This window comes from Megascapheus bottae, chromosome 14 (genome assembly GCF_031878675.1).
Source record: "Megascapheus bottae isolate mThoBot1 chromosome 14, mThoBot2.hap1, whole genome shotgun sequence".
NCBI classification, from domain to species: Eukaryota; Metazoa; Chordata; class Mammalia; order Rodentia; family Geomyidae; genus Megascapheus; species Megascapheus bottae.
The window spans coordinates 19,689,594-19,833,772 of NC_143522.1; the positions used below are offsets into that span (position 1 = coordinate 19,689,594).

General features: G+C 35.8%; 1 long non-coding RNA gene and 2 pseudogenes across 1 annotated transcript; 1 reads left to right on the forward strand and 2 right to left on the reverse strand.

Annotated features, from left to right (window-relative positions):
- Positions 1-27,825: 27,825 nt before the first annotated feature.
- LOC150054778 (uncharacterized) lies at positions 27,826-55,273 on the reverse strand. The gene is made up of 3 exons (XR_016537657.1): positions 55,110-55,273; positions 28,619-28,757; positions 27,826-27,995 (listed from the first exon to the last, which is right to left on the reverse strand). It is a non-coding gene; the product is annotated as an uncharacterized LOC150054778 (long non-coding RNA).
- Positions 55,274-83,163: 27,890 nt separating this feature from the next.
- On the forward strand, positions 83,164-102,082 carry LOC150054779 (small ribosomal subunit protein eS24 pseudogene; annotated as a pseudogene).
- A 20,449-nt stretch (positions 102,083-122,531) lies between these two features.
- On the reverse strand, positions 122,532-123,237 carry LOC150054780 (ubiquitin carboxyl-terminal hydrolase isozyme L3 pseudogene; annotated as a pseudogene).
- Between the last annotated feature and the right edge of the window lie 20,942 nt (positions 123,238-144,179).

A 144,179-nucleotide genomic window follows, 5' to 3' on the forward strand; every position in this document is an offset into this window, starting at 1 on the left:
AGATCCAGAAAGAATTTGGAACCCAGTAATTCTGACACAAGACATTAATAACTACCACCGATAAATGGTTAATTATTTAGCTGTCCAATCTAGAAAATTATGCAGCTTGCTTATTTTGTCAATTTGGAAAAGTTACTTTTTTTTTTGCTAGTCAGGGGACTTGAACTCAGGGCCCCAGCACTGTCCTTGGACTTTTCTCAAGGCAAGTACCCTACCACTTAAACCATAGCACCACTTCCAGCTTTTTTCTATGTATGTGGTACTGAGGAATTGAACCCGGGTCTTCGTGCATGCTAGGCAAGCACTCTACCACTAGGTCAAACTCCTGGCCCAAAAATGTTACTCTCTTAAGAACTCTTTGTCCTCCTAAACACAGCGCTATTTTTTGTTCAGTATTTCCTTAATTTGTATTGAGCATAATGACTTAATTTGCATTGTCTGAATCATTACTAAAAAATCATTGGGATTCAAGTATATGGCAGATTAGTAGGCACTAGTTACTGTTTATTTTAGTGATAATACTTTGTGTATATAATAGTTTGGGGAAGAAACAATGGCCTTTAAAGAAGCATGAATTTTGTATCAATGGCTTCTCAGGGTCAAAGATAAGTTAGGAATTGTCCTAAACATTGCATAGAGAGTGAAGAATGACGTAAATCAGTTACTTACTCTCATTTTGTTCCCCATCTAGTAAAAAGAGCAAATAACAAAATGTATGAATTAGAATAATTTTAGATTTTTATCACTTTATGGAAAAAATAAAGCAGATATTTAAACAGATGATGGTAGAGTTTTGTAACTGATGTCCACGGAGCAGATATCTGAAGAATATTCTTTTTTTTATTAATAAAATTATTGACTCATTTATTTAACCATTTAGTGCTGTTCCAGTGCTCCCACTGCATTTTTTATTGTAGTTAGTAAAAGGGTTACATGATATTTGCCAGATAGAAGGTGCATTAATTCACATACATTGATACCCTTTCACATGTCTTGGTACCCATTTCCCTCCCCCCCACACCCCCCACCCATCTTGGTTTTCCCCCCTTCCCTATCAAATTTCAAATAACCAAATACAAATAAATTCAATATATCAGATAACAAAGTGAGATACTATAACAATATGAGATAACCAAGGGACAGCAAAGGAGATGAGAGACAACATAGTACATTAAAAGCTGACACACTGAAAACTTTACAGGAAGGAATAGGAGATAAACTAGGCCTCCTTGGCACAGGTAGAAACTTTCTTAATAAGGACCAAGAATCACAACAAATCAGAAAAAGGCTGGATAAGTGGGACTGCATTAAACTGCAGAGCTTTTGTATGGCAAAGGACATAGCTAGTAAACTAATCAGGAAGCCTACAGAGTGGGAGAAGATCTTCACCAACCAAACAACGGACAAAAGCCTCATATCTAAAATATATCAACAACTCAAAAAATTGAATCACTCCAAAACTAATCTCCAAAGTAACAACCATCCCATTAAAAAATGGGCCAAAGACTTAAAGAGAGTCTTCTCTGAAGAAGAAACAAAAATGGCCTATAGACACATGAAGAAATGCTCAACATCTCTGGTCATAAAAGAAATGCAAATCCAAACAACTCTAAGATTCCACCTCACTCCAGTTAGAATGGCCAGGATCAGGAAAACGAATAATAACAGATGCTGGAGGGGATGTGGCCAGGAGGGATCACTACTACACTGTTGGTGGGAGTGCAAACTTGTTCAACCACTATGGAAAGCAGTGTGGCAGTGCCTCAAAAGGCTAAACATAGAACTCCCCTATGACCCAGCAATTCCACTACTTGGCATTTACCCAACCATCCAGAAACAAGGGCATACTAAACCCACTAGCACAACAATGTTCACTGCAGCACTATTCACCATAGCAAAGATAGGGAACCAACCTAGATGTCTCTCAGTTGATGAGTGGATCAACAAGTTGTGGTATTTGTACACAATGGAATTCTATGCTGCTGTCAGAAAGAATGACATTGCCCCATTTATTAGAAATGGAAAGACTTAGAAAAAATCATATTAAGTGAAGTAATCCAGACTCAAAGGAACTTAGGCTCAATGGTTTCCCTCATTCGTCATAATCAGTAGAAACCTTGGGCTCTACTAGCAGAGATCTGCAATAGAGCAAAATCTTGATACATAAGGCCATATAGTATGAAGCTAATTGAAAGGACCTCCAGGATATTGAAACTGAAGAATAGTCTTTAAGGAGATAATAATTGAACAAATACTGAACAATGAGAAGGAGATAACCATGCTAATGAAGGTTTTTGGTGCATATAACTCACTATCATTGCAATTTTAACCTTTGACTTCTGGAATAAGGTGAGCTCGTAAGGTTTGCACAAAGGCTTTCTCCTCCTACGTACATTCTATCCTGTGGAAATGAATGACTAGGCCCAACTAGCTTTCTTCTAGGTTTGTAGTACATCAAATGGACAATAACATTTCAAGAATTAAAAAGTAAAACTAAAACTGGTTGTGAACACAGTCTTTGGATGTACTTCAATTGAATGGATATCTTTATGGTGTTATCTATTCTGTCTGAGATTTGGAAATCCTTATCTTCTTATGGATTTCTCATTGTATCCCAAGCACCCAAGTAAAATGATATGCTCTTCCCATTGGGTACTTACTTCAGGCAGAATTGGATAAACCAAAGATGTGGCACCTGCCTCAGAAATTGTGCAATGTGGGATACCACCTGCAGGCATAACAGAATTCAGAACAAATGGACACGAAGCATATAATTGAGTAAACTTACCTAAGCCCATATTTAACCACAGATATGCCTTATCTGTACTCTTCTCACTCCACTTGGTTCATTTATTCCTATGACATTGTAAATAGCTCTTTTATTCCCCATTAGCTACTACTACATACAGTAGTCTTAAAGGTGCAATGCTAGATTGATGTCTATGATTTTGAGTGCCTCACAAGCCTTAAAGAGCTTGTTAAAGCAGATAGCTGGATGGCAAGTCTGACAAAGTCTGATTCAGTGGTCCTGAGACAGAACCCCAAAATTATATTAATGGTAATTTCTCAAGTGATGTAGATGCTGCTAATGTAAGCACTACTTTTAGGTGCCCACTACCCTCAATCAATCCCTTTTCTCATAAGTTTATTTGTTTATAAACAGAAATACCATTTTATTTTTTCATGAATTTTAATCTTCAGTGTGAATGTGTGTGCATATATGTGTGTGTGTGTGTGTGTGTGTGTGTGTTTGATATTTAAGACTGGTATAAAAACAAAAAAAAATCTTAAAATCTGACAACTCTTGGAGCTAATCCAATGTCTAAGCTTACTGTAGAATCAGTTGAGAACTTTGCCACACGTGCTTTGCTTTTCAACTTTTTCTAGTTCTCACTACTAATTTTCTCTTCAGTTCTCAAAAAGGATGAAATTTAAAAAATGCATCCTTATAAACTGAATGTATGAAAAATGTGTATTTCCATCTCTTAACTAGGAAGTAAAACTATGATCACCATTTGAGTTTGTGATGATAGTTTGTATATTTTTTAATTGCTTTGCTTGTGCTGAATTCTTATAGCCCCAAAAGTCAGCAATTTCTTTGAATTAAATACTCTATAAAGTCACCCCAACAGTTTCTGTTAGAATGAACTGATTCAACCTTCTAAACAGTGGCATTCTTTTACTAGTATTCAATTTTTCAACAAAAACTAAATAAATTCTTAACATTTCCAGTGCTGAATTGAATTTTTTCCAAGGTTTGACCAGTTTAAGTTCAGTAAATCTGTCCTTTTTAAACAGTATAAAAAATTGTTGAACAGAATAGTTAACAAATAGTTTTTATTTCATGCAAAGTCTTTTTAATGTTGAAAATGAATGATACTTGGTACATGTTTATATTTGCAATTGCCTCCCCTTTAGATAGATAGGTAGGTAGACAGAAAGACAGAAAGCTATATATGTAAATATTTGATTAGAAGATGTGTTTACTTGTATTCCTATTTAGAGTTAGCTTTTCCACAATATTTAACATTCTGCTAAACTTCTATTAAAATTCTATTTCCTATGCTACCTCAACTGAACTGTGGGTTATCAAAAAAAAAATCCCTAGCGAAGAAGCTCACCTCTGCTGCTCCTTCTATTTGAATTTATTTGTATTTTTTTTTCTCCTAGAAAGTACGTGTCACCTCTCACAACTTGGCCCAGTAGACTGGTAATTATAAGTGATATCCTTGTGGCATTGTTACTCTGCTTTATGGCAGCCCTACTTGTTCATCATGCTGTTTTGATCAGGCTTAAAAAAGACCATCAATTCTGCATGAACACCAACCTAATTGTCTGGACACTACAGAGCTTGTGCTGTGTTTCTTTGTATTCCCTACTGTGTCTTGCTGCAACTGAGGTTCCATGTGTACTCAGTGAGTGATTTGAATAGTCCAAGGACATGTCATTGTACACATTTCATAGGGCAATTTAGAGGGCAAAGAGGTCAGTTGTAAGAGCAAGAAGAAACATATAATCTCAGATTATGTAGGAACTTCAGGAAATTTGGCCGTATAGTTTTCTACAATGCTACTAACTTTATACTACCTGTCCTTGGGCACTACACTCTGAGTTGGTTAATAGCCATTCACAGAGGCACCCCCTCAGTAAATGTCTAGTATTTGAAATGATCACTACATTTCACTTTCAAGTGAGCAGATCTGAAGCACAGTTCTCATCTTGAAAACCCGAAGCTCATGTATTTCAGTAAAGTATGTATGATTTACCCAATGTCTACTGTCTAGTTAGTAATTTTTCAGAAGAGTCTTCTGGCGCTCACTTGAAGCTTCCAAGTGGACTTCAGGGGAAAAATAGATAACACTTCTCAAAATCCTAATAATTAAGGTAAATGTTTTTAAAATCGAGAAAGCACCATGTCTTTTCTAAAATCACTTTCAATAAAATTCCAAGGGAACAAGAGTACTGTATCTTCTCCTCACAGAGTTTTATTATAATCTTCAAAAAAATTGCTGGGGCTGGGCGTTCGGCCTAGTGGTAGAGTGCATGCATAAAGACCAGGTTCAATTCTCGGTACTACATGTATAGAAAAAGGGCAAATGGTAGAGCTCTATCCTTGAGAAAATCCAAGGACAGTGCTCAGGTCCTGAGCCCAAGCCCAGGATTGGTAAAGAAAAAAATTGCTAAAGAGTGATATCCTGTAATAAGATTCATATTGTTAAAAGCAAGCATAAATACTACTGCTAGTCTTTGATTGCAGGAGAAAAAATGGAACATTTTATATAGATGTATTCATCAAGGCTAATTTTTGAGAACTGTCATATGTGATAAGATTTTTTTATCAAAGTTGACTAGGAAACACAATAAAAATAATCACTATAAACCACCTGATTTAATAATTATTGCATATGATAAGCCACGTTAAAAAACAAACATAAAATAAATAAATAAAAGAGAAACAGGATTTGTAGGATACACTTAAATTAAATGTGAGTTGGACCAGAAATCAGCCATTATTTTATTTCCAATGGTAATAATGACTAAATTTCTTTACTTACGTCGAAAAATTAATTTAATACATTATTGGAAATTCTGGAGCTAGATGTGAGAAATAATATTAAAAGAAGCCTGTGCTAATTTGCCAATGTTACTACTTTCAAGCTAGAGAATTTTATCAGCTAGAAAACACGTATTTGGTTAATATGTATAATATTGATTTGCTCACATGTTTCTCAAGCTTAAAAATTTGTTTGACATAACAATAATACTGGTAATCTTTAGTGAGTTAATAATAAATATAGCAGCAATGTTTGTGCTTCCAGGATAACTGAAGAATTCAAAATTGACCTAATTGTAGAAACTACATAAACTTTAATGCTCTAAGTATGTCTAAGGGCTTGATGGTTTTGATCATATAATATTGAATTCAATTGCTTCAACTAACTATCCACATATTATTCTCTCAATGATTAAATTTCTCCATGAATTATATTGATGTAGAAATTTATTTATGGATGACATTTCAACCATGACCTAAAACTTCTCTCCTTGGACTCTGTTCATTTTTCCAGATTAGTTTTCCGCCTCAAAGTACCTTAGTTAAGACATTATTTAAATACATCATCTAGAGTTTGGCGCAGTGACACCCACATGAAATCCTAGCTACACAGGGGCTGAGATCAATCTGAGGATCATGGTGCAAAGCCAGCCCAGGCACTAAAGATCTGAGACTCTTATCTCCAATTAACCACTAGAAAACCAGAAGTGGCACTTGACTCAAGGGGTAGGGCAATAGCCTTGAGCTGAAGAGCTCAGGAACAGCACCCAAGCCCAGAATTCAAGCCCCATGACCAACAACAACAACAAAAATCACCTAGCAGAGTAGATAGGAAATTTTGGCCTGAGCAGGAATAAATCCCTAAAGTTATCCCAATGATCAAAACTGTTGTTACAAGGAAAATGGGCCCACTCTGTTCATTGAAGTGTAAGTTTATACTGTTTCTGAAATCCACAGATGAAAGATTATACACAAATGAAAATTTTTCTTCTATAACTGTTAGGCATTTGGGGGAAGCAATTGTTATGCATGTTTATTAGTTATAGACTAATAGCTAGAAATAAATGGTAAGTTGAAATGAATTTTGTTTTCATCTTAAGACCCTAAGCATAATGACAGAGATGACAAAGCTTGATGCTACAACATGAATACAGCTTGGGCTCTGTGAGATTGCCCAGCTCACCTCTGAGAAACTGCCCTGATTTCATTTGATTTCCTTTCTGCATACGTACACATAATTGAGACAGACTCAACTGTACATGCATGAGCAATATTTAGAGAAAAAGTATTCCTGTGGGTTGGGAGTTAGGCCTACAGGAATGTCCATAATATTGCATATGAGTGTCTTTATTGTGTTACAAGAAACACTCCACATTAAGGTATGGTAACTGTAACATGCATGTATATATATACATATATAAGTCTATATAAATATACACATACATATAATACATATATTATAGGTAAGAAAATTTTCATTACCACAAAACCCACATAAAACTCAAACAGAAGCCAACCATGTTTGTTTCCTGTTACCTGGGGAGTATTTTCTGCAATTACACAAAATATATTAACTATCCTACCAAATTGTTTTTAGTGAAGGATCCTCATCTCAAACTCCCCTAGCCCTTTCCTTTTTTCTACCAATGGTAATGTGAAAACTGAAGTCAATTTTATTTCATATTCTTTTTTTTTTTGCCAGTCCTGGGGCTTAAACTCAGGGCCTGGACATTGTCCTTGGGCTTTCTCCTCAAGGCTAGTACTCTATCAAATGAGCCACAGCACCAATTCCAGCTTTTGCTGTGCATGTGGTATCGAGGAAACAAACCCAGGACTTTGTGCATGCTAAGCAAGCACTCTACCACTAGGCCATGCCCCTGGCCCATTATTTCATATTATTTCTAAGCAGAATTAAATAGAAAACACAAGAAACACTATCTTGGACCATTTTAACTTTTTGTGATTTCATTATAAATTACAGAAATGAACATCTGTCATTTTACTTCCTTAATCAGAAGGTTTATTTGTAACGTAAAGCCACTTCAATCTAAAATCCATCAGAATAGCATTCCTACATGTGTGAGATAGGTATGATTATTTTCTTAAAAAATTACTTCAATTGCTTTCTATTCTGACTGTAGTGTTTGTAATGAAGAGAGTTTGACAATTATTTACCTCACCCTGATGATGATATTTCATACACCTCTGGACCTTTGGAACCCCAGAAGTTGTCCTAAGGAATTATCGTTGGTCTTTTATTTGGAATAGAATAGCACCAATACCTTTGTCATTTGGGTTCTTTGTGTGGCTCTATTGTTCAAATGCATCGCAGTTCTTCATTGTGCCAATTGACTTAGAAACTACCAGGCATGAATTAGGCAACAATTTCACAAGATGATACATAATGATTGAAGATTAGGGGTGTTTCTGTGACCTGTGATCACTGTATTTCTAGCCATGATGGATCTACTCAATAAGAAATGATTCATATTTTATTCACATGGTATAGTTAAATGCATTATCTCAGCAAACTAAGGCAATCAGGAGTGATGAGAGAAGTTGGAGAATGCAACTCCTAAGAACCAGAGTATGAATAATATGTCACTCCTAGATACATTTAACCTTCAATTATCACATCCTTGCTGATGCCTGTCTTTTTGCTTTTCTTTTACGAATATTAGACACTATAGTTAGCTCATGTCTAAAGGACAGGAAGATTGAAATTTGAAGCCCTCCACCTCTACCCCCCTTTACTCTGTCCTTTTCCTTTATTTAATTCCAAGGGGAAGCAGGAAACTTCAGTAACACCATGTTTCAATTATTTTTATTTTAGTCCACATGGTCAGAGACTGTTCACCACTGTTCAACAGGATGTTGCTGTGTCTCCTTGGTAGGGGTCCACTGCTCTTCAAAGAAAAAGAATTGCATTCTTTTTGAGTCTCAAAAAAATTGTCAGCCACACACATGCATCTCACAGGGGTTCTTGTCTGGATGAGAACTATTGAATGAAACTTGCTTTCTGGTTATATTTTCATGTTGAAGAGCAAAAAATGTTGGTTAATGTGAGATCTAACAGCTTATACTTATAATACGATAAAAAAATCTGTGAGTCCTTTAGCCTCATATCCCAAATTCATGAGATTAGAGGTAATTTGAAATTCAGAATTACTCAGATATTATCTAGTGCATGTCATTTAAAAATCCCAAGATATTATAACAGGAGAGATATAAAAGACCATTACTTGGGCAGTAAGCATTTACTGTGCATGTAAAGGAGAATAAACAATCCCATATCAACTCAAATCAGGTTTTTCTAAAAATTTAGTTAATACTGGGCCAGATTTTGCTTACATATCCTACATGAAAGCTTTGTGTATTTAGAATTTTTGAGATTCTGAAACTTCAAGTAAATGAATCCATAGCATGTATTTAAGGTATATTATATATGTTCAGTACATATAGAAATAGTAATTGATTGAACCAATAAAGAACTTTCCCATACAGTGGAGAAGAAATATCTGATGATGTAATAAGATTTCTATAGTTTCAAAGAGATTCTATGAACAAAATTATATGAAATGCAGTCTTTAGTTTGTTATCCCAATTACTACTGCATGGACAGTTTGTAAATGGACTGTCTTCTTCTTAGATAATATATTCAATTAATTCCTATGTCTATATGTACATCTCCATAATATCATTTTTGTAGTCATTAAATGGAAGACTATATTTTCATCTAACCAAACAGAATTTGTAGGGAGATAGACAGCTCTTCTGCACAAGCAAGTACTATTTATTCTGAAGAGAATTCGCCAGTGTTTAGTCGAAAGAACATAGGTTTGATTTACAGAGTGTGAAATTTTGTCATATCTTCTCAAGTTCTTTCAGGTGAAAAGCATTATGCATAAAGTCCAGGTTTACTTTTTATTTTGTATTGTCACATACTTAGCTAACAGAGTAGTGGGTTTTCTTGTGATAGTTCCACATACATACAATGTATATTTACCTACTTTATTAAAAAGTTGCTTTAATTAGGAAGTTTATTTTACTGTGTGGTGGGCAGAAACCAGAAAAAGATATTTATTAGAATCCAAGAGTATGATAAAACAACTTTTATGTTATCTTAACCTTCAAGGATTACCTTAAACAATGAGATTACCTTCTAAAATTCTACCTGAAGGACCGAGAATTTGGCCTAGTGGTAGAGTGCTTGCCTAGCGTGCACAAAGACCTAGGTTCGATTCCTCGGTAACACATACATAGAAAAAAAGCCAGAAGTGGTGCTATGCTTCAAGTGGTAGATCTCTAGCCTTGAGAAAGCCCAAGGACAGTGCTCAGGCCTTGAGTTCAAGGCCCAGGACTGGCAAAAAAAATTCTACCTGAAAAGGTCATTCTCTACTTATCCATTATGCTAGTTATTTCAGGGCCACCCCCATCACTTGGCTTTCTCAGAACATTTTATTTAACAATACCTCTGATATCGGTACATTTATTTATATAAAGTTACCTCCCATTCTCAAAAAGAATGGTAGTCTGAATAAAAATTAATAGTTTGCTTAATACAAATGTTCCAGAATTTGGTTAAAAATGCATGTCTTGGGGTGGGAATGTGGCCTATTGGTAGAGTGCTTGCCTAGCAATTCCTTAGTACCACATCAACAAGAATAATTTCAAAAATATATGACTTTCTTTAATATTACAGTTATACAACATATTAGACATTTGTGATCTATATGATTATATTAAACTCAATTTCTAAGTTATAGTAACTATAAAAAATGATTTCTTGGGTAATTTTAATACCATTTTTTAGCCCTCACCCTCTTAGGAAAATAATCTCATTTTTATTTCTAAGATCTTTCTAAGCTTACTTTTAACATTTACCAAAGTTATAAACCAAAACATTGACCTCCCCACTGAAAACAAGGTCACTGGTGCTCTATGTCTGTGAATAAGTTCAGTGTGGCAGAAATGAACACTCCTCAAATGTTTGCATTTTAAGGTCACATGAGAAAAGCCTCTACTCTCCCACCAGCTAGCATGCCTTACCATCTCCAGTCTGCCAAGATTAACAGAGGTACAAAAGTGTTGTGCCCAACTCTTCTATTTACAAATGAGAGTGGAAAGCAAAGAAGTGGTGGGAGATGTTAAGAAAGAGTTGTTCTGAGCTGACAGCACAGAGAATTTTTTTTTCCATTTGAACCAAAACAAGTATTAACTAAACAGATTGATGGGTCTGCTTTTATATATAAGCCTTACATGTATGTTTATTAGAATGATAAACGAATAAGACTTTCAATGGCAGCTGAAAGGCCAGTAGTATAGGGATTTATTTCTTCCCAAGAAGAAAAATTGTTTTGGCTCCCCAAATGCCACTAGATGGCTTCACTCACTGAATCCATCTTTCATCATTAAAACTGCAAAACGAACCCATTGGCTAAACTCCTTGGCTTCCAGATATATATCCATTTACTTCTAAACAGATTAATCCCCTTACCTGAAGTGGGAGACAGATAGATTAGCTGTAAGGAATTTACCATTTCAACCAACAGAATAAGGCTTTGTCCAAAAGAAGGGAGTTTCCTCAACATGGAAGGATTCCAGACCTCAATACTCCACACTTGACTGTAGGAGAATTTGCAGACAAGTCCTGGCTATTACCACCTACCATCCCATTAGCTTCTGTGGTAAAAGAACAACACTATCCTAATTCTTCACAGATCCCAAAATGTTTTCCTGAATACCAGACTCAATAATGCCTCCAAGGAAATGATCTAACATGGCAAAAGAGCAATTCTTCCTTCAAAGAGAGTCATGCTTTCTCTTTGTTTTAAGATAACATAATAATAATAATAATAATAATAATAATAATATCAAAGCTTCTCGGCCTCCAAGAATCACATGCTTTTTACACACATATGGTACAAGTTGGTGATACACTGACAATGCTCTATTACTCAAAATCAGGATAGTTTGTAAAATGTCACAGCTGAAAAGGTAGCTCTGTGGTAGAGCATTTGCCTAGTGCACACCAAACCCTGAGTTTAGTACCTAATAGGACACCACACAAGTATATAAAGGGCTAAGCGAGATAATTCCAGACAGAAGTTGATCCTAAACAGACATTATTCAGTCTAAGTAACTCTTCATCATTTAAAAGGAGGAAAATAAGGAAAGTGAAGTAGATATTTACAGACTAAACTGTATCTGGAAGCTGTCCTCCACTTTACTGTTGATGCCTTGGTATAATACCTGTTGGTTCTTTCTAACCTTTCCACCTTATTGCAGAGTGCAGGAAGGGGAGTCCCCAAACCAGTGTCATGAATAAATCAAGTAATCAGAGCACCAGGGAGAAGAAAACAATATGCACAGCCAGGGAAAATGCAAAGGCAGCTCTCTCCAGGCTGCAAATAAATGAGAGAAAACTAGAATAGGATGATTTTGCCCTCAGACACAGCAGGGAAGTTATCTAAGAGGAAGTCAAAGGTATGCAAATGTGATTGGGTGCTGAATGCAAAAGACTTTGAAAGAGTTTGAGCAGGAGGACCTACTAGTTGGCTGAGATCTTAATAAACTCCTGGTGGATTTCACCCAGCTAAAAGGAAGGAAAGCTATTCTTGCTGATTTGACATTTTCTAGGCCTATTAAATATCAGACATGTTCCCTGGGCCGAAAGCAAAAAATATATATATATATATATATATGTAAAAATTGCCTGGCTTGGACGGCATCTTTTTCTTCCCCTTTTACAGATTCGTGTCCAAGATCCATTTCCTTTCCTTTCTATCTATTACTAGAACACAGTGTTAGCTTGGGTGTCATCTTTTCTTAGAGGTGAACTGGCTCTACATGAGGGCTTTCATGGTTAAAAAGGGGTTCCACCACTTTCAATAACTGGGATGTTAAACAAGAGAGGACTTTACATACATTTCTTCTCCAACAGAAGGATTTTGTCCTTCCTCTACCCACCTTTGCCTAATCTGAGATCATTTGGCAAGGATAGAATTCTTTCACAGTATCCAAACTGAAAAGGCAAGATAACATATATCCTTAGTAGCAGTGGTGGACTTCCAGTATGCTGTTATACAACACATGCTGCAATGCACAGAACAGTCCCTTGCAAGAATTGCCCTTTATAATAGTTTCTTGCAATTAAAGAAATTATCACAAACTATTATAAATACTAGAATACTTATATTTTTACTATTTTCTTCCATTTTCAATACAATAATTTTAAAGACTTAAATAAGATGTATCTGTCTCCAAAAAAAAATTGCCCTTTATGTGTCCTTCTTAATGACTTCATCTTATAAATTAGATGTCTGAAGGAGAGTCACAGGGATTAAACCAGACAAGATTAAACCAGTCTTGAAGTCCAGGCCTGGATGCTCTCTCATAATTTTCTTTTCTTTTTTCTCTCAAGACTGGTATACTACTAGCTCTACTTCCAGCTTTTTGGTGGTTAGTTGGAGATAACAGTCTCTCAAGTTTATCATCCTGGGCTGCCATGATCCTTTGATCTTAGCTTCCTGAGTAGCGAGGATTAACAGAGAGCCTCTGGCTCTCTTCTACATAGTAATTCAAGTCCTATGTTCTTTGTCAGCCATTGATATTGGTTCTGACTTTCCATTGATAATTCTAAATATTTTTTTTAAATAATGAAGCTCACTCTCTTCTCTCTCTCTCTCTCTCTTTTTTTTTTTTTTTTTTTTGCCAGTTCTGAGGCTTGAACTCAGGGCTTGCTCACTGTCCTTGGGCTTCTCAAGGTTAGAGCTCTACCACTTCCAGCTTTTTCTCTGTATGTGGTACCGGAGAATTGAACCTGGGTTTTTGTACATGCTAGGAAAACATTCTACCACCAGGCCAAACTCCCGGCTCCATCTTCTCTCAATTAGTTAAAATATTTCTGAAAAAAAATCATTTGCCTCCATAAAAATGATATAAGGCTTGTTAGGAGATTACCTTTTCTCTTTGGCCTATATGGACTTCAGCCCTGTCTGTATCAACACTTGTTCAGAGAAGATTCTGTCTTCACAAAATGATGCTCTTAGAATGTTCAAAAGATGTTAGTTTCTGATTTAAATTTTCTAGGTTTGGGTGACCTTGTACTATCTACTGTCCATTACATGAACATCATATATATAGCTTTCCCCCCTTCAAGAGTCAGGAAAATCACAGTATAGAGATGAATATCTCATCTCTTTCTTGGCCTCACTGATCCAGGTCTCTTCAGGTATTGACCTGGTGAATTAAAGGGAGTGATTTTTCTGTTATTTTCTGAGACTAGCATCTCTTCTTATTTTCTACCCTTCTCACATAAAAGTCAGTAAGTGACCTATATTTTTTTAGTCTAATTTCATCTTTTATACAGACATTGATCATACACCTAAGACATTGAATCTACTGATTACATTGCTTTTTCCAGTTGTCTCTCATTAATTGAGTATCCCACAGGAGGTTTGTTTTGTTTTGCTTTGTCTTCTTTGTATGTGAGACAATAGCATTCATAGTTACCAAATTTCCAAGTAATTTTTATTTTAAAAAAGTTCTTTATAATTCAGTGAATGTGTGTCTGACCCAGTACATAATGAACTGAATTTTTTTGCCTATTAGCCAAAATCCATGATATACACAAGCACTGTTATTAGTAGCTCGAATCAAATAATTTAGAGGCCTGACAAACATAGGGAAGAAGAGAAATATTTTCTATTATCATCTAAACATAGAGTTAAAATGAATTCTTGTATTGATGTGTTATTTCTCAAGTAGGATTAGATGCTGTTGAGTATCATCTTAAAAAATTAAAATGTCTTTTTTTTGGGGGGGGGTCAGTCATGGGGCTTGAATCCGGGGTCTGAGCACTGTCCCTGAGTTCTTCAGCTTAAGGCTTCACTCTACCATGCTGAGCCACAGTGCCATTTCTGATGTTCTGGTGGTTAATTGGAGATAAGAGTCTCACAGACTTTCATGCCTGGGCTGGCTTTTGAACTGCAATCCTCAGATCTCAGTTTCCTGAGTAACTAGGATTACAGGCATGAGCCACTGGTGCCTGGCCCATCAGTTCTTTTTTTAGACAATAATTATTAGATAGTTCCCATATTTAGGTTGTAAATTCCATAAGAGAACATTATCTCAGACCTCTTCCCTTTACACTCTGGTTAATATTAAATAATGCTTTATTTGTTCAAATTTGTATTAAGCTCATCTACGTTGTCTATTTTTTCAAGAATACAATGAAGCTATGGAAAAATTGAGACGCTCACAATAAATTCAGGGAAGGAAAACTAAAATCATTGTTGTGTAATTATAAAACCAGTTAAGGCCAGAAGATACAAAACATATTACAGGAGTTGACTGGCCCCATGTACTTGTTTAGAACAAAATAGCAATGGGAGAATTTGAGAAGAGGTTCTTTCTCTCATGGCAGATCGGAAGCAGAGACAGACAGACAGGAAAGATTCACAGACAAGATACAACCCCTGAACACAATTCTCAGCTGCCAACTTCTTGAAGCTAAATTTTTGTTTCCTACTTTCCTGAGCCTCCAAATAGCGAACAAGTCTCTACACCACATGAGCTTAAAGGAGCAACAAATTATTCACATCAAAACTCTGACACAGCTGAGCATAAATTCCTGTAATACCAATTGCTACGTTGATTTTCAGGAATATCCTCTAGAACCCACACCAGGGTATCGGAAATGGGGTTTTCAAGAATACATATTCTAAGAAGGCAACTCTGTGGGTCATGAATTCAATACCCTCTGTGCAGACATAACTTCTCAGAAAAGTCACAGGCAAACTATGAAAGGTATGATTACCATCCCTCCAAGGTGAAAAGACCCTAAAAAATTCTCCTTTTCCATCATCTAATCAACAGCAGCTTCTCCTCTATCTCACTGCATAATTTTCCCCAGTCTACTGATTAAGGGACAGATCTGAGTTTGTAATTTCTGTCCTCATAGCTATTATGGCTTCAAAATAAAGTTGGATATTTCTTTTGAAAAAAAAAAAAAACAGTGTCTGAGTGTTGGCTTCGCTTCTTTGTACAGTAGTTAGGGAGCCTTTTTGAGCATCAATTGGAATAACAATTCTGGTTTTTTGTATGGCCAATGTAATTTCCTGTAGTTTCCCTCCCGTGCCTTTTATCTTTGTTTTTATGTTTCCATTTTTAAGCGACTTCTCTAACTCTCTACTCTGTGTTAAAACACAACAATTTAGATGTGTTTAAATATTTATGTATTTAGATTCACAACTGTGTATTTCAAAAATAGCAAGTATAATTGCATGCATTTATGTAACAGTAATTATGGAATAAGCATATTTCTAAGAATTTTCACAATGCATTAATTTAATCTTTACAATAGACACATATTGATGGGTAGGATAATTATCTGCTTTAAACATATAGATAAGCTGAGGCCCAATAAGATTAAGTAATTGACCCAAATCACACACTAATTTGGTACAGCTAAGATCTGATGAGATAACTTCAGCTAGAACGTAGCTAATATTACAGAATTTGACATCTTGGAAAGTCTAGTAAATAATAAAATAGTGGAATTATTTAAAAAAATCTCATTACAAAAATCTTAAATATTTTCTATCATCAGTGAATATAAGTAAGTAGTTGGCTTTATCCAAAGATATTTCTCCTTATGTTCATAATTTAGGACTATTATATTTAGTGCCTATTGAATATTTAAAATAAACCAGATTGCAGTTCATAAATGTATCTATTATCATTTATTTAGCTCCCTTCCTTCTTCCTTCTTTTTTCCTTCCTTCCTTCCTTCTCCTCCCTTCCTTCTCCTCCCTTCCTTTATACGTTTTGTATATTATCTAATTAGATTTATGACAAAATTGAGGTTTAAGTAATCAACTATATCTTAATTTTGTTAATTATTTAATGTTTAAGTTTTTAAACCAGGACCTAGGCAGTCTTTGGAAGCAGATATCCACATGAAATCACTAAATTAAATCACTTACTAGAATGGTCTATACTTTCATTTAAGGACCATTGGACATGATAGGCATCTTCTGATTACAGAATTGTATAGTAAAAATATCTAATTATATATAATGTATAATATGTAGTTCAATTTATATAGATATATAATATGTAATATGTACATTATCTAATAAATAATATATAGCAAACTATGTTTAAGATGTATATTATATAATACATAGATATTTCTAAAAATATAAATTTTACAATACTATTCAATTCAATTTATATGGACAAACACAATCAAACTATTACAGATATGAAGTAAAACGGAATGGTTTCTTTTTAGGCAGGAAATATTCAGTACTAACTTGGCATTTAGGACTAGAGGCAGGGAATGAAAGGGTATGGTAAAGTTGTGGCTTTATATGTGATGTATTAAATTTTATTCAAGAACTTAGCAAGTTTGCATTTTGATATAAGTAGCAGCTTTTGCTGAATAAATAACTTGATATACATCAATTATTACATTGACAATTCATAGAAGAGACTAGAATCTTAGAATTATGCCTAATACCTTTTCTATTATGTGAAACAAAGCTGTATTACCACCAAATTAGTTACTTTTGTGGAAGGAAATAATTGCTAAGGAGCTGTAGCTTAAAAAAATATATAAACCACGGAATTAGGCACATATTAATTGAATAGCTTGCCATTTCCTTTTTCAGTGAATAATTGAAGGTTTTTATTGGTTTAATTTTCATCTGTTTGAGAACTCTTCCCCTTTCTTTTTGCTTGGTTTGTTTGTTTTAAAGAAGGGCACCACAGGGAAAGCTGCAAAGCAAAGCTTTTCTGAAAAGTCTTTTTGTGTCTGTTCATCTTGGCCAAAGAATTAATCCCAGACCTGACTGTTTATCTGACAAGGTTGATATCTGATTCTGTCACTCAAAGGAATATAGGAAACTTTTTCCATGACATCAATAATTCTAGTTTTCCCCAGCTGAGAGTAAAAATACAAATTCTTTTCAGAATTCTATTTCTTTCTAGGAAAATAATGGTTATCTAGGATAACTTGAAATTCACATATTATTAACATATCTTTTAATATTTAGTTGGGAAGAAATCTCCGAAACCAAGTGGGTTTAAAGCCAAAGCTTCTGAGTTTTGTCTTATCATTAACCATTGAAATTCTACACTCTTTTGCCTGTCCTGCGGACTTTTTTACTTCTTTTACTTTTCTTCTTCATCCTGTTCCTGATCTTCATCTGTGTTATTTTAAACCCATTTGCCTTAAAGAATATCAATTTTAACAAAAGTACCACAATCATTTCTGAAAAGCACATGGGTTTAAGCAAATATATTTCATACTATAAAAACTTCTGTTAAGACCTTCCTTCATTAATCACTTTTTTTGTCAGTCCTGGAGCTTGAAGGCCTGGGCAAAGTCTTTATTTTATTTTATTTATTTATTTTTTTTTGCTCAAGGCTATTGCTCTGCCACTTAAGGCACAGTGCCACTTTTGTCTTTTTCTATGTATATGGTGTCAAAGAATTGAACCCGGGGCTTGGTGCATGCTAGGTGAGTACTTTAGCATTAGGCCACAGTCCTGGCCCCATTAGTCATGTTTATAACTGTAAAAATAGGGTTCAACTCCTACCTAGTTTTAGTGTCTTAACTTCATGAAGCTGAAAAATACGCAACAAAATTTATTTTTAAAGAAAATGCTAGAAGATACAAAGCTTGGAGCTATGAATATCGGGGTTCATCTCGTGTCTCTTCATAAAACTCATTCCTTTTATCTTACCTAAACCAAAAGTGAAAAGTAATGGAAAAAGACTTTCTAAGGCATGAAATGTTGCATATAATAAAAAAGAAGTTTTAAAAAGCGAAGGCTCTCTCTTTCTGTTTCTCTTATAAATAGGCTAAGAGAGTAATTGAAGTTCTACTTGTTATTTTTTCATATATTTTTATTGTAATTAATAGAAGGGTTACCTTATATTTGCCAGATAGGGGGTGCATTAATTCACATCCATTGATACCCTTTCTCATGTCTTGGTCCCAATTTCCCTCCCGCCCACCCCCACCCCTCATCTTGTTTTCCCCCTTCCCTATCCAATTTCAATAACCAAATACAAATATATCCAATATATCATATAACAAAGTGAGATACTGTAACAATATGAGATAACCAAGGGACAGCAAAAGAGATGAGAGATAACATAGTACCTTAAGGACAACAATCATTCATTATATAGCTTTTGTTTCTATATCCTCCAGGTCCTTTCATCAGAAAGAATGACATCGCCCCATTTGTTAGGAAATGGAAAGACTTAGAAAAACTCTACCTGTTATTTTTATGATGCGTATTTTTATTCCTCTTCAATATAAAATTTTAATTATTATAGTTACCAGCTTCTTTTCAGAATGTAAGATACTTGGGTTCAGATATTAGTCTATTAGTTGTAGATTATAATAAACAATCGAAAGTATTTGTGTAGGAAATGCAGCTATGGCTCCATAGACATCCTTGAATGATAAAGCCATGCAAGAGTACAGAGCCCTGAGTTCAAGTCCGAGTAACGGCCCAAACTCACCAACACACACACACACACACACACACACACACACACACGTTATGTAATGAATGAACATTTTTGTGAATCAAGCAACATTCCGAATATGAAGCAGTTCTGAAGGCCCATCCAGCAAGGACAATGAGCTTCGTGGGGATGAATTCATATTACATTAAGAGACATCACTTAAAGTTGATACAGTGGCTGTATTAGGTATAGCCTAGAAGTAAAGTGCAAAATTCTGATTAGTTAAGCTTAATTTGTTTTTGTTTACTATTTGCATTGAGCTTTAGTCTACTGATTCAAAGTACCTAAAATAAGGACATCAAAAAGCAGTCTCAAAGGTTTGTTTAATTGTAATTAAAAGAAGGGTTACATTATCTTCACCAGATAGAATTTTTTTAACAGTATAGAACAGATATTTATGGCTTGGTACTGGTGGCTCATGCCTGTAATTCTAGCTACTCAGGAGGCTGAGATCTGAGGATTGAGGTTGAAAGTCAGTCGGGACATGAAAGTCTGTAAGACTCTTATCTCTAATTAACCATCAGAAAACCAGAAGTGGCACTGTGGCTTAAGTGGTAGAGCACTGACCTTGAGCTGAAGAGCTCAGAGACAGTGCCCAGGCACAGAGTTCAAGGCCCAGGACCAAATTAAAAAATAATAATAATTTAAAAAACAGATATTTGTTAAATGACTGTTCCGTGACAGTCATTCATGCACGTTTTAAAAGATGTTAATAGTTGGTCTCCATATTTTACTCCAGCCTCTGTGCCCTTATCCCATGTATGGATATGAATGTGTGGAGGATAGAGAGGTCAGTCAATGATAGACATTTGCCACTCAGTAGGAGGCCAAGAGAAATTTTATCTAGGTAGCACAGCATTGGCTATGCATTTACATTTCCTTCTCTTGGTACTATATGCACACAGGTTTTTCCTGGTTTTGTTACTCATGCTTGCCCACCTTACCTGGCCTGGACAGCCAGATCCTTAAGCCTGAGCCCTGAGCAACTGACTCAGGTTGATACCTGACTCCTGCTTACATTTGACCTGAAATAGCTATGCAAACTTAATCATTCCAGAAATACTGGTTTTCCATCAATTCATGATTCTAACAAGATACTGTTCAGTCTGGTAAGCCTATACTGAGATCTGCTTGGTCTCCTGGCTTCAGAAGTTTGGCCATGAATTCTCATGAGGAAGTAGTTTCCATACATGCATCCTACAACATCTTCCAGTGAACATTTTCGCTGAGCCACCAGGATGGCTTGCAGACTAGAAAATGAGGGTAATAAGGAAGGTTAAAGAACAGAAATCATTTAGCCTGGGAATGTAACATCTGATAGACAATTTAATAATGGCCACCAATTAAACTGGAGGTTCAGTGAGCATCCTAAAGCTACAAATTACAACCAGCTGTTTTTAATCTCCACGGAGGTTGGATATTTTGGATATGAGCACCACAGGAGATCAGAGGTGGGCATAAAAAAGAATTCACTGATGGGCTTGGCTTATAGTGGTTTCATTAAAAACAGAAAATATGAAACAGAGCTAATGCAACTTCACATCTTAGATTTCCTTTGAGAGAAGTAAAATATTAATCCCTGAAAGACTCATTTTCAACAGGCCAATAGCTACAACTTTCAAGGTCATCTGATCTCCAGTTGATAAAAACTCAAACTGATCTGGACATTGTGGTCCTTAAATTTCTTGCTCATTTTAAACACTCTTCCCCCATCTTGCTAACTGGCTTTTCTAACTAATGGTTTTACTTTTTTGCTAAAGAGAAACAAACTGGATAGGATAATGCATCAATCATTGGCAAAAAAGAAGGATAGGAGCATATATTGTCAAATGATATATCACAAATAATAAAGAGAAAATATTATGCTCTTCTTTTTACTTTTCATTCAAGCATTTCCTCCAATCAAAGAGACCAAACACTGTGCTATACATACAAATAGTAATCTATAAAATTGTGTTACTACAAAAAAATGTACTTATTACCTGACTTATGCAAATGTAACCCCTCTGTACATCACGTTTACAATAACAATAAAAAATGTTACTGCTGAGTTTTACTATCCCTGCATTTTTCCCTATATTTATAAGCATATGTTAGAAATGTAGCTCAGTAAGAGAAGAACACCATAATTACCTAAGTTCTTTGCATACTAAGTTCCTTGGCTGGGATTCCCTGAAGCATACAGCTTGTTCAGACTCATATTGGTTGAACCTTACTGTTGTAACCATATGTATGATGATAAGAGAAAGGAATCAAATGTGGAAAACCATGAGAGACAAGATAGAGAGCAGAAACACTGAGCAGTCAAATAGGAAGATTCTGGGAGGGCATTTTAGTTCAGACTCTTTGGCATCCCTGTGTCTTCCCTTCAAGCTGTCACTAGAAGACGGTATGGGATGCTTCATCGGTGACAGGTTACAAAGTCCTGCTCTCCACAGCTATTCTCCAACCTCCCCAGCTTATCATAGTCATGATACTCTGTTCTGGGGTAGTGTGTCCTCAAGTCATTCCTGTGTTAACTAAGTAGTTATCCCTTCCTACTTCTAAACAATCACTTTCAGTGAGCTCTGACTTTTCTTCACTTTTCAGATCCTTTCTCCAACCCAGGAAACTTCCATGAATCTTCTTTCTGAAAATTTACAATGAGCTAATATCTAGTGCCTATACCATTTGAGAATGAGTCCAGATATCTGTCCATTTTCTTTTTTGAAATTACCCATCGGGTCTGCACAAAGTCAGTGTTAGGTAATGGGGAAAAATTATTTCCCTAAGTAACCTGAAAGAGCATCACCCACTAGACAGAGTGTGCTGTTAGGTTAATATCCTCTCTGTCTCCCCCAAGGCAGATAATGGTGTCTCTCAAGGAGCAAGTCAAAGTGGGAGACAGCTCATTACCATATAAAGAGGCTTTGCTGATGGTACCCACTCCTACCAGAAGTCTTGCTTTGTTCTTTACAAAATTATGATTAAATCTGTCATGACCAGGTACCTTTCTTGCTGCTCCAGCTCTGCTTTATACATATTTATGGAAGAAGGCTCAGCATTTTGGTTTGAACAGGGTTCCTCAAAACTACATATTGAAATTTAATGGCTCCTGCATTTTGTCACATTATTATGGTAAGACTAGTTAAGTTTTATATTAAATATTAAAATATTGAACAGATAGTTAACTATTATAACAGTAGAATTAAATATTACCATATTAAAAAGTTGGAGGACTTGGCTGGTGGCTCATGCCTATAATCCTACCTACTCAGGAGGCTGAGATCTGAGGATCGAGGTTCAAAGCCAGCCTGGGCATGAAAGACCATGAGACTCCAGTTAACCACCAGAAAACCATAAGCGGCGCTGTGGCTCAAAGCACTAGCCTTGGGCTGAATTGCTAAGGGACATTGCCCAGGCCCAGAGCTCAAAGCCCACAATTGACAGAAAAAAAAAAAAAGATAGAACTTATCATTTTCTCCTTTTTGTACGTGTTTGTGTAGGCACTGGGCCTTGAACTCTGGGCCTGCCCAGTGTCCTTTAGCACTGTAGCTTGCACTGGTAGCTTACACTGGTAAGCTAACTACTCAGGAGCATAATATCTGACAGTCACAGACAGAAAAGCTTATGACACTCATCTCCTATGAAACTTCAAAAAGCTAGTACTGGAAGCATAACTCAACTGGTAGAGTGCCAGCCTTGAATAAAACAGTTAAGCATAGGGCTGGGATGTGGCTTAATGAGAGTGCTTGCCTAGCAAACATGAAGCCCTAGGTTCAATTCTTCTGTAGCACATAAATAGAAAGAAAAAAGCCAGAAATGGTGCTGAGGCTCCAGTGGTAGAGTGCTTGCCTTGAACAAAAAGAAGCATAAGATCTGTGACTCTACCTTGAGTTCAAGCTCCAGGCCTGGCTAACAAACAATCATACAAACGAACAAAACAGCTAAGCATAAATGCGTGACCATGAATTCAAGCTCCAGTATAGGCACACATACACACAAAAAACATTCAGGGTAAACTCTTCTATTTGTCATTTCAACAGGTAAAAAATATTGATCTCTGTCAGAATCTAGTTTCACAAGATGACTGGGAAGGTGTATGGGGAGGGAAAGGGGGACAAAAACATGAGAAGGGGTATCAATGTTCTAGAAGTAATGCAGCCACTACCTGACAAATATAACTATAACTATACCCCTTTTAAACATTATGTAGACAATAAAATTCAATGAAAAATTCACTTTTTGCATATTCACATAAGAAGTTTCAAACATTCTGAGATGTGAGCAGCCAATAAACAAAAAGATAAAAGGCATTTTTCTCTCCCAAGTAAAAGTAATAATAACTAAATAACTTACAACAAAAGAATGCTTGGCATGGATATAATATATGTAAAATGCCTATTTTATAGCAGTAGATACAATAAAATATCAATTTTATAGAAATCTACTTGAACAAAAACAAGTAAATGAATTACTGCATGAATATATGCCATTGAGAAAAGGACGATAAAGATAATGTAGAATTCTAGTATTGTTTTTTCGAGTGATAAGTTTGAAATAAGCCATAAGCCTTTCTGGAAAAAGTAAAAGATTAAATGAAGAGAATAAAAAATATTTTGAGTAAACTAATTAAAATACTGCATAGTATCAACTAGTCATAGCATTAATTTAAAAGTGGCTTAATGTATTACAGTGTTCACTTATATAACTACTGGAAAAAAATCACAACCTTTGAAATTAAGGGGATTAGATCAGAAAGTTACAAGAGCAGAGACAGGTTTGTTATTTTTTATTGTTGTTACTTTTCTCACGTGGATATCATTGCATTTTGTTTGGGGGTTATCACACTTTGGGCAAAGTAAAACATCATTTGTCAACTTTCACAACAAAACCCTTCTTACATAAGTAATGTATCCATCGTTTCGATAAAAGCTGTGCCACCTTTAGAAAGAAAGTCATTCTGAATTGTTTAATGACCTTCGGCAACATACTGTCTGGAGTCATTTGCAGGTAAGTATGTGCTTCTGAATATGGGAATACAGCAGAAATATTCACGTTCCAAAAACACCAATTACTTATCTGCTCACAGTAATGAAAAAAGCAAAAGAAGAAAACTGCAGTGCATGCAGCTGCTGTTGCTTGCTAGCTAACGGGCCTTATTTTGAGGAAAAACAGTAATTAAGTGTTAAACTTTGCATGTACTTATGTAGGGCAGATAAGAACACATTGGATCCAGGGCAAACACCCTTACACTCTCCCCCAACCTGTTTAGTATGAAGAAGTACTTTCTCCTCCCACCTTACTCCTACAAAAATAGAAAGGACCTGTCCAGTGAAGACAGAAATTCCACTTGCTTACAGAACAGTCTGTTTGGCTGGCCAGAATTGGGGAGCTTTGATGATTTACTACGTATTACATATTTTCATCTCACAAAACATCACTTACAGCAGTTATGTGATTACCTCATTAAGTCATTAGACACAAAGGTGCCTATCATGAGATAATTACATCCTGGGGATATAAAGAATTAAGTGACTTAAAAAAAAAAAAGCCCAGCTTGAAAGAGGAGTCTTTCCTCTACCACAGGCTCCTTCATTATGGAAAATGAATCCATGCAGGCAGGTAGAAGGAATGTAAGACTGTTTCTTCCCTGTGAGTTGGGTCTGGAGATCAGACCAAAAGGCCCTGGACATCCAGATTTTATTCAAATGTGTTCATGTATGTCATTCTGATCTTGGGGATCAAGAAGATGCTCCCCAAAGACCCAAACATCAAATCATTCACAAAGCTGAATACCTTTACAACCACATGAATAGATGACTTTTATGTCTTATTAGATAAGATATACAAGGGATTGTTTCTGCATGAACGAATAGAGAAATCAATGATTTCTTAGTGTGGCATTGAAAAATATCCAATAATGCCCCTTCATGATAATTACAGAGAATTTTATTTATTTATCTCAACATACTCTGTGTGTATATATATATATATATATTACCTGTGAGCATATATGAAATGCACATTTATATCCACACACAGTCATACACAAGCTCAAAGATACAGATGGACCTGATTAATTCTATTGTATATTTAATGAGAACTTACAAGCACAAATAAATATTCATCTCTACTCTAAGAAGTTTTAGTGTAGGGCGCAGTGGCTCACACCTGTAATCTTAGCTAGTCAGGGGGCTGAGATCTGAGGATCAAGGTTCAAAGGCAGCCCGGGGACAAAAGGAGCTGAGACTCTTCTCTCTAATTAACCTCTAGAAAATGGGAAGTGGGGCTTGGCTCAAGGGTAGGGTGGTAGGTAGCTTTGAGCTGAGGAGCTCAGAGACAGTGCTCAGGCCCAGAGTTCAAGCTCCATGACCCACAAACAAAGAAAAGTTATAATGACTTTCTTAAACTAATTCTCTGATACATGTGGTTTCATGGACCCAAAAATACACTCCAGTGCCAATCACAGCATATATTACCAATTGTGACAAAATAAATGAAAAAAATATATTGGAAATGAGGCTGTGTCTCAAAGTAGTAGAGCACTAACTTTGAGCAATATTGCTCAGGGAGAGTATTTAGGCTCTGAAGTCAAGCTCCATGACTACCACCAACAACAACAAAAGAATATGCTGAAGCCACAGTACCTATATGTTTAAACAGAAATTACATTTTCTCTTGAAGGTGATTATGGCAGTCAACACCACAGAAATCGAGATATGCATTCACACAGGAAAATTACTTTCTATAAAAAGATACTGGAAATGGGAAATGAATGTAAAGACAGTTAAGTGGTTTTGTGGCTCTGATTTCTGAAATTGCTTGAATTTTTGCAGTTCAAGTTTGAGAACTGGATACTTTAGGTATATTAGGTATATTTCTGAATACATTTCTGAATATATATAGAGATTATATATATATATAATTTTTGATTAAATACATTTGGAGCATAGAGCTAAAATTGACCCAGAAACTCAACATATCTAGGTTCTATATCAAAATATTGTCTACAGTCGCACACTTAAAATTTATTTAAATTAGCTCTTATATAGGTAAACTAAGCCCCTTGTATGTCTTTCTTTTGCCTTATCCAGATGAAGACTGGCTAGAGGACACAAGTCCTTCTCTCAAGGCATAGCAGCTCTAGTAAGAAAGTGAATGCACACTTCTCCAAAGAAACAGGTGGTTGAATGCTTCATTTTCAAATGTCCAGTTCTGTAAGCATACCTAAGAGTATCTTTTGAATATCAACTTGGGGAAACGTCCATGAAGAAATGCAAGAGAAGTTGCACACTGGAGGCTGTGAAAGCCTGCCCCGCCAAATTCACATTCAACCTGCAACTCTAGATATTCTTCTTGTATATCACTTATAAACACAATCAAGAAACTTTTGGCTTTAAATTTTGCTGTTTCATTGTAAGTAAAACATGGATGTCAAGCAATGACTTAAAAAATAGTAATGGACTCAGCTACTTAGCATTCCTCAGAAATCCAATCCTCTTCCCCTTACTCGATTTCATGGCCACAGCCTCATAATTCAAATGTTGAGCTGGAAACCTGTAAGCTATCATTAAATTCTGCTTCTCCCACACCACTGCCCATTCCTAATCAATCACTGGTCCCACTGACTTTACCTCTTAAAAATGTATGGAATCTATCACCTCCTCTCTCTCCTTAAATATGAGTGTCCTGTATCAGCTCAAATCATCATTACCAGAACCACGGCCAGAGCCTCCGATCTGGTTTTAATATCTCTAGCATGGTACCTTCTCAAGTTCTTTCGGCAAACACTGGCCAGATAATTCTTCCGCTATAAATGTGAATATTTTGCTCCCTTGCTTTAAATCAGCAGCTCCCAGTCGGTCATGGAATGAATTCTAATTCCTGGCTATAGTTCCCAGACTCTTTCCTATCATGCTCTTGTTTTCTGAGAATGTCAACTCAAGCTTAAATTCACCAGTGCATACATTTATGTCCATACATGTAATTTTCCACTACCCACCTCCATTATATCTACCTATTTTGCCTTAGAGTGCTTAGTTCTATTTCCATGTACAAGTCTCTTTGGCAGCCCATTTCTTCTTACCTTTTTACAACTTACCTGTTAAGACGTCACCTTCTTTAGAAAGTGTTACTGAATCATCAGACAACCAGTGGCGAACTGGCGCCAGCTCTTATGAGCTCATGAGAAAGGACTATTAACCTTTCAGGAATGTTATGAGTCAGTCATTAAGCCTAGACATTAATAACATTAATTTATATAAATGTATGATTAAATAAATTATATAAAAAACAGAAGTAAAATATTCTTAAAACTATCAGTGTCTTATTTCTTGAGTTACATTTCCATCCTCTTGAATCAGTTGTTCCTATGATACATTTTATAGCAAAAATGGTATATCAAGTTGCTACATGAGTGTGCATTTATTGTAAGTACATCCATAATCTGAAATTTATCATGGAGAGGTAGAAGTATTTATACCACTGAAACAAGACATTACTGAAAATAAAAGTTCAATTTTTATTTGACCTGTTGTCAAAAATAATGGCAAAAAGGACAATATGAGAGATTTAAACTTAAAATTATATCATTTCAGAAGCCATTATTTTGTGAACATCATAGAACTTTGAGAAAATGTTATTCTAAATTTAAGCACAAATTTTGATTCAGCAAAGAAATCATGCATGCCACTTAAGCAATGAAGTATGAACATATAGCTTCTTGTTTTTCCATCTTCATGAAAATACTGAAAACAAAATTATCCTCATCAAAAACTACTTCAATCCAATTGGGATACCAATACCTCCATCAAAGTCAGAAGTGTGAAAGGCTCCATTTATTAGATTAGCTCAGCACAGTGTCTCAGAGAAAATGTCCTGTGGTCAAGTGGGAAGCCAGTAGTTGTGTCTAGTTGAAGTAGCAGCAGCAGACATAGTTGAAAGTAAAAATAACAGCAGTAGAAATAATTCATTAGGAAGAGTCCTTTTTTCTGTGCACTGAAGACAGCACTGATTGGCACATGGTTGGACTATCCTCTTGATCTCTTTGTCTTAGCATATGCATCTTATCATGTGTACTTTTGCTACATCCAACCTTCACTCTTCTCTTCCTTTCTTTTTCAAATTTGAAAGTCTGCAATATTACTTCTTGCACCCAACACAATAATCTTACATTAAAACCTTTTCTAGCTGGGTGCTATGGCTCACGCCTGTAATCCTAGCTACTCAGGAGGCTGAGATCTGAGGATCACAGTTCAAAGCCAGCCCAGGCACTAAAAAAGTCCATGAGAATCTTATCTCCAATTAACTTATAGAAAATGGCTTGGCTCAAGGGTATGGCTGTGGCATTGCTCTGAAGAGCTCAGGGACAGTGCCTAGGCAGAATTCAAGTCCTATAACCCAACAAACAACAGCAAAAAAAAAAAAATCTTTTCTATAGTTTCCTTAGTCAGATATCCTTTGGATTTTCAGAGTCATCTCCCATTAGAATATTCTTATATGTAAAATAGATGGAAGAGTTGAAAATATTACCTTTTGTCAGCTTGACTTTGGTCATGCGTATCAGTGAAGAAGGTATTTTTTTTAATCATTTTTGACATGATGGCTTATTTTCTGGAAGCAACATTGTGGTTGTAAGTAATGACAGCAGGGCTCTGAAGAAATGTATAATCTATCAGTAGAACTGTGTGAGTTAGCAAACAATGGTAAAATGTTCAAATATAGGAAAGCATGCAGTTTTCTATATATTAATGTGACAATAGTTTTAGACAAGCAAAAACTGGATTTCTGCACCTGGGGACATTTAAATTTTAATGTCCCCAAACTCGATTTTTTTATTATGAGATATTTAAATTTTAATTTCCATTCAAATTTAAAGTGAAGTACAGTATGTATGGGTATTTAAAAGTGAGTTACTTCTGTTTTGTGCTATTTTCTCCCTTTTAGTGTTCTCAATCTGAAGGCTTCAAATAATGTTGTATTCATAATACCCAGATTATAGATAAGATAATTTGTATCTTATTTATATTAATTTATTATTTATCTTAATTATATTGCAGTACATGTTATGGTTCCAGTGTGAGGTATAGTCAAACCTAATCCTATGCAAAATACAAATGACACACTGAGTTAAACCAAAATAGAATGTAAGAAACTCACTTGCCTTCCTAGGTCAAGAAAAATATCTAGAGTAAGAAGAGTTCAAGGTGGAAGTATATAGAAACATACAATGACCATGAATTCTCACAAATTTCTTCATACCTGTGACTGAGCTTACTTGTGTGTAATGTCTTAGGAATTTCACCCTAAAATAAGAGGAAGAAATGCTGTTCCCACTGTATAGATGTGACAATTTAGTCTCTGACTGGTTACCAAGCCCCCACTGTGAGGAAATTTAGTACTGGATCCAAATTGATCAGAAACTATTCTTAGTATGCCTAAAACCCTTCCCTAAGCAAAAGGGAATTCTCTTCAGAGCAAATAATTCCATGAGTGCAATTCAACAGTAATAGGAAAAGACAAAATACTAAGACAAAAAGGGAAGCCACAATCAAGTAAACACCAGCTTGGAGATGGAAACAAATCTCTTAACTTCCTTTCTAAAGAAAACTAGATGCACAAAGACTTGATGAAAATCACACCTAGAACATGATTAAGAAACAATTTAAGAGAGGGCAGGAGTTTGATCTAGTGGTAGAGTTTGATTCCTTGGTACCAAATATATAGAAAAAGACAGAAGGGGTACTGTGGCTCAAGGGGTAGATAATATTAGCCTTGAGAAAGCCCACGGACAGTGGTCAGGCCCTGAATTCAAGCCCCAGACTAGGGGAAAATATTTTTAAAAAAAAATAGAAACAATTTAAGGTTCTCCTAAATCTTATGACAAGCTGTGACCTGAATTCTCACATTTTCCCAAAATTACATCATTTTAATTACACTCTCCCTCATGACTGTATTAACAAAGGTGTGGGTGGGAGCAAAATAACTATACTACCTGTTAATTCACAGAAGGAAATCTAAAAGGTTAAGATTTATTAGAACATAATTCAAATCAGATATCCTCATCTGAAATTCTGATATTGGTTGCCTGATTTTTCTTCCCCTTAAGGAATGAAAGTCCAAAGAGGCACCAATTTTTTTTTGACTTTGGATAAAATTTAGGAGAAAGCTCATTGATTATTAAAATAATTGGACCCCTGATAAAGATGCCATACTAATTCAATCCAAATTTACTTACGTAATAGAAAAGATGAGAGAATTGTGGATTGTGAGTTAAAGAATATGAATTTAAATTTGAGGCATATTGAACCATTGCAAGTGAAAACAGAGTGCCATTTTCTCTACCTCATCTATAATGGTATCCCACAATATTAACATCTTCTACCTTATGTAGATTATAAGTTAATGAACATAAAAACCATTAGTCTTCACTTATGTTCTATAATTGAATCGATGCAATTGATTTCAAAGTTCAGATGCACTCTGTTTCAGTAAAGAGGCTTTTAAGAAGCTGATTTCACATCATAAACAAGCCCATTTGTTTGATAAAAATTCCCAGAAGAACTGGAATGACAGGACTTACTGAACTTAGAATTCCGCATGAACCAAAATCTTGCTTACTTTTTTTTTTTTCATAACCCTATGGCTGACTTACTGAGGAAAAAGGGAAGTTATGCAAAACAGGATGTAATGAGATTCATATGTTCAAATTACAGCAAGTCTTTATTCTTCCATAAAACTACACAGAGAAAGAAAAAGTCTATCCATGCTAGAATGTATTCAATAACCTGTGTAAAACAAGCTGAGCTTTCATTTGAGTCTTAGGAGAAATGTTACAGAATCTTGTTCAATTGGTCTCAGTAATTCTTCCAGAGCAACAGCTCTTTCTGCTTCCCCACAGGGACTTCTTACCTCCCAGTGGTTAGAGTCATGTGGTCACATCCTATAAAGTCATCACTTTCCAGGGTCATCAGATATATGGAGAAAAGGCCAAGAAGCCTTCTTACTGAAGTCTTTAACCAGAAAGTCAATAGAAGTGCACTATCAATTTAGTTAGGAAAAAAATAATAACTTAGAGTCTCATTTCTCAATGAAGGTTTCCAGTGAAATAAGCTCCTCTGTAATAGAAAACGTATGCTAAGAGTTTAGAATTTGTAGTTTTCTTGATAGATACAATAAATGTTCCCAAATCAGGGAATTTGCCTTTTTAAGTAATAGCAATTTATAATTTAACTGCTGCCATCAACTTTGATATAAATTTTGAACTGCTCTTCATCTTATTGCTCCTAACCACAGAATGACAGAGGAACAGAATGGAATTAAAGTTTTGGAAATTCACCATCTGATTATCGTAAACAAAACATTAAAGAGGTTTTAAGTTTTATACTTTCTGTACAATTGGCAACAAAACTGATGGAAGAGAAAATTAAATATAGCCTACTAAGAGAAAATTTTTGTACATAATAGAAATTACTATATAGTAGAAATATATATGTAGCCCACTAATAGAAATATATTAAATATATGATATAAATAATGTAATATAGTATAGGTATGCACCTGTACAATGTATACACATGTATTCTTTTCACTGTTTTTACCCAATATGAGGTTTCAGTAGTATTTGTAATTCTGTACTAGTTAGGGTACATACAAGAACACCCTAAGATTTGAAAAGGGTCATCTCTCCAAAATGGAGAAAGATAAGCAAACAATTACATCAAGCATACAGAACAAACAGTAAGCATTTTACTCTTTGCCTGCCCATAAATTCCTGACAAAGACCGGGGCTTTCATGCACATACACTGAACTCCAGTGTCTGCAAGCTGAGATTGCCTAGACCCTCCCAATTGTTCAGTCCTTGGTATTTGTTACAGCCCTGGACTGCTGTGCCATTTGGATTTGAATTGCACACTGCTTTTTCCTTTCATTTCTGGCCATCGCCCAAAGCCAAGCAGCAGGTGCCGTCTCCGGAATGTCACTCTCTAATAAAAGTATTGTAACATAACACAGAGACAAAGGAGTTCTCTTTGGATGGTCTTTGATTTTCTTGACAGATTGCATTCCTAATCAGACAGAGTCTCAAAGCTCAAGACAGACCACTGTATATGTTTTATAATTTAAAGGGGGAAAAAAAATCCCCTCATGTTAGTTTTGCTTGGGCAGTGAACCCGGGTGCTGGGTGACAGGAGTTAAGAAAGCAACTGCCAGCAGCTGCATACTCTCCCTCAATGAAGAGGGGGGTGGAAAAAAGGAGGGTTCAGACAAAGTTCTCCCAGAGGCAGTGTTTTGTATTCCTTTTGGCTCTTCAAACAATGACACCTTAATTGCTTTCCTAAGTGGGTTAGGAGGGAACCATGTTAAAAATAAAATGGAAAAAAAAAATTAAGTAGTTTCAAGGAAGAGTGAGTGATTTAAGCAATTCCATTTCGAGTGATTCCAGGGAATATAAAAGCAGAGAAAATGAAATTATGCAAATGAAAGGGATCAGACAGGACAGCAACTGGTTTGGATGCCATTCCTTTAGGAACCCATGCTTTGTCATTAGGAACTAGATCCTGGATATATCAACGCCACACTTTCCTGTAAAACTCTGACCTGTGTATCTTAATGATACTCTGGTGAAGAGTTGACTTGAATACAGAAAGCGAATATTCTAATACAACAACAACAAAAGGACAACTAATTCAACCATGTCTTAAGAAAAGCTTCCATATTCTAGCAAACTATCCCGAGATGCTATACACAGTAGTGCAGCTCTGAAATTGAAATGCAGAGATTTTATTTATAGTTGTTTAAACTGCTAGTCTGAATTGTTTTATTTTGTCTTCATTTTAGTTGAGTTTGAGTGAACATAACCTTTGAGACTGGGTTGAGAACGTAACATATGATTGAGCAACATTTGAATGTGAGCTGCATTTTATACAGGTTCAGAAAGATCTCATCAGGTCAGATGACACCCCTCTGAAGTCATTAACCCTCCATGCAATAAAAGAGTTTTAAAGCATTGCCTATGGGAACTGAATAGGTAATATTCCTAATGGAGAATACCATTACCTCTCAAGCTTATGTAAGTTACGTTCCCTAGGGTTATCTCTTTTTCTTTCAGCAGTTAAAAGAACTTAAGCAAATATTGCAATGCATTTTTGCAATAGCCAACTGCGGAGACATCTGCCCTGTATTTGGGGATTATTTTATCCTTCTCAGATATATCTAGTGTTAATGAAGAGCTGCTATACACCGAGGCTTTACATTCAATAGCCCATTGAATCTTGGCAAAATAGGTAGCTTTATATTTTCAGATGGAAAAACTAAATGAGATCAGAGAAGTTAATAAAATGGCTCAAGGTCATACAATAAGCAGGTGTAGAACCAAGATTTGAGTACACGTCTGTCTGCCACAAAAGCTTTTCTATATTCCTTGCATTATAGAGCACATGCTTTAGAGAACATATGTACACTAAATTTCTTCTCTTAATCTAGCAATTGTCACGCAATTGTTATCTCTTAAATCTTTCTTCTCCATGAAGGGTTCTTTTTAAATATATAATTAAACTAAATTAAGCTGAATAAAGCTCAGTGTCAAACCAGAGATGGCTTGGGGATTAGATGTAAGTGAAAATCTTGCCAAGTTGAACAGCCCACACTATTCCTTCTGGGCTTTAAGTTTATAGCACAGATTGAGTATTCTAAGAATCAAAACTCTTGTATTTGACAAGCTGTGGTATCCTATCCAGAAGTAAATAATGTCTGTTCTAAGAAAGAACATAAATATGATAGTTTCAGGTAGTTTTGTACATATTAGGTATAATCAATAGAAGATTGAATGGGTGTCACCAGTTTATCCATTCAATCATTTGGATAATACTTCTTTTTTCTATTCATTTCTCAATAAAAATTTTATTGTTTTATTTATCTGTGAACCTGCTCCTTAAAATCCACCACATAAATAGGAAAGGAAAAGACGGATTGGAGATTAGAAAGACAGCACACGTTTAAAAAGATTTGGGATACAGCTATGAAGTAGTAGGTGTAATTATTTTTTGCAAGACATCTGGTAAATCCCAAGCCCAGAATATCCTCTTTTTGTTCAGCATTTAAATTTGGATGGTAGCATCATTTCAGCTACTTTTCTTAAACTCCTTGGTTTGAGAAACTCGGCTTTGTGTCCTATGAAAACAGCTTTTCTCAAGAGATTTCTGGTACTTTCTGATTCTGGATGGACTGGAAATACCACAAAAACAACTTTCCTTATGGTATTTTGGCACTTTGACCATTGGGACCAGATGGTACACAGAAGTGCAGAGGAAGCATTGGGTATGAATAATGATACATTTTTTAAAAGAATCATTCAGTCTTCTGTAACTTTATTACATTCCTTACATAGGTTCATGCCAATTTACACTCTGATCTGAATATGTTCATCCATTTCCACAGGAGGAAAACTGGATGTCAGGGGGGTAGGTAGATTGCCTTGAATTTAGAACAAATTGTGAATTTAAAATAAATTTAGGACACATTTATTTAATCCACAGCAACTTTTGTTTTATCTTATGTTTTTGTGTGTGTTTGTTTTTGCTTTTATAAAAGTGATCGGGTCCTAAATTTGGTCCTATTATAGAAAAAGTTATAGATGCTGGGCTCATGCTTGTAACCCTAGCTACTCAGGAGGCTGAGATCTGAGGAATGCAGTTCAAAGCCCATCGGGCCACTAAAGTCCATGAGACTCTTATCTACAATTAACCATCTGAAAACTGAAATGGTGCTGAGGATCAAGGGGTAGAGCCTTAAGCTGAACAGTTCAGGTCCAATGCCCAGGACCAGAGTTCAAGGCTCACAACCAACTTAAGAAAAGAAAAAGAAAAGTCACAGTTAAATTATGAAATATGACAATCAATTTTGAACTAAAGATATTAACACTGCTAGAAGTTGGTGGTTCACAGTTGTAATCTTCTAATTTTAGCTACTCAGGAGGCTGAGACCTGTGGATCACAGTTCAAAAGCAGCTGTGGCAGGAAAGTCCATGAGATCTTCTCTCCAATAAACAACTCAGAAAAAGCCTGAAGTGGAGCTATGGCTCAACTGATGGAGAGCTAGCCTTGAGCACAGAGAAGTTCAAGGATGGAGCCCAGGCTCTGAGTTCAGACAAGTACAAAGGTGGAGGGAAGGAGGGAGGGGGGAGGGAGAAAGAGAGAGAGACAGAGACAGACAGACAGAGAGACAGAGAGACACAGAGAGACACAGAGAGCAACACAGAGACAGAGCGAGGGGAAGGAGCAAGGGAGGGAAAGAGAGGAGAAGAGAAAGCGAAAGAAAAAGAGAGGAGAGAAAGAAAGAAGAAAGAAAGAAGGAAGGAAGGAGAGAGAAAAAGAATGAAAGAGAAAGAAAAAGAAAGAAAGAAAGAAGAAAGAGAGAGAGAGAGAGAAAGAAAGAAAGAAAGAAAGAAAGAAAGAAAGAAAGAAAGAAAGAAAGAAGGAAAGAAAGAAAGAAAGAAAGAAAGAGAGAGAAAGAAAGAGAGATCTGCGGGGCTGGGAGTTTGGCCTAGTGGTTAAAGTCCTTGCCTAGCATGCATGAAGACCCGGGTTCGATTCCTCGGTACCACATACATAGAAAAAAGCCGGAAGTGGTGCTGAGGCTCAAGTGGTAGAGCTCTAGCCTTGAGAAAGTCCAAGGACAGTGCTCAGGCCCTGAGCTCAAGCCCAGGACTGGCACAAAAAAGAAAGAAAGAAAGAAAGAGAGATCTGCATAACTTGTCCTCGCTTAACAATTTTTAAGAATTAAAAACATATCCAATTTTAACTTTTGACCTATATGTCTGATAAAAATCCAGAAAAGACATAAGGAGTTACAAGTTAGGAAACACACTTCAAAATGAAATCCAACGTTAAAAAAAGTAGAATCTTGGGTAAAATTAGACAATCTAAACTATTACTTTCGTAAAAATTCTCCCTTACATTTTCAGATTAACTAAGACATAATCAGGTTAACAAAATATGAAGAGGATTTCTGTTGATTCATTTTCAGAAGTCATGGGTATTGAGAATGTGTAAAAGAGTGATGCACAGGGAAGATTTTCCCAAATATTGGTTGTACTTAAAACTGTTTACTTGGTGAGCATGTGGTGTGGAATAATTACATAAGTTTGATGGTCAGAAAGAAAATCAACTCTGAAGACAATGAACTTTTAACATTTTTTTTTTTGCTAGTTCTGGACTTGGGCTCAGGGCCTTTGACTTTCTCAAGGCTAGAGCTCTACCACTTAAGCCTCAGCACCACTTATGACTTTTTCCTATTTATGTGGTAGTGAGGAATCGAACCTGGGTCTTTGCGCATGCTAGGCAAGCACTCTTTCCACTTGGCAGAACTCCTGGCCCCAGCAGACGCTCTTTTAACATAGCAACACATTAAAAAGAGAACCATATTTGCACACTCTCATTGTACAAGCATTAAGGTAAATTTTTCACTTAGAAGATGGATGTATCACCTAAATGAGATTTGTTATGAAAGTCATAAATCAGGTATACATCTGATATTATTATCTGACAGAAGTCTGAGTGGGTGAGAACAAGATGAATAACAAAGATTCACCTGTCCCACATATCAACAATAAAACAAATGAATATAGCCCCACATGTCATGTGTATATTATCTTAGGTTTGGAAATTTCATTTGGTATTTGCGTTTGTAGCTACCTAGGATTTCATTTACTTTCTACTTATTCATTCAAATAGAAAATATAAATTCACAACTTCAAATTTATAGCATAAAAAGGACACAGCAAATGCAATCTCAACTATAATCTTCTCATAAAGAACAAATAGGTGACCTTGTTCTAACCTTTGTTATGACAGAAGAAAGATGTAATGGGAAGCATCAAAAGTGAATGACTACCCAAAGGGAAACAGATATACCAGAAAACTTTTCTCTATAATTTGTATCATGAGAAACAAACAAAACAGGTATCCCTATTGATCCAAAAGAAATGACACCAAGACGGTTCAGCAGAATGAATTCGAGAAAACTGAAATATATCTTGTCTGAGGAGGGTGGATTGTCAGAAAGAGGAGTAAAGAAATGGAGAGAAGAATGATGGGTGAGTGTAGTTATAATGGCCAAATTATAGGTGTGAAAATGGATTCAGATAATTTGAAAGGCTGCATAGGCTGAAATAGATGTGAGGGAAAATGACGGAACAAAATGTAATCTGATCCTACATTGGCACACTGATTTGAAATACCTTTATATTATTTGAAGATAATAAAATAAAGTTAAAATACATCAGGACAATATATCGATTGCACAAATTTGATTATTTACAGAACTTTGATCTTTGAACCTACTATAGATGCTAGTACTGAGACTTTTTTTTTTTTTTGCGGGGGGAGGGTCATGGGGCTTGAACTCAGCCTGGGAGCTGTCTGTGAGCTCTTCAGCTCAAGGCTACCGCCTTAGCCTTGAGCCAAGTCCCACTTCCCATTTTCTAGAAGTTAACTGGAGATAAAAGTCTCAGGTCCTTTTGTGCCCAGTCTGTCTTTGATCCTCGATCCTCAGATCTCAGCCTCCTGAATAGGTAGGATTACAGGCGTGCGCCATCCACATGTCTGATACTGAGACTTTTAACTCAGGTTCACCTTTGCTCGGCTGGCACTCACCACTGGAATCATACATTCAAGAAACCAAGTCAGCTTCTTCCTGCAAATTTTCAGATGGAACTTTATGGGTTTTTGTGTCTGGGCTGGCTTTAAAGCTTGATTTTGTATCTCAGCTCCTCAGTTTGTAGGATTACAGATATGAACCACCAGTGTCTGTCTTCATTAATATTTTGACACAGGAGTATGCTATTGTGAATATCTGCAAATGCGGTTAATTGCTTTAGACTGAAAAGATAAGGTTTAATCTTAAATTGAGATCATGAAAAACAATAAGTTTTTTTCAAGTATAATTTAACTTACTAAGGCAATTTCTTTTTCATTGGACATATTCTGAAATGATATAAGCACTAACAAGACTGTGAAATTCTGCCACTACAAGGAAAATTCATTATGTGAAAAAGTCATAGGCAGTCACCTGATGTGATCAAACATGCATGATTAGATAAGACAAAATGTTGGTATCTTATTCTCTAAAGAATGGCACATATAAGTAAATACTCAAAATGTCTCAGAGTTCACAACCTTGAAAGTACTAGACTTTAGAGCTAGAAAATGGTTGTGGGAGGTTATATTATGTTAAATGGTTTTCTTGGCCTATACTAACTAAATGCCAATAACATGTTGTGACAATAAAAATATCCCTAGACATCGTCGTGTCATGTGGAAAGAAATATCACCTCCCCTTGGGAACCACTGGACTAAGAAGTTGTTTTCCCTGGATATGAATTTATAGAGAATCATTTATGGAGCTTTGGGGGAAAAAAAATCCTGTGTGCTTACTGTTCTCTTGGAATTTACAGCAAAGGAGACTCCTGGAACATGATAATAAAGATCCCACTTCACCCACACTGATCATCATTATTGTATGATGTTCAAACATTCGTTGTACCTGATCTATAACTTCATCAATGTACAATAAGACTTTTCTCATGGCAACACAGTTCACACTAAGTGCAGAGGCAAAAATCTAGAAATACAAAGTATAAGTATTGGTTTCACTGATGAATAATGGTGTCTCTCTAGAGGGCAACTTCTTTGCCCTTTAGGTTTTTGGACAGATTTATGGATTTTTAAAAAATGTATAATTTGTACATATTTTAGAGTTATAAATAGATTAAGGTCAACATTCAGTAGTCAAGTTTAATCTCACATAGGTCACAGTCCATATTTTTCATGAGACCTTTCAGTGTCTCTGTGTCAAAACCCCAGTAAACTTCAGTTTCATCTCTTTCAACACCATGTCTTACAAATCACACTTTAGAAATGTCAGAATGTACTTCAAATCAGGCCCCATTCTTCCTTAAACCTTGGAATGTTTATTTATTATCAACATTTCTTATCTAGGTATATTCCCTTTATTCTCTTAACCTCTTGGTTAGAATTTAAAATTTAAATTAAATAAAATAATTTCCCCCCTCCACAGGAATTTAATTGGGCATATAATGTTGCATATATGTAACTTATTTAGTACTACGTAACTCATGCCCATATGTATGTGTGTATCGTACACACACACACACACACACACACACACACACACACACACACCCTATGCATTATATGATTAAATTCACACTGTAGAATGTTCAAGTGAACTGCAAACTTTCACCACTATAATGTGGAACAAGATTTAGGGAGGAGGTGTTTTGATAGTTTCCAAATATAAAAGTACCTGTGTCAATTATTAGAAAATTATTTAGAATTTCGAGAACAGAAAAAAAATCCATAGGTAATTTCATGGTTGTACTTAAAAGATAAAAAAATAACCAACATACACCAATCATATAACATCAGCAAATGTTCCACAAGGCATTTAGAATCAGTAAATGAGATATAATCTCTAATTTTTCTGTATTGGCTTAAGCTAAATCAGGAATAAAATGGTAAAATACATGCAAATAACAGTTGTGGTCATTTAAGCTGTTTTCTGCTTTTGTTTTCTTTGTCTATCACAAATTAAGATGTTTTGTAAACCCGATAATTACCCTGAAGAAGTTTGGTGACCAACCCATGGAGGATTTTTTTTCCCCTCTTTCTTTTGCAAAAGAGCTGCTAGTGAAGGGAGTTTATGAGTTTTTTCTAAGAGGTGAGCAGGGCTATATGACTACTTTTCCATCTGTTCTTTTGTGATTTACACAGATTCCATGCAGATAAAGAGGAGTTGTTACATCTGACAGAACTCCCCAAGCTACAGTATAAACAGCAGGAAAGGCCACCTGCTACTTTCCAACTTATGTTACATCAAAGCAGCCTGTATGGCTCATCCTGATTGGCTGACAGCAGGTCTCCAATGGAAAATGCCAGCTCCAATCTCAGAAGATAAATTTGTAGGCGCTAAACTATTAAAGGACATAGAGTACATTTAAATTAAGGGCTATAAGGGTGATAAAATTATTTACTGTCTGTTGGTTTATGTTCCATTTTGCTCATTTATCTTTCATATTCTTTTCTCAACAACTCTGTGTATGTTATTTGCTTGTTGGTTTATTTTTTCGTGCAGTCCCAGGGCTTAAACTTAGGCACTAGGCATGTGGGTACTGTACCTGAGCCATTTTTTTTTCTCAATGCTAGCATTTCTACCACTTGAGCTACACTTCTACTGTGTGTGTGTGTATGTGTGTGTGTGTGCATGTGTGTGTGTGCATGTGTGTGTGTGTGTGTGTGTGCTTAACGAAATAATAGTCTCATGGAAATTCCTGCAGGCTCTGGCTTTGAACAGTGCTCCTCACAGCTTAGCCTCTTGAGTAGTTAGGATTACTGGAGTGAATCACTAACTCTGGCCTATCTTGCTTATTTTTAAAGGTTACACCACTCTGCCTTTCAAATCAAGAGTATCAAATGGAGTAGCAAAGAATATTGCTCAATGATGTCAGGGAAAGATAAACACAAATCATATTTTGTGACACTACTGCTATAGCAAAAACAACTCTTATTCTTCTTTCTTGATTTCTCTTGAGGGTATAAACCAGGAAATTGGAAGTTCTGTGTTTTTTTTTTTCTTTTCTTACATCATTTGTTTTACATAGAAGCAGTGATTTTATCCATAAAGAACTGCTTGGAAGATATATATATATATATATATATATATATATATATATATATATATATATTACATTTTTGGAACCTATGATCCTAAAGGAAGAAATCCTGAAAGCTGGCATTTACACAATTCCATCAATTAGATCCCTGCTGTGTCCTCATCACCAGCTGCCAAATGACCTTAACAGCATCTTCTTTTCAACAACTCTGAAGCATCTCATTGTCCTCATTTACAAATTGATCAATTACAGCAACAACTATGGGGAGTCTGGTTGACTTGTTTACTGCCATGATGTGAACCCAATCTGGAATCATTTTAAACACACAAAACCATGTGAATGCTCGCCTGACTCATGTCTTCCCAATTACAAGATTTGCAAAACCCCTTTCAAACTAAGATGGCATGTGCCAAATATAATTTCATATTCATAGTCACCCTTACTCTGGTTGATCTGTTTGCAAAGTTTATAAACAGATTTCCTGCCAGTGAAATACAAGCAGCAGATTTATAGGTTAAGCTCACTATGCTGTAAAGAGCAGGAGCTCTTCTGTGCTTTGAGTGCCTTACACAGAGCTTGCAGAACATGGAAAATATTGATGGGCTAGCACAATCGATATAGGATTGAATATATCTAAACAGGAAGTCTTCCTAAAGCCAAGTTGGGGCATCAGAATAGCCAATTCATTTCTAATATTCCATTTAAATCCAAGCTTCCAAAACATTTGTCTGCTAAGGATTGGAATCCTAACAGAGACATGTCAGCCTACAGATGTGTCTGCCAAGTTCCAATAGTCCAGATCCCCAGAAGGAAATAAAGATTTGTCAGTGTGACAGACAATCTTCTGAATTCCTAAGCTGTCTCAGAACTGGCAGTGCCTGCCTATGGCTGACAGAATTGCGGAGGAGGTAGCAAAGGAAAAAGTTGCACAACACCTGCCCTGCAGCCCCACAAACACGCAACCCCTTGATGAACTGTATTCATGGCAAAGGTAGAAATCAAAGGAGTCTGCATTTAAAGGAGAGGAAGTAGTAACAACATTGACAATTGACAAAAGAGATTCAGATTTAATAAAGGCGATTAAGAGAGCTTCATTTTAAGCATACCCAGGGGGACTGTCTCTAGAGCAGTCTTGAATAGTTGTGAAGTAGCCAGAGATGTTGGTCACAGACACTTTTATGATTCTAGAAAAAAAATGTCACAGACACTTTTATGATTCTAGAAAGAAGTGTCCACTCTTGTATTTTTGGACAGCGTACATGGGTGGCACCAAGAAGACAAAGGGGGTGACACATTCCTGAAAGTTGTTAAAACTGAAGCCAGTGGAAAGTGGTCAGAAAAAGATTAGACAGACCAGACAGGTAATAGAGTGTGGTGATCTGGCTCATAGCAAGGTGGTTAACTGCAGGGGTCCAGCGGGGGGTGGGAGGAAGGGAAAGAAAAAAGAGAAGAGAAAACTGAATTGCACCAAGTCATCTAAGTCAAAGTCATAATGCCCCCCACCTTTTTTTTTTTTTTACCAGGCCTGGGCTTGGGCTCAGGGCCAGAGAACTAACTGTCCTTGGGTTTTCTCAAGGCTACAGCTCTACCATTTAAGCATTTAAGCCTCAGCACCACTTCTGGCTTTTTATTTCTATGTATGTGTTACCGAGGAATTGAACCCTAGTCTTCATGCATGCTAGGCAAGCATCATACCACTAAGTCAAACTCCGGCTCCATAATGTCCTATTTCTATGTGTAGGACTTTCTTGAATATACTTATTTGTTCTTAGGAATTGATTCGGAACATTCCAAGTAACAAGAAAGTAAATGAGATTTGCCATGTATTTCACTGCTTCTCTTTTCCCTTGTCTTTTTCTCCTCATTCCTCTCCCCTCATAGCCTAAATATCCTGTCCAGTGTATGTAGAGCAAACAAGCTCTCCCAGCCTGCTTACAGACTCTTGGTCTTGCAACACAAAGCAGAGTTTTTAGGCACATACTAAGCTGAGGATTTAAGGTCCTGTGTCTCTCCAACAAGAGTGTGTGCAGCCCCTAGGTTAATCTCAACCTTGACAGAGATCTCCAGTACCCCATGGAAATATTCTGGCATTTGAACTTCTGTTTGCATAGGCCTCCTGCACCTGCAACAGCACAGAGGGGAGTGTTGCAAAGGACAACAGTCATGGGGGCAGACAGGAATTGAGCTAGCCTGGAGTGATCGCTGTCACAGTAGTGGTGCTTATCTGCAAACACCCCATTGCTACTGAAAATGCCCTCTGTTCTCTTTGAAGAACAAGATGCTGTCACAAACTATTAGTCACCGAGACATTTCCTGGGAGTTAGTATGTTCAACATATCAACTGGTAATTAATTTTTTTAAGAGAGAGTAATGACTCTTTGATCCCCCTATATAATTTGCCAAGAAATTATCTTTGTTGATAGGCTCATATTCATGCTCAGAAATACATGTCAAGATATTTATTGCAGGATTGTTTATAATAGCAAAAGGCTGGTGGGGGGGACCCCAATAATAACCATGAGTTAAAGCTGGTTAATTAAATTATAGCACTTCTGTAGTGTGAAGCATTATGAAGTCATTCAAATTGGAAGACAGGAGCTAGCTAGAATGATCCATATCAATCTCAACATTCAAGAGGTTGAAACAGGATCATAAGTTCAAAGCCAGCATCGGTTACATAGCAAGTCTCTGTTCCTAAAACAAATAAAAAAACTCAAATGTCAGTGGTTAATTCCTGCAATCCTTGCTATCCATGAAGAATCGGTTTCAAAGACATTGTAAGCAGAAGAGTTCACAAGATTCCATTTCCAAAATAACCTATATGATTTAAAGCATGGTTCATGGGGTAGTGTACCACTGATAAAACAAGCCAAGGTAACACGAGTCCCTGAATTCAAACTCAACTACCTGATACAATAAAAGTTAAAGTGAGGGCCAGGAGTTTGGCCTAGTGGTAGAGTGCTTGCCTAGCATGCACAAAGACCCAGGTTTGATTCCTTGGTATCACATACATAGAAAAAAAAAAAGCTGGAAGTGGTGCTGAGGCTCAGGTGGTAGAGCTCTAACCTTGAGAAAGTCCAAGGACAATGCTCAGGCCCTGAGCTCAAGCCCAGGACTGACAAAGAAAAAAAAAGTTAAAGTGAATAAATATATAAATGAACAAATAAGTAACAACAGAATGATCTTCAAGATTATCACTGCAAAGCATGAATAATAATGTGTAATGCTCTCCTTGAGTGTATGTGTGCATATATAGATGTGTGGGTGCATGTGTGCACAAATGAGTGTGTAAAAGCTAAACAGTATTGGCATCTGAGAAAAGGAGGAGCTATGGTAAATATTTGCATTTTAAAATTTCTTAAAATGTGAATATGGGTGTATGTTTTTCATGTACACATTTCTAAAAAGTACATAAGTAGCAGTAAGGTTGGATTTTTGAAAACGTAAAATAGACTGTATTCATAGGGCAAGTAAAAGATGCTGCTATCCTTGGACTACTTAAGAGCCAAGGAATTTACTCACCCTCTCAGCTCTGTTCTTCACCTGTAAGGTGCCCATCGTTAAAAATATTTGCTCTGGGTGCCGGGAAATAACTAAAACTGCTAATTAGTGAAATTGAATCTTCTCACACTATTTGAGTGTCACTTAAACTTTTTCTAGGATAGCTTTAAAGACATGAGCAAATGCTCATGGCTCCTTTTTTCTGAAACCAGGGCTTTAACAGACTCTAGCTCAGACTAGTGGTGAGGATTACAGGGAATAATACATAGAGAGCTCTGTACATTTTCTTGCACAAATCAATTTGCTAAATACTTAAGAATGACTATTTTCACTCTCAGAATGGAGAATCTTCTATGTAGCATAATTTAGGTGAACCACACATGTACACTGTCTGCTACATATTATTAACATAGCTAACATAATCCATAGCTGTAAAGCTACCGTATAGCGGAAAGTCCCTTTCCTCTCCTTTGCTTCATTCAAAGAGAATGTTCCTACAAACATCATGCCCTGATTCTTTGACAAGTTTCTGTGCTTCTGTTTTTGTTTTTGTGCCAAATCAGGTCAAGGAAATCTCCTATTGACCCTCTACATAATTTATTATCATTGTCTCAAAGAAGAGATTATAGATTTTTTTGTGCTTCAGTGTGTGCTTTCCTTGGGTTGCTCCAATAGGCAACTTTAAGTAATGAAATGGTATGAGTCAGAGAAGGGAGAGCTGCCAATAAATTGTTCGTTGTGAATCAATTACTACTGCCAAGTACTGGGGCTTCAGTCTCACTAAGCATGCTTGCAGAAATGTAGCTGATGCTCAAGATTCAACTAATACAGGGGTGTCTAGGTGGGGTGGTGTATCTATCAAGTTTCATCCTGCACAGTGGATTTGTTTTCTCCTCCAGTATCCAAACTACTGTGCCCTTCTGGATTGCATTTGTGTAAGTCGAAGGTTAGAGTGGCCGTCTAGAAGATTGTTAGATTGTTTTTGTCCTACTATTGCATCAGTAGCTATGCTTGAGTGTAACCATGGCAATGCATTCTCCTTTATCCCAATATACATAATTTTTTAAGTCGTAGATAATTTAGACAATTTCCCTCCAGATCTATTCCTAACTGTGACCTGAAACTTCCTGGCACCTCCTACATACTGCTTAGGATTCCCTTCACATGTAATTAATTTCCTTCAAGAACAGGAAATGTAACTCCTTGCCTAGTGGTATACTAACACCCTGTGTGACTTATCAGACGGATGTCAAAGAGAAAAAGCAAAAGGATAACAGAACTTCAGGTGATGAAAAGCTCAGTCCTATATGCCACCTGCTTAAAACCACGTCTTAGAACAAAAGGAAATCACTTTTCTGTGGCAAGTAGAAAGATGTGATAACACCAGGTCAGAGCATACCTCTGCGTGCTGACTTTTGTAGCCTCTCTTCTCTGAAACAGAAGACCGGGGCAAAGCACAGAGGTTCTATTTCTTCAAGCTGAACTGAGACCCAAATGAGGTTATGATTTCATGAAGCTGATCAGAAACCACACAGCTCTAACCATTTCATCAGTGGTTAAACAGAGACTGTCTATTCTGAAGAGGTATGATGACACAGAATAAAGGTTGGATATATATTTTAAATCTTCCCAAAAATTAATTTAGTCACTTAAAAAATATAATAAGATCTCATGCTTAACACATCTTTTTTCCTTCATTCCTTCGTTGATTTATACTGCATAGGAATATGAAATTCCTCATCTGTAGTACATGAATGGTTTCTTAAAGGATTCCTTCAAATGACATCAATGTTTTTGCTTTTTTGCCTGATTGACAAGGGGATTCACTTGCAATAGAAATACTTAAAGCTTATTTTCCATGACAATCTCTGGATAATATCATGGGCTATTATGTCTTCCTACTTAAAATTTGTGAATGTCTCTTTCAACCAAAAAGAAAATGCACAAACAGGAAAAACGCTTGACAAAGGTCACCTGAAAATAAGTCTGAGAAAAGGGTGCCTGGGCAGCTGTCTAGCAGAATTAAGGGTAGCCAGGTCTCTTCATGGAAGTACTGCAGATCGGATTATAGTGTGTTTTATGTGCTTGTAAATGAAATCATTTGAGGGTCTCATGGAAAAGATCATACAAGATTTGTAACATTTGGCACAACTCTTGCCCTGTTCTGGAAATACCTTTCAGGTGAATTAGCATCTACAGATTGAGCTCCATCTTTACAGGGCAGGAAATAAGCCTACCTGAGATTTATAGGGTTAATGAAGCACTGAGAAAGGGCTGCTAGAATTTGCTTCTCTTGAGTCATGGGGTCTAAGGATCATTAAATTAAATGAGCACTATGAATTTTGCTTTTCCTTTTCTTTTGTTTGTACACTTTATCTCTTCAAGAAACTTGGCAGAATCGGTGATACATAGGTGAAAAAGGAAAATGCAGTAGCAATATGCTACTATTGTAATATGGAAATAGTCCAAGTAAAGTGTCTCAAAATCAGAATCAGCTTTGTATCTTAAAACGTAAGAAAATTGAAGGGAGCTGATGGCCCATGCCTGGAATCCTAGCTACTGAGGAAGCTGAGGGCTGTGAATGGTGGTTTGAAGCCAGCTCCAGCCTGTAAGTCTGTGAGACTCTTACGTCCACACAAAACAATTCAGAAGTGGAATTGTAGCTCAAGTGGTAAAATGCTAGCCTTGAGCAAAAAGAGTCCAGGGCAGTGCCCAGGCCCAGTAATCAAGAGCCACTATTGGCCAAAAATAAAAAGGAAGGTAGGAAGGTAAGAAGGTAGGAGGGTAGAAGGTAGGAAGGAAGGAAGGAAGGAAGGAAGGAAGGAAGGAAGGAAGGAAGGAAGGAAACAAAAGAGAGATGTGATTTTTACAAATCCACATTGTTTCTTTTAAAATCAAGGAATTACCTTTTCTAATACTAGGTGGTAAAGATTCACAATGACAATGAAAGCTTTAAGACTAAAGGAAGCTAGTATTATTTATATTGGTATCATCTATCTATTTATCTATAGAGAGCAAGAGAGAGAGAGAGAGAGAGAGAGAGAGAGAGAGAGAGAGAGAGAGAGAGAGAGAGAGAGAGAGAGAGAGAGAGAGAGAGAGAGAGAGAGAGAGAGAGAGAGAGCCCACACACAAGATTAAGGACATGCTGTGAGATGAGCTGTGTCCCTTAATAAGGGATGTTGAAATGTTAACCAGTGCTCTTTGTGAATGTATCTTCATTAGGACATAGCATATTTACAAATGGAATAAGGTTAAGACAAGGTCAGACAAAACCTCATGCATGATATGATTACAAGAAGGCTATGGGAATTCATGGAAACACAGAGACATACATAGACAGTATCACATGCCAGCAGAATAGAGACTGGAATGATGCAGCTTCAAAGTCAAGGTCAGTAAAGACAGACACAACCACCAGATAAGATACACAACAGATTATTCCAATTAGTGTCCAGAAGAAAACAACCCCATTCAGTACTTAGTTTATACTTCTGGTCTTTAGAACCATGAAAAAAAAAAAAGAATTTCTCATATGATTCATTGTTGCATAATATTTTGGAATATTTGAATCTAATGGTCCATAATATATCTGGACAAAAGCAATCATTTCTAAACAAATAACCAAAATTCCATGGCCATTTCTATTTTTATATTTTACACAGATCTTAGCAAAGAGTATGGGTGTGCACTGTGGCAGGCTAACCACAGATTCACTTGTTAAGGAAACAATATGCTTCATAAAGTAAAAGCCCCTGGCCTGATGCCCATCAAGTTGAAAAACGAAATATGCCAACCAATGGATTCCCCTTGCATGCAATGAGACAGGAACACCTGAAAGTCTGTACTAATTATTAAGTGCTTGGAAAGCAGCAATAGATTCTACTGCTGTATACTCAAAGTTGGCATACATTCTGGTGAGCGCTAAATTTATTTAGCAAGTACCACTCACAACCTAAGCTCTTATCCCAAACTCTGAACTGGACTTGAATACAGCTTTTACAGGAGATTACTCTCCATTCATACATCTTCATTGTATGTTTAGAAATGTTTCCCTCTCTAACACCCATACTACAATCCCTTCATAAAAGTGAAAATTTCACAAACTACTTCCCCTGGAAATAGCATCCAGGCAGATCACGCCCTCCTCTGTCATCTCGGCCAATTTCTCAGACCCTTTTCTTCCCTGTGACTAATAGTCCTCTCATAACTTCAGAATATTTTTTCTCAGTGCAGACTAACAAGCTGGTATAAAGGATTTAGGGTAAAAACGCTGATGCACTTCCTTGATTTCCCAAGTCTAACATTAGGAGAAAGTCATTTCTGCTCTTGAGCTTTCCAAAAAATTGAGTGATCTCTCTACTGAAGTGTCACATCTGCTTAGCTAAAATATTCCATAAGTGTGCGTGGTCTCACTGCTCTTACTCAGGTATGAAGCTACGATAATAGGACTCCTGTTAATAACAAAATCCGGTCCCATCCTTCACTCTGAAGGTGACATCTGTGACTTTCTGTCCCTCACATAGCATCCAGAGGGAAATCCCTGGCACCAATGACCTGTGAAAAGTAACACAAAGCCAGATATCAATCTCCCTTCCAACTGCCCATCAGAGGTCTCACTTTATAAAACAGTATGGGCGAGACTGAGGAGAATGCCAACAACATTTCCCAAAGAAATGCAGTACCACCCAACTTGCCAAGCATACATCATGTGCAAGGTAATTTTCTTGAGTATTTATACTTTTTAAAAATAACCATCACTCTACTCACCAAAGTCTTGTTACCTGGTATATTGCTGCATAAACATTTATTTGTTTATTTGAAATAGGAAAGGGAATGGAGGGGGAAAACAATATGATTAAGAGGGCGTGGGGGAGGGAAATGGGGACAAAAACATGAGAAGCGATCTCAATATGTGAGTAGTAATGCACCTACTACCTGGTGAATGTAACTGTATCCCCTCTATACATTACCCCCACAATAAAAAAAGAAAGAAAAGCAATTGGGAGGAAGAGGAAAGGGACAGAGGTGGCACTTTTGTCCTTATGCCTTCCTTGGACAATGGTGAATTACTTCCAAAACATTGGTTTCTTTATTTGGTGAGGGGGAAAGAAATTTAGCAAGGGAATGGATTTGAAGAAAATGACATGAGATTGGATGTGTTCTTCAATAAGTGTGTACAAGAAAGGTTAGGATGGGACTCAGGCATTCTGCATCTGAAGGGAATAAATATGTAACTATATACATATTGAAGCAATCAAAATAAACCAACAAGTTCATGCCATTTTATGTAAGAATAAATTAAGGATCACAGAAACAAATTAATATGATATTAGTCAGTGAAAGAATTTAAGTGTATTATTATGATCTATGTTCCCATTGTCTATTGCACCTTACATCTCTAACCTCTCTAGAGCAGTGACATGAGTTCTCTAGCCAATATCAAGAAAATAGCATTGTTTGCACATCTGGGATTTAATCCATGTCTGTGTTTCTCCTTCCTTATAATTAATGTTCCATAAAATACAAAATTAAATTCCAGCTTATACTTTTAGTGAATAATTGCCATTGAGTTATAACAAGTGAAGCAAAAGCCAATATCCTATCCTCATGTAATAGTAATAATATTAAGTAATTTATACAAAAGAGGAGTCTATGCTTTCCAGGTCACTTTTTTTTTGGCCAGTTCTGGGCTTGAGCTCAGGGTCTGAGCACTGTCCATGGACTTTCTCAAAGCTAGAGCTGTACCACTTGAGCCACAGCACCACTTCCAGCTTTTTTCTATGTATGTGGTACCTAGGAATTGAACCAGGGTCTTCATGCATGCTAGACAAGCAGTCTACCACTAAGCCAAACTCCTGGCCTCCAGGTCACTAAAAAACAATTATTAAATTGACTAAAAATAATTATTAAATGACTGAACTAATAGTACTATTCGTTAGTAGTATTAAATTAATTTTTAACAATTTTGATTAGATGTAGAAACATTGAGAGGATTTTATTGATGCTAATAATTATTGTGAACCAATTGTAGGTTAAACAAAAACTCCAGGATTGGCCAGTACAGAGCAAACAAGACAAATTCCTAGATCTCATGTGAATCCATTTCAATGAACAACAAAAGAAAGAAAAAATAATTCTAAGTGATATATTTACATTTATAAAAGGAAAATTCATTAGAATAAATAAATATGGAGTGATGAAAATTGGTTCTATAGTGATGTTAAGCCTTTAAATGGTATTTGAGCAGAAGGGAAGGAAAAGAAGAAGCCTGCTTTATGAATCTCTTAGAAAGACACTCCAGAAATCAGGAATTTGCAGGAAACTTTACTTGGCATGATTATGTTAAGACATGATGATCTTTGTTACTGCAAACCAAAGCATGAAGGAGAGAGTAATAGGAAATGGGATGACAAAGATGAGTGAATATTTTGGATCTTTTGTGCTGGATTATTGAACAGGGAAAGTAATAAGTGAAGAGGATGGAATTTTGGAATTTTTTTTCGTGAAAATGTTTCCATGGAGATGATGAGAGTTGATGATGTTTTGTCATGATTGAAAGATGGAGGTAACATATTGAGATGATGTATTAGCTAAGAGGTTTAAGGAGAAGAAAAGATGCTAACTCTTAGGAAAATGAGCAACTAACTGGGTGAATGCTTTTGCTTTTTAACCTTGATAAGCACCCAAAATAAGAAACAAGTTGAGAGGTATACTTGAAAGTAGTGTATGGAAACCATACTTTTTTTTTTTTTCAATCATGAATTGCTTAACACATTTGCAAATGGAGTGTTCAAATTGTAAGTGACTGAAGTTCCGGATTAAGTATAATTAACTTTGCTTGTGTTTTAAGAACTGAATTTTCAGAAAGCTCCCATTCAGTGGGAAAAGAAGTGATTTCTAAATGCAGATACTCCCACTACATGATTTTTAAATGATTCTTTCTTTTTTCTTATCTTATAAATTTGCCTGAAGGAAGACTAATTTTTTTAGAAAGTTGCCTGTAGGTAATGTATGTTAAAAGAAAAAAAACACACCTTATTTCCAAGGTTTGATTAACTCTGACTGAACATTAGCTCACTCTTCAACTGGCTTATATGTACTTATATAGTGGGTTTGGCAGAACTATGACTGGGTTACTTTGCCAAGGTCACAGTGCACTGCTTTATTTATGAAAAGATCATTTTTCTGTCAATATGAAAAATATAAATGCAATAGATGAGTGGGTGTTTTTGAGAAGCACTGAGTGGTACTGTGAAAGAAAAAAATTTAAAGGCAAATGATGCCAGTTTGCTAGTGTTTCCTGAATGATCTATCTGTTAGAACAAAGATACAAAAAAAATGACACCTTAGGCTATGTCCTGGCAAATAAATTTTTTTAAAAATTCCCTTGACTGATAAATATTTCCTCTGAATTGAGACGTTGCTTTGGGTCTACCTGTATTTTCGAATGTCACTCATTCTCTTCATGTTTCCAAAAGCCACATACAAATCTCTCGCTGGAGATATGCACCAAGTAATTTCCCAGAAGAAATGGTAATAAATGTGGTCTTGGAATAGCAAATGTAGGCTTATGTGAAGTTTACTGGATATTCCTGAATCTTAGAGTCTATTTCTATTACACATATCTTATTTTTAATAATATTTTATTATTAACACTATTCAATTCTAATTTTTTGATTGTATTCATTTTCTTAAGGGAGCAAAGTAAGTTGCTTTTCTGTTTCAGTTTTTTTGAATACTTATCTATTTTTAAGCTATTTCTGACACTGTTATTTTTGCATATATGTGTATTATATGTAGATTCATAGGTTCTATTTTTAGGGAACTATCATAAAAAATCTGGATATTCAACACAAAGTACCAATAAAAACAGTTATCCCATTAATCCCTGCTAACGAATAGGTAATGAAATTTTCTTCCTTTTTATTGGATAAAATATAGATTATTGTTAGTAATATTATTATTACTATCACTAAAGTCTTCTTCCTTGCTTGACTGGCATCCTACTACTTGAGCCTCTAGTTCAGCTGTATAGAAGTTATTTTGGATATGGAGTCTAATAGGAATTCTTGCCTCTACTTTCTTCACAGCCTAATGCTTTGTATCTCAACCTGCTGAGTGGCTAGTATTATGCGTGTGAGACACAAACCAGTAGCTAGATAGCTAGAAGACTGATCTTAACTTATGAAAGAAAACCATATTTGAATGGCCTTGAGGTGAGCAAAGGTAGTATTTTCATGTTCTAATACTCTCCCTTCACTGTGTCTAAATAAAAACAAAAACAAAACAAAACAAATAAACCCTAAGAATTGAAGGAGCTCTCACTCTGACCCACTTTCACTGGAGACTTCCATGTCAGTGTGTTTACTTCTAACTTAAGAAACAAGGCATAGTGGTTTCTCAAACAAAATAATCTCAGACTACAGAGTACTCATTCAGCTGCATAGGTAAAAGTCTTAGATTCATGATACAACCAAAATCCTATAAAAGAGCAAAGGAGAAAACCCAAAGAAACCAATATTAACCTATGCAGAAATGTGTAATAAAAGTGTCTATGGTAGAAAAGAACCATGAATGAAAAGAAATATTTTGAAAACATATTTTTAGATGAAGATTGGTAGAATGACAAAATAAGAAATTTGTCACAACCCAATGAAAGGAAAATACCAGTAAGCATTGAAAGTTCAAAGCTTCTTTGTGGAAAGTCTATCGAGGACGAATCTAATATTACATTTACTTAGATGATTAGAATTTTTTAAGCCCCAGTTTGGATCAAATGTCGACATTTGCACTCCCATCCATATATTGTTTAAATTGTAAAATGTAGCAAATAGGCTTGTAGAATCAGTACATTCTGTTACCTCAGCTCCACAAGAGATAGAAGTAGGAAGATAATAGTCTAAGGACTATTTCAAAAAATAACTAATACTAAAAAAGACATGGGTATACAGCTCAAGTGATCTAGTAATGTGTATCTAGTAGTAAGTAAAAGTCCCTGATTTCAAACCTCAGTAATATAAAAAAATCAAGAAAAGAAACAAAAAAGAATATTTGGTATTGTTAAAGTAATGTTTAAGGCAAAGGAAGCATCCCACATTACAATTACAATATACTATATAGAACATCAAACTTAGATAAGCCTTCCTCATACAATGTTGGAAATAGATTCTGAGAGAAAAATACAGAATAATTTAGAAACCGTTATTTTTTATGTCAACATATTCAAGAGAATAGTAAATTTTCTCCCAGCGCACTAATACACACATGAAATTCTAACCATCTACATCTATAATAGGGCAAATAGTACATTTTTGAAAGTATTTATTTCATGAAAAACAAAACAAAACGAAAGGGAAGAGATGGCTTCGGGATGTTTTTCGAGGATCTCCTTTAATTAAGTAAACCCAAATAATGGATATTATTTTTTCTTATTCCCCGTCAATGTCTGTAACTTTGTAAAAATTATATCATGTATTCATTATATATCACTATCTACAGCAGCACCAGCCTCAGCACAAATGACCTAAGCTAGTAAAAATCAAGCTCTGCCTATACTTTTTCTTGGAAAGGAATAATTTGTGTCAGGTAGATGAATTCCAGGTTTTCAGTCAGAAACAGGACAACAGACAGGAAAATTGCCAATGCCTGGGCTAATAAACAAGGAATCAAAACAATAATGAAAAGCATTGTCTCATTGTAGTCATAAAAATGAAAGGCTATTTGCAGAACATTCCTCCTCTGATCCTTTGTGGTTACTCAGAATTGTATTTTCCCTTTAAATAGCCAATTTCTCATTTAACAACTTGAAGTCAGACATTTGATCTGGGATAGCAAAACCAGACATAATTACTAGTTTTGTTATAAACTCAACTTTTTCTTCTTTGAATAAGTAAAACTGCAAATATTTTAAGTAAACTTCTGGGGAAACGACTTTGTTTTGATGGATACAAATAATAAATTATAAAAGTCAGGTTGCCATTGTTTTTGTTATAGAGGAAATCATTTTCCAAATGTGGTTTACCTCCAAGTATCTTCCAGGGTATCAAATTAAAGTATGCAGTGCTAAACTATGTCAAATACTCAATACAGTCAGTTGACATCCAACACTTCAGACAACTGAAATGTTATGATACCTTTGTATCAGAGTGGTATAGAGGCATCTAACATGCAATATCAATGACATTAAGTAAGACTGGGTATTTTTTTTGTGAATTTCTTACAAGTTTCTTTTTTCATTTTATTTAATTCCCCGCTAAAATCTTTCTTAGGAGTGAAACATTTTGAAATTTTAAGTCAGAGTTTGATTGGTAATCTAACCATACAACCAAGAGCTGAATCTTGGCAAATTGACTTCAAAACATAAGCACTTGTCACAACAAAACTCCTTTTTTCTTCTTTGCACATCTCTGGGTGAATAAACAATCAAGGTATCTCGTTTTGAAAATGCAGCTTAAAGGAACACCACACACTAACTGGTTATAGAGGTAACTTTGACCATTGAAATCTGACTCACAAGACTCCCATCTGATGCCCCAACATGTAACAAGCAAACTTAAAGAGACAAGAACTCATGGATGTTGATTCTTTTCAATCATGTTTTCACATTTATTTAGCAAATATTTATTGAGTACTTATTAAATGTTAAGCCTGTCTTCATTCCCTATTGATGCTATAGCAGGCAATTTCAAAATTATTGACTGACCATGATATGAATTTCTCCCTTTGAAGTTCTCAGGGGCAGGAGGCTAAATGGAAATTAGAAACAACGCTTTCCTCTGCAGGTATAAGATGGAAAAACATGGCATGGCCTACTCCATCTCCAAGATGCCTACCTTCCTGGTTTGTGGCCCTTTCCTCTTCTTGTCAATGATCCACTTCAGACTCTGATTCCATTGTCTTTCTCCTTTTGATCTCACTGTTTTCCTTTCCTAAAGACCCTCTTCATTAGTTGAGCTTGCTTGAGTCACTGGGAATCTCGAGATTCTTAATAGTATGATTTCTTTCCTCTGTAAGGAAATGCATTTACACATTATTCTCAGAATTCCAATGTAGAATTTAAGAAGAATATTATTGTGTCTCTGACTAATCTAAAGACCAAAGGATAAATGATCTTTAGATATTGCCACTGATTAGAAAAAAAAAAAAAACATAGTCCACATTGTAGGAACAATTAAATTATGTAACTCACAGAAGAGAATAGTTTAATTTTTTGTTGTTGGTAATTGAAGGGTGCTGCCACTGAGCTTCTTTCTGCTCAAGGCTAGCACTGTACCACTTTAGTCACAGATCCACTTCTGATTTTTGAGTGGGTAATTAGAGATAAGAGTCTAACACAGACTCTTCTGAGTTTGAACTGTGATCTTCGGCTCTCAGTCTCTTGAATAGCTAGGATTGAGCCACAGGTGCACAACCTAGTTTAATTTTTATAAAACTTTTTCAGTAGTATCAGAAGTAAAGCTGTTGATGTTAATATAGAATATTTGAATTAATGTACTGGATATAAGAATGGAGAGAAAGATAATCAAGAGTGTAGGATTATAAAAAAGTACATACACTTTCAAATGAAAGGATTGCTTAAAATATATATATCTGGGATGCACTCAGGACCTCTCATTTACTCAGCTTTCTTGCTCAAGATCCTCAGAAGCTTACAAGCATGAGTCATTGGTGACCAACACTGGTATTTTTTAGGTGAGTACATAAGAGGCAAAATGTATTAAGTTCATTTAGCTATCCCTAGACATCATTCAAAAGCATTGCCAGCCATTCATGAAATCTACTCCAAAGACTTGATTCCAAAACTTGTGCCCAGAAAAGGAAATTCTGAAATAGAAGAGAAGATCTTGTGAGCATTTGTCAGATGGCTGGTTACTAGAATTTGTCATAAGCATTTTGGAACAGATCTCATCCTGCGTAAATGTAAACTGAACACTTTTATCCTCTCATCTTATTTATGTTATTTATTTTTGCAGAGAAACATCATGCAAATGCTTATGTGCCACTCTGGGATTCATTGATGCTTAACATCTTTGAAAGATTATTTTGGAGAGGATTGATATTAAAAATAACAGCTCAGTTTAGATGAGTCTGAATATGTTCCCAAATGGATGGCAGAAGGGAAGGAAAGAACACTTCCAAAATCTCCTTGCCATATTTTTGTGAGCTTAGATTGCAGAAAAGCCTGCATGAAAGCATGGAAGTATTAGTACCAGTATTCCTGTAGCTTCAAAACTTTTATCAAGCTTATGTAGGTAGTTGGGGAGGCAATATGTATAGATGAGTAGAATAGAAATGAATAGACGGTCAGTAGGAGAGTTCTATTTTACCATGCACTAATGTGGAGACAGATTTATCTTCCTAGTTTCTTCCAACCTACAAAATCTGGCCATGCACCATGTTCGGTTTATGAGTTTTAGGCCACAGTATTTGCAACATTCAAAAATATCCAAATATTCACTATTCTGTTTTGTTTTTCCTAATAGGGAAGATACTTCTCTGATGAAACAAGAGACTGAAAGACCTATAATCATCTAATTTTTATCATTTCATTTTCTATATTGCACTGAACACAAAGAAATCACATTGTGTGCCAGTACTAAGTACTGCCTTCCACTTTAAGTTTGATATTGTTAGAATAATTCACAGTAACACCAAATTTTCCAATGAAAGGGCTTTGCATTTTCAAGCCAGCAGCCATTTTTTTTGCTAGTCCTGCGGCTTGAACTCAGGGTCTGGGCACTGTCCTTGGGCTTTCTCAAGGCTAGAGCTCTACCACTTGAGCCACAGCACCACTTCTGGCTTTTTCTATGTATGTGGTACCAAGGAATCAAACTTGGGTCTTGTGCATGCTAGGCACTCACTCCACCACTAGACCAAACGTCCAGCCCTCAGTAGCAATTTTTTATCTGAGTCTCCAAATTTGGTGGTCACAAAAATAATCAACATTAAAAAAATAAAAGGATTTGAAGCTCAGAATGAAATTGCTTAATACTTTTAAAGATGTTCAAATTCTACATTTCTTTCACTTGCTATGCATTGGGTATAGCATTATGTGAACAATTCATCCTACTGCAGAATATTAATGGAGTTTGGATATAAAAAATCCATTTGGATATATCAGTTTTATTGATGTCTAATGCTCTTGTAATGAATGTGCAGAGAAGAATTTGAATATATAGAGAGGACTTGTTACTCTAGGAGGAGGTTAGTAATTTTCAAAAGGCCAATGAAATTTAATTTTACCTCCAAAGTGGCTTTCATAAGAAAAGTGATTATACTTTCTTTAATGCAATAGTTTTGTTGGCTTTTTTCTTTAAAGAAAGTTAGTGAACTCACTAAAAATATCCACATGTTCAGTTGAAGTAGTAAACAATATAGAACAACTATATTATTATTTTTTCTAAAATTTCAAAACATTTATTTTCTAAGTTTCTCAGTTCATAAACTATTATTTTAAACACAAGGAGGGAAACTTGGAAGAATGCTGAGTTTATTGGGCAATGCAGCATGCCCAGGGTACATGAGGTATGAAATCAACAAGGAGTACACTCTGGGTCATCAGCAAAATCACTTCAGATTCTTCAGTAGTGAATTTGTGCTCATCTCATTTGCCTAAGTAAGAAGTGCAGGGAAAATGCCTTTTTTGGTTGAGGTGAGAGATTTATAAATTTATTTACCCAGACAGGCTATAAACGTGATCATGTCAATTAGCTAGGATTGCAACTGCAAACCATTACTCTCTGACCAATGAGTACAAACCATTAAATTCTCTTCCCATACCCCAATGAATATACCCCGCATTACGGTCTCCCATTCCCCATTTATCCAAAGACCTCCCTGGACTGTTGAAAACCTTCTACTGGCATCGAACCGTAATTTACAACCCCATCTTCAATGCACCAGTATCTTCTCATGATTGGATGTTCAGTCACCTTGGGTTACTCACTCCTACATTTCCACTCAATTTATGACCGATTTATGACCAATTTATTATGTTTGGAACACACCAAACAAACTTTACTATACAGCTGGAACCCCAGCTTCTCCATAGTTAAATAATGCATTATCATTTGTGCTTTCCTGAGGAAGTCAGGGATTTAATGAATATTGTCACTATATGATGTACTGCTATACATCTAATGTTCTTCCCTTTTCTTAGTTACAGAAATATTAATATCAACATGTAAATCTTGTATCACAAATCAGTCTTTGCAGAAACTTTCTTAGCATGCTGCTTGAGAAAAACACCCTTTATGACTCAGGGCTCCAGAAAGAGCAAGAGTCTCATCAATGATTATAGACTTGAGTGTGAAGATTATAGAACGTTATGTTATCTTCCCATCATTAGCTCTTATATCTACATGAAATTAAATATTAATAAATGTATTATATGTGCTGTGTATATAAATATTACAGATTTAAATGCACACTTTTCACATATATCACAAATTTTACATTATAATTTGCATATACTCTTGTCACATGGTCCTATTCTAGCTAAACTGCTATCTCTAGTTTTTATGTCTAAACAAATATTCTATGTTCGTGCTTTGATTTAAACAAAGAAGGTATTACTTAATATTCCATATCTTCTTGTTCTTGCTTATCATATTTTTGTTTTATTTAACTTCGAAAAGTTTTGTTCAATAAAATGTTCACTGAAGAAAAACACTGATTATAAGAACCTTTTCCTTATGATGTTTGTATACTCTGTGTTCTCAGACACTTTCCCTACTTTTTTATGTATGTTAAAAATCAGATACATGAGAGGATGCATTCATTCTAAAAATATATCAAGGCTGTAGAAATCGATATTTAAGAGCAATTTTAAGTAGAAGTTAAATTCTGTTAGAAAAAGAAGAGAGCCAATTCAGTATTACAAAATATTGCAGCATTAGGAACAGCTTATTTTTAAGACATCTAACTTCTTTCCTTTTCTCTCCCTGATTCTCAAATGTGTTAGGTTCATGCTTTTAATTTTATCCTTAAGGATTACTAATGGATTCATAAAGTGTTTCAGAATTGAGCTTTAGAAAAAAAATGTGGGGGAAAAACTGATATTCTTGCTAATTCTTTGGAAATCTGGTTGTATTGTAGTACAATTTAGGACCTGGGTTGCAGGTAGCTCTCAAAACATATCCCATTTATCAAGTTCACTTTAAGTATTCTAAGAATCATTTGTTTTGTAATGTTAAAGGAAGTCCTCTCTCGATTGAAGGATACCATAAGAAAACTTAAAGGAATTTAAAGAATTTAAAGTTAAAGAAAAGAATGGATTTATTGTGTTAATTAGGTTTTCTTCAAAAACAATTTTGTTTTCAGACCTAAACAGCACTGATTCTCAATTGTGTGTGTGTGTGTGTGTGTGTGTGTGTGTGTGTGTGTGTCCTAAAATCAACAATTTGTGTTTTCCAGAGCTGAGAATTGAACTCAGAGCTTTGTACTTCCCAGGCAAATGTTCTATCATTGAGCTAAATCCCCAACCCCAAAATACCCAATCTGAGCACTGATACCCCCTCACCCCCACCTCCTCTTTTAGTGAGGATAAACACTTAAGTATCCTGTACTTCCTGCTGGGCATTAGAAGTTAGAGTAATCTTAAGATAGCTGGCTAATTGAACAGCAATTCTTTGTAATGCCAATGTAGTCTTCCACAAAGAAAGGATGCCTGCCTGAATGGTCAAATCCCTGGTTTAAATAATGTTTTATTTCCTCCCTTTATATTTTCCAGTGTTTCCCTATGAAAAGAAAACAAGAATTTTAAAGCATGTATATAGCATTTCTGGACAGAAGATGTGTTTCTTGAGTGACTAGTAAAATATAATTAAAGGTAAGGATAATGCATGAAAAAAGTTTGGATGGCCTTTCATAAAATTAATAAGATTGGCGGCTGGGAGTGAGCCTATTGGCAGAGTGCATGCCTAGCATGGATGAAGCCCTGGGTTCAATTCCTTAGTACTTCATACACACACAAAAAGATGGGAATGGTGCTGTGGCTCATGTGGTAGAGCGTTAGCCTTGAGAAAACTCAAGGGCAGGGCCTAGGCCCTGAGATCAACTCCCAGGAATGGCCAAAAAAAAGTAATAATAATAATCAGATTATTAAGAAATTGAATGAATAATTACAGTGAGTTTCGTATAACAGCAAATGTTATAAGACATGGACTATTAAGCATAGGTGTTTTGAAAATTATTTTAGAAGTTTCAGCTACTAGAATTCTTTTTGCCAGTTCTGGGGCTTGAACTCAGGTCCTGAGCACTGTCCTTGGGCTTTCTCAGGGCTAGCACTCTACCACTTGGGCCATAGTACCACTCCCGGCTTTTCCTGTGTATAGGGTTCTGAGGAATCAAACCTGGAGCTTCAGGCATGCTAGGTAAGCACTCTACCACTAGGTCATACTCCCAGCCCATTTCTAGAGTTCTGTCATGAATATTGATTATCATGGCTAGTTTCAAAAAGGAAAGAGATGTTCAGTAAATTTGAATATCATATAAAATACTTTACTACAAATCAATGTCTAGCCATATTTGAGATTTTGCTTTAAAATGGTTACTCATTTTTATTATAAAATTCAAATGTAATTGAGCATCCAATTTTTTTCTGGCACATCTACACTAAAACATGTGTATTAGAAAATAGATGTTGTAGAAGGTGTTACCTTCAAATATTCTCATAAAATAATTCTGAAAGTAGCTTGTGGTTGTGATTTTGCTCTAGTCACCAGGCAACTTACAGCAATACTGTACATTTAGTATCTCTACTACAATTCTTTTTTTTATATGCTTGAAATTCTAACTCAGATATCAGTCTACTTGAAGCAGAATGTCTAAATCATTGCACAAGCATGCTCAGCATTAAACTCCTTATCTGCTTTTCAGTGCCTTATTTTGACTACTTTCTAATTTTCTCAGTCATTTTTTCATGTAGTTATTTAAAATGGATACTAGTACTATAAATAAGGCCAATTTTAACCACATATTGACAAATCTATCTATCTATCTATGCATTTATATATGTATATACAAACACACACACATACTGATTTCCTGTGAAATGGCCCTTGCTTCTCTTTTTAATTTTACTAACCTATTTACAACATACTAGCAGTCAAGAAAAAAATTCAAGCAAAAACTCACTTCAAGCAAGGAATCTGAATGCATTGTAAAAATCAGTTGTCAGGGAGAAAATTTTCTTGATTTCTTTTTCTTGATTGTTTTCTGTCTTTTGCTTGAGCAAAGATACTTTGCAAGTCATTAAACTAATGCAATTCCACTTCTCATTCATTTAGCATTCCTAGAGCAAATATTTGAACTGTTACTACAGGTAAGAAGAGCATATTAGGATATAAAACTAAAACAAAGCAAATGTAGCCTCTTAAAAATGTATATTTCAAATGGAAAACTATGACCAAAACAGTTTTGTAATCAATCTTGTCTAATCAACCTGTCTTAATCTCTGAATGTATCAAGGTTTACATGAATTAATGTCTCTTTTTCATATTTACCATCTTGGTGTTATTTGTTGGGTTTTTTTGGGGGAGGGAGGGACCACCAGTGATTTTCTGTTAGCTATCTTAATGTCTCAGTCCTAAATGCATCACGCACTTATCCTCCCACAAAATTACAACATTTGGTTACAGGAGTGTAGACTACATGCTATAGTATAGCTATGGAAGTAGTTGCTGATTTGCATAGTAAACTATGCTTGTAAATCCCTTTTAATATTTTAAGAAAAACATGCATTATGCTACAATATTTCAAAATTCAACCCTAACAATTACACCTATCTCAAAATTTTTCTTTCATAGTGCATTTAAAAAAATTTAACCATTGATATCAAAGTTTCACTCTTGGTAAGGTTGATGCTCCTAAGAGTTGTTAATAGTGTGCTTTGACAGTAGCTAATGGAGTCCACAGGGAATAATGTGCAATCAGATGACCAAACAAGAGAGAGGTGTTGCTTTGAAGATGACTTTAACAGACATAGGGATGAAGATCAGAGACAGAAAGAGGACCAGAGGTTAGAGAAGAAAAGGAGTGTGAAGACTATTTGATAGACTGAGCCTGCAGGAAAAAAAAAGACTACCAGACAGATATTCTTGGTGGAAAGGAGGATAAAAGATTGATTGGAATTGTATAATGAAATATTATATATTTAGCTCCTTGTACTTTGCTACTATGAAACACTTGCGCTCTTCTGACCATGGGAGTTTATGGAGGTTATGTATTTTGGAAATTTTTTTTTGTCTTGTTTACTTTTGTTCTCAAGCTAAAGCCGTTTCCTTATATTCTCAAGGCAAGCATTCTACCACTAAGCCATATCCTAGTGGTAGAAAAAAAATTAAATTCAAATTTAAAAATTCAAAATTCAAAATTTCAAAATTCAAAATTTCAAAATTAAAAACACTGGCATAGTATATTAAGAAAGTAATTGTTTAACTAGACATGTGTATCAAGGAAAGATTTCTCTAAGCATTCCAAAGATAGTATCAATGCTATTGTCTATTTTACTAGAGGCTGGGCAAGTTGTCTTTTTTTTTTTTTAATTAGTCATGAGGATGAACCCAGGGTCTGAATTTTGTCCATAAGCTCTTTTTCTCAAGGCTAGCACTCTAACACTTTATGCCACAGTGCCACTTCTGCTTTTCTGCAAGTTAATTAGAGATAAGAGTCTTACAGACTTTCCTGAATGGGCTAGCTTTGAACTACGGGTTTCAGATCTCAGCCTTGTGAGTAGCCAGGATTATAGATATGAGACTGCAATATTAAAATCAGACACTTGATACCAGAGAAATGTCACTTAAAATCTCAGTTAAATATCGTGTAGGATGTGAAATATCTTTTATCTTATTTGGAATACAGGTAAAAAATGATAGTCACAGTAGAAGGAGGAGGAGGAGAAGTAACAGGATTAGTAGGAATGTCATGAGGAAAGGGATTGGTCTACACACAAACAATATTTTGCAGAACATTGGGTTTCTAACTAAAGTTGGATCCTTCTTTGTCACCCTGCACCATGATTAGCTCCAATTAGATCAAAAAGCTCTGGGTAAAAGATGATACACTGAAAACTTTACAAGAAGGAATAGGAGATAAACTAGGTCTCTTTGGCACAGGTTGAAACTTTATTATTAAGGACCAAGAAACACAACAAATCAAAGAAAGGCTGGATAAGTGGGATTGCATTAAACTGCAGAGCTTCTGTGTGGCAAAGGACATAGCGAGCAAATTAAATAGAAAGCCCACAGAGTGGGAGAAGATCTTCAATAACCACACAACAGACAAAGGCCTCATATCTAAAATATATCAACAGCTCAAAAAATTGAATCACTCCAAAACTAATCTTCAAAGAAACAACTATCCCATTAAAAGATGGGTCAAACTTAAAGAGAGTCTTCTCTGAAATAAAAATAAGAATGGCTTACAGACACATGAAGAAATGCTTGACATCTCGGGCCATAAAAGAAATGCACATGAAAACAACTCTAAGATTCTACCTCAATCCAGTTAAAATGGCCATGATCAACAAATCTAATAACAACAGATGCTGGAGGGGATGTGGCCAGGAGGGATCACTACTACACTGTTGGTGGGAGTGCAAACTCGTTCAGTCACTATGGAAAGCAGTATGGCAGTTCCTCAAAAGACTAAACATAGAGCTCCCCTTATGACCCAGCAATTCCACTACTTGGCATTTACCCAACCATCCAGAAACAAGGACATACTAAATCCGCTAGCACAACGATGTTCATTGCAGCACTATTTACCATAGCAAAGATATGGAGCCAACCCAGATGTCCCTCAGTTGATGAGTGGATCAACAAGATGTAGTATTTATACACAATGGAATTCTATCTGCTGTCAGAAAGAACGACATAACCCCATTTGTAAGGAAATGGAAAGACTTAGAAAAAATCATATTCAGTGAAGTAAGCCAGACTCAATGGAATATAGGCTCAGTGTTTTCCCTCATTTTTCATAATCAGTAGAAACCTTGGGCTCCCCTAGCAGAGATTTACAGTAGAGCAAACCTAGATACATAAGGCCATATAGTATGACACTAAATGAAAGGACCTCCAGGATATAGAAACAAAAGCCATATAATGAGTGATTATTGTCCTTAATGTACTATGTTATCTCTCATCTCTTTTGCTGTCCCTTGGCTGTTTCATATTGTTACAGTATTTCATCTTGTTATCTGATATATTGTATATATGCATATTTAGTTATTTGAAACAGGATAGGGAAGGGAGGAAAACAAGATGAGGGGCGGGGCTGGGAGGAGGGAAATGGAGACCAAGACATGAGAAAAGGTATCAATGTTGTGAAGTAATGCACCCACTATCTGGTGAATATAATGTAATCTTTCTATTAATTACAATAAAAAAAAGAATATTGGGTTTCTAGCCTTTCTGCAATGCCAACTTCAGTTAGCACCAACACATCTAATATTTGCAATAGTTTCATATTTTCACTAGATATATGTTCTCTAAAATAAAATGGTTTTTATAGTCATAGATCTCTATCAGAATTTAAACGAGCACAGAAATCTCCCGATTAATTATTCTTCTTGAGTATTTGCTGTGTTCTCAGAAATGTAAGGGAATAAATAGAAATATTGTCCAGCTCCAAAAGTTACAATGCCACAATTGTATAAGAATTCAGGTGCTAAGCCAGGTGCAGTGGTTCATGTCTGTAATCTTAGCTACTCAGGTTGCTGAAATCTGAGGATCAAGGTTCAAAGCCAGCCCGGGTGCAAAAGAACCTGACTCTTACCTTCAATTTACCTCTAGAAAACAGGAAGTGGGGCTTAGCTCAAGTGTAGGGAGGTAGCTGAAGAGGTCAGGGACAGCTCCCAGGCCAAGTTCAAGCCCCATGACCCACAAAAAAAAAAAAAAAGAAAGAAAAAGAAAGAAAGAAAAAAGAAAAGAAAAGAAAAAAAACTAATGACAGATGCCATTGGCTCCTGCTTGTAATCCTAGTTGCTTAGAAGGCAAATTAATTGTGTTTTCCCTCCAGAGTAAAGAATCTAAATGTCTTGAGCCATTCAGTCATCTGTCTTGTCTGTCTATCTGTCTATCTATCCATTTGTGTGCCCACGTATCTATTCATGTTATTTTCAGGTTTTCTTTTTTTTGGCCAGTCTTGGGATAGGCTCAGGGCTTGAGCACTGTCCTTGGACTTTCTCAAGGCTAGAGCTCTACCACTTGAGCCTCAGTACCACTTCCGGCTTTTTGCTATGTATGTGGTACTGAGGAATCGAACCCGGGTCTTCATGCATGCTAGGCAAGCACTCTACCACTAGGCCAAACTCCCAGCCCCTATTTTCAGTTTTTGAAATGCCAAATATTAAGTAGGTTTTCTGATACTCATTCAGTACAAAAAAGAAAATGCTAAAAATGTACAAATTTTGTCTTCAAATAAAGTAGCTTTTAAACTACAAGTATATGATAAAGACAGCATGAAATAATAAACTTTCTCTGTCATGAAAAATTCCCTCAGCCACTGTCTCATTCATCTACATGTATTTGACTTTGTTTGTTTCATTCATGAATTTGATCTTTCTCCCAACTATGACTAGTATGCATACAGTATGATGAGTAAAAGCAAATAGCATCACTAGTCAACCTTGTAAGAATTAGGAAATCAGAAGACAACAGTCCTTTACAAACTGTCTAGCTCTTAATCCTTGAAGTAAGGAGTTATGCCAAAAGGCACAAGGGGCCAGGAACTAGTTGTTCACACCTATGATCCTCCCTACAAAGACTGACATGTTGATGTCCAATTAACTATCAAAACCCCAGAATCAGAACTGTGACTCAAGTGATAGAGAATTCACCTGGAGCAAAAGAAACACAAGAACAAATTCTAGCCCCTGACTTCAAACCCAAGACCAGCACACACACACACACACACACACACACACACACACACACACACACACACATTGATGGTTGGGTTTGTTTTGTGAACAAATAGAAAGATTATGCTTGGCTTGTTGATTAAGTTATCAGAGAAACCTGCATCTTAGAATGCAGAAATTCAATCCATTTCACACACTTCTCAAAGGTCTAGAATCATATCTTTATAGAATAATTAAATATACAATTTTTAAAGTATAAATGATTAAACAGAATAAGAAATCACTACTTTGATAAAGACCAGATTCTTAATTTTAATAGCTTTTGCAATAAGCTACATTCATACTTTATTTGTTGTTTTCATGTTTCCAGAGCTTGATTCTAGTGTGCTTGTACGAGACTGTTGCAGATTTGTTTCTCTGCAGGGATTTGTGGCTTTGGATGGATTCCCAATAGGGCACACTTAAGCTGATTACACTTATTTCCCTTGTATTTAAAGGAAACACGGAATATTTATTTCCTGTTTGTTTCATTTCACTGTAATCCTCTGAATAGCAGTAACACATCCACTTAGAGATGGTTCTGTATCAGTAATAATATCTATAATCATAGGTACTCTGAGAAGTTTTTACACATGACTCTCTTGTGTAAATGAAAATCATGAAAACTATTTTAACATACTGTATTATTTCTTAGAATTGAAAATAATATGTTCCAAACCTTAATAGATAAAATCAGAAAGAAAAATATCCTTTCTAAAATATTGACTTAAATTATTATTATTACAAAAACCATGGAAGATTAAACTCTGAAGCCTAAGATATAAAATTCTGGAATTCAAAATTTCTAGTTAGGTTAGACCATGAAAGTGAAAAGCCATATTTTGAGATTTTCTAGAATATGTATCCAATGCATATGACTCTCTTTAAGTATTTTGGATATAATGTATTTTTTTCAGAAAATGGCTATTTAATTGAAATGGTATTCTGTTGTTGTAAAGCCATGTTTTCCTAAGGTACACTAGCATTCACCGTGCAAAAACTCTGTTATTTCTCTGAACTGTGATTTGCACTGGGATTATAATGTAAACCAGATAACAGGAGTTTATTTCTTATGATTACATGTTCTTGGAAGGATCAGATATTAATGATATATATTTAAAATTATATGCATCCAACTATCACAGATATGGCTAACAGAAAAAAAGAAAGCAGTTAGTATCTTCATTTGATGTCAAGAGAGGGAAGGACCTATAAGGAGAAAGGGTTAGGGGAATGCATTAGGTCAGCAAGGTCCTGTCCTCAGAAGAGATGAAGGTAGCTTTCAAAATAATACACAAATAAATGGATTTTACAACTTGTGGCTGGGTACAGGAGGAAAAACTGGGAGAGGATGAGGGAAGGGATGACATTGTACAAAAAAAAATGTACTTTTTAACCTGACTTGTGTAATTGTGGTCCCTCTGTATGTCACCTTTATAATAACAATTTTATTTTAAAAAAATTACACAAAGGAATAGGATCCCCATAGTTTAAGAAACAAGAGCATAAGAAATAAGAAATAATTGCATCAAGTTTAAAAGCTTCTGTATAGCAAAGGAGACAATTACCAAGGAATAGAAACAGGACACAGAATGAGGGAAAAATTTTTTCTAGTTGTTTACCTGCATATGATTAATATTCAGCACATAAAAGAACTGAAGAAAATTAGATGCAAAGGTAACAAAAAATCTAATCAATAAATAAGCAAATAAACTGAAAAACAGTCCTCAAAAGAATGGGTAACTATATGACAATATTAGATACCTTAAGCTATAAGGAAAATACAAATATAAACAACACTGAGATCCTGACACCAAGAGCACCGCTATTGTGAGGAAAGTAAACAACAAATTCTGTTGACAATGAAGAAGAAAGAAGACAATAATACACTGTTGGTGGGAATGGAAATTGGGACAGATGACATGGAAATTGATATGGAACTACCCCCCAAATTTAAAAATAGAACCATCAACTACACCATTCCTGAATGTAGACATACAGGGCTCTTAGTCAGCATACAATGGAAAGATCAACACATCTAGGGCTATTGCAGAACTATCTGTAATAGCCAAGTTATAGAATCAGCCTAGAAGTGCATTGACAGATGACTAGACAGAAGAACAGGGGTATTTTCATGATGGATTTATATTCAGCTTTAGTGTGAAATTATGTAATATTGGAAAAGTGGAGAGAACTGGAGATTAACATGCCAAACAATGCCAGATGCAGAAAAACAATTATGACTTGGTTTTTGCTTTCTCTCATATATGGAATCTAGGTTCAAAGACAAAACTATGGTAACTACTTAATAGAGGGCACATTTGGGAAGAGGACCAATGGTAGGAAAGACAAGAGAATGATAAAAGGGGTGATTGGGACCAAAATACTTCATAAACATATATAAATGAATAGATGAAACACATTTAAAAACTTGCTTAGAAAAGTACAATAAAGAACAAATTAGGTAACACATATGCAAATGTCATCAACAAAGAGAAATAAGTTGTTAAAGCAAATCAATCCTGAGGTTTATCTCTGGCTTCCTGATGAGATGAGATCTGTATCCCATTGGCTTCATTAAAGTTGTGATGCCATTCAACCTTAGGCAACTTCCCAGATGCTACACTAGTAGGTTGCCCAATCCTGGATTTTTTTTAATATCCAGATCTATACCTGTATATATTTCTGTTTGGTACAAACTTAGCTTGCCTCAAGTATATAATTAAGGCGACAGAAAGCCTGCAAAAACTATAGTACATTATAAGCCCCTTGAAATTGGCATTGCTATATTCCAGTCTGTTCTGATATAATTGGCTAGACAAACCTGCATGGGTGATGGACTGATGTGGAATATGCATCCAGTTTAGTAATCAATACAGTTTAGTTACTATAATCAATACACTGAACGACACCATCACCACAGAAATCACCTCCCCTGTTCTGCTATGGTCCCATCCACTGGATCTTCACAATCACTAACATCTATCAGTCACTATTCTTTCTGTACTTTCTAGTTAGAAGAAAATGTAAAGGGAGGCAAAGTGTAAATGAAGGAATGGGTGATGAGATAGAATACCATATTTTGAAAGATATTTTTTAAAGTACAGTCATAATTCAAGATGAGATGACATTCTTTTCCTTACCTTCTCCTAGCTTATTCTTCAGGATAAAGTATAGCTGGAGTAGCTTTTTGAGCTGGACTGACTTGTTCTCTTCAAGGAAGGCATGCTTTGGAGGGATTCATTACCCTTTCTTGATACATGTCCAAAGTTTCTGTAGTACCATAGTCCTTAGAAAGTGAATCTGTCTAGCGCTTTCTTTGAGATTACATGCAGTGCTATATTTATTATTTACCTGTCTACATCTATCAATCTATCACCTATTATCTATATACCTGCTTATCTGTTATCTATTTGTCTGAATAAAATGTCAGACCATGTATATATGCATGCATTTTACTCTGTGATGCAGATACTACTTTTTATGAATTTAAGGGTTTTTTTTTTCTCCCATGGTACTGTGGGTCAAATACTTGCTCTATTGCTGAGCTAAAATCCTGTTCTCTGTATATTTTACAAATGCTCAATTTATGGAAATCTTGTATTGAATGGATCTATCGGTTTCATTTCCTCTGTAGTATGTGCTCACTTCCTGATTCTGTGCCCCATTTTGTGAAGCCTTGCTGTATTTCAATGTTTTTTCACTATTTTTATATCTGTTTAACATAGATATTTTTATTTGTAGATACTATGATAAATTCTTAGTCTATAAGCTAATCTGCACTTAATGATATTTGATGATACTATTTTAGTTGCTTGTAACAAATGATATGTAAAGGCAAACTTAGGGCCAGAGTAGTCAGCCCATCTCTGAGCACTTACCATATACCAGCAAGTCCCTAAGCTCACACCTCTCTATCAAAAGTAGGATCACATCTCATTCCAAAACCAAGCATTATTCTTCACAGTGTACCTCTGACTGAAGAATACTGCCATACAACACAACGATGATATTAGGTCCATGAATAACCCCACATGCGTACCTGAATAGCCAAGTGAGAAGAATCGCCCATCCTTCACTTTAAATCGAAAAGCAACCTTTCAGAAATGGTTACGAGACACAACGAAAAGTAAGACTCTTGCTCCTGTCAATTAACTGGAGTACACAAAGGAAATCGTTTTGTAGAGAGTTAAAAGTGATATGCCAATGAACCCCTTTAAAAAAAAAAAGAAAGAAACCAATGCCTAAATGAATGATCCATATGCAAACTTTTATTACCATTGTCAGGAAGGAAGTTTTAAAAAGATCAAATCTGCACAAAAGTTCTCTTTAATGAAGATCCTAAATGGTTTCCAATTCTATAAATGATGTCAGAGGTGGGAAAGCCTCAGGAATGAAGTCTAAAGCTAACAGAAGTTTCTTCATGAGGGTTGAAGAAACATACTGTCCCTGTGGCATAAGTGTGCATGATGGAGCAGGAGTATGAATGAGGTTGCTTCTGTAAATTACTCAGTAAGGCATAAAGAACTGAAAAAAGACAATTCATAGAAGTGGCTAAACAGCACCACTCTGATGGGGTGATCTAGGTCTAGTGTATACATACTCATATACCCCAAAATACACACATGTAGACATGTGTATCCATGTATGTGTGTGTCAGTGTGTGTATCTAGACTTACATAAATCAAGGTCACGTAGTATAAATGCACAATATATGCTTGGATAGGATGTATTAATGATTCAACAAATGCCCACATGTCAAGCCTATATCAGTATTTAACATAGTAAGACCATCATAGCTTTGTAGCTAAGCTATGACAACTCCAATCCCTAACAAACTACAAAAATAAGATTTGAGGATAACTTAATTAATTTGCATCTCTGCCTTCCTAACATCTGAAATGATAATGTCAGTGTCGACCTTGCCATTTTATTATGTGGATTAAATGTGCATGCAAATTATTAGTTAACCAAGAAATACAGCAGATAGTAACATCATTATTTTGCTGTAGGAGATAGCTTCTTTATTTTGTATTGAAACACAATGATGAAAAACAATGGAAAATAAAAATTTAATAGAATTCATGTCCATTTTCACTTTATAAGGAAAATAACAAATCTACCACTTGTGGCTCACAGACAAAGCAAATTGGAAGGAAATATATGTATATATTATAAATATATGGAAGGGAATATATAACTGCAAAACAGGAAATGAGATATAAGGAAAGGAAGGATGAAGAGAGAGAGAGAGACAGACAGACAAACAGAGACAGAAAATACTACACAAGTATTTCAGCTGTTTTTGTAAAATCCATGCACCACATTTCACAAAATATATCCCAGACTAAAGAAAATTAATACATAAAAAGCAGTGTAAAGGCTGGAAAGGTGGCTCAGGGGTAGAGTGTTTGCCTACCATGCAAGAAACTCTGGGTTCAATTCCTTTGCACTACATAAATAAACAAACAAAAAATAAAAAAAAAACAGAAGTGGCACTGTGACTCAAGTGGTAGAACATTAGCCTTGAGAAAAGAGAGCTCAGTGACAGCACCCAGGCCCCCTGAGTTCAAGCCCCAGGACTGGCAAAAAAAAAAAAGAAGAAGAAGAGAAAGAAATAAAAAGAAAAAGAAAAATGCAACACAAAATCTTCATGCACTTGTAGCCAAAGAGAAATCTATTCTCTTACTTTCATTCAGGATCCATTACTCACGGGTTCTAAGATATAATATAATGTTGTGCATTTGTTTTTAATCTTCTAGAGCAGGCAAGATTAAAAGCAGAAATTTCATGCAGGATAAGGTTTTATCGCTAGTGGCCAGTGTCCTGTGTATAAAGCAAAATGATAACTAATGATACAATCAAGAAGAAAGGAAGACAATTTATGAAAATCAGCTGCTAAATTCATAGAATGAAATAAACAGTTGATTTTGTATGAGTACAAAAAATATCTGTCCTGTCTTCTTAATACATCAGTATGTTATAAACAACCTCATAACATCTTGAAATTATAAGTTGAATCATCAAAAAAGTTGTTTACTGTTTTTTTTAAGAAAACAAGTATAAAACAAATGGTCAAATGATAACATTAATACTCCATAAGGGTATTCTTTCAACCAATATTTTCTTCATAGCAAATATTTCCATGGAGATTAGGAGTTAGAATACCTTACATTTTTTCTCTGCAGTGAAAACATTCTTCCTCTTATACCAAATGTACCTGAAAGTATTTAGGTACAATTGGGAGTAATTTGTAGGGACTATCATACATGGTACATTTCATTAGAATTATTAGGAAGGTGGGTATCTACATATCTATCAAGCCATAAAGCTATGTATATGTATTATAGATATATGTGTGTATGTGTACAAATGTGTGCATATATTTATTTGTTTACCTCCCCACATATAATAGTATATATGTTATATATACTATATGTAATGGTACATATGCCATTACATACATATGTAATATATTATGTAATATGTTACATAGATACTATTACATATATGTACATAAGTATACAGGGTTTGTATGCATACATCTAAATACAAATCCCAAAAAAGCCTTGGAAGTAAATCATTAACATTATTTTAAACTGAGTGTTGAATTTATAGCAAAAGCATAGGTTATGAAAGATTGGGAAACTTCTCAGCCTTATTTGAATTACAGTACAGCATATGTTTAAGATCATTAATGGAAGCAATATTGATTAAGGATAAAATGAAGCATCTCACAGATTTCGATTTGGTTTGATCTTTCTAATTTATGCTTTTGAGAATAACTTGTGAGTTGGGGGGGGGGAATGATGAGCACGTGGCAGTGTCTTCTTGAGAGCCCAGAATGTGTCAGGTCTAGATGCTTCTCTGATAATGTATCTTCCACTCCACCTCCTATGGCTACTTCCTTGCTACAGTACAATAGAATCTCTTGAAAAAAAATGTGCTTTCTTCCTCTCTTTACTGACTAACACTGCAGCTTTGTTCTTCATAGGAGGTTGGCATTTTAAATATTTCTACTTCCTACTCCTCTAATATAATAGTCTTTTGCCATCAAACCTCTGACAAAAACTACCAAAGGCAACACTGTTTACCTTTTATGAAACACCTGTCACACTCACAGGATAACTAAGCTGTCAAGCCAGAATCAGGACATAATTGGAAGATTCATAAAATAGAATTAAATTGTTTGATGACAAAGAAGACTCTTACTCTATTTAGGAAAATGAAAAATTACAAATATCAAGTAGTAAGTACTGAAAATTACAAATTTAGGGTTAAATTCTATTTTTCTTTTTTTTTTTAACCAATCCTGGGCTTGAGCTCAGGGCCTGAGCACTGTCCTTGGACTTTCTCAAGGCTAGAGCTCTACCACTTGAGCCTCAGCACCACTTTTGGCTTTTTTTAATGTATGTGTTACCGAGGAATCGAACCCGGGTCTTCATGCATGCTAGGCAAGCACTTTAACCACGAGGCCAAACTCCCGATCCTAGGATTAAATTCTAAAATAAGTTCACCGCTACTTCTATAGATAGAGGCTGAAACTCAAGTAGAGGAGTATGTTTCTTTAATGGAAAATGTGAACCATCCATTAGTCAAATTCATAAAATGAACACAGTGTGTTAACTGGAATACGGCAGATTCAAGGGATATCTCAAATGGAAAGCCCAAAGCAAAGTTTACCAGGAAGTGGGTACTGGAAAAGGTAGGTTGAGGGCTAGGGGAAAGTGATTAATGAATGAAGGAGAGATGAAGAAGGAAATACAGACAAGAATCCAATGTAATACTACAGAGTTAAGAAGAGTGAGGGAAGGGGTAAGTTGGGATGGATGGGTGCATATGTTGAAAGGAGTGATATTGAACAAGATGTATTGTATTCCTGACCTGCTTTGTTAAATAGCAAGTTCTCTGTACAACTACCTAAGGAAAATAGTGTTTTTTTTTTTTTTAGAAAAAAAAGCACAACAAAGTGAAAACTTAAATAATGAACAGGATATATAGAAAGCAGAACCAATACTTAGATAAAGAAGTTTCAAAGACAAATATTTCAATAGGAGAATGGGCAAGGCAAAAGATATAAAAATAATACAAACTATCCTTGTTCAGCCTTATAAATAAAAAAATAAGAAGTAAAAATCAATGGTATAACAAGATTTGCTTAAAACAACAATAAGTGGAGCTTAAACTTTCTACATTTTATCCAAACCTCAGAGTGGACTATAAACTGTCTTTCCCTCTGTAATAAGGATGGAAGGTAGTAAATACCTCACTGTTGGTAATTCAAAATAGGGACCAATCCTCTAAAATTACCCATTTCCTCTCATTCTCAAAATTTCTGGAGATTTATCCTAAGTAAATTAATTATGGATGTACATGAACAGAGACCTGAATGTTCGCAGCAGCACATCTTTATGGAGATTTTGGCCACCCAGGCTGTTGGAGAGTTGCTGACAGGACATAGACTTACAGCTCAAAGCAGATGCAGATTTATGGCCCTGAACCTGTCAGTTACCATTGCTGAAGTCTTACCCTGTGGGAGACAAGAGTGTGTCCGCTTCCTGCTGCCTGCTGGCACCATGACTAAGACCCATGCAGAAGGCATCTGCCATTCTAGTCTCGAAAGCAAGAAAGAACAGCTTCCCAGCGTTACCACCCAGTAAAATCAGGTTTCCTTCAGTTCTAGTTCATTCTACACAACTAACCATTGTTCCTACAAACAACTGAGTCTGAACTCTTCCTCATGGCCCCTGTCCAAATTCCAAGTGCATCCATTATCCATACGCCCTTGACTTCTAGCCCCATTTCACACTGGGCACCGTTCTATCCTGACATCCCCTCCAACGCCCCCTTTTTCTTCCAAAGCATTTCATCAGGACCTCGGAGAGGCCTACTGGAAAATACCTCACGTTGATCCATGAACTGTAGCATAAAGCTCAATGGTTGTCCAGTGATTCCCCAGTGTTTTATCCAGGTGAATCTGATCTTTAAGCAGCGTCTTATGTATTTGGGGGAACTGATGGTGTGTGGAGCATTGTCTTTCTGACTTTGCCTCTTAATACTACTACTGATGAATACTCTGTCCACTTTCCTACATTCTTCTTCATTGATCTCATCTTCTGGGCTGTCTAAACTACACTTCATCTTCACATCTATGTTATTCTGCTGTTTCCTTATCTGTGTCAACAATGGCTGCAATAGCAGGATGAGGAAAATATCAAAACCCTAGGTTCTCAGATATTCATTCCTCTCCTAAGGTCTCCTCTTCCCAAGTTCTCCTTCACAATCCATACTGGTTGGAAATCTCCAGCTCCATTATCCTCACCTTGTTAGGGCCCCGTTTCTGACCTGCCTTCGGTGACTGTTCCACAGTCTCCTGTCTATAATCCTCACCTGGGCCATTTCCCTCCATTGCACATCACTCTCTTGTCAGTTCCCCACATCCTCTGACTTCTTTACCCTTTCCCTAAAAATTCCTGGGAAACTTCCATTCTGGATGAATTCAACTTTCACATCTTCAACCCAGTCTTACGCATGATTAGAATAGCAACAGAGAAAACCTAACATGGTGGCATTTTGATATTTCTACAAAACCAGAGTCCCAAACTCAAATAGACCTCCAGACTTTCCTACTCTATTGTTTTTTCCTTACTCCACCATGAAAATCTTAAATTTCTCGGGAAACTTTTCAAACATTTCATTTTATACTTCCCCCAATTTAAAATTGTCAATCCTATAGCCTCCTTTTTACAAAATGCATAAAGTTTTATCGATGACCTTGCAACTTGTATTGTAAAATGAAAAGACTTTCTCTTCAAAAATAAATCATTTTTTTGTAAAAAATGTAATTGGCCTCTCCAAAAACAAAGCCAGAATAAAGGTGAATTATTGAGTTGTTATCCCAAAGCTTATAATTGCGCCCATGATAATGTGTTTGCATTTCAGGAACATGGAGGACTCAAATATATATATAAGTTAGGTACTTTTCCAAAAAACAATATGAGCCTTAAAATTAGAAATGAAATGGTGACCCAATTTTTGAACACAAATATTTAGACAAAATCAATGCAACTATGTATGTGTTCATGCTCTTTGTACCTACACTAGGTAAATATTAGCTGAAACTGCTTGAGTTTTCCCTGGGCAAGATCAGTATTCAAAGCAACCATTCCTCACCCAGTGAATCTTGCTTGGGTGTTCACCCTGCATAAGAGCATTCTTTTCTTAATATCTAAATATGTGAAGACACAAAGATACACAAACAGGGAATGACCTGACCCTTGAAAAACATACTTTCTAAATAAGTGCCATCTTATAGTGAATAAAGGAGTCAATCCTGCTGCTATATCTGTTGTTTAAGGATCCATTACAGCAGAGTTATTTTTTATAATGTAAATAGATGCCTTGCACATTACCAAATGCAATGTCACATACCCAGCAGATGCTAGATAAGTATTTCTTGCAGGAATAAAGAGCTTCCCTTTAGTTCCTAGTAGCCTTAATAATAAAAATTAATCTACTATGGTGGTGACTTTTTATTTCCTTATACAAAATACTTCAACTTATTCTTCTATGTGATACCTTGATCTGAAATAAAAATAGATGAGATAAACTATATTAAGTGCTTAAAGTGCTTCTAGGTAGAGATGTTTTCATGAATATCCTGCGATTAAACCTAATGTAAACATATCTCTGATGATGTTTATATGTAAGAATACAACCAGGGAGATTAAATGGTGATAGAAATGTAATGATAGTCATGAGGCCAATTTTTAAATCACTGGCAAATGTAAGACTACACCTGTTAAAATAGTAATTTTCCATGTTTCTATGTTTAGCATTGAAAAAAGCAGCAGCTTGATCTTCGATAGGGAGATGAAATTGAATTTTCATTCAAACAGACAGTAAATAGAAGCATGCTCATTTTCAGTGAGTCCTTCCACTTGACCCCTTCCTATACACTATTTCTAGAAACCAATAATAGAAAGACTTTACTAGTAATCTTTTTCCCCCTCAGAAAAAAGTAAAATACATTTTCTTAAGTACAATCTCATCCACAAATCTGTACTCTAGTTAAAAGCTTGATAACTTTGCAAAGTAAGTAGGGTGAGCATGTATGAGATTAAAGCACTCAGCCTGTGTTAACTCTCAATTACAGAGTCAATCCCATCATTTAATTCTGGCTTGATGGGTCTTTCTATTAACTCCTTCTCATTTCAATCTATTTGGTTTCTCTTGAATTTATTATCTCTACAATGCCTTTTAGGTATCATATTTCATCACGCATTTAAAACTTTAATAATACATTGCAACAAAATTTTGCCATGGTCTTTCCACTACTCACATGTAAGAAATTTCTTGGTTGGGCCTGGGCATTGTCACTGAGCTTTGTTCCTCAAAGCTAATGCTCTGCCGCCTGAACCACCACTCCATTTCCTGCTTTTTGCTGCTTTAATTGGAGATAAAAGTCTCCCAAACTTTCATTTTTTTACCATTAAAAAAACCTTTATTGAGATATAAACAAGTAACATGTGGCCCATAGGGATGCACCTCAACCCAATTTGACAAATTTGACACTCACATAATGCCCATGACAATCAACATACAGTACAGCTTCAGTTTCCCCTGCAGCTCCTCTATAAACTTCCTTTGAAGTCTGTAAATTTCTCTCAACATGGACTTGTCATTTTTATTATGTAAATCTTCCACCTAATTTGTTCATTTTTTTCTAAATTTAATTTAAATAACATTAAAAGTCTCCTAAACTTTCTTATAAAGGCTGGCTTAGAACTATAATTCTTAGTTCTCATCCTCTTACTAGTTAGGATTACAGACCTGAGCCACTGGTATCTGGCAAAATTTCTTGATTTTTATTTAACATTTTGTCTATATTCCTTTCAGAACTTTGAACTATTTACATTTTACTTAAATTCTATTTAAATTAAAGTGTAATTTTTATGCTTTTGCCCCACCTATTAGTACATGTTTCTGTCTTCTTTGAATCATTTTCCTTGTATACCAAATACTTGGTACTATAAGAGCTGCTTATCTTTCATTTTAGGCTCATTTAAAACATTACTTCCTGGATTGAGAGCATAGCTCATGGTAAAAGGGCTTCCTTATAATATATGGGTCCCTGAATAGAGAAAGAAGAAAGGAAAGAAGCATGCAAGGAAGGAAGTAGCTTCAAAAATTAACGCATATCCTTTTAAAGCAATGGCAGAAAACAACTAGTTCCTTAACACAAAAAAAAAACAAGTAAAGTTAAGATGTAAATATACACACATACATACATATTTATATACATATATATATATATTTCCTATAAGATCCACCCAAATATGTTAGTAGAATCTCTAGAGAGCAGAAATGAGCCTTTTAGGAGTAAGAGTTTAAAAATGCTAAATAAATAATTTTTAAATTATATCTCATGATGTTTAGAAACCATGAAATGTCTAATCTTACAAGGATGATCTTTTCCACTAGATTGGAGACAGATTGCAGATTATTGTTTGGTTACTCTGCTTTGGTTCACAGGGGCAAAATGATTAAGAGAAATCAACTAAGCGGGGGGGAAAACTTATCTGGGTTCATTTATAGTCCCTGATAGCTTGACTTGGTCGCTTTTAAGACTATGACAAGATTGTACATTGTGATGAAAGAACACTGTTGCATAAAACAGTTCATTTCATGCTGGCCTAGAAGCAAAGAGAGAAAGAGGAAATAACCAACAATATACAAATATACCCTTCCAAGCACACCTACTTCCTTCAATCAGGCTCTGCCTCCTGAATATTCCACCATCTCTCAATTATCATCACCACCAAGCCTTCTATACTTGTCTTTCAGACATATTTAAGGTGTACATCATAATGTGGTTCTATTTCAAACACAAAGGTGAAGACTAGAGAAGGGATTGAATACAGATGAGTTACTGGCACATTTTAAGTTCCTAGGTGCAACACTACCTTTTCCCAGCTATGAAGTCACTAAATTCATGTAAGAATGAGATACTGTTAGGATAATTTGGGGGCTAAGGGTTTTAACTTGATAGTAGAGTTATCTTTTAGGATTATCCTTTGTGTAGTTTGTCCTATGAGTAGGTAAGCCATTCACAATTTTGATATCTTACTATTAACAATAATTGGTCTAGTGAAGTTGAAAGTCATTCCACCAGATCACTGACTTGAGCACCAACAGTGTTGCTTGATTATCAGTCCTCAGCCAGGAATACAACACTCCACAATTAGTTGATTATACATTTGTATTCTATCCATTAACTAACATGGTTTTCAAAAATACATTTTTTCTAAAACAATACTAATTAGTCAATGTGGCATTATATTGCTTTCTGGAACAAAGCTAAGAAGACATTAGAATAAATACTATGGAATTCTGAGTGAAACCTATAGGTCAGGTCACTGTTATTATTTTACCAAAGCTAAGGTCTTAATTCTGATCATTATATCACAGCTGTATTAATGGTTGGGGTAACCTCGTCAAAGTGTATGTGATATCTCTGCTACTCTTCTGAAAGTCTAAAATTGCTTCAAACCAAAAAGGCCTTAAACTATCTGATGGTGGCCAAATAAGGATGATTTTAAGGAATTATTATGAGGGTAAAACAGCAAATTAATGAGGTCTCCTGCTCTTTACATGTTTATCACTTCAATATATACATACATTTTAAAAAGACAACTGGATTCCTTTGCCAGCCATACACATTTTCATAAGTAAATTTCAGTTTACAGTTGTTCTAATGTTATGGCCTGGACATAGCAGGAATGGGAATGAACTGCCAGGAGATAAAAATTGATTTTTTTCACTCCTTCTGCAAGATAATAATGCCTAACATCTATCTTACTTTTAAGATCAAGGCCAGGAACTAAGACACAGCCTCGAGGCTAAAAAAAGAAAAAAATAAAAATCAATATTATACATTATATCCAAGCCACATATGATTTATGCTGAACCTAATACACTAGATACTGAGCAGAACTGGTAATAACAATTTAGAATTATTTTTCAAGATTATGGTTTGTGATCATTTCCATGTGCCAAGCTTACATTTTTCCCTTCTGAAGTGAGCACTACTACATTAAAATATTGTATGTATGTGTGTGTATATGTGCGTGTAATGACAAGAAGCAATCTGCTAGAGATGGAGAAAATGTTTTCTTTCACTGCCTTCTGCATATAACAATGAAAGTGCAAGTACAGTGATGAACAGAATCTGAATGACACATATGCAACATTAGGTATTCATGCATTCTTTTAATGAACACACATTAAACACCTACTGAGCTCTAAGAAAAAGATATTAAAAGGAAAGGACCCTCATCTCACCAGGCATAAAATATACTAACAGAAAACTATATATAATGATGCACTTCTGTTTTCTTTATAGAAGACATAATTCCCCCTGACATTCATAACATTTAAGAATGACTAAGAAATGAACAGTGATCCTTATTTCTATTTATGTTATATCCTTAGCAGAATCTGCATGGTTTGAATTCAGTTATATGATTCACTGCCTTAATGTGGGTATGGTAAAATCAGGATACAGGAGATGTTTGTGTCAGACCTTCTGCCCTGAATGTCATGTGAATGTCAGTTTATTACAAAAACAGAAAGGAAGAAAGAAAGGAAGGAAGGAAGGAAGGAAGGAAGGAAGGAAGGAAGGAAGGAAGGAAGGAAGGAAGGAAGGAAGGAAGGAAAGAAGGAAGGAAGGAAAGAAGGAAGGAAGGAAGGAAGAAAGAAAGAAAGAAAGAAAGAAAGAAAGAAAGAAAGAAAGAAAGAAAGAAAGAGAAAAGTAACTCTGTGACCATGTTCGGAGTGAGGTGTAGAATTATTTCGAACATTAAATTTCCTTTTCTCATATTCATAGAAACATAAATGAAACTCATTTTCAACATCACAGTTTGTAAACTTTCAGAACTATGAGCCTTGGGTCATATTTTGAAAGGATGATAATGCAAACCTAAAGTTCACAGTAATCACAGAGAAAACTCATGAGCAGAACAGTAAATATAAAACACTGAACTGAGTGAGGACTTATCTGCTTTCTGTCATTGATATTATGCTACAAAAATCACTGTAATTCCCATGTAAATGACCAAGTACTAAAAAAGCACAGAAGGTTATGGTTCATACTAAGGCAATTTGAGTACAAGTCCATACTTCTCATCAGTCCTGTGAACAACACTACTTTCTCAGTATGTTCATGTAATAGCCAGAATTTCTTTGCCTCTAAAACATTAAAATTAAGGTTGTTCTTATTACTTACAAAGAGCTCATTTTCTCTCCAAATGTGGTATTTTTCCCATTGTTCCTATTTATTTTATCTCCTTCAATAAAGTTTATATTTTTAAAGCATTAAAAGTATAAACAAAATAGCCAGGAACTGGTAGCTCACACCTATAATACTACCCATGCCTGTGACTAAGATCTTAGGATCACAGTTTAAAGCCAGCCAGATAGGCAAGTCTGAGAGATTCTTATCTTCCAATCAACCATTGAAAAGTAGAGCTTTGGGCCAGGCATGGTGTCTCATGCCTGTAATCCTAGTTACTCAGGAGGCTAAGATCCAAGGATCAAGGTCCAAAGACAGCCCAGGCACAAAAGAACCTGAGACTCTTTATCTCCAATTAACCTCTAGAAAATGGGAATTGGGTAGGGCGGTAGCCTTGAGCTAAATTGCTCAGGGACAGTGCCCAGGCTGAAACCAAGCACATACACACACAAAAGTAGAGCTTTGGCTTACATGATAGAGCACTGGCCTTGAACACAAAAGCTCAAGGAGAATGCCCAGCCCCAGAATCGATATTAAAACATTAAAACACAAAACAAAACTGTAAGCAAATGTTTAACTCACAAAAGGGGAAAGTCAAAGTAGAAAATTTGAGCATCAAAAATAATTTGGGGGGCTGGAGGAAAGAAGGGGGTTCATGTGTTTGGGCAACCCTAACACTTTGCACTTGCAAAGGAAGGCCTCTGCCATGTATCATGTCCTTAGTCCAAGAAGTCCATTGGAAGTCCAAGAAACTACAGAGAGACATGGTGTTATCAGGAAGAGCAAGAAAACATAGATGGAAGGGCTGGGAGTTTGGCCTAGTGGTAGACTGTTTGCCTAGCATGCATGAAGACTTGGGTTTGATTCTTTGGTAGCCAGAGTGATGCTGTGGCTGAAGTGGTAGAGTACTAGCCTTGAGCAAAGCCCAAGGGTAGTGTTCAGGCCCTGAGTTCAAGTCCCAGGACTAACAAAAAAAAGAAAAAGAAAAGAAAGAAAACATAGGTGGATAAATATTTGCCAGTGTGCCTCATTTGTAGAGGCCTGAAATACCATGTTGGTATTACAGGCCTTCCATCTAGAGAGCATGGAGACATGGAGAGCAAGAGGCAGCTATAAAAGCAAGTTACCCAAGAGCCTCAAGAGATGACAAGGGAAATCCCACTTGAAAGACAGTTGGCATGAGAAGGCAAGCAGCAATATTTGTGATCTCAAACTGGGTAAATCAGTGGATGTAGAACCTGTGAATTGGGAGGCTTGTACTTGCCAAGTTAGGATGGCAGATTCCACTGCTTGAAGCAGTAACTGAGAAGCCAGTCTAAACTTTCTGTGACTCATTGACTTCACACCTTGCTGTAGGTGTGAACAAGTCCATGTGACCTCCCTGCCTCTCCCGCCACCACTGAAGCAAGCAGTTTTAAGCAGAAAGTTATCAATTTCAGAAGAAACGAGATTTGTACAGTGTCGACCACGAATGTCTCACAAAGGTCTATGTCTAGGTTTAACAGGCCTAGCCCCCACAGTAGTTCTATGGGAGACTGCAGAACTTGAAGAATGGAGCCTATAAGAATGTGTGTCCTTAAAGGGGATTGTGACCCCTTTTGCTCCTTTATTTTTCTCTCCCTTGGCATCCAGGCAATGACGCGATCGGTTTTGGAAGGACGTGCTTGGATGATATGGTCCCTTCCATATAAGAATGAAAGCAACACAGCTAAGCAATCACGCATTTACAACCTCTAAAATTGTGAGTCCAAGTAAATCTTTGCCTTCACAAGTCGACTGTCTTAGGTATTTGTCACAGTACTGGAGAGCTAATATCACAAAAGAAAGAAAAGTAGGGTCTTCTAGGGAAACCATTCCAGTGGGTTAAATACACATCTGTGAAAACTGCCTTTACGATGCCTCATGAGGTCCTGCTGATGCTGACATTTAGAAGCTTTTCTCCTCCTCCGGCTCATCTAGTGAAAACGCTTATAACTGAAGGAATACAGAATAGTATTAGAAGATTCAGGATCATTTAACTTTTAAAACCCTCCGTGTTTTTTTTTCCCTCACAAATTAAGGGTGCCCAGTTGGTGTATTGAACTACTTATTTATGCTCCCTATCATTTATATAATGAAACCTTGGTTTTCGTTGCAATGCATTTTAGAGGTGGCATTGATGGGATGTCCTGAGGTCATCAGGGTAGAGCCAATATCATGGAATTGATGTCCATATAGGAAGAGAACAACCTTATTTATAGTTTCTGTTTTCTGCCATATAATAGATACAAAGAAAATATGGCCACCCATAATCCTCAAGAATTTCCCCTATGTAAATGATCCATCGTCAGTCTCTTAGACTTTTTCCCAGATCTGTGAAAAAATAGATGCTTATTGTTCAGGCCACCCAAGCTAAGTCATTCTTTGAGCACTGTGCCAAGTGAATAAGAGCTGGCGATCTTAACCACATCTCCACTTCTTCAGTGTGGCTACGTCAACCAATCCTACCAATTATAAGTGTGCAATTATGAGCATGATTTAGATACAGTAAAGGCAAACAGATTCATTTCCCTTTAAGGTAGGAGGAGTTCCTCTATCAAAGTCATTTATGGACTTACGTGACATTTTACATGACAAGTACCCAAAACCAGAGGCTGAAGAAAGGGGAGATGTGGATTTCTCGTGCCACACCAGCCCCCTTTGTCCCAAGGAGGGTTATTTATAACCACATTTGCAATCCCCCAAGCTGCTTCTCTTTCTGTGAAAGTGGAAGGGGAGAGACTCACAGGCACCACCAGAGCTGGCAGGGAGATTTGCACAAACAACTCTTACTGGTGTCAAAGTCCCCGTCTGGGTATGCAGTGTGGGTGCAAGCCTCTCCTCCTCCACGCAGTCCGGATGTGAATGTGTGGAATGCAGAACACACATGTCAGCTTTTCTCCAGGAGGGAAAGGACAGCCTGTGAGGAGTTGGAATCGTGCGTGCGTGTGTGTGTGTGTGTGTGTGTGTGTGTGTGTGTGTTTCAAAAAGCTAATAAAACAAAAACCCCAGTCCATATATTCATTCCAAATGATATCATTCTTTCTTATTCTGTTACCTTGATCGTGCACACATGTTACCTATTTAATAAGATGCCTGGTTTATTTATCTATCTCTGTCATTTCAATGAAAAGGTTAAATAGGTTACAGCATTTACAAACTATTTGGGTAAACTCTTCACACAAGTGTTCAGACACTGACTTTTCTATTGTTATTTATCCAACAACACTTACTGACAATCTACTATTTGTCAATGGTTGAATGACTGTTTTGGTATTCTGTCAGCCAATGGTTGTCAATAGAAGTCAATCAATGGTGAACACATCAAAGTAAAGGCATTATACCAAGGTGTAAGTGGAGTCCAGAGCTCTGAATAAAAGTTCACAAGGGGGATGGTGGCCAGGGAAGGATGCTTGGAAGATGACCTTTGAGAGAAGGCTAGGGAATAGCAGAACTCTGGGGGATGGGTGCGTGTGGCAAGCAGAGCTGGTGGGAAAGGGAGGTTGTTAATGAAAAGAGTAAAGATACCAAAGCATCTGAGCAGATGGTGCAGGAAGTAGACAAAAAATGAGGTCCCTTTGGTAAGTCACCTTTAAGATTTAGCTTTCAACTTAATATGGGGATAAGACATACAATTTGAGAGTGGTTATTTCAAGGCTATAGTAAAAATTGCTGAGGAGTTTATTACATGTCTGGTCAAACATAGGTGAATAAAATAAATCTCCATTTTTGCTCATTCCTTCTCTGCCCTGTGCCCAGCTTTATAGCTTGGCACTGTATTTTCATATCTACTTCCTAAGCTAAGCTTGGCAGAGGGAAAAAAGAAACATATTTTCTTTTCCACTTCCTTCCTGGTTCACTGCTATATTTCTGGCAGCAGCTGCATTTGTCCAAGTATAGAGCCTCCCAAAGGAAGTTCTGCCACCATGATTTCATGTCTGGGCCCTTCAGCCCTCTTCTTTCCAGTCCATTTTATGAATGATAATAGCTTTTCACAGTTGGCTTTCTGTCGTTAGTGCCTCATGTGTTTGTTTTCTTGTTATCTATCCCTTTCCATTCCCTTATAGGTAATGCTGTATTGCAGCTTCATCCAAACAATTTGACAAAAATTATAACTAGTCTTTACATTACTTCATATCATTAGGACATTTGAAGTGAGAGCGTAATCAAATTTACCCTTTTAGCAACTCTCAAGCAGAAAATATATTATGATTAACTAATCACTGTGATGTAAAACAGAATGTTTAGGACTTTTTATTTGTTTTCCTTTTAGTGGAAGAACTGGTGTTTGAACTTGGGGCTTTGCACTTAGTAGGCTAACACCTGTAATTAACACTTGAGTCATGTCTAGCCCAGAGGGCTTTTCTTATAAGGATACATATAACCACATTAAAAGCCAGCCAGGCACTCATCATTTAGTCCAAGGCATACTCAGTCTCTGTTTCCTTACTTTGAACTACTTTAATATTACAATCCTGTGTTTCCTGTTTTCATTTCTCCAGAACTGAGCTGCCCAGCCATAAAACCCAAGGAAGAGCTCCTTTCTATTCTTGTATTTCAAAACTGATTTATCTACCATTGTGAAAGATATTCAAGCCACTTTTAGAATTCGTTGGGGGGAAAAAGGCCTCATTTCCCTCCCTCCCTCCCCTTTCCCCTGAGTTGTCTTTCTGTCAGCTTGAATTCAAATGCTGAGCATTTTAGCTCAAGTCTATCACCTCACTACTTTGAGCCACTCCCATTTTTCTGTGGTTAATTAGAGATAAGGTTCTCACAGACTTTCCTGCCCAGGATGGCTTCAAACTGCAATCCTCAGATTTCAGTATCCTGAAGAGTTAGCAGGACACATATGAGCCACCAGTACCTGGGGAGCCCGTCTAATTTTATCTTTTGAAGACTTCAAGCCTAAGAGGCTCACGGACCAAATAATATTAGCTTATGTAGCTTATACCATTACTTACATATAGCAACAGAATCACTATATTTAATCCTGATCTTCAGCATAAGCTCTCAGTCATGCAACCTTCTGAAGCTTTGTCAGAACACATACATGAAATTTCACATTTTTCATCACGTCAAAAAAAAAAAAAGGATTTTCCTAACTATCTCTATTTCTACACTGAAATACCTACTTAATAGAATTCATCTGTTTGCAAATATCCAATAAGAAATTTAGATGCTGTAGTACAGTTAAAAAAGAATGTAACTAGAAGTTGATGGCACATTCTTATAATCTTTGCTACTCAGAAGGCTGAGATTTAAGTATTGTGCCTCTAAACTAGCCCAGGCAGGGAAGTTCATGAGAGTCTTTCTTATCTCCTATAAACCACTCAAAAAAAAAAAAAAAAGCTAGAAGTAGAGCTGTGGCTCAAGTGGTAAAGTGCTAGCCTTGAACCAAAGAAGCTCAGTAACAGGGTCCAGGCTGTGAATTCATGCCCAAGAACCAGCATATTAAAAAAAAAAAGTAGAGGAAAAAATTATGTATATTCACACATGATATATTTATACAAATGTATATGTACATATGTACATGTATAAATGTATATATGTTATAAATACTAGGACATAGAAACAAAAGCCATATAATAAGTGATTGTTGTCCTTAATGTACTATGTTATCTCTCATCTCTTTAGCTATCCCTTGATTATCTCATATTGTTACAGTATCTTACTTTGTTATCTGATATATTGGATATGTTTGTATTTGATTATTTGAAATTGGATAGGGAAGGGGGGAAAACAAGATGAGGGGTGGGGGTGGGCGGGAGGGAAATGGGGACCAAGACATGAGAAAGGGTATCAATGTATGTGAATTAATGTACCTTCTATCTGGCAAATATAATATAACCCTTCTATTAATTACAATAAAAATATATGAAAAAAAGAATATATAATAGGTATTAGAATTCCTTCTTTTCCAATGATGCAATGAAGCAATTCAACGAAGAGTTTTCCATAGATCACTTCCTCCTATTTTATTAAATGAAGAAGGAAACAGACATCATCTGTCCTTTTTTCTGATAGGAAGCTTTTATTCCATAGTGACCTGTGCTTGAATGCTAGTATTCCAACAGACAACTGATGCTTTCCTTGACAAAAGTGCTTTTATGAAAAAGTTCACAATATTACATTGTGTTAAAAGTGATGGTCCTTTTGTTAAAAGCCTAAAATGTACTAGTACTGTCTTAAGAAAGGGTTTTTGTGAGTTATTTTAATTCTTTAAAAACTCAAAGGATTTATCTTGAGTGATTGTTGTTCTTAATGTTCTTTGTTATTTCTCTTCTCCTTTGATGCCTTTTGGTTAATCTCATATTGTTACTGAATCTGACTTTGTTACCTGGTATATTGTATATACATTTATTTGTTTATTTGAAGTAAGAAAGGGAAGGGGGAAAAACAAAGGAGTGGAAGAGTGTTTGTTTTCTCTAATTTGGATACCCCACTGTGGCTGCTAGGGGTAAAGAGATACCATAAAAAAGGAAGAGAAAATAAACCAGACAATCAATCAGATGACTGAGGAGGTAGGAGTTTTTTATTTTCTGTACGCACGCACACGCACGCGTGCGTGCATGCGTGCGTGCGTGTGGATGTGTGATCTTGTTTCTTTAATTCAAAATTCTAAGTACTAGCCTTTCTACATTTTACATACTTACAATGAGAAATCAGTCTAAATGCTCAAGTAAATAAATGAAAATGATTTGACCATTAATTCATGATTTAATTCTCACCCATAACTGATCATCTAAATATATATATATATATATATATATATTTAATTCAGCCTCCTCTTTTACATATGCCTCTTTTTACTTGTTTCAGTTTCTTCTATTCTTCCGTTCCCATGGTCACCTATTATTTCCCAGAGCCCAGAAAATACTTTGATCTGTGCAAGATTTAAAAACATTATCTCTGGGAATTTGAACTCTTTAGTCAGACTGCTGGCAGCTTTCTGAGTCATGGCAATTTCTCCACAGAAAAACAGAGTTTGAACTGAGACGTTCTGAGGCCTTATGTTGATTCGCCTTTTTCTGCAGCAGGAGTGGTCTTCATGAAGCATACTTTTAAATTTCTACATTTAAGACTGGAGGATTATATTCATGTCCTTACCACATGAAAAAGTTAAGATGTATCTACTCAGCTAGGAATCTATGTAGATAAATAAAGAAAGTGGTAAATTTATTACTTTAAATTCCTCTTACCTGGCCAGTTATCTGATTGGCTTTCTTTCTGGGTTGCCATATCAAATGAGGTAGGGTTGACTGAGCCTTGTGCTGTATTTCAACCTCTCCCAGGTTCTAGAGACTCTTAATAGCCAGTGCAAGATGATCACCATTCACTCTGATATTGCTGAGGAAGTATTTGTGGAGTCAAGGAAGATTTAGGCATTCCCAAGCTAAGTTAAGCATAAGGAGCATACTTTTGTAATACTTCAAGTATCATCTATTTCTGTGGGTAATTAATGGATTCTCCTTAGGTAACATAGCTCCTCTAATTTTTATTTTTCCTGTCCTAACTTCATAACCAAGAGCAGTGCCTGAAATATAGTCATGGCCAGGTATATTATAAACACATGACATACTTAATACCTGCAAAGGGAGGAAGACCAGAATATGAGACTAACTATTCAAATGTAACATGACATTCTATCTGCTAAAGAACCAAGAACAACTCAGAGCACTGTTGAAGTGGTAAGGTGCTCTTCTAGTAAGCATAAGGCACGAAATTCATTCCCCAGTACTACCAACAAAGTAAAATTAAATAAATCCTTCATTATACATTATTTGCGTGTTGACTATCTACTATTTTAAGCCTTGGGATACAACTGTATAACAAAGTTAGATAGGCAGACAGACAGACAGACAGATAGACAGATCATAAATCCTTCCATTTGGTGCCTGGTCAGCAGCTGCAAAGGGTATAAGGGGATGGGGGACAAAACAAAACAAAACAAAACCCTGAAATCTACTTTGACTTGATTAGAAATACCTGCTTGACTTCAGAACTTCCTGTTTTCTCAGCATAAAGATCCGAAAGCTACTTCATCACTGCCTGTCCAGTTGCTGAGTACAGAGACAGGAACAATCCTCCCCTCACTGACCATGATGTGCATTTTCATGAGAGTTTAATACCCACATGATAATGCACATTAAATAACGGGCCTGAAAATACAATGTGGCACACAGTAGATGCTCAGTGTTATCTTTTACCACTGTTCATCTTAACTCATATATCTGGTATTTCATGGTGCTGATAATGTCTTCTGCCTTCCTACAAGTTCTGTGGCTGTGTCATGATAAATGATGTAAAGTTGGTTTGTAAACTAGTACAAACAACAACATAGATAGTCCTCAGCAAATCTCTCCTATTCTCATAAACTCATATCTTAATGTAGTAATAGAGACATCAAGATTGTTAATCAGAAATAATCAAGAAGAAATTTTTTTAAAAAATGCAGATTTTAAGCCAGATGCTGGTGGCTCACACTTGTAGTTACTCAGGAGGTTGAGATCTGAAGATTACGGTATCTCTACCAAAAGCATCAGAAGAAGACCTGTGGCTAAAGTGATAAGGTTACACTTTTGCACAAAAGTTCAGGGGATACACCTAGGGCCTGAGTTCAAGCCCCAGAATTGGAACACACACACACACACACATACACACACACATTTTAAGCAGACTATTGCACATTACTCCTAATAAAACAAACAGTAAAAACCATAGGTATATTATCCAAGATTGTTAGACAATATCAAGTCCATTTTTCAAAAGAACTGGTTCTATTTCACAAATTTTTAGTGTAAAACTTAATTTCTAAAGAAGCATTTCCATGAACTTTAAAACTGAGGAGGGTGTGGGGAGGGGAAAGTGGCAGGGGTGGGGGGAAAGATGGGAAGTAGTATTTGTAAGGAAATGGAAAGATGTAGAAAAAATCATATTAAGTGAAGTAAGTCAGACTGAAAGGAACATAGGCTCAATGGTTTCCCTCATTTGTCATAATCAGTAGCAACCTTGGGCTCTCCTGGCAGAGATTCACAATAGAACAAAAATTAGATATATAAGGCTGTATAGTATGACACTAAATGAAAGGACCTCCAGGATATAGAAACAAAAGCCATATAATGAGTGATTGTTGTCCTTAATGTACTATTTTATCTTTCATCTTTTTTGCTGTCCCTTGGCTGTTTCATATTGTTACAGTATTTCACCTTGTTATCTGATATATTGTATGTAGTCATATTGGTTATTTGAAATCGGATAGGGAAGGTGGGAAAGCAAGATGAGGAGCAGGGGTGTGGGGAGGGAAACAGGGACCAAGACATGAGAAAGGGTATCAATGTATGTGAAGTAATGAATCTTCTATCTGGTGAATATAATATAACCCTTCTATTAACTACAATAAAATATATGAAAAAAGATGGGAAGGGGTAACAATACTCAAGAAATAATGTACTCATTACCTTACAAATGTAACTGTAACCCCTCTGTACATCATCCTGATAATACCAAAAAGCAAAGAAGCATTTCCAGATTAGGAATAATTTATACTTCACCAGAGATTGTAGATAAGCAGTTATTGCTAAAGAGTACTTTTCTAAAGGAGAAATTCTGAATGCCAAATGTTTGTCAAATTAGCTCTTGCCAAAGATTTTTATTCACTATTTTCACTTCATGAAAAGTTCCATAAGATACTAAGATCACCTGAAAGAATATTTGTGGCTCCAGATACATAGTCATCTTTAATGAATAAGGATAAGATTGCTGGAGAAGGCAGAAAGCCAGTCAGTGTTCTCTAAAGTAATAAATGTTAATGATGCTGAGAGAGAAAAAAAGAGTATTGTGTTAAGTAGCTAGAGATTTTTTAAAAATCATAAATTTAACATGTGGCTGAAAACTTGCGTACCATCACGATGTTTCTTGCTTTCATGATATTTCCTCATTCTTCCCATAATTCTGGGTTCCCCCTCAAATGCTGCTTCTTCCCATAATGCCCTAAGGGCTCAAAACCCCATTGGACTCATGTTTGGGTCATGATCCCCACAATGGAGAATCTCAGTACTTTCTTTCAAGGCTTTCCTTTCATTTCCACATAGACTATTTGGTATATTTCAAACACATTCCTGTTTTTATAATTCATGAAAGGGAGAACAAAACGAATCTAGTCATGCTTTTTTTAATTTTTCTTTTTTTTACGTGACTGAAATTATGTACAATCTTATGGCACAGAAATCTAAATATTAGCATATAGCATCAACTAAGTGGAAATACTTAATCAGTAGCAAATAGTCCTTTAGTGAGTTTTTCCTCTTTATAGTATTGATGATATCCTGCCTGCCTTTTGGTGCTTTTCAAAGATTAGGATAATCTTTCTTAACACATTTTTAACTTTTAAAGAAATACTCAAAAAAATAAAAAAAAACAATGTGTGTGTGTGTGTGTGTGTGTGTGTGTGTGTGTGTGTGTGTGTGATTACTTGGCAAATTTTACTTCCTATTTCAAACTACGTTCCAGGAAATCAAACTTCATTAGAAAAAATAGTTTCTTTCTCTCCCTAAAATACTTTTGTTCTAATAATTCTTTGTTTTTCTTCCTTTCCTTCTTTTAAAGTCCTAGACTAGGACTTGATGCCTGAAGCTTTCACTCTTTGGCTAGTGCTCTACCAACTGAGTCATACCTCCAACTCCTCCAATAATCATTTTTGTCTTAGGCAAGGCTGATTGGAATTTGTTTCTTTTGCTACAAGCAACGTCCTCACAGCAAATCAGAGCTTGGAGGAGTACAGATAATTGAGTTTATGCATTCCAGAATTTGACCCATTTCTTGCCAGAAACAATTCACTTCTCATCTCAAAGGAAAAGTAGTTTTTAATGTACCGGACTAATTCACTACAGACTCACTCTTTCCTTACAGATATAAATTGTCTGTAGGTAATGTGATTTAGGAGGGCTTGTACTTCCAATTAAAGATTATCAAAGTCCTAGCTCTTCCGTAAAGAGGTACAGCATTTACATGAGCTAGGCTTTACTATAAATTCAAGACATTTCCCTCACCAGCTGGTATATCCACATTTCTGTTCCTTCCTAGACTTCAATACAAATAGAAAGAATGAAAAGTATTTCCCAAGTTATTTTCTTTTTGTTGAAGGTCTACAGAGGTCACAATCTCCAGTCTTTTATTAAATCACTGAGACTATTTCCTTTCTCCAAGATGTCTCTTACTTCATCAGATGCCTACTTCATAGTTCATTGTTTAGATATCAAAGAGATAAGATCATAAGGAAACAATTACCCTCTCATGACAAGGGGCTTGATAGAAAGCTTTACACTATTACTCCATATGAATTGAGATGCAAGTGTATTCATTTCTATGCCCACAAAGGCCTATAAATTACCCAAACGAGGGATAAGAATTATCCAATAACTACAACTGATAGCACAAAAAATTTCTATCACCAATGTTACTCTAACTTTTCTTTCTTTAGACACAACTACTGGGAACAACTCAGGGCTAGATTTGTGCCCAGCAACAAAGAAATTGCCCCTGAGGCAACATTATAAGCTAGGCCTATTCCTTTGGCCAATCTGCTCTGTGAAGTCATTTGCAATCCATTTTCTTTTAATTGGAAACAAATTAGTACTGTCTGGAGAGAACAATATGAACATTGAACAAGGATCTTTGGTGGAGCACACCACAAACAGTATGACCAAAAAAAATTTTTTTAACACTTCCTTTTTAGCTACAACTTTTGAGCAGTCCTATTATATTATGTGGCCTCTAGGGTTTCACTATAAGCAAGCCATTAATGCTAATGTGAAAATCTTGCAATGTTTGGAATAAATTAAGCACATGCTCTCTCCTAATTACTTTACAGGTATAGCTGCTCTGCTGCCTAAGTTGTGAGCAGGAAGTCAACTGGAAACTTTTTTTTTTTAATCATCTGGTAGACATTAAGCTGCAAAGATCCCTGTCTATGCCCATTGCTTAAACTCTGTTTAGTAAACAGACTGCACGCAGCTAACTGCTCTGATTCTCTTTGAAATGATTATATAAATAAAAGGCCACCACTGCTGTGTATATTTCTATTTATGAAGCTTCAAACCACAGGGTTGCACCATCATTAGGTGTGTGGGCCCTGGGAGTGACTGCACTGAGGATAAATGTCAATTAAGTGCTCATGGGACAGAAGATGAATCAGCTACCTACTGTCTTCAAGAACATGATGAGGATTTTATAGCTTCTCTAATTCAATAGTTGTTTTTCAAAGGTAAGAGAAAGATCTCTGGCATCAGAATTATAAGATTTAGATACCTAAATTTAATCCTGTCCCTGGGTTTCTAAATCAGAATTACCGTATCGACTGTAGGGTCTACACTGGGTAAGCATTCCTCGGGATTCCTGAATCACTGAGTTGAGAGTCTGATTCGCTGACTCATTGTAAAGTTTTGGGACTCTCTGAAAGAAGTCTTTTTCTCACCTCATTCTCCCAACCTATACTCCCCAGGGTCTAACTTCATTTTTAAAGACTTGCCCCTGAAACACTGTTCTGGAAGCCATATGGCCATATTTAAGGCCTATGTTTATGGGTGGCTTAGACAGAAATTATGCTAAAGCCAGTCATATCAAATTAAAATTATCAAAGGAAGCTAGTACCTCAGTTAGAATTAAAAGATTAATGTTGCCTAGAGGAGAGGAGTTGTGGTGTCTTTAACAGTAGTCTAAGTGGATTTGCATCTTTTGAAGACAGGAATGGTAAAACTGTGTAATTCCCATAAATGCTATCCAATCTTACTAATTCAGAAGGCATCAGAGAATGATGCAAGTGCTATCTGAGTCACTTTGTAGTATGATTTACCTTCTGTTACAGGCCGTGGGATCATGTATCCCTCTCAGTGAAGAAGGATATCATTACTCTTAGAAAATGGTTGTGTTTTACAGTCATGGTTAGGTATAATTTCCTAAATACCATCAACAAAATACCTCTGCCTTAAGGCTGTGAACATTGTGAAACTATCCTCAATTTCTTTCCATTTTTACTACACTTCAAATGAATTCTGGCTACTTATTATTATAGGCCCAATGCTTATTAAAACATTTACTTTGATTATGACATTTTCTGCAAGATCCTTGTTTGGAGAGATGTTACTCAAATATTGATAATTCCTTTTGTTATTTTAAAGTTAAAGTATAGAGGTCAGGCACTGGTGGCTTAGACCTGTAATCCTAGCTACTCAAGAGTCTGAGAGCTGAGAATCAGTATGAAAGCTAGCCTAGGTAGGAAAGTCCCTGAAACTCTTTTCTTGCATTAACCATCAGAAAATGAGGAAGGATATTGTGGTTCAAAGTGGTAGAGCACTAGCCTTGAGTGAAATATATCAGGGACAGTGCCCAGGATCTGAATTCAAGTCCCAAGACTGACAGAAAAATAATGCATACAAAACAAATGCAATATTTTCTTGAACTACTGCAGTAGGTGGCAAATGTTCTGAGTTATTTCCCGGTACAGAATACTTAAAACTTGAACATAATCCATGTTGTCTTTATTTACTAAGTAGAGTATTTTATAAGAAACTTCTGTGATTTTAAATTTTGATTTTATATCTTCGGACATATTTTCAGATGTTTAATTGATTATTTATTGTTGATTGCTTATAATTATTATTTTATATTTGTTGCCAGTCATGGGGCTTGAACTCAGGGCCAAAGCATTGTCCTTGAGTTTTCTCAAAGCAAGTAGTCTACCACTTGAGCCATAGCCCCAGTTTGGGCTTTTTCTGTGAATGTGATACCAAGGAATTGAACCCAGGGCTTTGTGCATGCTAGGAAAGCACTATACCACTAGACTACTTTCTAAGTACTTTATAATTATAAATTCCCTTTTAGCTACAACTTTTGTGGCCTATAGGTTAGAATTGCTGATATTTATACAAATTTAGATGAAACTGTTAAGTTTAGCAATTTGCACAAGACAAAAAAAGTCCTTCCTATTTCAACACACATAACGTGTAATAAAGCAAAATGGCAACTAGTATAACTAGTTTTTTTTTGTTGTTGTTGTTGGTTGTGGGGCTTGAATTCTGAACATCACATTATTGTTTTTCTATAAGCAGAAGGGTGTGGCCTTTTGTTTTCTGAATCTGACTTTAGGACTCATCATTGAAGATAATTGCAAAGCCTTTAATCCACATGGGGATAGGTTTCCTGACAATGACTTCTAAAAGAATAGGCTCAATCAATAAATAGGTCATAAAAATGTACTCTTAAATTTTGTTATCCTAAACTAGACCTAATCCCTGAATTAATGGAATGCTGCATAGATAAATAAGAGAGTCTTGAGCCAGTACTGCTATATTATTGCTATGCATCTCTTGTTCTCACCAATAGATTGTTATATTTTGACAACATAGCAATAAGGTATGTGGTTATTAAATTTTTGTGAACATTTACACGTATAAAGTTATGGTATCAAGTATTTTTTTTATTCTAATGATTTTCTGTAGAAATTCCCACTAAAATAACACACCCTGCCTAGGAAAAAATAGATTCTGAAAATACAAAAGACAAAGAAGTTGAGATGAGAATGTCATTTATTCCCACTGTCATGGACTCATATTCTTGAAGAAAGATTATGGTAAGGGAAATATTTAGTAGGTTCTATGGGTCAGCTTAACATTCCTTGTAAAAGTGGGCAGAATTTCCTTTTATCAAGGGAGTTTTCTAAATTCAAAAAGAAATGAGTAAGGAAATACCAGGAAGCACCTAAACTATTACTCTGAAATTTATTTGTGTTCCCTCAGTGTCATGATCTCCCTTTCCTAGAGAGAGCTCAGGTCTCCAAGTTTCTCGACCCCTGCCTGGTCCGCCTCCGGGAAGGGAACTGACTCTCAATGTCGGGTGCCAGGTTTTTAAACACTGTCTGTTTTCTTTCCCACAAGTCCAATCTATGCTGTCTTGTTGAGTCATAGTCCCTCTTGCTCACAAAAGAGTTCCCTTGCTGTCTTTAAGAGTGATACATCCTCATTTCCCCAGTCAAGTCAGGTCTAGTTCACAGGTGGTAGATAAGTGTAAGACCTAGACTTGCCTAGCTTCGTCCCCCACCTAACTCACAAATGTCTTTTCTTCCTCTTCCTTGCGATCTGGACTTTCAGTTTATTGTTGCTGTCAAAAGAAGATAGGCTTATGTTTGTCAGGTTACTTCCTGAAAATGATCCCATTTTGAAGACATTAAATAAATTGTGACGGAAAAAACAGAAGACAAAGATATTTTTTTTTGTTTCTCCCTTCCTTCAAAAAGTGGTTTGCATTAGTAGAGTTAATAAAAACTGCTTTGTCAAGGTTGTGTGTATTTTCTTTAAACCTTGTGTGATTTCTAAGATAATGCCACTTCTGTATTACACTTCCTTCCAGTGTCCAAATTTCTCATTATCATTGAATCACAGTACAATGTCCTAACAAGTCTGACATTTAATTAGAAACATGACTACTTCATTATGAGTTTAGATAGCCAGCTCTTATAAATCTGATAGTAGCTAATATTAGACTTCAGCCTATTTCAATTATTTACCAAGTATTCCAGTTGCTGGCACATAGATCTGAATGCATCAACAAAAACATTTCTTAACAGTTTACTATATACGCAGAAATCTACTAGCTTATGAGAAAAGTAAAGAAACGGCCTTAGAAAATCAAAATGAAATCAACAGGACCATTACAGTATTTAAGGCATAGGTTAGGAAGTTTCACCTGTAAATGTAATTGAATTTGGGAGATTTTATAAATTTACTCTAGCCGGAGTAGTAAAAGATTCACAAAGGCTTTGCGATTATGTGAATTGTGAGATGCAGAGGTCTGAACTCATGGAATTATGAAAGCAGAAATAGAATGTGAGCCCAGTCCCTAAATAAACGAAGCACACAAAGCATTCAGCATCTTCATCCTACACAGGAGTCTACGACTTGCAAAGGAAAATAGTGTAGGAAATATTGATAAGCGAGGCCCAGTAGGCATTATTGGTCTAGTTCATAATGACTTTAAATTCCAGACAAAGTGCACTAAATCATGTTTTCTTCACAGCTGACACCTATAGGAAATGGACACCAAGACAGAGAAGTCCATGAAATTTATGACAGGCAATGCCCCTAAAAGAGAGGGAAAGGGAGTCACGATAAGCAATAAGATCTTCCAATCATTGTGGAAGAGTAAGTATGAGCAGCTGACTCCAGTCAAATTCAGTCAAATCATTCCCACTAAGAGCTCTGAACAAGGATCTCCACAGAGAAGTATACAAATATTCGAAACCACAGTAGTGCCTTGTGTGCTCATCTGACTGTGGCTATGGAAAACCGGACTCTGGCAGACCCCGAAGGTACCTGCATCTGTAGCCATACTCCTCATGACAGATTCTTTCACCAAAACAACATCTTATTAGGACTCCCTTTTGGCTATCACTGACCTTCACTGCTTCCATGAGCAAGTCTCTTCACCCCATAAAGCCCTTGTGGTTGTAGAAATACCCCTGTTCTCATGACTGTGGACAGGCGCTTCTCCATCATTTCCATATACCACCTCAAAATCTGGATGGAATTATTGCCTATAAGTACCAAAATCAAGACATTAGTTGGGCACTGATAAATATTTCATCGGCTATCACTTCTCGATGAATGTCTCCAGCTAATGCTAACTATCTCTCAGCATATCATTAAACCTGAAAACCTCATTCATTATGTTTTTCAGAAACTAGGCAATTAATAAAAAGCCCACATCAAAGTTAAGCAATTGCTCTCAGCCAATTAATTTCAATGTCACATTTTTACAGTTAAAAACAGGAGTGTGAGACACTGGTACATTTTAGTGGACCTTTGTATAATGAGGGGTGAGATTTTCCATCGTGTCTACAGATTAGCAAAACTCAGAATGACCTTGGCTCTGCAAAGATGCTTTTGGGGATGGATGAGAAGCAAATCATAGTTGCAAACATTTTCATTCTGTCTAGCTTGAGTAGATCTTCTGTTCTGTTATTCATTGTACAGATTGGAAAGTAAGATTAAAGTGTTAAAGTTAGTTAAATTGTGCCAAGCACTTTTTAAAAGACTACAAGAGACCAATAAATTATAAAAACAGATTTAAAAGGAAAGAAAATTTTTTTTTCTGAATGTAACTCGTGGGCCAATCACTAGCTACAAATAAATTAGTGTAAGATAAAGTAGTTTTAAGTATATATCCTATATGATAATAAAAGATCTTTATTCCTTAAATATTAATTAAACACACACAGGTGCAGAGTAAATTTTAGGATATACAGTAGTGAAAAATGTATAAATGTTTCTTCTATGTTAGGTTACAAATGAAAGTACAGTAATCAGTGTGGTGGTTAATATTCTGAATGTCCCTTTGAGGGTGTATTTGGAAGAGAATAACATTGAAATTAGTGGATTTTAGGTAAAACATTTCTCTCCATGATCAGGCCTTATTCAATCAGTTGAAGACCTTAATAAAGTGAAAGAGATACTCTGTGGAAAAATAAGGCATTTTAAAAAAAAGTTTATTATCTTTAAGTAGTACAAAGAAGTGGCCATTTAATGAAGCAGTTTATGAATACAATAAGTCTTCATCAATAACACTCCTTCAATCTATCTCAGCCATCCCTTCTTGATCCATCCCTTCCCTCACTCTTCTTAATTATGTAGAACATATATCAAATTCTTGTCTGCATTTCCCCCTCTTCTCTTCATTTTCCTAGTCCTCCTCCCTTGTTCCCACTCCACCTGGTTTGAGTACATGCTTCCTCGATGTTTTATTTTAGTAAATTTTGATTTGGGCTTTTTAAGGAGTTATACTCTTTCAGATCACCCTTGAATCTATGGTATTTCAATTAATACATTTATATACACTTACATATTATTCAATGTACTCAATCTGCCTGAAATTCTTCATGTCAGTGATTCCTACCTCCTAACATCACAAGGAATCCACTTTATTGACAGTGTGTTTGCCATAGACTATTTGGGTTGCTTCCTGATAAAATGAGGATCCTTTCATTCAAAAGGATGTCTTTGCCTGGGTGAGGAAATTTCGGTGCTTCTCTGTTATGAAGGATTTTCACATGGGCAGTTTGGTAACATGACAAGGACTAAGTTACGGGAATGAGATGATTTGGAAGAGCCACAGGGGAGACAATGTAGGTGGCAATACAGATCCTCGTTGAAGGATGCTTTTCCTATGTGAGAGACAGAACATGAAAGGAAATACCTTCCAAGAAGATCTCCAGACTATGTTTGCCTACTAGTTATGAATTGTCCAATGAGAGAAGAAAATCCATGCTAGAGAATGTAGTAGATATTAACCATAACACTTTCCTTAAGTAGGTTATTAGAAATAGAATCAAATTCATAAGTGCAGGAGTAACTCTAAGACAGATATATGATGATTTCTCCATTGCAAAAGATGGAAAAGCCAATATAGGTATCACTAACAAGACAGTGGATGGAACCATGGGGACATTTCTTTTTTTGCCAGTCCTGGGGTTGGGCTCAGGGAATGAGCACTGCCCTTGGGTTTTCTCAAGACTACAGTTCCACACTTGAGCCACAGCACAACTTCTGGCTTTTTTCTATGTATGTGGTACCAAGGAATTGAACCTGGGTCTTCGTGCATGCTAGGCAAGCACTCTACCACTAGGCCAAACTCCCAGCCCTTGGGGGATTTTTTTTAACATATTTTTTTCTCCATAAAATAGAAGAATGCTACCTATTACAATACTTACAGGGAATGTTTGTCCTTCACCCTCTGATCTGATCTAGCAGAAAGAAGAATTTTATAAACATAAGCTCTTAGTAATAGTCCTAAGAGTAACATTATGCTTTAAAAAAATTGTTTTCTTTGTGCTCTCAGGGCCTGGGAATTGTCTCAGCCTTTTCACTTAAGGCTGGCACTCTACCACTTGAGCTAGAGCTCCATTTCTGGTCATTTTTGTTCTTTTTTCTTTAGTGGTTAAAACTGTAGATAAGAGTCTGGATTTGAACCACAATTTTCAGGTCTCAGCCTCCTGATTATTGAGGATCAGAGTTATAAGCTATGAGCACCCAGCTTAATGCTTTATCTATTGATTTATTAATGTATTTAAGTTTTTAAAATTTTAATAGAAAAATTTTATCAATTACAAATAATATATTTTTTAAATCATTTTGACTTCCTAAATTTCCTTCCAAGCAGGAAAGTAAATATTCTCATACTTCATAATACTTTCTTCTACTGAGATCAGAATTTCAATTCTTTATCACATTATTGCTATGAAAAATAAACAGCCATCAGTTCACATGGATTTTTAAAGGCTTAGCTCAATATCTAACATATATACTCAGTATATTGACAATAATGTAATTACCTCTGCACCAAAGCCCGTGATTTAACAAGGACAAACCATTGGTTCACACTGTCTTGTTCAGTCACCACAAGTCCCATCTCTTTAAGTCATGAATTTTTATAGTCTTCCCCAGCTGAAATTGTATCAAACACTGTAATCTCAGTATGTTCCAAGTCTATCTCACTATCATTGTCTTATCACTGTCATTCCTGAAATCAGAATAATGCCAACCTCACTATACATATCAGAGTTCTAAGATGTGGAATGTTATGGTATGTGGCAATAGGACAATTAAGTCAGCCAATAGCATTTAAAGTTAATAATCAGAAGATTATTTTGATTTTCCTGGGTGGGCTCAGCATAATCAAACACATCTGCAAATGTGGATGAATGACATCAAGAAAGAGAATGAGACAGATGGGCAGGGTAAGAAGGCTCCAGCCAGATACTGGAGGCTTTGAAGGTAGAGGAAGAGGCCCAAGAACTAGGGAAAACAGCCAGCTGCTAGAAACCTTCAAAGGCAAGCAACAACAACAACAAAAAAGAATTCTGCCTGAAAGCCCCAGAAAGGAACAGGCTTGTAGACACATGATTTTAGCCCAGTGAGACAGCGTGTGACTTCTGACCTTCTGAAGTGCAAAATAAATTTGTGTTGTTTTAACACAGTAAGTTTGTGGTAATTTCTTGAAGCAGAAGCAGAGGATAAATACCCTGATTTTCCTACTACTTGCTGCTTGTGGCATCCTAAAATATAAGGAGATCCCTTTTTTTTCTTTTTTCTCTCATATCTAAGAAATTTCCTAGGTATCTCCTCACGCTCTTTACTTTAAAAAACTTCACTATCTTGAGTGTTATGGTTGGCCAGTGAATGGCAGGTCTCTTTTCCTCCCTGGCTGTCTGAAGCTCTGCCACCCTCACAAATGACACAGTAACTATCCCCACCAGGAAGTTCATGACCAATTGACTACTTCAAAGGAAGCAGATGGTTATTGATGTCCTACACCCTGGAAAGGCAACTGTACCTAAGACAGAAATTCGGAAAAAACTTGCCAAAATGTACAAGACCGCACCCGATGTCATCTTTGAATTTGGATTCAGAACCCATTTTGGTGGTGGCAAGACAACTGGCTTTGGCATGATTTATGATTCCTTGGATTATGCAAAGAAAAATGAGCCCAAACACAGACTCAAAAGATATGACCTGTATGAAAAGAAAAAGACCTCAAGGAAACAGTGAAAGGAACACAAAAACAGAATGAAGAAGGAGTTACTGCAAAGGCCAGTGTTGGAGTTGGCAAACAAGTAAGCTGGCGATTGGATAACAACCATTGGAATGAAGATCCTGCAAAGGCTTGATTGGCAATGATGACAAATTTTTCACAGAAGAATTAATAAAGTATAAAAGCCTGTTTTTAAAGAACAACAACAACAAAAAAAAAAACCTTCAATATCTTGAGGCTAATACTCAACTTCTTCTACATAGTTTGCCTCACCTAATGCTGGCCCCTTTCTTTGCACCCCTGATATATTTTTTTTCTCATTGAAATTGTTTCCTAATCCCCCTTGAACTTAGAATCCCATCTCTTTTCCAGTTTATGCCATCTCTTCCTCCTCAGCTTCACTCCTAAATAGACCCCTTTTGTAGCATACTGCATTATTAATATGATCACCAAGTAAGTGTTAAATGAGTGATTGTCAAATTTGCCTGAAGTTGATTTTTAGCATTGTATTTACAACCCCACCACCTGGGTCTTCAATGACGATGTGTGTGCTCCTCTAGGTTGCATTGGAGTGGGCCATGTTAGCCAGCTTTATGTCACTGTGACAAAATACCCAGGAGAACTTAAAAGGAGGAAGGGTTTATTTTGGCTCATAGTGGCAGAGATTGAAATTCGTGGTCACTTGGCCTAATTGTTTCTGGGCTGAGGTGAATTGAGATATGGTGGCAGGGAGCATCTGGTGGAACCAGATTTCTCACTCCATGGCAGTTGGGAATCAAAGAGAAATGGGAGGAGCAGAAGGGATGGGGTCCTGTTACACTACCCATGGCCTTGACAAGTGATTTATCTTCTCCATAAAGCCCGACCCCCCCTCTAGTGTTTCTATTACCTCCTAAGAGGAAAACTAGCTGGGGACCAAACTGTCAATGCATTACACTTTGGGGAACATCCAAGATCAAAATTATAGTAGAGCAGATTTGCAGCTTCATCTCGTGTGTAAGTGGTGAGATTTAGATTCTTCTTAATACCTTTTCCAAAGGCCTATATAATACAAATTATAACAGATTCACAAGTAAAGGTAGTATGTTAAAAAGATAGAACTGCAATGAGATTTTTTTTCTTTGAAATTAGAAATTAAATAAATTCCCATTGGAAAGGGTGTATTTAAGGAAAAAGTACTGGATGACTAGAATATACAAAATGGTCAGAATCCCAGCTTTAGAAGCCCACTTATCATGACAGAAGTCAACATACCTTTGTTGTGAACAAATCTGTTTCCTCAAATCGTTAATAGAAATTCAATTATTTTGACTTGGTTTAAGTTCATAGACATTTCCTTTGGCTGTTGCTAATAAAATCAGAGTTTTAATTTGTATACTTCAGTGTGTTTTGTTTAAGGGTGAGGTGATGTAGAATTTCCTGGGTTTGGAAATCTGAGAGTGGGTATAATTTAGAGCAAATGCAATCATAGTAACAAAGATTGGCTGGATTTATTCTGTTGGGAGCAGAGATTATGCTGCTAATGGCAGATGTCATGCTGTGTATTTGTCACACCCCTTTGCTTAGGGCACTGGCCCACCTATTTTGTTATACTACTGGGAAAAGACAGTGGTTATCCATCATTTCGTTAATTAGTTGATAATTAGGGAAGCCACAGGACAATCACATTGTCTCATTCTGGGAGCTGATAGCAGAGACTTTAGACAAAAATGGCAGCTAAGGGCTGGCTGTGCTCCTTCTTGCTCATCAGGACTTGTCTTCTCAGACTCCCCTTCTTTCAAGCCCTCTGTGTCTTGATCTATTATCCCAGCAGGGATAATGAGAAAGCATCCATTGGAGTTCATCATTTCTTCAAAGTATCCCGCTCTTCATAAAGGTAGCCAATTTGTTTCTCAAGTCGTCATTACCACAACTGCTTATCATCCTCATTGCCATTATTAGGGTTTATAGGTTATTTACCTCACGTTAAGAATGGTTCCTGAAGTTAACTGGAGTTCAGCGGGTTGATTCTGACAAGGAGTAGATATTGAGCTGCAAAGGGGCTGTCAGAGGGTAAAAGAGGTGAGTGGAAATCCCAGAAAAAGGCTGCTGAATTTCAGATCTTTACTGGCAGTTTAAGTTGAAACAAAAAATGTCTTTATCCACACACTGGCAAGAATGTTAAACACTACCTCTCAGGCCTAGTGCGACTCTAAAGAAATAATGTAATAAATAACCAAAGTTTCGATCAAATAAGAAAAGCTCAAAAAATATCAGGTAACTTCTATAGTTATGGGCAAAGACAAAGTCTTATTCATTTTTTTATCACTAAAAGCTAACAAATGCCTTGCAGCCTAAGTGATACCCAACACATATTCATAGAGAGAAGGAGTGACTTGTGGCTTAGAGTGGCGTTTAAGAAACGTCCATATTCCTGCCAATAGCAATGGCTCAGGCTGTTAGGAAAGAAGTTTGATTTCAAAATCTAATCCTTGGGAACTAATCATGCTAATTTATGTGATTAGATAAAGAATCTTGTGATAAAGATAGTTTGGATTCACAGATGCCTGTCAGGTAATCCCAAGAATTCTTATGAACAGAGAGCAGAAGGACACTGATAAGTTTTTGTCAAACATCTTCTAAATAGCTACTCAAGAGATTGAGATCTGAGGGTCCTGGTTCGAAGCCAGCCTAGTCAGGAAAGTCCATAATACTCTTATCTCCCAAAAAGCCAAGTGGTGTTGTGGCTCAAGTGGTAAACTGTTAGCCTTGAGCACAAAGAGGCCCAGGGACAAGGCCCAATCCTAAGTTAAAGCCCCAAACAAACGAACAAATTGTCAATTGTAGTGCTATTGGATAGGAGATAGGGCATAGAGGAAGAAAATCAGGTAAGCACTCTAAGGAGAAAAATGAGAGCCTGACACCTTCATCTTTCTCTGTCTGTGTCTATTTCTGTATCTGTCTTTGTCTCTCTGTCTGTCTGTCTGTCTGTCTCTCTATTTTCCAATGACAATGAGTTAAATTGACTTTCCCTGACACATTGTCTTTGCCTTGATGAAAGGGCCCTAAAACCCTGTTACTACAAAACTTCAGACTAAAATTTAAAAATAAAATAAAGTAAAATAAAAAAACTTCCATTTAGTTGATCATCACAGGTATTTTGTTTCTTAAGGGAAAGTTATCTTAACTTTCTAGACCTCTCTAGAAGCTGCAAAAGGAAGTAAAATTAGTGCCCAGATGGAATACAGTCTTACCAACATATGGATCTTAGACTGACTTGAAGAGAATTAAGATAATTCATCTTTGTTGTTTTAAGGCATGAAGTCTGTGGCAATTTGTTATAGCAGCAATAGGAAATGAAAGCAATTAGATTTTCAACATCAAGCCTAAAGAAAAAGGAGTTAAGAACTATTTGCTTCTAACTCTAGATGATTATTAGTTTTTGGATGCAGCTTCTGGCCCAGCCCACTCAAATTAGAGCTACTTCTAAAACTCTTCCTACTTAATCACTGTTTTACCCTGGAAAATAATATGTAGTTGTTGCATCTTGTCTTTGAGATAGCTGTTTATATTCACACAGACTTACTTCTTTAACAATTGATGGGTCTCTGAATTGTGTCTATATTGTGTTCCAGGAAGTATTCATAGGAGCATTGGTAAGAGTATCTGTAAAAGCAGAGGTGCTAGGACAAAGGATAGGCAAGTTTCCTGAGGTGGGATTGACAAGTGAAGCCTTGGGGAAGAAGAGTTGCTGGGAATGACAAAGAAAAATGACAATGTTGTGAGAAAACTTCATTTCACTAGTAACAAGATCTGTTTATGAGGAAGTTATAATTTGCAGAAATTTGATAGTTGATCTCTTCCTGTTCAACTCAACCTAAAAAATAAAAAAAGAACATGTGTCTGCTTGACTAGGTGCCAAATTGAATTCAAAGCATTACTCCAAAAGTATCTCTCCAGAAAGTTCCTTGATGATAGGAATGTGAATATTATCTTTAAGTATGTAGTTATGAAATGGCTATAGAAACTTACGTGATTTATTTCAACACACAGGTCCTTACCATTGCATCCAACCTACATTAACTCTGATCAGGCCTCTTCCAGGCAGAAAAATGATTCTTCAAGCCAAAGAATACCCAGGAAGGATTATTTCTACTCCATGTTTTTTCCACATCCTCATGCATTTTCCCATCAACTTGGAATAGCAGCTCAGGGTTCAGACAGTCTCAGAATTTTCTATTACTTGCAGTCTGAATTCTGAATTCCTCATAACTTCCTTACTTAATAGTCATTTAAAAAGGCAACTTTCCATACTATTATTGGCAACTTACAAAGTGAAGGATATATCTCAAATGTCAGCACCAGAGTTTTGCCACTGCAACTAGAAACTGAAAAGAAAGACTTAGACAATTTAAGATAAATATTATTCCTATTTTAAAGCCAAGGAAACAGATGCTCATAGAAGGGCAGTCAATTGTTTCAAAGACTTGAAACTTCTGAGTGTGAAGTCAAGAAGCAAACTTTGGCTGACCTGATTCCTTGAGCCTGAGAATGTAGCTCAATTGCCAGATCTCCATCATTCTCTTCCCCAGGGAGCTCCAAGAAGAGAAGGAACTGGATTTAGATGAATGCAAGGGCAGGAGACAATGTGTTTTGTGGAATCCCCACAGAACCTCTAGAGAGCCAGGATAGCATCATTTTCCAATGATCGGAATTTGTATCTTGCCTTAAGGCTTTCTTTTTAATTTTACAAAATATATCAGTGTAAGGAAGTTTAGGCTGTTGATTTTGACACCCAGGAAGGGTATGGAACACCTTTAGTTCATGGTAGAAGAACTAACTCATTCAATCCACTGAAATTAATAATAAGAGGTCTGGGGGCGAGGAGTTTGGTCTAGTGGAAGAGTTCTTTCCTAGCATGCATGAAGACCAGGGTTCAATTCCTTGGTACCACATACACAGAAAAAGCCAAAAGTGGTGCTGTGGCTCAAGTGATAGAGCCACACAGCCTTGAGAAGCCCAAGGACAGTGCTCAGGCACTGAATTCAAGCCCCAGGGTTGGCAAACAAATATAAAAGTAATCATAAGATGTCTTAATGTCTGAGACCACAAAAAATACATAGACTGGGAAACTTTTTAAGTTAAACAAAAAAGGTTTACTATGTCTCACCATTGTGAGCTTTAAAGTCCAAGTTCAAATTTGTCCAGGGCCTTGTGCTTCATCATAGGATGTGAATCACATCACACACCAGACATGTAAACAAGAGTGCTGAGATGTATACATGGGAAAAAACAGACAAGTGGTATGTCCTTACTTTATAACAACACATTCTTATAATAACTAGTCCTGACTGGGGACATCTAACATACCCTGAAAAAGGAATTCTCACCTCTCTGGAGGGTGGTACCTCTGTTTAATTACCTCACATAGAGCTCTCACCTCTAAATGATTTCAATCCCTTCTTCATATCATTGGATTGGGACCAAGGTTTTAGGCCACAGCTGTGTTGATCACAAGGTTTCTGAGGAAGGAATTAAATGATTTGAGACCCCAGACATTAAGTCTTAGTCTAGCAATCTAACAGGGGACCAGGAAACTTGGCCTAAAAGTGATAAAGCACTAGTTTCTGACTCAGACCTGGAAATGAATAGGTGTCCTGTCTGTTGGTACTGTGAAGTAAGTTACTTGATCAACCTGTTCTCCATCTCCTCCTCTGCAAATTAGACCACAGTGCATATCATTTGTAGTCAGAAGAAATCAGAAGAGAAACAAGAAGATTATACCTCCAAGATATAAAAACAAAAGCCATATAATGTGTGACTCTTGTTGTTAATGTACTGTTATTTCTCAGCAATGTTGCTGTCCCTTGATTATCTCATATTGTTACAGTATTTTACCTTATTATCTGATATATTGTATGTATGTTTATTTGTTTATTTGAAATAGGGTAGGGGAGGGGGAAAACAAGATGAAGGCATGGGGGAGGGAAATGGGGTCAAAAGTATGAGTAGGGGTAGCAATGATTGTTAAGTAATGCACCTTCTATCTGGCAAATATAATGAAACCCTTCTATTAATTACAAAATATCTATCTACATATATATGAGAAACAAGAAGATTATAGCTGGCATTTCTGTCTGCAAGCTAATGCAAGATAGAGCTCTGAGAGGGCTTCAATCACAAGTATCCACTGGCTGCAGTTCAGAACTCTGCTGTTCCCTTGGGGATTTCAGTTTGAGTCTGAGAACTGTAGGGAAGGACCACAGTCCCTACTTTCTTTCTGATTAACTCAATAAAGCCTGGACGACCTCAGAGGGTCAACTTTATACTTTTCTGAAATTCTAGGTTCATTTAAAAACAACTCCAAATCACAAGAAGGCACATAAATGTGGACATTTCAAACCTCAAGTCTGCCTGTCTAGAGCGCAATGATGGATCAATAGTATCTTTGTTGCCTTGATGAGTTCCTTTGTCTCCAGGAATACTGCAAATGGAAAGCTGAAAATGTGACATCTGGCCTCTTGTCCCCAATATCACATTTTATTTATTTGAAAAGATTACAGCTAATTTTGAGACTTAAATAACCTGGACAGGAATGAAAGTGCAAGTTTTTACAGTGCAGTAGTGAAGAAGTAATGATCTTAGCTTAGTTCTAGTTCACCTGGGCTCACTGTGTGCATTATGTTAAAACTCAAAATCACTTCCTTGGAGAGCTGTAGAAGTCAGCTTCCAAAGTCTGAATGCATAGCATCAGGAACTTCAGAGGAATCAAATACAGTATCTTAGCAATACATAATAATCTATTGGCATTTGCTCTATAAGTCACAGTTTAGATGTGTGCCTTTAGAACTGAAAAGTAAACCTTCTTAGAAGACAATTACTTCTAGCAAGATTATCACAGGACTTCATTTATGATTGATTCTCTATCCATAGGTACATCTACAGAAAGATGTTTTTTTTTTTCCCTTTCAATATTGAAGTCTGAGGTAGGTCTCAGCAAATCAGAATTTATCCTGTCCAATTGGACAAACATTATGGATAGATTATTTTCTTTTCTTTATAGAGCCCTGAATTTTATAGCAATGTTTTTATTATAGTTATGCTGGTGATTGACAGTTTATTATCATCAGACATGGATGTTATTTGCAGAAGCTCAAGAAAGAAGTGTCAACATAAGTAGGTAGAAGTGAGAGTCAGTTATGTGAATAAGAACTAATTGTTTGCCTATGCTTTTGCTTATGTGATCTTTTAGTTCAGTTAAAGGCCTTCTAGAAAAAAAAGAAAAACTTGGGTGATAACAAAACTAGCTCTGTCCATAATTTGCATTTCAATACTTCAGGATTGCTCTTTCACATAAATAGTACATTTGGTAAGGACAACCAGTTTTCAATGCAATAATGAATCCTCACTATCTTAAGAAATCAATACAATGATGGCTCCTATTAGATTAGCTTTCTGTCCAGTTATATAAATTATTATCTAAGTAGAAATTTTAAATGCATGAAACTATGGTCATTATTTAGGAGTATGCTATTAAATGAAAAAAACTGAGCAATAATGCAATTCAGCAAACATTTATTAACTGTTTACTGTGTGCAAGGCTCACTGTCAAATCAATAGACAGTAACACCCGAGAAAGAAATGAAAAGAGTTAAGAATGTCCAGTGTAGAAATTACCAGGAGAAAATATGCCTAGTCTTGGATATTGTGGGTGCCCAATAATATTTTATTCTTATAGAAATATGCAATAAGGCACTTCTTTTCTAGCCGTCAAATCTAGCTAATAGAACAAAACATGATGTTTAAACAGACAATGTAAACCATATGTACTGATACACTCCTGTAATTCCAGCTACTCTAGAGGCAAAGGCGGGAGGGCCATAAATTTTAGAGCACACCAAGCTTGAAAGTAGCAAGGCCCTATCTCAAAAATAAAAACAAAAGGGCTGTAGGATATCTCAAGTGGTATAATGCTTGCCTATTCAGGCCCTTGGTTCAATTTTCCATACTGAAAAACTAAAAGGCAACAGGACAAAAGCATATGATGGAATATGAAAAATGGAATAAATCTTTGGCACAGTACTGAAATGGTAACCTTCAAAAACTTTAAGAAGTCACACTAAGCAATTGAGAGAAATATAATCTCAGAAAGTTACATATGAATGTCTCAAACAAATAGTCCTATATAGTGGGGAAATTCCTCTCACAAAAATCACATCTCTTTATTTTCAAGTGGATTACAGCTCCTTTTCAGAGTAGTCCCTAAATCTCCCTCAACAAAGCTATCAAAGCAGATGAATTACATTTCCTTTATATTTGCCATTAACAGATTGTCCAGTGATAGAATTACAGTCTCCTTTTCTTCCAGGAAAAACATTCCTGAAAGCTGGATTAAAAACCCAGATAAAATAATAATACTAATAATATTTTCTGCCTTGCATTAGTCTCTATGCTGTGCTATTGGTTGTCTAGTCTTGAATGACAGCAGCCACAGATGAAATAGGCTTGAAATGAATAACATGTGTGGGATGTTTATCTCATGCAAAGTGGACCAGAAGCACTGGAGTTTCTTGCTATGACTTTAATAGAGAATCTTTACATAATGTTACATGAAGTGGCAGGGCTAGAATACACAGTAATTGGAAGAAGGATACATGGAAAAATAAACTCTCTGCATGTTATATATTAGATTCCACAGTGGTCTCAGGGCATGTCTGATGATCTTAATTCAGTTAGTGTGCCAGGGAAATCCTTTTCTTCAGCTTATATCTTCTCAGTGTACATAAGTCTGCACTACTGGCTCAGATTAAAAAGGAGCCTTGTAAAATGTTTCTTACCAAAATAAATAACTTGAGTATCGAGATATGCAAGAACTTAATACTCAAGATCCGGCATGTTTAAGATTCACATTCTTTGGGCTTTTGGTCTGAAGCAGAGAAGAAAACATTCTTTCACGGTTGAGATTTCTGAATATATAACCCTTTGCACGCTGACCATGCCATTTAGAATTAGCGAAAGGCAACATGATCACTAGCAGTATCAAACACTCAAATTAAATGTAATTACCAGATTTTTTGAAATGGCCCATTTATAAAGCCCTGATTTGTTCAGGTTCAATGTTTTCTGTTGCTTTTCCTGATTTCAATTTGAGAGAAGTGTTTCCATCAGAAAATCTCAAGAATATCCATACATAAAACCAAAAAAAACATAACAAAAATTTCAGGTAGGGTGGTGTTTGTCTTGATATTTCAGTGTTACTTCACTTGAAATTTTTAATTTTTCTCAGTCGATAAAACAAATGCTGCCATTATATCAGATTAAACTATAATCTGAGGCTGTATTATTAATTCTTCATCTTCCTTTCCCTGTTTCTGTGTTTATGGCTTAGAGAGTCAGTTTGTATATAAATAAAGAAACAGAAAAGATGCCATGAGTGTGATAGAAAAAAGGGAAAATGGAAGGAAGGAGCATCTGTAAGAGATGTTTGAGAATGGACAAATACTTTTAAGTTATTGGCTCTTGCGATTATGCCTTGTAGGCCACAATGCATTAGAAAAATTAAACATATTAATAATGCACTCAATTTCAATTAGAGAGTAGCTTATTCTTTCTAGAAAAGCTCCATGGCATCCAGATTGCATTTCTGAATTAGAAATGAAAAAAAGAAGAAATTGTTCATGATGAAAACTAGATGTAACTCACAGACACAAGGCACCTGTCAAGATTACTATGCAGAAGGAGATGACTGTATTTTCAGAGTCATTGATTTTAAATATCAGTGACTTGATTATAATGTGAACTCAGGCTGGTAGTTTATCTTCACCATAAAAGTGGTCAGCCTGATGTTTGTAAAGGTCATTCAGTGTGTTTTTATATCTGTCATACATATGTAGAGCATGTTCTCAAGTTTACACTTGCCCTTTAACTCCCAGTACAGGAAATCTGGTGCTAGGAAAGACTTGTAAAATGTTTATGACATTTCAGTCATGCACAAGTTTTCTTATTCACGAAGAGTGAGCCATAAAATTTGCATATGGCGTCCAACATTTGAAGCCAGATTTTCTAGGCTTCAAAAATATTGATTTTATATAATTGTTTCATCCCTGAGATATTTGATTATACCTTCTTTTTTTTTCTTTATAAACCAGATGTACACTGGTTAGGTCCTTGTTGCTCTCTGGTATTGGATGTGTAAATTTTAAGTTATAGCACCATCCCATCCTGTTAAGTCCATATTGTCATATATATATATATATATCTGATTATTTACTTTGTGAAATAAAATATCTTACTGCTTAGAACTTTCAGTTTAACTGAAAGTGGGGAGGAGTTTAAATCATGGAGCTTAGAGGAAGATTCTCCCCCACTCTCCTGCATTAAAGCAAAGCTCACAACTCTCTGGAAAGGAGAAACCTGGTCTACTCTCATCTGCTCTGCTCTTGGTCCCAGATACAATCACTTTCTCGCCCTTCACATACACTGGAAATTACTGTTAATGCCATGAAGAGCAATAGCCATGGGCAGTCCTCACCATAAAAATCTCTGGTATGATAGTTGCAATTTGGTTTTTTGAAGTTAAGAGCTAAAAACATCTGTTCTTCTTCTTAAGTAGTATTGTCAGATTATAGTGACAGTGAGCTGATTGATAAACCATCTTAAGGAATTATCCATTTGGAATTAAAATGACATTGAGAAAAAGTGGCAAATGCGTGGGAGCAGAGATATGAGGTGTACAAAGAGGCAAAGAAGGATTTACTCTGCTGAGTATTCTGAGAAGCTTTTGTTCGAATTGTCTCATTTCAATGGTGGCTATGACACCAAAATAAACAAAAGGAACTGAAAGAAGTGGAGGAAAATGGAGCAGTAAGCAATCCACGCTGAATTATCCTGAAAGAATGGATTATTGAATATTTGTTCGACTACCAAAGTCCTACTTATACATCTACTATAGAATCTGGGCTAGCTAGTCAACTGTTATGGATTATGAAATCTCACTTATAAAATTGAACAGTTTTTGAAAACAGAGGATTATAAAACAACTTTTTTTTTCTTTTTCTTTTTTGGAGGTCCTGGGGCTTGAACTCTGGATCTGGGTATTGTTCTATTGCTGTTCTGGAATCAATTTGATTATATTTAGATACTAATTGGATGCAAACATATTTGAGTATCTGCTAGTGATAAGGGAAATGGTAAAGTAGAAAGATGAAGAGATATAACTGCCTAAAAGTTCTACTTTCAAAAACGTCACTATCTTAACAACCAGACATATATTCAAATATGCAGTAAAACATGCCAGAGATATCCTAAGAAAGAACATAGTAAATTTCCAAAGGATAGGAAATAATTCTGTAAGTAGAAGAGCAGATCCCTAAGACTTAAAGCTGGAGGAACTTGGAGAGAGACCAAAATAGAACTAGTAAGTTTTGGGTTATTAAAGATATTAGGGAAGATCAGGCTGTGGAGAATGATTTCCAGGATCCAGTTCTAGGGGATATTTCAGTTTTTTTGTTGCTTTTTCCCCGTGAATTATAAGGAATAGTAATTACCTCATAGGATCTAATAAATTAGTGGATAACGAGTCAAAATATTTGGCATTATTTTGTTGTAATTATGCATTAAGGAAAACTTATGACAAAAATATCCATTAGGTATTGAGGCAGAAATGAATGACAAGGAGCTTTGTTAATCAAGAATCGTTTCCCTGACATAGAGAAGTTGGTAAGAAAGCACAAAGTTGTCACTTTAATTGGAAGGTCCAAAAAGTCAAGACAGTCTTAGAAAATGTGTCCTCATGTCATCAGTCTCTTTTCTCTCCTCCCAGTCTATACCATAGTATTTTAAAATAGCCATCTTCTTGTTATTTATGAGAATATGGGAATCTTATTGTATTCTTGATATGCATTGTGGGAAAGTGAAGAGCCAGAAGCATTCACATATTCAGAAAATACTTAGCACAAATAATTGTCTGATACTATGCATCCCTGCTCACAGAAAGGAAATTTTCATTCATAAGTATACCAAAATTATTTGAGAGACATCCTTATCTAAACAGTGAAATTGTACATTTAGATTTTATAATTCATCTAAGCCAGCATATAGTCTTGCCATGTGTAAATACCCATATAAAAACATGTTAGCTCCTTCTCTAGACTCAACAACTCCAAGAAGATCAAGGAGAGGAGACTTCTTAAACTCATCAAGGAAGCTGACAATTGTGGAGGTTTAGATCTTTAGCCTCGTAACTCAGCAAGAGGAATGTTCTTTGCTTTACAGCTTCTAGATTTCCAGGGACAATCAAAAGGGGTATTTGGGGAGAGACATAACTGGGCTACTCTGTTTTATGCATAGATCTCTGAAAGAATAAAAGACAAGAGACATTTCTTTCCTGATTTTGCCAGTCTGGGCATATAAATGGTGCCGGAACTTGCATGTTCAGCAAGGAATGTTAAGACATCTGTCTGCATTGCCAATTCCTTAGGCAATCTCCCCCCACCCACTGCCTGCAGGGTTAATTCATTAGGTTAATGAACTTGGTGGTCTTGTGAAGGTTGTCAAGAAAACCTCAGTTGATTTGGAAGCTGATTCATACTCAGGCAAGATGCTAGCGAGGTAAACAGTCATCAATGAAAGATTTTTTACAAATCAGCAACAAGAAGAGAGTGTGTCTAGAGACTGTGTGCGATGGAAAGAAGATTAACTGGACACCCTAGGGAAAAGGGTAGAAGTAGGCCATGTTGATCATTCTCAATGAAGTGAGAATCTAAGTTGTTCAGATAGCAGTGAAGCTAAGTCCTTGCCTGGATACAACAAGCTAGACCGTTGACTCAAGAAACTAAGGTGTGTTAAATCAACAGTGTCTGCTCGAGGGAGCCCAACTTTACCTTCTACTTAACACTTCATTTAAAGCTCTCTGTGCAATCCATTTATTTAATGGCCCACAGGACAGTGTGTCTTTCCTAGCAGGCTGTGAAAACATAAGCTGAGTCAACTAGATTTCCCCTTATGGGGTATACATTGGAAGACCAAACTACATTTGACAACTATAAGCTGACAATGGGGAGCAGAAAAATAGTTGAGTCGATTTGATGGCAAAGATCCAAAGTGGAAACTTTATATGGTGTGGCTGAGTACAGCCCTTGCTCTTCCTGGATTTCTGAAGCCAGATTATCCAGCCTCCTTTGCATTCTGACCTCCTCTGTTCCTGAACTTTCAGTGATCCTCCTTGCTTGTTTTAGGTGTGTCTTTGCTTTTTCACAAAAAAGTGTCTATTTACATGCTTTTAGAACTATGTTTCTCTTAACAATTTCATGGAATATGCGCGTAAGTATTTCAAAGCAAGGCTTACAATTATTTTCTTTTGTGTTTTTGCTTATGTCAGTATTACTATAAAATGTTCTGCACTGTTCTATTACTTCATCTCCTTAAAACTGTCAGTTGTTGATGTTACAAAGAAAAGTATGACATAAATTTTTCAACGGTGCTTATTTAATGGCAACTGTAAAGCATATTAATTCTCATATACGTGTTACCTTAGAAAATTGAGTTTGGAATAAATACTAAATTATGTGAGTGCAATGAAATACCATTCCAAAGAACCGCTTTTATTCAGCTGAAATCATCTCCTATGACTAACAAATTAAATTGGCCATAGCCATGTGAGGTAGAACCTTTTAGGACAGCCAATATTCAAAGCCAATGGCTAGCTAATGGTATGTTTGTGACCACCCATTTGTTATGTCAAATACGTCAGTGTGTTTTCCATTCTGATTTTCCCAAACTTTTTCCATCAGCTGCAGTGTAAAAATATCATTTTCCATGAGCATGCGAGTGGTGATGTGTTCTTTGGGTGGGGCTCAAATTAGAGATGTTCTCTCAGGACTGGGTAATTTACTAAGGAGGGTCTTCGCACTTCCCCTGTGACTTCAGTTTCCTTTTCCGAGAGAAAATACATTGCTGATGCAGACAGATCTATTGGAATAGCTGTGTAGTATCCAGAGGTGACTCATTAGCTGAGACAACACAGATAAGCCTTTGTGAAAATAACTGGGGTCTTGTTGTCACTAACATGATAATAATAGAAAAAAATCATCAAATTCACATTCAAAAAGTATTAAAAATACAGTGAGGCACAAGTGCCTCATACTTGTAAATCCTATCTGATCATATAGTTGGGAACTATGGATCACAGTTCAAAATGACTGAGGGAGGAAAGTCCCCTGAGATTCTTACCTCTAATAAAGTACTAAAAAGCCCTAACTGGAGATGTGGTTCAAGCAGTAGAACAAAATAGCTAAGGGACAGTGCTCAGATCCCAGAACTGGGACACACACACACACACACACACACACACACACACTTAATTAATTAATTCAATGTGATAAAAATATCCACAAGAAACCTAATGTGTTCCTAAGTTTAACAATGATGATCTTCTTTTTCTTTACTTAAAAATATTAATTACTTCAGACAAACTGACCTAAGCATTTGAATTAGAAATGAATTTTGTTGTATTATACATTTGAAGATAGTCTATAGTCTATTCAATCTCTTCTGTAATGAAAGTTAGGTAAATTTCTCCATTAATCAAGAGTTGTTTAAAAATAATTGAAGATATTTTTAGAATCCTTCCCAAAGGCATTTTAAGCAACAATTAATTTTCCTAAAATAAAAGACAAATAGGATCGCCTCTATTGCACTGGATCTCTGTGGATACATGTGAATACTGCTTTCATTGATTAAAAGATAAGCAAAGGCAAAAAAAAACCTAGCACCTACCATACATATGTCCTTTTCTGGCACTTTTATGTAGGTTGCTCTTTCTGGGGAAGAAAATTCCTTTTGCACCCAATGTCTGAACCAGAGTTCCTTAGAACAGATGCTTCATATTCCAATGAGCAACATCACTGCACAGAATGAGAGACATTAGTGTTTCTATGTGCATTTACCTTGTACTTTCTTCATTCGTCATTTCTATTTCTGTATATATTATGCAGTATTCCCTCTGTATGATATACCATGACCTCACATTCAGCCAACAGTATTGCAAGACAATAAAGGGGATATTTCAGATCGAGACAAGTTTCCAAAGCTTGAACTCAAGGTCATGGTATTGTTCCTATTTCATTGTCTGATCACAGCTTGTGCTCTACTACTTAAACCATAATTCTAGTCTGTCAGTTTTCTCATTATTAGAAATAGAGCTTTGCAGATTCTCCTATTTGGCTAGCTTTGAACCATGATCCAGCATTTTGAAGCCTTCTGAATAGCTAGGGTGACAGGAGCAACTGGCACACCATAATATAGAAGTTTTAAATTGTATAACTCTCTGGGTAGCATGAAGTCTCACATGGTGCTGTCTAACCTACCAAGAAAATGAAATAATTGCTTTGTCCTCACATGCATGCTCTACTTGCCTGCCTGTCAATCACCAATGGCTGCTTAACACATCAGAAACACTATCAGGGTATCGCCATGCTTGTGTTACAGTGATCTTTATTTTTATTTGTACTGACCTTAAACATCTAGAAAACATCAGACAAAATATGGAAGAACATGACACGTAGGAGATAAAGAAAGTATCTCTGATACTGTGTGGCAATGCTACAGGGCAAGCAGAGAACCTCATTGTGTACAATTGTTAATTGCCATCCTGTCTCATCTACTGAGGGTCTCAGAACACATCTATTGAGCCTTTCCCTCAAGACCATGGAAAATGATGTAAAGCCTACAATTACAATGTATATAATGTGTGTGTAGACATACACACACACATACAGTATATGCTTTAAAGGGAGTGATAATATTTTCTTTGATTTTTTTCTTACTCAGTAGTTTGATTTCTATATTAGACAACCTTACCATTAAATCTAAGGAAAGATTGACAACACTGAAATAGGACTGTGCCTTTGGAAAGTGTGATGCATTGTTGTTGCTTGTACAAATAAACTGTCTCATTCTTAGTACATGGATGGATGCCGTAAAGAGCTTTCAATGAATGTGGCATGCTTGACTCAGATAAGGTTATGGGATCCACATGAGATTTTTTTCTAGATTTTCAGTTTGCTATCACTGAAGATGTTGTTCTCATATTTTGACTAATAGTCATATGGTACCAACATAATAAAAAACATTTATTTTCTTCTGTGTTTAATTTAGCCTTAGACAAAAGCTATCATCTCCTTTTGATAAATCTTTACTTAAATTCCATCCTTTGTCTTAAGAGGAAAAAATATTCAAGTGATATATGCACAACAGCTGTCTTCCAGAATCCTCACAAAGCAATTTTTGTGGACAATTAAGGTGTAAACAGCTGGAGTAATTGTTTATATATGGACATTCTGCATGTGCTGTGGGAGGGACTTCCTTTCCTCTAAGTATTAAGTCTTTGTCTTAGAAGACTGCCATGGTTGTCTTGAGAGAGACAGTGGCCTCTAATATTCTGAACTCTATGTGGTGATTATGGTTTTCCTTTATAGATAAGAAGTACATAGTGAGCTGGGTCAGCTGGAAGGCTTCTGAGAACCAGAGGGACAGGCATACTCAAGCCATGCACAGGAACGGATTTTCACTGGAGGATATATTAAAGTCAGGATGTCCATTTCTCCTCTCATGTAGATACTAGATGATAGAATCTGAGGGATATTCTACCAAGGCACCTGTTCAATGACCCCACATGGCACATCTCACAACCTGAGAAAGCCCTAGCAGTCAAGTGGAGTAACTAGGATTATAGGCATGAGCTACCATGTCCAGCTCGGAATTTATAATATTGACTGATATGGTGGATAAATTGAAATTTATATTTGACTTTATTTTGAAATATATATTTAAATGTTGAATGAACGTTGGATAAATCTTGAACAGTAAATAGAGGGCCCAAGAGAAAATGCATGGGAACTTGGATGACAGAGTTCTTTTCTTCTAGACCTTGGAGACAGACTGTGGTCAAATTAAACAAGCAGAACAGGTTGAAAAGTCTTTAGGATATACCTGAGCTATAATGTGGGCTAGGAGTTAGAGTTAGCAAGTGGCTAAATTTCAGGAGATGTTGGGTCTAGCAGAAGAAACAGCAGGAATTATCTGATCAGCATGAAAGTGACTGGAATCCCTCTCTCCCACACACATACTAGTTTGTCTGTTTTATTGTTTCATGTTTACTCCACACTTCATGTGACTGAAAGTCCTAAGACAGAGAAGCCACTTGACATGGCATGTGGCTGCCTCTGGAGCCCTGGGAAGGAGCTTCTGGAGGAGAACAATGCTTGCTGGCTGCAGACATAGCAGTGTGGGAAAGAGCTCCCAGGCTTTCCATTCTCCAAAGCCCATTGGGAACAACAAAAGAGGAAAATGTTATTTTCTTCTAGGAAAGGAGAATAGACATCAGGAGGTCAGAGAAGCAAGAGCATCTATCTCAGACAAAGAAATGTCCAATGTTCTCAAACATCTTTTTTTCTCATATATTTTATTGTAATTAATAGAAGGGTTACATTATATTCACCAGATAGAAGGTGCATTACTTCTTATGCATTGATGCCCTTTCTCATGTCTTGGTCCCCATTTCTCTCTCCCCACCTCTGCCCCCCATCTTGTTTTCCTCCCTTCCCTATCCAACTTCAAATAACCAAATATACAATATATCAGATAACCAGGTGAAATATTCAAACATCTTAAGGTTAGAGGACATGCCAATTTTTTTTGAGTCATTCACTCTTCTATCTTTTAGCTCCACTAAACACAAAAGCAAGTCCCTAGTACATCAGTTTCAGATCAGACTTGGTTGAGGTATTTCACAGTTTTTGATGTTCTTTTTCTTTTTCTTTTTCTTTTTTTTGAGAGAGTATGAGATGTAGCCAATGTTTAGATGACCCTGGAGATTTGCTGTGAATCAAGCTTTCATGATTAATAGAGACAGTAACCGGGCACTTAATTTACATGACAGTTATATACAACTTTTCTCATGATATCATATCAGAAGTTAATTTGTCCTTTGAGGCTGAGAACATTTTCTCCTCTCATGCACTATGAGAAATTTGTTTGCATAAGAAAAGAAAGTAAACGAATAGCAATATAATTTTCGAGGCTATCTAAAGAACTTAACAATGTGCTTTGAAGGGTCTATGATTCCAAACACTATCTGGACAACTACATTGAGATCTCTAACTATGTATGACCTACTTAAACAAAAAAGAAGTCTCAAATAGTAACAATAGGCTAAAATAATATGATCACCATGTCTTAGGGAAAGGTGTTATAATGTTATGGAAATGTCTTAAAATATCTATAAGATCTTTCTGTGACCTAAAATGGAAAAAAATAGTGTTATAATTTTAAGGGAATGACTTAAAATAGCTAAGTTATCTTTCTGCCACTTAAAATAGGAAAAATCAATATACATTGAACAGATTTTCAAAACATGTTTATGGTTCACGTGTACTTCTTGTGTATCTGAATGCCACACAAAGAAAAAAAAATTAACTGTTGCTGTTTATTATTTAAAATTCTCCTGGATTATGCGATGCGATTTCTTATATATATAAATAAAAGAAAATGGTACCTCAAGTAAATTCCATTAGACATTATGTTTCTGCCACCATGATTTGGAGGAAATATATTAGGATATCATTATCCTCAGCAAATGTGAGGGTGTGTTTATATGTGCATGTGTGTTCCCAGTTTGGCTATGAGGTTGAAAATACAGTTTATCATTAGTTTCTGATTTAATAAGGCTACTGGTTATGTTTTCGAGAATGTACATCAATAATTTTATTTCAGGTAATGTATCATGAACATTTTCTAATCACTTCCAAAAGAGACCCTAATGCATATTCATTAATATTACATATGGCGCCAACCTGCAGGAACAACTCTGGTGGTTATCCCGTAAAATCTATTTCTTTCTGCGCTGACTCTAACCTAACATGCTGAACTACTATAGCATAGAACACTTCTGTGAACATTTCTCTTATTTGTGTTTGTTACTCTCTTTCCTGAGAATTTTGTAGATTGAGCCCATAATTTACATTCGTCTACCTCAGGAACAATGGTAACAAAGTTGATTCAGAACTAAAGGGCTCAAATAAGCCTGTTTACTTAACAGAATTTAGTAAGTTTAAATATTTAAAAAACGGTGTTTGTTCTCCTCTCCCTCTAAAAAAGTAAATGGTACTGGATAAATAAATATATTGTGCTGCTCATAATTATGTATCATTTTCTGAAGTTATTTGATGATGAATGATACAAATAGGATGAATGAAATTGACAGATTTATGATGCAGGTCAGTAATCATCCTGATTTTAAAATGTAGATACGTCTCTTCAGTAGTTCTTAGTTTTATTAACTTTGATGAATTAAGAATAAGGTCACCACCACAAGATAGGTTACTATGGTTAACACTGATATAAAGGTGTTGCAATTCTCTATTGTGAAGACCACCAATCAATTTAATCTCATATCGTATGTAGTATGAGGAGTTATGGTGTATTGGTGTATGAATCTAATGTGATTGAGAGCAATTTGGCTCTACAGTGCATTAATTATATGACAAAACTGTATCCTTTTGAGACATAATAAAAAGACATGTGGAAATAAATATGGTCAATGTCTTATTCAACTCTGAACCTGAAGATGATAGCCTAAGGTCGTGTTCTCACAATTTCTGTTTAGAAGTCTAATGGTATCTGAAACTGGAATTATTGTCAATTAAAGACTTGCATTTTAAATCTAAGTCATCTTCCTCTGGAAAAAAAATTAGAAAAGCACACAGAACCTGAAGGTATTTCCTATATGGCTATTATGTGCTTATAAATGGAAAATAGTTTAAAATTAAGGAAGAGAGCCAGACTTAAAAATGCTTCTGAATTTGCCCAAATAAACAGCAGCAAGACCACACATGTTTTTCTCTCTAGTTTATAGGACTTGGCTTTTCTATGTAAAGGCAACCATTGAAGTTAAATTTCATTAGGCCTATGAATGTTTATCCTAAAACAGAAATTAGGAAGTGTTCTTATCTTCTAATCAATTTGAAACCAACAAAAATATTAGATCATATAAACTTGCCTAACCTGTAGTATTTCTTTTACTTCTCCTGGTTTGAATTAACTTTTTTTCCTCAACTAATAAAACACTTCATAGCTCACAGAAAATGTTATTATGATTATGGTCGCTGCTGCTAAATTATAATGTAAGCTTTAGAATGTCTACCACTGTCTGCCCAGGCAGATCACTAAAGGAAGAAGGCATAGTAATATATCATAAAGTTTTTATAAGGCTACAAAGAAATAGTATTTGCATACCATTTTGATGTTAAGTATTCTTTATGGCATTTTAGTGACTTGAAATCTAATAAGTTTACTGAGATTTTTTTAATTTACATAAAGTTTAATCAGTCAAGTTAATGAATATATCAGAAATTTTGAGTTAGTGTATGGCAGAGGGAATTTAACTTCTGTTGCAAATAATAGTTGTTTGGTGTTTCCATTATCACCCAGCTATGCTGCAGAAAGAGCAATTGCATTAAACCTAAGTTCATCAGGGTCACGCTCCTTAAATTGCTTGGAAACTTCTATAGCATCCTCTAATGTTTCATCACTAGTTTTCCCATGATTAATTGGAAATGGTTTCCGTCCATCTAATTCATAGAGATGCCCATCTACAGGAACTAACGCAATACAATGAAGATCTACTTTCTCATCTAGGCTTAGTGCCTCAGTCTGACCTTCATGGGCACTGGTCTCATGAGTAACTCAAATTGCATCATAGTTCTCCAGGTATCAGGCTCATTCTTCAGGGTCATGGGCACAGACTCCTCCAGAAATTTTTTCAACGATGATCCAGATTCAAAGGTCATCTTGTCTTTGTTGCTCGCAATTGCATGGATTAACCCATTTGTTCCACAGGCATTGCTGATAGTTTGCTTCATGAAATACACTGATGAGGTAACATCCTGTCCCTGAGATTTAATTTTTCTTTCCTCCTCTGTTCTGAATACTTCATACTTTTCTGTAATAGGGAAGAGAAGTAACACTGCACACACTGGTCTTGGTACCATGCTAAGAAGTTCAGGATCCATCCCACAAACATCAACAAATTGCCAATTAGGATGTAAACCTAACTGTTTGAGAAACTGGTTGGTGACCTCGGGGTTGGCCTCCAGCGGTAGCCAGCGCTGACCCTCCTTGGCTGCTCCACCCGGCCCCTCGCTGCCTCTTTTTACTGAGATTTTTCTGATTTTTAGAACACATTACATACATCAAGATACAATCATTTGTGTGCAATTTTTCTGTAGCAGGAGCAATTCAGGAAAAGCCAGTCCTAACCAAAACTCTTTAACAATAAAACAGTGATATGTCATGCATGGTATAGATACACAGTGGAGTCTGACCTCATACAGAGGATGATATTATATAATCTGCAAAGAAATTGATGCACATGGGAAAAAATAAACAAAAAAACTATGTTATGTGAAGTAAGTCAGACCCAGAAAAACAAAGGACACAGATTCTCTCTTATGATAGTATTAGAACTAATGTACACATACATAACACAGGGTTGTGTGCAAGCATACACAAAAATATTAACTCAGGGAAGAGTTCAAACTATGGAACTCCTAAGAAAAACTAGCCATCCAACAAAATGAATAACTGGAAACTTATGTGGGAGGAGGACAGGGGAAGAGATTAGATGAATGAAGAAAGGATGGGGGAGAGGGCAGTCATAATATTTAGTGCATACACTATGAAACTAAGAAGATGGAGGAATAGGGGAGAATTTTGAAAGAGGGAAAAGCAATCAGGTCTTATAAGCTGATTTGTACAAGTCAATTCCTTTACACAACTACTTAAATATAATAAAAATACAATTAAAAAACATTGCTCTTCCAGTACAAGCTTATATAGAGAGAATAAAACATTATTAAAAATAAGCAATCTGCAATTGATAATTGTGGTGTATGAATTGAGGAGTATTGTGAATTCAGAGTCAGCCAGAGTTACCCTGTATCTCAAGAAAAATAATAAAGTAAAATATGAGTAAACTATATTAATCTGGTGTTTCTATAGTGACTTGGAAAAAGTAAGGGACAAATAAATGTTTCTACTTAGCTTTAGTGACAAGACAATGGAGCTGAATCTTTTTGGAAATTTAACAGAAGAGTAAAAGCCTGAATTCTACCCCTATTGATTCCAGGAAATCCTATTATTTAAACTTTTTCAAAGGTTTCTGATAACTATATTATTTAAGAAAAGACCCTCATAATTTTAGTTGTAAGAAAGAAATACCAGCACTGAACTCTGATAATCCTGGCTGCCAGGACCTTTGTTCCAGTGTCAACATAGTCCAAATTCCAAGAAACAATTTAATAAAAATTAATAATATCATTAAGATAAATAGCTAAGGGCTGGGAGTTTAGCCTAGTGGTAGAGTGCTTGCCTAGCATGCACGAAGGCCCGGGTTCGATTCCTCTGTACCACATACACAGAAAAAAGCTGGAAGTGGTGCTGTGGCTTAACTGGTAGAGCTCTAGCCTTGAGCTTTCTCAAGGATAGTGCTCAGGCCCCGAGCCTAAGCCCAGAACTGGCAAAAAAAAAAAAAAAAAAAAAAAAAAAAAAAGAAGATAAATAGCTAAAAGGAAAGTTACTTCCTCCTCAGGATTCCAGTTTAAAGTCTGTCTTCAAATTTTAAAAGGGTCTACAAGAATAAAGAACAGACTCCATTAGCTCAAATTGAGTCAATACATGAAACTAAGAATATTATTTTTTTTCTTTTTTTCATATATTTATTGTAATTAATAGAAGGGTTACATAATATTCATCAGATACAAAGTTCATTACTTCACAAACATGTCTCATGTCTTCACAATCATTTTTCATGTCTTGGTCCCCATTTCCCTCTCCCCCACCCCCATCCCTCATCTTGTTTTCCCCCCTTCCCTATCCGATTTCAAATAACCAAATACGCATATATACAATATATCAGATAACAAGATGAAATACTGTAACAATATGAGATAACCAAGGGACAGCAAAAGGGATGAGAGATAACATAGTACATTAAGGACGATAAGAAAGAATGAAAGAAAGAAAGAAAGCAAGAAAGAAAAAAAGAAAGAAAGAGCATTCTATTGCGTGATATCAAGATGCATTGTAAAGATAAACTGAGTCATTCATTAAAGAGTAGCCCCCCATACAACAACTGAAAAATAAGGAATGTTGTTTTGAAACAAACAACATTCTACAGTTTGTTCCTGTTTGAATGTGAAAAGAGGAATGGCTATATCCAGAATGTATATAAATTTTTCTGATGTTGAATGTCTTTTCCAAGCCTTACATACATATAATTGTTAGATTTCAAAGCATGTTATCTTTATATTCATGCTCATACACTTACAGAAACTGTCAAGAGACTGAATATCCCTAATGTATGTTAAAGATAACACTATGGAGTAGAATTCTTGAAGCTCTGGATACTTCTTGAATTTCTTCTAATAAGCAGGGTCTTTGGGAGGCAGGGTCAAGGATAGGACAGTAAGAGTGAGTCTCATGAGGTACTTGACTCAGGAGATAAATTTAAGGGATATGACAAACTAAATAATATAAGAAAAGTTAATAAAATATTTTTAAAATACAAGTAATCAAAACAATCTACAGCCAAAACTATATTAATATTTTAAGTAAAAACAGAATGTAGATTATTGGGTTTTCCTTTTACCTTAGATATCTATATTGGCCAAGCCATATTAATCATTCCTATCTTAATTTCACAGATTTTGTTTTAAATGTCTCTATTTTTATGTGTGCAAAGTTGTTTTTTTTTTTTTTTATTTGACCTCAGGGCCTGAATGCTGTTCTCAAGCTTTTTTTTTTTTTTCTGAAGGGTAGGACTATACAGCTTGAGCGACCGCTCCACTTCCAGATTTTGCTAGTTTAGTGGACATAAGGCTCTTAGACTTTCAGGCTTGGGTTGGCTTTTAACCACAATCCTCATACCTCAGTGTCCTGAGTAGCTAGGATTATAGGCATGAGCCACCAGTACCCAACAATTGTCTCTCTTTAAATACAACATGCAAATTTAATCCTTCTCATGTATGGCACTGGTGTTGTAACTAGTTGAAGAAGATGTACTCAGAAAGATAAAAATCTGATCTCTGTGTGTACCCATCACTAAATATAGTTGCGCAGAACGTATCTCTATACATGAGTGTGTACCTCTATAAGTACATCTGTCCAGAACCTCATGTGTATTCAAGTAAAAGATCTGGGGCTTTGTAAAACCTCCTTCATGCTCATAGATATTCTTCTTGTGATTGAGATTATATAACGCAAAAAAAAGTATGATGTCAACTTTCCATATTTAAGAAGGACTTGCTTAAACGTAAGTTGTCTATGACAAGACTGGCAGATACTTTGAGTCAATATATTAAAGAAAACCAATCAGTGATGGTACATTTCTTTGTATCACATGTTAAAGAAAGCGTTCCTATGGTTTGTTTTATTATTAATTAATTTATTTATTTTAAACTGTCTAACATTCATCTTATAAAAACAGTTTCTATCCCAGAGGACTTGGCTGTGTACACTGATGGCAGAACATACTCTAGATTGTTCTGCTGTTGCTGAAATTTATAGCATTTCCTTTTCCTATGAAATAGAGAGTTTACGGTCTTTTCTCTAATTTAAGGATCTGGAGTATAATTTAGGTATAATTGAATAAGATTTCAAATTTCAAAGTGTGGTGGCCTCAGAAGGCATTTTTACCCCATATGAAAGTATACTGTATACTATACACAGAGTGTCAACTGATGGAACAACGTGTTTGTTGTACTTCCTTCTCTAGTCATTTATTTCCTCTCATCTACAACCACAGGATTTTCCTCTCTTCTTGCCTCTGAAGGAGAATTCTTCCACATACTCTTGATCTCTTTCATGACCTATCTTTCAAAGCTTCCACTGTGATTCTCATTGTCACTCCATAGCATTTTTTTATCAGTCCTCACAGAAGACAGATAGATGCCAGTGGCAACCCAAAAGGAAAACACATTTTCAACAATGTAGCCAAAAAAAGAGCACCATAAGTTCAAGCCCCAACGCACCAGTTAGAACATTAGCACAGGTAGAAAGTTAAGGAAGCTAAGGAACCAGGTAGCAGAAGATACATTGCTTCACATCTCAGTTCCTCATTTATTTTGTCTGTCCAGTGGGTGGGGGTCAAGATGGATGAAACAAATTGTTTCTATAATTTTATAATGTTATCCTGTTTGAGGTTTATCAGTTTCATATGCTGAAGAAGAATAGCTCTGAAAAGATTTGGAAATCATTCATAAGCATTTGGATGGCAGCCGACCCTAAAATGTTTGTAGAATAATTATTTGGAAAAATCTAACTTTCTCATTGGAAACTCTTTTCTTTTCTTTGTACCCTGATGGGTATTGCAGAGAAAGGAACTGCATCTCTGACCAACCTAGGGCTCTATTTAATGATGTGTTTTCTAATGGCCTTTCGATCTGTTTGTATTGGATAAAGACTACATTGTACCCAGTCAAATTTTGCTTTGACATGTGAATATATGTCTATAAATAGCTAGCTGAAAAGTTTAGAAATAAATTTACCTTATTTAACTATGTTATTCTTTGATCATGTTTTCCCTAACTTTGTTTGATTGCCAGGAGAATTCGCCAAGTTTTCCTTTGATGATCAGTCAGCAGGTTTTTAAAAACACTCTTATAAATGTCCATAGCACTCTTTTCCCTTGAAAATCTTCATACTTCTTCATACCCATATACCTTGTTCAGTTCATACTACATCTTAATAATATCATTTGTCCTCAGCTCTCAATCTGTCATGGCCCTTATCAAAACACACTAATGTGCCTTTCTTTTTTTTGTCAGTCTTGGAGCTTGGACTCTGTGTCTGGGCATTGTCCCTGAGCTCTTCAGCTCAAGGCTACCACCCTACGCCTTGAGCCTCAGCACCACTTCTTTGAACCTTGATCCTCAGATCTCAGCCTACTGAGTAGCTAAGATTACCACCAAGCCTGGCACTAATGTGCCTTTTTTAATCTTCCTTTCCACTTCTGTTTGGTAATAAATAATAATAATTTAAAGGAAATTCAGGAGAGAGAGAATGGGGACAAAATCAACATTTACCTTATATAATGTTTATATATATATGATATTAGAAGAGTATGTGAAACTTCTTCAATTCCATATAACTTAGGATATCATATTATGAGCATTAGGTGTCCTGTATTATATATCACATTGTACTTTAGCACTATTATAAATATTAAAGTACCATCATGTAATGTTGATGCCTGCCAGCTTCAAGAAAGTGACTAAAGAGGTTTCTTGGTAGGATATCACATTCTAAATAATATAAAATATAGACTTTGTGTTAGCAAGGTTCCAAAATGCCTCCAGTTATTATTTCTTCATGGTGTTTGCACTTTGTGACTACTCCCACCACTACTGACTAGAGCAGGCCTAAAATCAACAAGATGTTCTAGAAATAGTGGCATAGGACTTTCTGGTGAGTTCATATTAATCATAATTCACACATGACTAACATATCCATACAAAAATCAGTAGAAGCTAATGACAGACAAAAACACCAAATTCTTAACATCAAAGCTAAATGGAATATATTATCAAATACTAAATTAAAAATATAACATGTAATTTGATATTTGGTCATATTTTCAAATGTTTAGGAATTGAATCTCTATTACTGTACTTTTCTAAGAAACAATACACTCTGAATCTTGCAAGTTTTGTGGAAAAAAACATTTATTTGAAAAGTTGTTAGGCCAACACACAGAATTATAGACGTATAAGAAAAATAGGAAGCAGATCTTTTTCTAGAATCTCCCTGAGGCATTCATGCTATGCTTCTTAAAGTAAGTTAAAAGAGGGGAAAAGGGGACTTGAACTCAGGGCCAAGGTGTTGTTTCTAAGCTTTTCCATGCAAGTGGTTCTACCACTTGAACCAAATAGAGAAATCAGCCCAAAGATTCATATGGAATAATAAAGGACCCATAATAGCAAAAACAATCCTTATCAGGAAGAACAAAGTCATGGTAATAAAAAAGCTTTGGACCTGTGTAAGAATGGGTCTGGGGACCTAGAAATAGAATAGAAGAATCCCAAAATAAGCCCACAAACATATAGCCGCCTATTATTTGATAAAGGAACCAAAAACACACGTTGGAAGAAAGACAACCTCTTCAACAAATGGTGTTGGCAAAATTAGATAACAACATGTAGAAAACTGAAGTCAGATACATATATATCACCCTGCACCAGAATCAGTCCTAAATGGATTAAAGACCTCATTGTAAGTCCAGATACAGTGAAAATACTGCAGACAGAAAGGGACATGAAGCCTTCTAGGCACAGATCAAAATTTTTTAAAAAGACTGGATAAATGGGATTGCATCAAATTAAATAATTTCTTCTGTGCTGCAAAGGACATAACTAACTAGATAAATAGTAAGCCCACAGAATGAAAGAAGAGATTTTCTAGTTATGCATTAGACAAGAGACTCCTACCTAAACTATACTTAGAACTCAAAAAAATTAAACCTCCCCAAAATAAATACTAAAAACTAAACAACCCAGTCAATAGATGGGCTAAAGACTTAAGAGAGACTTCTCAGAGGAAGAACTAAGAATGGCTGATATACACATGAAGAAATGTTCAACATCTCTGGCCATAAAAGACATGTGAATCAAGACAACATTGAGATTCCACCTCATTTCAGTTAGAATAGCCACTATCAAGAAAACTAACAATAACAAATGTTGGCAGGGATGCAGTGAACAAAAGAACTCTACTACTACGCTGTTGATGGAAATGTAAACTATTCAACCACACTGGAAAGCAGTATCGAGGTTTCTTAAAAGATTAAACATAGAGCTTCCATATGACCCACCAGTTCCACTTCTGGGAATTTATCCAATAGAACACATACAATGTCACACTAAAACTCCCAGCACAACCTTGTTCATTGCAGCAGTGTTTATCATAGCCAAGATATGGAATCAGCTTAGTATGACTTTCAACTCAACCTTGAATTCCTTTTCCCATAGGTCTGAAAGGGTGTTCTGACAGTTGCTACTGTCTAGTCATAGGGTTCATTCCCTTGTTAATACCCCATGTTCTACCCAGTGGCTTTCTAGGAGCCTACCAAGGTTTACTAAAGTACAACAGATCACTCATTGCTTAAGAAACTTCAGGATAGAAGTTCCATGTCAGAAGCCATTGTCACAGACTAGAAGAATAAAAACTTATCTCAGCACTCACATTTACAAAGATATCAGAAGTTAAATCTATAGAATCAGGGTTGAGGACAAATATGAGAGGAAAACAGTTTCTTATAGCAGATAGATTGGTCAGGAAATTATGAGGACTTTAGGCACAAAGTCCCAAGGAATGGGAGCAAAGGCTCATGAGCATGTATCTTACTTTGTGAAACTCTGAAGGTGAATCGTCAAAGTATATTTAAGAGGTTGAAATTGCGTGTCATGGAAAAATCATGACTCTCACAAGCTGAGACTGGAGTATACTGAGTCATTTCTAAGTTCATGAGAATCTCATTTATTGCAATAAAGAGACAGGAGTTTTCTTCATAGTTGTCTTGCAAACAAGCCACACTTCTGAGATTTATACATATAAGCTTTATTATTTCACAATTATATTTTTTCTATTTTTAAGAAAAAAAAGGTTCATTTAGCCTTTTTACATTCGGGCCAAAATCAAAGAATCCAAAAAAAGGAAAAGAGCAGAGGAAATGTACCTTTAATTATGCTTTCATATTGAAGACACATAACCTAAAGTTTTAATGGATTGGTCAAACTAAAGTGTTCATCTAGGGTCATGAAAGTAAGAATAAATACAAAAATAAGAATTAATCCAAATTGTCGCACAATTTATTTTAAAAACAAAGTCTTACTATAAATCAAGAAAGTGTACTGTAGCCAACAAGTTGCTTTCATAATATTCCGGGAAACTTTGTTTGTAATCAGAGATGCCAAAAATGGTAAGTGCCAGATTTGATATGGTGAAAATCATACTGTGCTTATATAAGGTTAAAAAATATGTGTATTTGGTTATTTGAATTTGGATAGGGAAGGGAGGAAAACAAGATGAAGGGCAAGGTGGAGGGAGGGAAATGGGGACCAAGACATGAGAAAGGGTATCAATGTATGTGAAGTAATGCACCTTCTATCTGGTGAATATAATGTAACCCTTCTATTAATTACAATAAAAATATATGAGAAAAAATTCTTAAGCCAAAAGCTAGGTTTTCCATGGTATTAAATACTGTATACAAGGATAAGGCTTGGAGTAATGGGATGTTCCTTTAGCCCATGCAATAGTTATTTTAAGTAAGGACCAGGAGACTTTGAGAGAATCCAAGGTTTATAAGCATTAGGCTAAAATGAAATAGAAGCTAAATTGAAATAGACCTGGATGAAGAGTTCTAATGAATCATATTTCTTCCACTGATTGTTTCAATACACATTCTTATGTACACCAAGATACATGGTGAGACTCAAATACATAAGAGAAATGAAAAACAAAACCATGAAAAGACAAAGTTGAGCTGGTACATAGAAATACAGATTGATTCTGAATGCCTCTTATTCCATGGATGAAGGATATGATCTTAGAGAGAGATGCATGCACAGTAGGATAATGAGTTGCCATGGGAAAGATGTCTGAGACACTATTCCAACACTGTGAGTATTGAGTATTAACCTTTGAGAAATAGACAACCTCTTGGAAATAGTCTTTCATAAACACAGTCATTATCATGGAATTGTTTCCAGATTAAGCTTGAATCAATAATACCTTAAATTGTTGCTAATAATGCTGTTTAATAAATACTTACTCTATGTCTTAAATCAATTAATGAGATGCCTATGCATTGATTTTAATGTTTACTTTATTCATGAGGACTGTGAGACTCAGTAAAATATATTGTTGAAAGACACATCTAAAGTCATAGATATTTCTCACAACAAAACTCATACTCGGGTAAGCTAATTGCATATAGTGTCTTCATCTTCTACTGTGAAAATACACTCCATTGAATACAGGATTATAAATTTCTGGATTTCTTTTATAAATTACTGTACCTAAACAACCCCGCCCATGGTCAAATTTAAGAGGTGGGGGGATATAAGACTGAATACTTATTTTTAGTTCTCAAAGTAATAGTTATGTACAACCTAATTTTTTGATTCTCTATTAACTTTATGGAATACTATATAATATAAGAAAAAACATAAGATATCATCATCCTCTTAGATTAAAAAATTAAAGAGAAAGAAATTCACCCCAGAGTCACAAAGGAAGTAAGTAGAAAAGCCAGAATTTAAACTCAGAATTGATTAGAGTGCTATATATACAAGGGAGGATTTCAATAGTGTTAACTCCTTTGAAAAACTGACCAATAGTTTAACAAAATGAATACCAAGAAGCTGATATGAGTTTCATCAGATCAGATGGAAGATCAAGGGGAATGGAGTAATTGAGAAAGAAAGAATGGGTAAAGACAGTCACAATATTCAATGTATGTATTTTAAAAAGAAAATTCAGGGCATGGGTGAGGTTTGAACAGATAGGGATAAATAACACTGATTAAGGTATATTGTACTCAAACTGACACATGGAATCAAAATCCCCTTTATACAACTACATAAAAATAATTAAACATGGCTGGGAGTTTGGCCTAGTGGTAGAGTGCTTGCCTAGCATGCACAAAGACCTGGGTTCGATTCCTTGGTACTATATACTTAGAAAAAGCCAGAAGTGGTGCTGAAGCTCAAGTGGAAGAGTTCTAACCTTGAGAAAAATCCAAGGACAGTCCTCAGGCCCTGAGCTTAAGCACAGGACTGGCAAAAAAAATAATAATTAAACATTAAAAATAAATAAACTCATATTTGTCCAAACTCAAAGCCAATCCTTGATTTCAGCCATGAAATTATTACCAAGTATAGGATATTGTATTTTTCTAAATACCATTAATACACAGCTTTTGAAAGTGAAAAACGGAAACATAAATTATGAGTTTTTGTTTACTTCAAAAATCTTAGTGAATAAGGTCTGCATACTAAACATTACTGTAATTAACCTATTTCTCAATTCGAGTTCTTTCACTCTACATTATTTTATTCCTTTATTTTACACTACCTCCAAAATCTATTTTACATTCATTTCATCTATGCTAGACAAACCATAAAGCACTAAATTAAAATGTCTCTCTACAAAACTCAGAGCATTATATTTGTGCTTTTTAATAGGCTATTGATTATTTACTAGTAAAAACATGTTTTTTTGTATTTTATCATGTAATATAGAAGGTCTGGGCATTTAATTTTTTATGACTTAGAGGCTAGGGAAATATTGGAATACTAATTTTGTGTCTTTGTCAAATAAAGCCTCTTTTCATTCATGTAGTATACATTTCAGTGGTCCTGTTAGAGCCACTAAGAGGATCAAGGTTATAAAGGTAAGTATTGTTTCCCAGGAACCTCAAAAATTGCGAGAGAATCTCTGTCCAATGAGGAGACCCATGGCTCAGAAAAGTAACATGACACATCTTTATATCTGTGGTTCTTCTAATTTGAGATTGATCCTTACCAAAAAAACCCTCAGTGTCTCTTTGCCAGTGGTAGTTCAAAATGGTCTGCTGATAAATACAGGCTTAAAGTAGTGTAGCCTGGGAACGGACTATGAGTTGAATGAATGAGATTTGATTTTCCCTATATCTCTTGATATATTAAACTTGCCTCTGGCTAAAACTCTGGATGCTTACAGTTTCTTTAAGAGAAACAATATAAAACTCGAGAAATTCCTATTGCTATGGATTATCTGGAAATATGTGGAATAGAAAACTAATCTTTAGATTCATGGTTGGGAAGGATGTTAAATAAATCACTTGTATCCTTAACAGCAAGAATAACGGTATGTGGCACACTTGTCTTAGTTTTTACAGGTTTTAATCTTAGGAGTTCATTGAAGTTCATTGAATAATGCTCCTCAGAAAGACACTGTTCACTCGGTATCCATATGGCAGGGACTTAATGAGTATTGCATGATTAGACCACACTGAATCTTTACAACAAGGCATAATCTGGATATATGCTAATAATTTTTCTCAACCATTATAGGTTATTCCCTACACAACAGGCTCACAGTTGTGAGAATGAGAGTAAATATTTGAACACAGGTGACATATTTGCTGATCTAGTGCTTTTTACAATCAAGGTATCCCCCCCCAACTGGTGTATTTAAATCTGTTGGCAAAATACACAGCAGATATACAAATGTTATAATTCCTACACACAAAGGCCAGTTCTGCAAAAACTGTTTGCATATTCTGACAAAGTCAACATCCTTTGTAATGTCCCAAGATAATTCAGTTCAGGTCGTAACTGTCTGGCATCCAGATAACTTAGGCTGATCCAAGAAACTTTCTAATCCAACTCAGTCCACAAGCAGCCTACAGTGGACATGTTCAAAGACTGAAGGACTTCTAATCTGTACAACTCTCTAAGGAAAATTTATAGGCAAATGATAGCTCAGTAACTGCTGAGCCCATTTTTCTCCCATGTCTGAACTACAATGTCTTCACCCGTTTATTCATCTGAATCTTGTGACAAAAAGCAATAATAATGAGAAGACCCAAAGTGCTTTGAAAACAGACGGCAAAATGTATTGTGTGAGATCCTTGAGAATTTGCCACCACTTGTTGGCCAACTACAGTTCTACTGAAAGGCCAAAAATTTAGAAACATGATCCAAACTTTTGAAAAATCTTACCATTTACAGAATATAGAGAAGTAGAAACATTTTGCTAAAGTGGAAATGCCAACACTAAGCATGCCCAAAGAAAAAAAGAAAAGAGAAATGCATATGGGATTCAAGAAATCATCCTAAAATATTAACTGTAAAGGAAACTACATGTTCTTTTGTTTTCTTTTTCTTTTCTTCTCTCTTTTCTTTCTCAGGTTCAAGACTAGAACGGGAACTTGGTACTGATGGTTTGGTTCACTGGCTAGCATTCTACTAACTGAGCTACTAGTATCTCCAAAGGATATATCCATGAGAGAGAGAGATCATGTACTTGCTAACAAGATGAGTATGGAAAAGGTCAATGTGTAGCTTTGGAGAATTCTTTTGCATGAATTTTTTTGCATGTATATTATGCTTATTTCTAGCAATTGAACATGAAAGAAACAAATAATATTGCTCAGATAAATTGAAATCCTTTAAAGAAACTTAAATCATTCATCAATTATGATTCAGAAAATTAAAATTGTTTCTTTTTACATAACTAAAGCAAAAGGTTCTTTAAAACCACGTAGTTCAATGTGACCAGAATTGACCAGAGCATATGTATACATATTAATATCATACTAGTTTTCAAACTATAAGAGAATTGTTTTGAAAATAATAGTCCTGTAAGTGAGGTTACTATAACAGTGTTTTGTACTTGGTAAAATCAGTATTGTAATAATATATGCATAATGAAATAAAATGAAATATAGAAGAATTCATGGGGCTAACACAGAGCTAGTGTGAATTTCATGACAGATGATCTTGGCAGTGGGATAGGAATAGTTAAATGGGGAATAAAAGAACTACAGTAAAAGATAACAGTGACATTTAAGTGAAAACTGGAAAAATCACACCGGATAAGTGGACTAAATTAAATCTTTAGTTAAATTCTTTGTATTGTTGGAACAAAGGCAGGCAATGATGAAAACACCAACGGGCCCCATGACACTTTAGGTTTTACCTTTAGAGTTTTCACAAAGTGTATGCCAGTGGGAAAATTCGTCAAACTAGTTATTGGAGTATGTGAAATTTATAAAAAAAAAAAAAAAAAAAAAAAAAAGAAAGAAAAGGCCAGTGTTCCCAGTGATGATAGGCTGTAGAAGCACAGCCAAGTTTTTCCTGCTAAACACAGATACTTATCTGCCTCTTGTACACTCTACCCAGAAAGCTCTGGGGAAATCTTTATCTATCCTTGTGCCACTAAACCTTCCCATCCCCTACTCAGAATGTTCTCTTTCCCCCTTCACAGTGGCTCTAAACAAATTTTAACATGAAAGGAAATGAAACTGTTAAAATGTCAGCTGCAGAAAATGAAAATCTAGGACATCTTTAACATAAGGAAAGTGTTTTACTGGAAAGGAAGTGTTTTCTCAATTGGCTACAAGGGATGGGAAGACAGTAAATAAATGTTAGGGAGAATAGTTATTTCCTTCTAATCAGAATATATTTAAAGTTGTGCTTTCAGGACTAGTTCATTGAACATTAAATCTTCCTTTCACGTTGATGAAAAATTACTTTAAATATATATTAAATCACACAAATCCATAGCCCACCATACAATCAAATATAGCTGGCACCTGAAGCATAGCAAATTTGGACTAGTTCAATGCTTCCTGAGGCAAAAGGTTCCAATGACCATTTTCTATAACATCCCATCTGGAGATAGCAAATGAATGGCCTGGGAAAGGCTGCTTGCCTTTGTACGGATCACTGGACCATAGCCAAGATCATTCATTTATCTATTGTCTCTGGATGTTTCATCTGCTAATAACACAAGTCACCAGGGACCAGAGGCCATAGAAAGCCTAAAACATTATACAACATTTGGCAACCCAAACTAAATGGTTGTCTTTGTAGGGGAAAATTCCCTTGCCTATTCAATACACTTGCCACTTTATATTGGTGAGGTTGATGAGAAGTTACTCACCCCTATCAGCTCACCTAGCTTGTCTCACAAGTAATACCATTATTCCTCAACACCATACATATTCTTTCTGTTTTTGTTCATATCTTCCTCTCTGATTAGTGCATATTTTCCCTTTCTTTTACAGATGTCTGCTCCACCATAAGTAAACACTACCTTTAATCACCTCATTGTTTTCCATGACTAAGCATAACGTTAAGACACTGTACTATGATCCTGTTTAGAAAGCTCTGCATCAACTCTTTGGACAAAGAAATCTTGTCGTATCTCTCCCTTGGGGAATGAACACAGTGCCTAACACTCAGTTGATAATAGCTGTGCGTTGGATCTGGCACTGTAGCTCAAAGTGGTAGAACACGAGCCTTAAGCGAGAAAGCTCAGGGACAGAGGCTGGGCCCTGAGTTCAAATCCTATGACCAACCCTCCCCATCAAAATTGTGTTGATAGAAACCAAGAAACTCCCCAACATAATTCATATAGGCACCGATGCTTTGTAAAAAATACATTCGTAATTCAATTATTTAATTTAAAATAGGTTCTTGAATGATTGGAGCCAAAAACCCAAATGATTTATGAGGAAAAAAAAAGGAAGACATTGTAAAATATAGAGAAGATGGGATACTTCCATGGGGCTGAGACCCTCAACGAGAAAGTTCTGTCTCAGATTCCAGCGACCGACTTTGTAATTTCAATGTTTCCAACTGGCATTACTTCATCTTTACCATTCAACTGTTCATTCTTCCCTTCCTCAGTATTTCTGCTGGAGTTATTTTCCTTTCCACTCTGTCTATATACCCTACCATACCATGATGGATTCTGTCCCTTCCCTCCTCACTTTCCTGGGTTGTCCATCTCTTCACAGAAGCACAAAGTGAGATTCCTGATATAGATTTGGTTCCTTCCTTCTTTCCTTCCTTCCTTCCTTCCTTTCTTCCTTCCTTCCTTCCTTTCTTCCTTCCTGCCTTCCTTCCACCTTAAAATTACTTTATTAGCCTTCTACATGAATTTGAAAGGAAAATATAGCTATCAATTTAAGTAAAGAGTAAACTATATGCAGAGATACACACACACACACACACACAGTAATTCAAATAGTAATCAGTGCCAAAAAGAAAAAAATATTACAAATGTCAGTGTGTATGTGTGTTAAAGATGGAAATGATATGGAGGTTAAGGGAGGAAATTTCTTCACATCCTGCCAGTGAAAATATACATTTTATAATAAAAGTTGGGGGATTGAAATTTACTCACCAATCCCTTGATCTTCAGAGAACTGGCTTTCACTTACCTCGTTCTTATACCACAACCCCTGGAAAATGTGAAGTACCATCTGTGTTTATATTTATTTTTCAGCTTCTCAATTTTGAATGGTTCTTAAATTTCTATTATACTTTCTTCTAATGTTTAGGTAATTTTCCATGAATTACTGAGTGATCAAGCCTTAGCTGAACTTGAGTATATGCTCCCAAGAAAGTAGTAAACTGGATTTCTTTTCTTTCCATATAGAGAGATAGGAGATAGATAGATAGATAGATAGATAGATAGATAGATAGATAGATAGATAGATAGAGATAGATAGAGATATATATCTTACAGTTTATTCATTGGGCTTTTCATTATTCCAGCTAAATGTTTTAGTAAGGCTTCTTGAGAGACATAGAACCAAAAGGCCACATTGTGTTACTTTCACTTTTAATTTTACCAAGGCTTTTGTTTTCTCAAAAGTGACTGTCACCTGAAATCAGCAGCTAGGCAGCGATGATCTCCTTAATGCTTCTATCTTGAGCTTGACTGCTCTGGATTCCATGACACCTCTTTAGGGGCCACTGCTCCTGTGGCTCACTCCAAGTAGAGTGTGCCAATTATGTGGTATTTTGCTTACTAGGGCTTAGAAAAAATCAGCAAACTGCCTAAGCTTTTTTTTTTTTTTGCGAGGGGGGGGTGGAAGGTAGGGAAGGGGGACAGGTGCATAGCCTCCAGTCTAATCTAAGTGTAATTTCATCTTCATGGATGGCTGATTCTAAAATATAAAGGGAAGGCAGACATTTATTTTAAAACACTTGTAGAAAATAATAGAAACATTAACTCACTCTTTGCTAGAAGTCTTAATGCTATTCCTGTCTCAAGAAACCTTCGTTCTGCTCTTGTTCAATCACCTGTGTAGAGGGTGAGCTATTTTCCCTTTCTTGAATTCTTTCCCATTTCACAAGAGAGACATATTTATTTACTTCTAAAATGTCCATCTTTGTCCATGAGCCAACATATAGATGTATCAGCTTTCTTAAACACAACTCTTGAAGAAAACTGGTAGTAGAGAAATCAGAATTAGAATACGCAGGGACTGAATTAGAACTCGGTGAACATTTAGAAGATGAACTAGACCACATCGCTTGCCAGAGGTTTGGCTTAAGAGGTTCTGTTTCCTTTCTCAGTGGGAGAATGAACACTAAGAACAACATGAATATGGAGTTACAGCAGAAAAACAGAGATAGACTGAGCGACAAGGAGAGATCCTGGTGACATCACAGGATACAAAAATCAGCAGCCTTCCTAGGGCTCTCAGTAAGGTGAAACATAAAAGAGTAGGCCATCTGTGATAGACGTCTGAAGAAAGCTTAATTAAGTTTCCTGCTAATCTTGAGTGCTTTGTGGAAAGGCTAAATAAAGCAGGGCTCAGAATTATATGCATTCTGTTTCTCTTAATGTTAATGTGTGAGAAATTCAACCAAATGCTCTCAATAAATTTCATTACTTATTTTGAAATGATCAAGCAAATGATTATTGGGTAAATAACTGGATACATATGACATATTTTGCTTTGAGATCTATTCATGTTTATTTTCTTGTCTTTGCTGTATCCATATGTTCATGCATTTGAGTGCTTAAAAAAAACTAATATTTGGGGCCGGGAGTTTGGCCTAGTGGTAGAGTGCTTGCCTAGCATGCACGAAGACCTGGGTTTAATTCCTCGGTACCACATACATAGCAAAAAGCCAGAAGTGGTGCTGTGGTTCAAGTGATAGAGCCCTAGCCTTGAGAAAAATTCAGGGACAGTGTTCAGGCCCTGAGCCCAAGCCCAGGACTGGCAAAAAAAAAAAAAACAACTAATATTTAAGAAGATGTATGAATACAAAACTTTTCAAAAATTAATTTAATCTGTATGTATGCATATATATGTATATATATATGCTTAAACTATGAAAATAGTGTTTTCTACATCTTTGTTTGGCTATGATTATTGAAAATAATGACAAATTCTGAGATAGATTTTCTGAAAACTGACACTGATATAATGAATCAAAATGCAACTATAATGCTTACCATATAACATCATCAAAACTCAAGTATAAAGTATTTTAATCCCAAAAGTTAATTATCAATGAATATATGCCTAAATACATATTGATAACTTATTTTGTGTGAAAGAAATTAAGGAAAAATATCACTACTAAGTAAAAATAATGTTATTATCAATCATAGTTATAAAATTGAACATTAGTTGGAGTTTAGGTTTATATTTTAAAGAAATTGACTGAATGACAGTTCCAGGATACTCCTAAATTGTTGAAAATATAAAGTCAGATAATATATACGCACTACGACACGAATTTTATAAGCCAAATTTATGAAAATAATAAAGAATGTATACTTTAGTGAAATTTAGGACAATTTTGTCTAGTCCTTATTTCTTCCCCTATGGTCTTCAAATCACTGAATATGAATATGTCACTTAATAATAGAAAAAGGGTTGAAATAAACTTTACAAATAATACCCAGAACTGATATGGCAGGTTGATATATAAAATTCATATATTGTTTATTGCAGTATAAATCATTTCACCATAATAAAATAAATCTCCTCTATATGGGCTCATAACACTTTGACTAGTAGAATGAAACAAATATTGTTGAAAAATGACAAATCTAAACACAAAGAAGTATAATTTACAGAGTTATTTTTATTATAAAACACAGCATCCAATTTACCAATTATGTGGTGACCTGTTAAGAGCTTTAAATGATGGACAAGAGAATATCCTAGAATATGAAATACAGAATGCCAAAACAAAAACAAAAACAAAAACATCCAAGAAGAGGCTATGCAATCCAAGAGTCCTTACCAGAAACTTCATTAGCCATTCCCTTCAAAATCTCTCCAGTATCTAGAATTGTGAGAAGTAAATATTTGTTATTTATTAGCAACATAATATATGGTAGTTTATAGTATAAGCCAACTAATACAATATCTTTAAAATTTTTGCTATGTAGTACAGACAAGCAGATTTTTTTAAAAAATCAATACATTTTTGTTAAACCCATGTCTTATTTGAATGAATAAATGAACTGAAGCAAAGAATGTGAATAATGTAGATACTAAAATTGATTTATAAATGTATAAGTAAACATTTATGAGTAATATTCAAGTATATGTAACTGTATCGACTGAAATATGCTAGGTTTGAAGTAGAAATTGAATACTTTAATTCCATGAAAAGGCTAACTCACAGTCCAACAAAATAAACACAGAAAATGGGTATTGGGAGTGGATGGAATCAAAGAGAAAGGAATAAACAAATGAAGAAAGGAAGCAAGGAGAATACAGTCACAAAATACAATGCATATCCTATAAAACCAATGAAACTGAGGGAAAGGTAGGTTGGGAAGGAAGGGGGAGAATGATGAAAGGGAGGCATTATATTCCTAAATGGCTTTGCTGAATGGCAGCCCCTTTATACAACTACTTAAAGATTGATGGTAGTTTAAAACCAGTCCAGGCAGGAAAAGTCTGTATGATGCTTTATATCCAGTTAAGCAACTGAAAGCTTGAAGTGGAGCTGTGGCTCAAGTAATAGAGTGCTAGCCTTGTGTAAAAAAGCACTCAGAGGCGATGCTCAGGCCCAGAGTTCATCTCAGGACTGTCACATACAAGCACAGGCATGTGTGTGTTTATACACATACACATACACACACACACACACACACACACACACACACACACACACACACACTCACACACATACTTTACTTCAGCCAAAGAAGGATACTTATTGCCTCATGTATACCAAAAGTAGGAAGATGTAGCTGCACACATAATTGGATCCAAGAGTCCAGTGAAAGTAATACAGAGTTGAATTTAGTTTTCTATCACCAGGCTCTTCTCTTAGCACCTAGTATAAATACTCTATCTCCTGAGAAAACTTGCAGAAAGCATATCTTCTTCCTTTTTTCTGATTCCTTACAACAACCCTAGAATGCATGTCTATTTACCTGGGAAAACTTAAGAAATGAAAAATAAAACAGGCAGAGGGAGGTACAATTAATGAGCCCTAAATACTATATGCTGCAGGATCCATTCTACTGGGGTCCTATAATAATCTCAGGTTTAATTGGCTAATGGATGAGTGAGAAATGTACAGAGTTGGAAATCAATTGTTCCAGTCAGTCAGTCATTGAATTTAGTAAGCCATGAATTGGTGAGTTCAGATTAAGCACAAACATTTACTTATGAGCATAATATTCATACCCTTTTAGTTTACTTGAAATTCAATCGATTTGCACATAAATTCACAGAACAAATTCTGATATTCATATAAATATTCCCATGACAGACAAGCACAGGAGGCGGGTGTGGAGAATCACCCATAAGGAGGAACAGACTACTGTAAATTATATTGAGATTCTCATCTGACCCAGTAAATTCCCTGGTGTCTCTCAGGAGACCAAATCCTCTTCCCTCACCATTTACAGAAACTATTTCTATATAAATAGTATTGTAAGCACAATAGTCATTAGAGGAAATTCTCTTAAAATTACGTTAGTTCCTCATCATAAACCAACACCTAAGTGATCACACACTGGAATCTCAGGAAGACAAGTGATTTACTTGGATCTTGGGTTCTCAATCCAGACTTGTAACCTAAGATTATTATTCAAAGGACACTTAATCAATGATGGTCAATTTTGATGATATATGAAAATTGGTGTTTGAGTACCAGAAGTGTGAAGAATGTTTTCCAACGTTCCCATATCATTTTTTGAAACAGAAATTCACTAAAAAACAACAATTAAGCTTCCTTACATTTAAAAAATAATGTTTAATATTTTAAGATTTTCAAATTTTTATATTTTAAGATAATTTATATTATCCTAATATTAAGTGATTATATAAAGATAAATGGGTTTATCTTCAATGTAATTGATGAGCACAATGTACTTTTACCAATGTCACCCCTGTCATTAATCTCCCTCATGTACTCCAATCCCACACATATTCAATGCATATATGTAAAAATGGTGCCAGGTGAGATGTGGGAATGAATAGGGCTCTTAAGCTCCTCTGTCACTGTAAAGCATGCAATAATTAGATGGCCTGGAGTGAGGTATTAATGCTTTTCTAAAGTGATTCTGATGCGTAGGCAGAGCTAATAGTCACTAGAAAAGTCAGTGACAGAAATGAAAAAAAAAAAAAAGCCTTTTCGAAGGTATACTCAAGAGAATCAAATAATCCATCACACTTTATCTTATCTCACTTGTGTATTCAAACAGGGAACACAATTTCTACACCATAATGTATTTTCTAACAAAGAATCAGCAGAAAGTGGTGTCAACAAAATGGCTAATGATCAAGAATCATACAAACACTTTTCACACAGGCTGATAACAAAATGACTGAGATTTTTTTTTTTAATTCTTCTCGCTAGGTTTATTTCTTGTGCTCTACTCTATCATTGACACTGAGCCAAATTTTTCCAGTGAAGCTGGCTTTGATTTTTGCATTAGCCACATGTGCTGATCCTATTATGATATTTATCTTATTTGCTCTTCGGTTGGATGAATGACACTGGCATATTTATGTATAGGGACTCTTACTACCTCTTAACAATGTGGAAGGCTTAATTTAATGTTAGCTTATATAACTATCTGAAGATGCTCAGGTGAAAATGTGTATAATTCTAATCCCTTTTCATAAGCTACAGTTGAATTAATATGTCCTAACAGTGTATCATCTTTTCACAGTTTATCCTGTTTCAATCACTTTTCTTTTTCACCTTGTTAGTTCTGACAGAGGTGAAGTACCAATGCGTGAAGCTGTGGAATAAATGTAGCATTAAGTCACATATATATATATATATATATATATATATATATATATTTCAGCTGCAGACAACAGAATCCACTTCATTTTCATGGGTAATGTTGCTGTTCATTTTATAGGCCTTAATTGGAACTGATGTTGCCTTTTATCTGCAAGGTTTTAGTGTAAAATAAATGTTCATTTTTAAAAACGAAAAGGGGAGAGGGAGAACACTCCTGTATTTAATCAGCCTAAACAAGCTCTTAGACAATTTGTTCAGAAATTTCTCTAATTAAAGC